The 144,179-nt window shown below is 40.6% G+C and overlaps 2 protein-coding genes and 1 pseudogene across 7 annotated transcripts in view; 1 reads left to right on the top strand and 2 right to left on the bottom strand.

Moving 5' to 3' along the window:
* IL9R (interleukin 9 receptor) overlaps positions 1-4,374 on the bottom strand; it is an 11,126-nt gene extending 6,752 nt beyond the window's left edge. Inside the window, exon 1 of the mRNA XM_054544202.1 lies at positions 4,347-4,374. Within this exon, the coding sequence (XP_054400177.1) occupies positions 4,347-4,374 (28 nt within the window). The remainder of the gene's footprint in view (positions 1-4,346) is intronic.
* A 37,728-nt stretch (positions 4,375-42,102) lies between these two features.
* Positions 42,103-42,182, top strand: LOC112131242 (small nucleolar RNA U3; annotated as a pseudogene).
* Positions 42,183-62,859: 20,677 nt separating this feature from the next.
* On the bottom strand, positions 62,860-119,964 carry VAMP7 (vesicle associated membrane protein 7). 6 transcript variants are annotated; one of them, XM_063720971.1, is made up of 8 exons: positions 119,786-119,964; positions 111,718-111,807; positions 105,643-105,700; positions 103,078-103,215; positions 100,767-100,857; positions 86,707-86,774; positions 66,827-66,919; positions 62,860-64,742 (listed from the first exon to the last, which is right to left on the bottom strand). In XM_063720971.1, exons 2-8 carry the CDS (start codon positions 111,744-111,746, stop codon positions 64,674-64,676), a joined length of 546 nt encoding a protein of 181 aa, XP_063577041.1. In that variant the 5' UTR covers positions 111,747-111,807; positions 119,786-119,964; the 3' UTR covers positions 62,860-64,673.
* Positions 119,965-144,179: the final 24,215 nt, after the last annotated feature.

The following is a 144,179-nucleotide window of genomic DNA, read 5'->3' as shown; positions in this document are numbered from 1 at the left end:
TAAATAAAGATCCATCCAAGTGTTCTGCCCCAGAAAGGTGGACGAGTGTGGCAGCAGGGTATGCGTGCAACAGATGGCACTTTCTGAACTCTGTTGCACCCCTGTTCCAAGGTACCTGCAAAGAAGAGCACCACCAGAAGGGCAAAGTCCCCCGATGCTGGAGTGTGAGGCCTGAGCCCCAGGATCCCTGGGGGAGCCAGAGGTTGGCTAGAGATGAGGGGCTGGGTGTCAGGAAGTGCTTGGGTGTGGGAAGGCCGCTGACGCCCTATCACCCCATTTGCAACTCCAGATGGTACACCGATAGCCCCTAGGCAGGAAGCAGGGCCAGCCTGGTTATACAAGACTGATTACTGATAAGGAGGAGGAAAAAACCAGACACGCACATAGACTACAGCATGCATGCCCTTAAGGAACCTGCACACCCCCAATGGGCAGCAGGCACTACTCTAACCCCACTCTGCCCCACTCCCGGCAGCATATCCAGGTACCCATAGGACAGTCCCCTGTTAAGACTGATGATCAGGAAGCCTCACCCTTTCCTAGAATGGAGCGTGCAGCCTGGAACCACCAGCCACAGCATGAAACACCGGGGCAAGTTCTCTGCAGCAGTGTCTGTCCGTTCTTGCAGCAGTTACTGGAAAGGTGGGAATGGGGAAGGCAGTCAGCCTGCTCTTGGGATATGTGAGGGCAGGGTTGGAGTCACCACCAGGACCTGGGGAAGCACAGGCACAACAGCCACAGCTGAGAGCTAATGCAGGCCCCAGAATGGACAACCGCTGCCCCAGCAGTGGAGAAACACCCACATCTATGTACAATCAGGCCAAGCCAGCCACAAGCTAACCCAGGAGCAGATGGCTTTAGAGCAGGGAGTGGGATGGCTCCAAGCTCAGCAGGCCTCGTTTCTAGACAAGGAAGGGGGATGGTAGGGCAAGATCCACATGTGACACCTGAGAGCTACAAAGTAGGACCGGAGAGTTGGGTACAGCGACAAGGGGGTATGGCCATCTGAGGGGAAGGTCTCTGCTTTTCCTCTGCACTGAAAACTTACCTCTGTACCTGGTAAGCTGAGCAGGGCAGGGTCACCGCCCTCCTACAGATGAAGAAACTGAGGCTCAGAGACCTGGGACCTGCCCAATACCTGGCTCCTGACACCTCTGTTCTTGGCCCATTCCCACCAGCTTCCACATAAGCCTGTGAACTTCCCGAGGGCAGTGCTTGCGAGGCACCACTCAGCACATGCCCCAGCAGAAGGCACCACAGAGCTTTATAAATGGGGTGGAGCTTCAGGCAGAGCTGCCTTCCCCCATCCTTGACCACAGGGCCAGGCAGTCAGGGCAGGTGCACACACCCCTACTCGCATGCTCCCTGCTCCTGAATGTCACCAGGGAGGCCTCACCACAGCTCAGACAACACCCAGTCACAGGACGGCTGTGAGAGCAGGAGGGGAAACCAGTGTCTGCCACCTGGGAGAGAGCTGTCCCTGACATCCCCAGTCCTGCTGGGGAGCCTGGCTGACATCACTGCCCAGCACAGCCTATCCCGCATTGGGTCTGTGGACATAGCCTTCAGCCCATGATCACTTTGGTCCGTTCTCAGAGCTCCACCTGTTCCATGGCCTCAGTGTCAAAGTCTGGTCCAGATGCCTACTGGGCCTCATAGCCTGCCTGCCCTGCCTCCCTGGGCCACTGTGAAGCTGTGGGCTGCCCTGCAGCTGGAGCCCTGCCTCAGATCACAGGCTCTGCCACACCCACAGGAGGGTCTTTAGACAGGCTCAGCCCTTCACCTTTCCTGGCCCTCATGTCCTGAACATTCACCTAATACAGAGCAGGCCACCATCATGGAGGCAGTCCAGGCAGCCCTGAGCATCTCTGTGCCTCAAAGCACATTCTCCAAGTTGCCCTCACACCAGTTACTGCATCCACTTACTGTTACACAGAGACTATTATGCATATATATATATATATATATATATATATTTTTTTTTTTTTTTTTTTTTTTTTTTTAGACAGAGTCTCTCTCTGTCGCTCAGGCTGGAGCACAGTGGCACGATCTCGGCTCACTGCAACCTCCGCCTCCCGAGTTCAAGTGATCCTCCTGCTTCAGCCTCCCAAGTAGCTGGGATTACAAGCATTTACAAGCGTGAGTCACCATGCCTGGCTAATTTTTGTATTTTTAGTAGAGACAGGGTTTCACCATGTTGGTCAGGCTAGTCTCATACTCCTGGCCTCAAGTGACCCACCTGCTTCGGCCTCCCAAAGTGCTGGGATGACAGGCATGAGCCAACACGCCTGGTCATATTTTGTCTTTTTTAATGGGGGCAGGGAAGGGTCCAGTTCTTCTGGACCATTCAGGAGGCTGGCAGCCATAGAGGTGGATAAGATGAAAGTTACTATTGAAGTGGACACCTGTCCAGCAAGTTCTTCTGTCTGCTGGGGGAAGAGGAAGAAATGCAGACCTTGGTACCGCAGAAGCAGCTGGAGCCTGGGGACATGGAGGCTGTGCCAGAAAATGGGGCTGGAAATGGGAGCAGGGGCCAGCTCCCTCTCTCGACCACATGACGATTTCCTTCAGCACAGTGGGAATCCCTAATGCTGTTGGGCATAGAGTGTGTGAGGTGCCAACAGGGGTGGGGATGGGCAGGAGGCAGGAGGGATGGGATCAGAAAGGCCAGCTGGAGGCAAGTACAGAGACAACAGACACCTCATAGAGAAGGTGCAGGGAAGGCAGGGTGGAAGAGAGATGGCACCAAGAAGCATTTTCCATACACTTTCAGAGAAGAGGATAAGGGGCAGTGCTGCATCCATGAGGTAGATGTCTGTGGGAATGCTGGGCCACAGCTCAGGAAGAAGTCAGGGCTGGACTCGGCACTGCAGAGGTGTTTGGTGGACAAGGGCACATACCCAGGGCAGAGGGGAGCAGGCAAGGGTGGGTGGGAGAAGCACAAAGAGGCGTGGAGGAGACCCCTGCTGCTCTGCTTCCCACTGTCCCCTCTGCCATCTTCCCTCCCCATCACAGGCCTGGTCCTTCATGAGGCCTTTCCCCAGTCCCCTAGTAGGCCTCCCTAGCCAGACGGAACCCCTGAGCCTGAGCACAGGCAACTCTCCTTCTGTACAGCCCTGAACTGACAGGGCCCAAGGGTTGAGCAGTGGCTATGGGCCAGGGCTGGAGTAAGGGTATTGGCACAGTTCCCTGGGAGTCTGGAGGTGAGACGGGAAAATGACGTCCGTGCTCTTCCTACTGTCTTGGTGAAGAGGTACCCACGTTGCCTGCTCTGCCCAAAACGCCCCTCCCACAGCCTTGCTGCCCCACTGCCGTTGAAGGTCATCACTGTGTGGTGTCCCTACATGAGGCTCCTTGAGGCAAGACCCTGTTTGATCATGTTGCATCCCCTGCACGCAACTCAACTGTTTGATAAATGTTTTCCAACCCCCGCCCCACCTGCAGAGGCTGCCCTTGCTTCTGGATGGTGTTCATGTTGTGGGTACCCAGGAGCGGGGCTCTGGGATGCTACTTGAAGACACTCTGAGAGGATACCCACTCTTGATACTAATCTGCCTCGTGTAGCTAAGCTCTGGAAAGAGGGTGAGCCCAGAACAGCATAAATCACAGGAAGAGAAAATGGGGGCAGGGAGGGGAGAGGAGGATCCAAGCAGGGCCCACATCCTCCAGCTCATCACAAGAACAGACTATCCAGACCCCAGGAAACTGACAGGGTGATGCTCTTTCCAAAACAAACCCTCTCCTCCCCTTCCTCTGCTTGGCTGGGTGGACCCTCCCTCTGGAATCCCACCCTCACCTGCTGCCCCACACACAGCTCCAGTGGGGCATCCCATCCTCCTGGCTCCTCTTCTGCCCTAAAACACCCAAATGCCTCAGGGTTGGTAGAGGCTTTCCCAGCCCTGCGCCTAGACCTCAGCTCCACCCCATGGCCACCACAACTGAGGCCCAAGTATGCCCATTCTCACCCCACAAAGGCACCCCCACAAAGGTCAGTTCAATCACTGAGGAAGCAGAGTTCCTTCCACAATTAGAAATTCTGCCTGACAAACTCAGTGCCCTTCCCTCCATCCAGTTGGAGCATGGCCACACTGGGCACAGCAGAACCCATAACCCCTACAGGACTGGAAATTAGTTTGTAATCCTTGAGGTCAGGGCTGCAAATTTTGCCATCTCTAAGAGACACCCAAGGCCAGGACACCAGAGGAGGTAAAGCTAGGGTGGCGCTCTCAAACACCACGCTTCCACAGTGGCTCCCTGGGCCTTGAGTTGGAGGGCCACATGTCCCTCTCTGCCTTCTGAATTTCATGCTGACTTGAGAAGTTGGGAAGCCCAAAGCACAGACTCACCTTCCCAGATGCATCTGCCCAGTCCCATCACAAGTCTGAGGCATCCCCAACCTGGAGGTGATTTGTCACCCAGCTGTCTCTGGGTGCACGGCAAAGACCCTCAGCCTGATTCAGGAGATAACTGCAGCAGTTGGTGACGTGAGCCTTGCACGACAGGTTCACACAGGCCGCCCACATCTGAAACCACAAGCGCATTACAGAGCTGCTCTCCCGAGCAGAGCTGAGAAGTGTCTGTCACCACTAATCTTGTAAATCGGGGAACTGTGAGACATGACAACCTTACAGTCCCCATGACATTGAGAACTGCCAGACATGGACTTCAGTGATTTGTCTACTGACTGGCAAGTGAGTGTCCACTGTGTTCTTCCCAAGAAACACCACTGAGATGCATTAAACTGACTCCAGGAGGCAAGAACCTGTGCAGGTGCAGAGCAGTGCCCTTGTCCCCTTCTACACTTTGCCAAAACCAGAGGTGCAGGTTCTCCTTCCACCAGCTAAAGCAACCTGTGAGCATCAGGGGTGGGGAGACTATTAAATATAAAATTAATGCAGACTCAGTTGAAGAAAAACAATACAGAAGAAAAATTCTGGCTTTTGTTGCCATTGCTTTTGGTGTTTTAGACATGAAGTCCTTGCCCATGCCTATGTCCTGAATGGTAATGCCTAGGTTTTCTTCTAGGGTTTTTATGGTTTTAGGTCTAGCATTTAAGTCTTTAATCCATCTTGAATTAATTTTTGTATAAGGTGTAAGGAAGGGATCCAGTTTCAGCTTTCAAAAGCCAAAATTGACAAATGGGATCTAATTAAACTAAGGAGCTTCTGCACAGCAAAAGAAACTACCATCAGAGTGAACAGGCAACCTACAAAATGGGAGAAAATTTTCGCAACCTACTCATCTGACAAAGGGTATCCAGAATCTACAATGAACTCAAACAAATCTACAAGAAAAAAACAAACAACCCCATCAAAAAGTGGGCAAAGAATATGAACAGACACTTCTCAAAAGAAGACATTTATGCAGCCAACAGACACATGCAAAAATGCTCATCATCACTGGCCATCAGAGAAATGCAAATCAAAACCACAATGAGATACCATCTCACACCAGTTAGAATGGCAATCATTAAAAAGTCAGGAAACAACAGGTGCTGGAGAGGATGTGGAGAAATAGGAACACTTTTACACTGTTGGTGGGACTGTAAACTAGTTCAACCATTGTGGAAGACAGTGTGGCGATTCCTCAGGGATCTAGAACTAGAAATACTATTTGACCCAGCCATCCCATTACTGGGTATATACCCAAAGGACTATAAATCATGCTGCTATAAAGACACATGCACACGTATGTTTATTGCGGCACTATTCACAATAGCAAAGACTTGGAACCAACCCAAATGTCCAACAATGATAGACTGGATTCAGAAAATGTGGCACATATATGCCATGGAATACTATGCAGCCATAAAAAAGGATGAGCTCATATCCTTTGTAGGGACATGGATGAAATTGGAAATCATCATTCTCAGTAAACTATCACAAGAACAAAAAACCAAACACTGCATATTCTCACTCATAGGTGGGAATTGAACAATGAGAACACATGGACACAGGAAGGGGAACACCATACTCTGGGGTCTGTTGTGGGGTGGGGGGAGGGGGGAGGGATAGCATTAGGAGATATACCTAATGCTAAATGACGAGTTAACGGGTGCAGCACACCAGCATGGCACATGTATACGTATGTAACTAACCTGCACATTGTGCACATGTACCCTAAAACTTAAAGTATAATACTACTAATAATAATAATAAAAAAAGAAAGAAAAATTCTTTAACAGGGTCCCCTTTCACCTCCTCCAAGAAGTAGCCACTGTGAGAAGTTAGGCACAAGTCCATGCAGACACTTCTGTTTCTTGGGGATTTTATTTGTTTGTTTGATTGTTTTATTTTCTTTTTTGAGATGGAGTCTTGCTCTGTCACCAGAATGGAGTGCAGTGGCGCGATCTGGGCTCACTGCAACCTCCACCTCCTGGGTTCAAGCGATTCCCCTGCCTCAGCTTCCCGAGTAGCTGGGACTACAGGCATGCGCCACCACACCCAGCTAATTTTTTGTATTTTAGTAGAGATGGGGTTTCACCATGTTGGCCAGGATGGTCTCAATCTCCTGACCTTGTGATCCTCCTGCCTAGGCCTCCCAAAGTGCTGGGATTACAGGCGTGAGCCACCTCGCACCCGGCCTTTTTTTTTTTTTGGACCAAGTCTTACTCTGTCACCCAGGCTGGAGTGCAGTGGTGTGATCTAGGCTCACTGCAACCTCGGCCTCCCAGGTTCAGATGATTCTCCTGCCTCAGCTCCTGAGTAGCTGGGATTACAGCCACCTGCCACCAAGCCCAGCTAATTTCTTTGTATTTTTAGTAGAGATGGGGTTTCACCATGTTGACCAGGCTGGTCTTGAATTCCCAACCTCAAGTGATCCGCCCACCTAAGCCTCCCTAAGTGCTGGGATTACAGGTGCGAGCCACCACGCCAAGCCAGACACTTCTTAAGCTGAAACAAATACCTATTTCTTGAAGACTCCTGCTGTGCTGCCACTTTGCAGCCTTCTTGTTCCCCTATGGTTTTGCACCATCTTTCTAGGTCAGCACATAAAACCTACCTCATACCTTTAATGGTAGTATACACCATGTTTTAATAATCCCTGCAATGTCTAGGCCCAGTGCCTCACACCTGTAATCCAAGAACTTTGGGAAGCAGAGGACGGAGGATCTCTTGAGTACCCCAGGAGGTCAAGATTAGTCTGGGCAACAGAGTGACACCCTGCCTCTAAAAGAAAAACAATAATAATCATAATTTCTGCAATGAACATTTGGATTGTTGCCTGTATATGCTATTTTATTTATTTTTATTTTCATTTCTTTAGACACAGAGTCTTGCTCTGTCACCCAGGCTGGGCTGGAGTGCAGTGACATGATCATAGCTCACTGCAGCCTCAGACTCCTGGGCTCAAGCATATATGCTATTTTAAATGAATTTTGTGAATAATTCTGGGCATGGATCTTCAAACAGAGTGAGTCCTACTGTAGGATAAATTGCTAGAGGTGGAATTGTGGGGGCTCAGGGTTAGCATTTTAAAATATTGATAGATGCTGAGACATGGCCCTACATAAAAAGTGTTGCACAGACTTTTGCTTTCACCAACAATGTAAGAATGCCTGTAACCTTCACCAACAGTAAACATTATCAGTCTTTTTCATCTTTGACAATCTGATAGGCTAAGATATTTCACTGTGGTTCTAATTTGTGCTTCCTTCTGTATTAGTCAAGATAAGCATCTTTTCATGTATTTATTACTTGTGTGTTCTTTGGGGTTGAATTTTAATCAGCTTGGCTCTAGTCTTATCTGCTACAAGCATATACTGTTCTACTCACTGGAGCCATCCCTGCACTAGTGTACTTACCAAGAGAGCTTCTTTCTGTCAGGGTGCCTTCTATCTTCCTGAAGCCAGAATTTACTAACTCAAGACCAGCAGACCACACTACCCATATCATAACCTCAGAAGCAGAGATCACAAGGGCTGGATAGGGAGAAAAGAAATTCTCAAAAGAAAAAACAAAGAAGAGAAGCCCAAATTCTACATCTAAATTCTACCCAAATCTCTGGATGACCCTTGAACTATACATCTGCCAGCTAACTCCAAGGAGTCCAGCTAAGGTTAAATAACCTGAACAGAAGTTTCAGCTGTTGACCTCAGGACACAGAGTTTTCTGCCTGCTAAAATAACAAACAAACAAAAACAAAATTAAAAAAAAATTTAAACACCCTCCAGAGAAATATAACAGAACACACAGTCTCAACAATGTATACCATTCACAATTTCTAAGATAAAAACAAAATTATTAAACACATGAAGAAATAGAACTATGTCACCCATGCTTAAGAGAAAAGATAATCAATGAAGATTGACTTACAGGAATAAGTTGTTGGAAATAGCAAAGGTTTTAAAGCAGATACTCTAACTATGCTCAAATATATAAAGGAAAATATGCTCCCAATGAGTAGATAGGAAATCTCAGAGGAGAAACAGAAACTATACAAAAGAACCAAGGCCAGGTGTGGTTCTATACAAAAGAATCAAGGCTGAGGCAGATGGATCCCTTGAGGTCAGGAGTTCGAGACCAGCCTGACCAACATGGTGAAACCCTGTCTCTACTAAAAATACACAGATTAGCTGGGCACGGTGGTGCACACTTGTAATCCCAGCCACCTGGGAGGCTGAGGCAAGAGAATCACTTGAACCCGGGCGGCAGAGGTTGCAGTGAGCCAAGATCATGCCACTGCACTCCAACCTGGCCAACACAGAAAGACTCTGTCTCAAAAAAAAAAAAAAAAAAAAGAAAAAGAAAAAGAAAAAGAAAAAAGAAAGAAAAGAAAATATATAAGCAAAAAGTGCATCTTAAATAAAAGGAATAGGCCAGGCATGATAGCTCATGCCTGTAATACCAGCACTTTGGGAGGCTGAGGTGGGTGGATTGTTTGAGCCCAGGAGTTCAAGACCACCCTGGGCAACATGGTAAAATCTCGTTTCTACAAAAAAAAAATACAAAAATTAGCTGGGCATCGTGGTGTGCACCTGTAGTCCCAGTAGGAGGCTGAGGTAGGAAGATCACCTGAGCCCAGGGAGATTGAGGCTGCAGTAAGCCATGATCAGGCTACTGCACTTCAACCTGGGCAACAGAGTGAGACCCTGTCTCAAATATGGAATAAATTATAACAATGCATACAACAAGATGAAACATTAACCTCTCTGAGCCTCAGTTTCCTTATCTGTAAGATGGATACAGAGAGGACTTGTTACATGTTAAACTACATAAATTGTCACAGCCCTATGAGGTAGAACAGAGGTCAGCAAATGACACGGGCCAAATCCAGCCTAGTTTTTAAAACTTGTGAGCTAAGAATGGTTTATACATTTGTATGGACCCAGCATGCTTCCACTGGTTTATACTTTTTTTTTTTTGAGACAGGCTGGAATGCAGTGATGCAATCATAGCTCACTGCATCCTCAAACACCTGGGCTCAAGCGATCCTCCTGCCTCAGCCTCCTGAATAGCTGGGACTACAGGTGTGCACCACTACACCTGGCTAATTTTTTGCTTTTATTTTAGAGAATGGGTCTCACTGTGTTGCCCAGGCTGGTCTTGAACTCCTAGCCTCAAGTGATCCTCCTGCCTTGGCCTCCCAAAGTGCTGGAATTACAGGCATGAGCCACCATGCTTGGCCATCTTAACCATTTTTAAGTGTACAGTTCAGTGATATTAACATATTAAGTACTATTATATTGTTGTGCAACCATCACCACCATCCATCTCCACAATCCTTTTCATCTTGCAAAACTGGAACTTTGTACCCTTAACCAACAACTCTCCATTCCCTCCTCCCCTCAACTTGACAACCACCTGTTAACCACCATTCTACTTTCTGTCTCTATGAATTTTACTATGCTAGGTACCTCATATAAGTGGACTTATACAGTATTAATTTTTTTTCCAAAGTCTTTTTTTTTTAAGACAGAGTCTCTCTCTGTCACCCAAGCTGGAGTACAGTGGCATGATCATGGCTTACTGCAATCTCCACCTCCCAGGTCTAAGTGATTCTTGTGCCTCAGCCTCCCGAGTAGCTGGGATTACAGGCGTTCATCACCACACCTGGCTAATTTTTGTGTTTTTAGTAGAAACAGGGTTTCATCATGTTGGCCAGGCTGGTCTTGAACTCCTGGACTCAGGAGACCTGCCTGCCTCAGTCCCCCAAAGTGCTGAGATTCCAGGTGTGAGCCACTGCACTTGGCCCGTACAGTATTAATCTTTCTGTGATTGGATTATTTATATACAGCCACTCCTGATCTCTTCTGGTTACTATCTGCATGACATGTCTTTCCCTATCCTTTCACTTTCATCCTATTTGTGTCTTTAGATGTAAAGTGAGTCTCTTGTAGACAGCGTATACTTGGATCATTTTTAAATGTTATTTATGTATTTATTTTTTGAGATAGGTCTTGTTCTGTTGCTCAGGCTGGAATGCAGTGGTGCAATCACAGCTCACTGACATCCTGGGCTCAGGTGATCCTCCCACCTCAGCCTTCTAAGTAGCTGGGACCACAAGTGGGCACCACCACACCTGGCTACTTTTTCTTTTTGTATTTTTTGTAGGGACAGGGTTTTGCCACATTGCCCAGGCTTGGATCATTTCTTTAAGTGGTACATTGACAAATTATAATTGTATATGTTTACGGAGTACAACGTTATATTAGAATTTAGGAATATAAGGTGAAATGATTAAATCAAAGTAGTTAACATATCCATCACCTCATATAATTTTTCTCTGTTGTGAGAACATTTACTCTTAGCAATTTTGAAATGTGCAATAAATTACATTTACGGCTGGGCAGGAAGGCTCATGCCTGTAATCCCAACACTTTGGGAGACCAAGGCGGGAGGACTACTTGAGGTGAGAAGTTCAAGGCCAGCCTGGTCAACACAGCAAAACCCCATCTCTTACAAAGTTAAAAATTTAAAAAGTCAGGTGTGGTGCCTATAGTCCTAGTTAGTCAAGAGGCTGAGGTGGGAGGATCCCTTGAGCTCATGAGTTCAACGTTACAGCAAGCTGTAATTGTGTCATTGTACTCCAGCCTAAGCAAAATAGTGAGACCTTGTTGCAAAAAACGCAAAAAAAAAAAAAAAAAGCAAACAAAACCCTACATTCACCATGCGACCATGCTGTGCAATGAATTTCAAGTAAAACACTTTATTCCTCCCATCTGAAACTATACTCTTTGACCAATATCTTCCCCATTCCACCACCCACCTGGATCATGTTTTTTTAATCCATTCTGCCAATCTCTATCTTTCGATTGGAGAGTTTATTCACTTACATTCAAAATAATTACTGATAAGGAGAGACTCACTTATGTCATTTTGCTATGTGTTTTCCATATGCCCTATGGCTTTTTTTTGTGGTCCCTTATACCCTGCATTACTGTCTTCTTTTGTGTTTAGTTGATTTTTTTTTTACAGTGAAACATCTAAATTCTCTTCTCATTTCATTTTGTGGAAATTCTATAGCTAAGCTATTTTCTTTGTGGCTACCACGGGATTACACTTAACCTCCTAATATTAAGACACTCCAATTTGAATTTATATCACTTAACTTCAATAACATACAAAAACCAGGACAGGAACAGTGGCTCACACCTGTGAGAACTTGGGGAGCCCGAGGCGAGATGATCACTTGAGCCCAGGAGTTTGAGACCAGCCTGGGCAATATGGTGAAACCCTGTCTCTACTAAAAAATACAAATATTATCCAGGTGTGGTGGCATTCACCTGTAATCCCAGCTACTCAGGAGGCTGAGGTATGAGAATCTTTTAAACCAGGGAGGTAGAGTTTGCAGTGAGCCAAGATCGCGCCATTGCACTCCAGTCTGGGTGACAGAGTGAGATTCCATCGCAAAAAAAAAAAAAAAAAAAAGCAAAAACAATCAGCCAGGCATGATGATGCACGCCTGTAGTCCCAGCTATTCGGGAGGGTGAGGTGGGAGTATCAGCTGAGCCCGAGAGGTTCAGGTTGCGATGAGCAGTTATTGCATCACTGTAATCCAGCCTGGGTGACGGAGTGAGACCCTGTCTCCGAAAAAAAAAAACCGAAAAACAAAAAACAACTATGCCCCTATACAGTTCCATCCCCACTCCTTTTCAGTTACTGATGTTACAAAATTACATATTTATACATTGTATGTCCAGAAATATAAGCTAATAATTTTAAATTCATTAATCTCCTACATTATGTAGAAGACAAAATGTGAAGTTACAAATCAGTTACAGTAATATTATCTTTTACACTAATACTCATTTTTTCATGTATTAGGCTCTTAAATCAAGTAAAATAACAAAAAATAGAATTACAACCCAAAGTTAATAGTAGCTTTTATAACTGCTCATGTATTTACCTTTACTAAGATCTTTATTTCCGGCCAGGTGAGGTGGCTCATGCCTGTAATCCCAGCACTTTGGGAGGCCGAGGTGGGAGGATCACCTGAGGTCAGGGGTTCAAGACCAGCCTGGCCAACATGGCGAAACCCCATCTCCACTAAAAATCCAAAAATTAGCTGGGTGCAGTGGCGCTACTCGGGAGGCTGAGACAGGAGAATTGCTTGAACCCGGGAGGTGGAAGTTGTGGTAAGCCAAAATCGCACCATTGCACTCCAGCCTGGGCAACAGAGCAAGACTCTGTCTCAAAAAAAATTTATTTCCTCTTATGGCTTCAAATTACTGTCTAGTGTCCCTTCATTTCAACCTGAAGGACTCCTTTTGGCATTTTTTTGCAGGGCAGGCCTAGTAGTAATGAACTCTCTCAGCTTTTGTTTCTATGGGCATGTCTTAATTTCTCCCTCACCTTTTAAGTACAGGATTCTTGGTTGACAGCTATTTTCTTCCACTGCTTTAAATATATCAGCCTACTACCTTCTGTTCCCCAAAATTTATGATTAGAAATCTGCGGATAGCCAGGTGCAGTGGCTCACACCTGTAATCCCAGAAATTTGGGAGGCCGAGGCAGGTGGATCATGTGAGGTCAGGAATTTGAGACCAGCATGGCCAACAAGGTGAAACCCGTCTCTACTAAAAATACAAAAAAAAAAAAAAAATTAGCCTGGCGTGGTGGTGTGCACCTGTAATCTCAGCTACTCAGGAGGCTGGGGCAGGAGAATTGCTTAAACCCAAGATGTGGAGGTTGCAGTGAGCCCAGATCGCACCACTTCACTCCAGCCTGGGAGACAGAGCTAGACTCAGTATCAAAACAAACAAACAAACAAAATCAAAAACTCCAACTCTACAAAATAAAAAAATAAAAAATAATAATAATTAGCCATTTGTGGTGGCAAGTCCACTTTCACTGAACACTCTGTAACCCATGCCTTGGAAACAATAATCTCAACTCTGCACATTCCACTGGTTGTGGACACAATTTTGGATTTAACATCAGCGGCACCACATCCCAAGTTACGGGTGAGTTCTCCTTCACATTAGGTTTGAGTTGACCACTCAAACAAGGGCATACCTGGCCTGGTCATCCAGGCAAGGGCAAGCCTTCTTTCCATGGTGGGACACCCCTGAATAGAGTGGGCCACAGGGAAAAGGGAGGTCCAAATCCCTCAGGGACACCTCAGGGATCTTGCAATCCCTTATCTAAACCCAACATGGGTACAATTCATTCTTCAATTCATTCCTACTCGCCCTTGGGTTGCAGTCTTAAAAACTGACCCCATTTTAACCCACAAACTCCCAAAAAGAAGTGTATAATTTTTTTTGCATTCAGAGGTCCCATATGTTCAGGTCTTTTTGGCTTTATCCCCAAACCCCCAAATAAAAATTATCATATATGCTTCCAAGGAACTTCCTCTCTCCCTGATTCTGATGTCTTAGACGATCCTTCCTTTTGCATACCACACTCTCCTCAGCCTGCTCCTGCTTCACCTACAACCTCTGCATCTGCTCCATCCCCTAATCAAACCTTCCCATAACCAGATATTTTATCCCCCTCACATACTCACCCAGGAGTCACATATGCAACTCTAAGATTCCTCCAAAAATCCCAAAAATGTTTTGCCTCTCCACAAGTTGGCAAATAGAGATTTGGGAACAATTTGAGTTCATGTCCCTTTTCCAATTTCTGATCTTTCACAAATTCAACCCACATTGGATTCATTTAGCCAGGATCCCTCTAAGTTCACTCAAGAACTCCTTTGATTTAGCCTGGCAAGACATATTCGTGCCATTCCCACAAAGAAAAATCACACATATGGTCTTTAGCTCAAGCGTAGACAAATAAAGCTCATGCTCATAATCCTAATGATAAAAGGGTTGGGGCAGAAGCTGTCCTCGACAGAGAACCCATTTGGCAATAACAAACATTATCTCATCTGCCGATGAGATTATATAATAATGTGCTTGATGGAAGGAATGAAAAAGCCTGTAATAAAACCTGTTAATTTTTCTAAGTTACGAGAAATCACTCAGGAACCATCTGAGAACTCCACCCTTTTCCAAGCTGGACTGGTGGAGGCAATGCATAAAGATACAAATTCAGACCCTGAAAGCCCTGAGGGCCAATCCATTCTGGCTGTACAGCTTATAGGTCAGGCTTCCCCAGACATCAGACAAAAACTCCAAAAATTAGAGCAAGGCACTCACATTCCCTTTCCTACTTTATTAAATACAGCTTTAAGGTTTTCAACTACTGGGAGGCAACCTCAAAAATAAAGCAAGCCTCAATTGGAGGAGGAAAAATGCCATTGCCAAGCGAATTACATGACAATGGCATTGATACATTATTTTTTGTTAGCTAAGAAACCCAAGACTCATCCCTACAATACTAACAGAATGGGGGCCTATCATCACTGCAGGAATCCAGGACACTAGAGTAGAGAATATCCCAAACCTCCGAATTACAAGCCACCCCCAGGACCCTGTCCTCATTGCAAACAAGAGGATCATTAGAAGAGTAAGTGTCCCTCTCTCTCTCAGGAGAGGGCCACCTCTTCCTTCTAGGCTGTTACAGCCACAACCTCACCAACCTATCTGACAGGGGTGCCGTGCAAGACAAGGACGAGGGCAAGGGCAAGAGCAAGGACAAGCACCTCTAACTCTATTCCTGGATTATGATCAAGCCTCTGAGAGTCATCCTCTAGATGACTGCTGGGACATTGAGGCCGTCCAGGCTCCTATCTTTTCCATCTGTATGGATGAGCCTCAGGCCAATCTGATTGAGAGGTAATGTTCCTTATAGATATGGGGGCCAGTTATTCAGCTTTAAATGTTTATTAAGGCCCAATGTGCTAGTCCTTCATTTTCCTCACGGGTATTGCGTTAGTCCATTTTCACACTGCTATAAAGAACTACCTGAGGCTGGGTAATTTATAAAGAAAAGAGGCTTAATTGATGCACATTTCCACATGGCTGGGGAGGACTCAGGAAACTTACAATCATGGTGGAAGGTGAAGGGGAAACCAGGCACATCTTACATGGTGGCAGGAGAAAGAGAAAATCAGGAAGTGCCACACTTTTAAACTATTAGATCTCATGAGAACTCACTATCACAAGAGCAACATGGAGGAAATCTGCCCCCATGATCCAATCACCTCCCACCAGATCCCTCCCTGACACATGGGGATTACAGTTTGACATGAGATTTGGGTGGGGACAGAGGCAAATAATATCATTCCTCCCTGGCCTCTTCCAAATTTCATGTCCTTCTCACATTTCAAATCTAATCATGCCTTCCCAATAGTCCCCTAAAGTCTTAACTCATTTCAGCATTAACTCAAAAATCCACAGTATAAAGTCTCATCTGCGAGAAAGTAAGTCCCTTTTACCTATGAGCCTCTAAAATAAAAAACAAGTTAGTTACTTCAAGATACAATGGGAGTACAGGCATTGGGTATATGTTCCCATTCCACATGGGAGAAATTGGCCAAAACAAAGGGGCTACAGGCCCCATGCAAGTTTGAAACCCAGCAGGGCAATGATTAAATCTTAAAGCTTCACAATGATCTCTTTTGACTCCATGTCTCACATCCAGGCCACACTGATGCAAGGGATGGGCTCCCAAGGCCTTGGGCAGCTCTGCCTCTGAGGTTCTGCAGGGCACAGCCCCCACAGCTGCTTTCATGGGCTGGTGTTGAGTGCCTGCAGCTTTTCCAGGTGTATGGTGCAAGCCATCAGTAGATCTACCATTCTGAGGTCTGGATAATGGTGGCCCTCTTTTCACAGCTCCACCAGGCAGTGCACCATTGGGGAATCTGTGTGGGGATTCCAATCCCACATTTCCCCTCCACACTGCTCTAGTAGAGGTTCTCCATGAGGGCTCTGCCTGTTGGGAGAAGTTGAGTGTCGGGAGAAACAGAGGCAGGGCTTGCATGTCTGACATAATGTAAAAGTCTTGGAACATGTCTGGGGTCCAGGGTCTAAAACCCTGTGGCCTTTGAAACACCAATCTCTGTGCTAAAGGGTGGAAGGCTACCCTGATGCACCATAATCTAAGCCCAGGGCATAAAACCCCTCATGGCTTGGATAGAATCCAGGGCTCAGGGCACAAAACCCCCCAGGGCCTCTGGAATGTGTCTAGACTTGCTGGCTCCTTGCTCCTTGCTCTCCCAGGATTGATTGTATCTTGAGTTAAAAGAACCTGCTCTCCATTATCTCAAGTAGCAGAGTGTATGCTAAACCATCACAGCTGTAAATCTTGTGCTTAATGCAATGCGCCCTTTCAACCCCACATTCTCACCACCTGTTTCTTTGATCACCAATAAATAGTCTGGGCTTCCAGAGCTCGGGGCCTTCACAGCCTCCATACTTAGCGATGGCCCCTTGAACTCACTTTCTCTCTCAAACTGTCTTTTCTCATTCCTTTGACTCCGCCAGACTTTCTCACCCCCACGACCTGGTGTTGGGTCTGATCACCCCAACATTCCTGGCTGCCCAACGTGAGGCAACAAAGATCCCAGTGAAGGAACACTAGAGCATGTGAAAGTGGAGGATGCATTGTCAAAGGACACCAGAGGACAACTGAAAGAAGCTCGGTGGGAAAGCTTAGCACTCAGAAGAACCAGGGTAACAACGGGACAAAGTGAAAACAAACATTCTGCTTAGTTGAATTTCTTAAGGCACTTATTATGAAGAGGGTGAGGCATGGGGTAAGACCAGGGGAATCTGAGGCTTGTTTATTCAGAGGGCCCCATTTAGAGAAAAAGAAGACAAAGTGAGGACTTAGAAGGAGCCTGGGCAAGTAAAGTCATCTTGAAGCTTCAGTTTCTTGGTTAACCTGCCTCTGCTAGAGAAAAACAGATTTAATGAGCACAGAGGCATGATATGGGCTGAATGTAAAGAAATTTGGACTCAAGGCCCCAAGGAATATTTGTTTGAGTTGTGGAATATGCTTGATTTTGGTATGTTAGCAATTTTATCAGCATCATTCATTGCAAGATTCAGGGAATTCTGGCATGCTTCCAAAGCCCAGAGCATCACTGATGCAAACGATACGTTGAAGGACTTGACAAAAGTAACATTGGGAGATAATGTGAAATACTACAATTTGGCCAGGAGGGAGTGGGACCCCTTGGATCCTCGTATGGTGTCTGAAGGTCTTTGTGCAGTTGCTGTGGTTTTGAGTTTCTCTGGGTTAGCTTGTATTTTGCCAGCAAATGAAAGCTTTGGACCTCTGCAGATGTTGCTTGGAGGAGCAGTCAAACACATTTTCAGGTTCATGGTCATATTCATTATGGTGTTTGTGGCCTTTATGATTGGAATGTTCAACCTCTACTCCTACTACATTGATGTAAAACAAAATGCAGCCTTCACAACAGCTGAAGAGAGTTTTAAGACACTGTTCTGGGCTATATTTGGACTTTCTGCAGTGAAATCAGTGGTCATCAACTATAGCCACAAATTCATTGAAAACATTGGTTATGTTCTTTATGGAATCTATGATGTTACAATGGTCATTGTTTTGCTAAATATGTTAATTGCCATGATTAACAATTCACTCCAGGAAATTGAGGATGATGCTGATGTGGAGTGGAAATTTGCAAGGGCCAAACTCTGGTTTTCCTGCTTTGGGGAGGGGAGAGCACTTCCTGTTCCTTTCAATCTGGTGCCAGGTCCAGAGTCCTTGTTTTATCTCTTGCTGAAGCTTAAAGGTTGACTTCTGAGCTCTACCCAGGGTCATAAAAAAGGTTTCCAGGAAGAGGTAGAGCTAAGTAAGTAGAGCTAAGTAAGTAGAGCTAAGTAGGGAAAGACAGGAACTTGCAGGAACTAACAGGTACCATAGGGACAGACAGGGACAGATAGAGATAGATGAAGGATAGCAATATAAGGTCAGTGCCCTAAAGAGGTACTGATCAGTGCCCTAAAGAGGTACAAAAGTAAAGACTAGCAATATAAGGTCAGTGCCCTAAAGAGGTACTGGTCTGTGCCCTAAAGAGGTACAAAAGCAAAGACTAGCAATATAAGATCAGTGCTCTAAAGAGGTACTGGTCAGTGCCTTAAAGAGGTACAAAAGTGGAGAGTAGTGAAGACTAGCAGAGATTTGCAGGGACAGACAGGAACATTCTGAATTATGGAAATTAGCTATGGCTCAAATTCCAATCAAAATCTGAGAGGGCAAATATAAAAGGAATAGAGAGGAGGGAGGCAAGGATAAAAATGCTCTTTCTTTTCTCTCTGACAGGACCTTTTGGATTCAAAGTTGTGCTAGCAATAGGAAATGTTACTCTTGATATAAATACACGTTTTATTACATGCTCTGAATGTCACTTGTTTACCTGCATTAATTCAACCTTTGATAAAAATCAAATTATCTTGATAATTAAAGCCAGGGAAGGAGTTTGGATCCCTGTGTCTCTAAATAGACCATGGGAGACATCATCATCTATTTATTTTGTAACTGAGATGCTTAAAAAACTCTTATCGCATTCCAAAAGATTTATGGTTGAAGGCCATTGGAGGCTCTACATATGTGGATTTTGTTCTGGTGGTTGTGTGCTTGTGCTGTCTACTTTTAGTCTGCAGATGTGGAAGCTGCCTCTGAAGAGGAAGCCACCTCTGAAGAGAAAGCTGCCATCAAGAACAAGCAATGATAGCTGTGGTGGTTTTACAAAAAAGAAAAGAGGGGCATGTTGGGAGAAGCTGAGTGTTGGGAGAAACAGAGGCAGGGCTTGCATGTCTGAAATAATGTAAAAGAGTCTTGGAACATGTCCAAGGTCCAGAGTCTAAAACTCCTCATGGCCTTTGGAACACCAAGCTCTGTGCTAAAGGGTAGAAGGCTACCCTGATGCACCATAATCTAAGCCCAGGGCATAAAACCCCTCATGGCTTGGATAGAATCCAGGGCTCAGAGCATAAAACCCCTCATGGCCTCTTGAATGTGTCTAGACTTGCTGGCTCCTTGCTCCTTGCTCTCCCAGGATTGATTGTGTCTTGAGTTAAAAGAACCTGCTCTCCATTATCTCAAGCAGCAGAGCATATGCTAAACCATCACAGCTGTAAATCATGTGCTTAATGCAATGCCCCATTTCAACCCCACATTCTCACCACCTGTTTCTTTGTTTGATCACCAATAAATAGAGGGGCTTCCAGAGCTCAGGGCCTTCACAGCCTCCATACTCACATTGGCCCCCTGGACCCAGTTTCTCTCTCAAACTGTCTTTTCTCATTCCTTTGACTCCACCAGATTTCATCATCCCCAAGACCTGGTGTTGGCTCTGATCACCCCAACATCTGCCCCTGCAGCAGACTTATGCCTGGATGTCCAGGTGTTTCCATATATCCTCTGAAATCTAGGTGGAGGCTTCCAAGCCTTAACTCTTGCCTTGTGCGTACCTGCATGCCCAATACCATGTGGAAGCCACCAGGACTTGGGGCTTTCACCTCTGAAGCAATGGCCCAAACTGTACCTTGGTCCCTTTTAGCCACAGCTGAAGCTGGAGCAGCTGGGATGCAGGGTACCGTGCCTCAAAGCTGCACAGACCAGCAGGGCCCTAGGCCCAACCCATGGAACCATTTTTTCCTCCTCGGCCTCTGGGCCTGTGATGGGATGGGCTGCCACAAAGATCTCTGAAATGCCCTGAAGACTTTTTTCCCATTGTCTTGGCTATTGGCATTTGGCTCCTTGTTACTTATGCAAATTTCCACAGCCAGCTTGAATTTCTCCCCAGAAAATGGCTTTTTATTTATTTATTTATTTTTAGATAGAATCTTGCTCTGTCACCCAAGCTGGAGTGCAGTGGCACAATCTCAGCTCACTGCAACCTCTGCTTCCCAGGTTCAAGCAATTCTCCTGCCTTAGCCTCCTGAGTAGCTGGGATTACAGGTGTGTACCACATGCCCAGCTAATTTTTGTATTTTTAGTAGAAATGGGGTTTCAGAATGTTGGTCAGGCTGGTCTTGAACTCCTGACCTCAAATGATCCACCTGCCTCGGCCTCCCAAAGTGCTGGGATTACAGGTGTGAGCCACCATGCCTGGCTGGCTTTTTCTTTTGTACCACATGCTCAGGCTGCAAATTTTCCAAACTTTTATGCTCTGCTTCCCTTTTAAACATAAGTTCCCATTTCAGACCATCTCTTTGTGAATGCATATGACTGTATGCCATTAGTAGCAGCCAGGCAACATCTTGAATGCTTTGCTGCTTAGAAATTTCTTCCACCTGATACCCTAAATCATGTCCCTCAAGTTGAAAGCTCCATGGATCCCTTAGAGCAGGGGCATAATTCTGCCAGTCTTCTTGCTAAAGCATAGCAAGAGTGACCTTTGCTCCAGTTCTCAATAAGTTTCTCATCTCCATCTGAGACCATGTCAGCTGGAACTTCACTGTCCGTATCACTATCAGCATTTTGGTCAAAACCATTCAAAAAGCCTCTAAGAAGTTCCAAACTTTTCCACATCTTACTGTACTCTTCTCAGCCCTCTAAGCTGTTCCAACCTCTGCCTGTTACCCAGTCCCAAAGTCACTTCCACATTTTCAGGTATCTTTATAGCAGTGCCCCACTTTCCTGGTACCAAATTTCTGTATTAGTTCATTTTCACGCTGCTATAAGGAACTACCTGAGGCTGGGTAGTTTATAAAGAAAAGAGGTTTAATTGGCTCACAGTTGTGCATGGCTGGGGAAATCTCAGGAAACTTACAATTATGGCAGAAGGCATCTTACATGGTGGCAGAAGAGAGACAGAGTGAACAGGGAAGTGCCACACTTTTAAGCCATCAGATCTCATGAGAACTTATTATCATGAGAAAAACATGGGGGAAATCCACCCCCATGATCCAATCACCTCTCACTAGGTCCCTCCGCTGACATGTGGGGATTACAATTGGACATGAGATTTGGGTGGGGACACAGAGACAAACTATATCAGGTATTGATGGAAAACCCCAACGAGGCTGTTTCACATCACGAATCTCTCATAAAAGGGAAGGCTATGTCTTTAGCCACTCCTTTTTAGTCATGCCAAGCTCTCCTGTTCCATTATTAGGTCATGACTTACTCACAAAATTACAAGACAATTTATAACTAAAGCCCCACTTTCTAACTGTATGAACTCACACTTCACTAACAGAGCTGCTACAGTCTACAGAACCTCGCATTCTAAAACAAGTGCTGTTTGAGTTCTGGAATACTTCTATTTCTGGCCATTCAATATCAGCTGCTCTCATCATCATTCAGCTTAAAAATCCCAGAAAGTTCCCAAGAACCACCAATACCCCCTTGAAACCAGAAGCCCAAAAAGTGTTAAAGTCCCTAATAACAAAATGTTTAACCCATGGATTATTGTGCCCTTGTAACTTGCATTGCAGCACTCCCATTTTTGCTGCAAAAAACCCAGATGGCTCCTACCAGCTATTACAGGACCTTAGAATTATTAATGAAGCTGTTATTCCTATTCATCCTATTGTCACAGACCCTTACTCTCTTTTGGACAAATTTCCTCCACCGCAGCTTGGTTTACTGTATTTGATCTTAAGGATGCCTTTTTCTGCATTCTGTACACTAAGATAGCCAATTTTGGTTTGCTTTTGAATAGCAAGACCTAGATACTCAAATAACTTAATAGTTAACTTGCACTATTCTGACCTAGGAATTCAGAGACAGCCTCCACCTTTTTGGACAGGACTTAGCTAAAGACCTGTCCACCCTGCAGCTTTTCCCAGATAGCAATCTACTCCAGTATGTGGGTGACCTGTTAATCTGTAGTCCTAACAAGGCTGTTTTAGAGCAAAATACAGTATGAATACTGAACAAAATTGATGATAGTGGATATGAAGTATCTCCTTCTAAGGAACAAATATGCACATAAAGGGTTCAATTTGGGGGTATTTTAACCCCTGGTACAGAGAGCCTCTCTAGCACTTGTAAAGATCTTATTTTACACATGACATCTCCAGTAAATAAATAACAGCTTCGGTCCTTTTTGAGTAGGGCCAAGTTTTGCAGAATATGGATTCCTTCCTTCAGATTAATTGCAAAACCTTTATATTAAGCCCTCAGGGATTCTTATAACCCTAACCCTAACCCTAACTCTAATACCTAACCAAACCCCAACCCTAAACCCTGTAAACCCAGAAAATCTGAGACAGGTCTCAGTTAATTTAGAAATTTTATTTTGCCAAGGTAGAGGATGTGGGCCCCTGACACAGCCTCAGAAAGTTCTGACGACATGTGCTGAAGGTGGTCATGGCACAGCTTGGTTTTATACATTTTAGGGAGATATGAGACATCATTCAATATATGTAGGAAGTACAGTGGTTCTGCCTGGAAAGGCAGGGACAACTTGAAGCAGGGAGGGGCTTCTAGGTCACAGGTAGGTGAGAGAAAAATGGTTGCATTCTGTTGAGTTTCTGATAAGCCTTTCCAAAGGAGACAATCAGAATATTCATCTATCTCCATTAGCAGAGGGATGACCTTGAAAAGAATGGGAGGCAGGTTTGTCCTGAGCAGTTCCCAGCTTGACATATCCCTTAGCTTAGTAATTTTGAGGCCCAAGATATTTTCCTTTCACAGCCATAACCCCTAACTTTAACCCTAACCCTAACCATAATCTCTAACTCTAACCCTCACCCTAAGCCTAATCTTTTCTCTGACATTCTAACTCCTTAACCCTAATCCCCAACCTCTATCCTATACTTAACCTTAGCCCATAATCCTTCAAAAATTCTGGGGTTTTTTTTTTGGTATAACCTCTAACCCTCTAACCGCTAACCCCTAATACCCTAAATAGTACACCAAGCCATACCTTTTTCCAACCCCAATCGAGTACTGACTCAAACATATGATGTCACCAGGACAAAAAAACTAAACGTTAATAAATCTCATAATGATAGACTTAATAATGTTTAACCAAATCATAGTAAGTGGAATTTGGTACATAGCGAAAACATTATACACCATAATGAAGAGGTCTTTTTTTTTTCAGAAAATCAAAGGTTTTTCAACATACTAAAGCCATTCCTCTTCCATATACTATATAATTAAAATGATGGAAAAAACACGTTTATCTCAACTGTTACAGAAAATACTTAAAGATAATCAACGTATTTAATGATAAAAACCACCAATAAGCTGAAGATTTGAATTTTCTTCGCATGATAAAACACCTTTATGCAAAACCCATAACAATCACCACCTGAATTGTTGGCACCCAAAGCTTTAAGATCAGGAACACAGCACTGATGCTCACTTTCATCATTGTATTCAACACTGTACTAGAAGTTCCATCCAGAACAATTAGAAAAAAATATATATATACAAAGTCATTCATATGTGAAAGAACAAAGTAAAACTACCTACTCACAGATCCCATGATCTCATACACAGAAAATCATAAGGAACCAACAAGAAAATGTTAAAACTAGTAAAGAAATTAAGCAAAGTTACAGGACAAAATATTAATACACAAAAATATATTTCTGTATACTAGCAATAAATGATATGAAAATGAAATTAAGACAACTATTTCATTTCTGAAAACTAACAGGCTGGAATACCTCCAACTGCCCTGGAACCCACAGGGCAGGCAGCTGGGGGTGGGAGATGGCCTTGGAATGGGGCTGTGGTGCTACATGGGGACTTGGCTGCAGTGGCTGCAGGGCTGACAAGAAACAACTGAAGTTCCTAGAGAATCAAAGTAGAATTCCTTAAGAACATAATGAATGAAGAGGAGAAAACCTACAGTGGCTGTGAAAGCCCTGATGCGAAGATGTCAAATGAATATTTTCTGAATCATAAACATGTTGTAAAAAGAGAACACACCCGAGCATCAGGAAGAAGGAAACCCATGTTGAGTGGCCCAGGTCATTTTGCTGAGAATGAAACCAATTAGGTCAATTTGAGAGAGATCCCTTCACAAGTGCTGCCAAAAGCAGGCACGTATTTTACCTAAAAGTTTCACTATACCTACAGCTCCACAGAAATTCTTAAATTTCCATTTCACCTGAAATGACACTAGAACTGCTGAGGCTGTGAACTTCACTCTTTCAGTGTTTAAGACCTGTACTTGAGTTACTATTTTTTTTTCATATATAGCATGTTCCTTATATGCAGTGGAACTACAAAATTCATTGCAAAGAAGATTGTCTTCTCTTTTTTTGCATGGCAGAGTTGAAATCTGTTTGCAACGTCAACAAATTAAGGACATTTTCACAAACTGAGAGATAAACAAATATGTCAATTCATAGGTGTTTTTGCCTTATCCTTTGGATATGACTTTTAAAATCAGAGCAATGATGACATAGTGAATGCTGAAAATTAGGCATAAATGAACATGTTCTACAAGTAAATAATGTGGATAAGTGATTTTATGTATTTAGTGTTTTCTTTAGAAAACTATTTCGATCTTATAGCTGTCCATAGCATTACTAGAGTTATGCAAATAATTGCATTATAAACATATTCATAACAGCCAAAAAATTGATTTGTATAACTTTCCAGGAATAAGTGTTGAGGCTGGGTGTGGTGGCTCATGCCTGTAATCCCAGCACTTTGGGAGGCCAAGGCAGGTGGATTGCTTGAGCCCGGGAGTTTGAGACCAGCCCAGGCAACATAGCAAATCCTCATTTCTACAAAAAATACAAAAAAATTAGCTGGGTATGGTGGCTGAGGCTAAGACAGGAGGATTGATTGAGCCCAGGAATTAGAGGCTGCAGTCAGCCATGATGGCACCACTGCACTCAAGCCTGAGCAACAGAGTGAGACCCTGTCTTAAAAAAATAAAAGGGGGGGGAAGAAGAGTTGAAATTTCTTATGTCCTTTGATAAGCTTCAGTATTGTTTAAATGTGTCCTGTCATTTTTACTGCTACAATTTAAGAAGTTTATTTAAAAACAATTTTGGAAGGTTATTAGGTACAACTTGAAGAAGTAACTGAACTGTAGCCAGATGGTCAGTGAGTCAACTATACAACTTAGGGTTCTTGTGCATTATGCCTCTTTTGGGCAATTCAAAGTACTATGTTTTCATTGACTATAAAGCATCCTTTGGAATTTTCAAAACAGAAAGCAGAAATTTTCAAAACAGAAAGGTGTGGTGACTTATATCTGTAATCCCAGTACTTTGGGAGGCCAAGGTGGGAGGATTACTGGAGCCAAGGAGTTTGAAGCTGCAGTGAGCTATGATCACCCTACCACACTCCTACCTGGGCAACAGAATAAGGCCCTGTCTCAAAAAAACAAAAAAAATCAACAGTAATAATGTTTTTAAGAATAAATTTAATAATATTCAAGACTTAGACATGGAAAATTACAAAATATTGCTGAAATAAATTCAAGAAACCCTACATAAATGTAAAGACACTCCATGTTTATGGATTAGAAGACAAATATTAATAATTCATCTGCTTAAATATCTAAGCTTATTTTACTAATTGTCCACTGTATAGACAAAGATATTTGCAAATATTTCTGTAGGTTGTCAAGATATACACTAGGACTTTTGTCAGTTAACTGTACCTTTTGATTACATAAACATAAGTGTTTAAGCCTGAAATCACTTGCAACTGCTAATTACTGGTGCATGCAGCCCCCAGTCACATACCCCCTGCTTGCTCAATGGATCACGACCCTCTCATATGCACCCCCTTAGAGTTGTGAGCCCTCAAAAGGGACAGGAATTGCTCACTTGAGGAGCTCAGCTCTTGAGACAGGAGTCTTGCTGATGCTCCCAGCCAAATAAACCGCTTCCTTCTTTAACTTGATGTCTGAGGGGTTTTGTCTGTGGCTTGTCCTGCTACATTTCTTGGTTCCCTGACTGGGAAGTGAGGTGATTAATGGATGGTCAAGGTAGCCCCTTAGGCAGCTTAGGCCTGCCCTGTGGAGCATCCCTGCAGGGGACTCCAGCCAGCTTGAGCGACACAGATCCTGAGAGTGCTCCTGGGTAGGCAATTGCCCTGGTGGAATGCCTCACCAGAGCAGCACGTGGCAGGCCTCCATGGAGGATCAATGCAGTGGCTGAACACTGGGAAGGAACTGGCTCTTGGAGTCTGGACATCTGAAACTTAGTAACACTAGTCTTTGGAACTTGCCTACTCCATTTGAGTGGAAGTGTGGCCTGATCATCCACAGCGTGCCCATGCTGGCACTTTGGTTTTTTGTTTTTGACTTGACTTGGATTGCTTGATACTTTGGTTTTGGTTTTGACCTGGCTTGGATTGCTTAATACTCTGATTTTGGTTTTGATTCTGGTTTGGTGTAAACTGTAAAAGTATGTGTGTGCCCTTTTTACCTGTTCTTTGTTTTGTGGTGTGCGTGTGGTGTGAGCGTGTTGTTTTGTCTCAAGGAAACATGGGTCAGGCACAAAGTAAGCCCACCCCACTAGGATCTATGTTGAAAAATTTCAAAAAGGGATTTAAAGGAGACTATGGAGTCATCATGACACCAGGAAAACTTAGAACTTTGTGTGAGATAGACTGGCCAGCATTAGAGGTGGGTTGGCCATCAGAAGGAAGCCTGGACAGGTCCCTTGTCTTGAAGGTATGGCACAGGGTAACCTGTAAGTCAGGGCATTCAGATCAGTTCCCATATATAGATACTTGGTTACAGCTAGTTTTGGACCTCCCACAGTGGTTAAGAGGACAGGCAGCAGCAGTACTAATAGCAAAGGGACAGTTAGTTAAGGAAGGTTCTCACTCCACCTGCTGAGGGAAGTCAGCACCAAAAGTCCTGTCCGACCCAACACTAGAAGAATCATGGCAGGAACTGGTACCAGCAGTACCCCCTCCTTATTGAGAGGAAGGGCTCCCCACCCCTGAGCCCACAGCACCTATGCCTCCACCAGATAACCACACCCCTAGACCACCCAGAGTAGACAAAAGAGGAAGTGAAGCCGCAGGAGAAACTCCTCCCATGGCAGCTCGCTTACAGCCCAAGACTGAAATCCAAATGCCCCTGAGAGAGCAGCAATATACTGGGATAGATGAGGAGGGACACATGGTGGAAAGGCGTGCCTTTGTGTATCAACCTTTCACCCCTGCTGACCTCCTCAATTGGAAAAATAATACTCCATCTTATACCGAAAGCCTCAAGCTTTAATTGACTTGCTCCAAACTATTATACAGACTCATAATCCTACTTGGGCTGATTGCCACCAGCTACTCATGTACCTCTTTAATACAGATTAAAGGCAAAGGGTACTCCAAGTGGCAACTAAGTGGCTAGAGTAGCACATCCCAGCCGATTACCAAAACCCCCAAGAATATATAAGAATTCAACTGCCAGGAACAGATCCCTAATGGGACCCCAATGAGGGACCAGACATGGAGAGGCTAAGATGGTACCATGAGACATTAATGGAAGGTCTAAAGAAAGGGACTCAAAAGGCTACAAATGTAAATAAGGTCTCTAAGGTCATCTGAGGAAAAAAGGAGCATGCAGTGCAATTCTGTGAAAGACTGTGTGAGGCTTACCGTATGTACACTCATTTTGATCCAGATAGCCCTGAAAATCAGCACATGATTAACATGGCCTTAGTCAAAGCGCAGAAGATATCAGGAGAAAATTGTAGAAACAGGCTGGGTTTGTGGATATGAATACCTCACAGTTACTGGAAATAGCCAATCAAGTGTTTGTGAATAGAGATGCAATAAGCCATAGAGAAAGCTGTAAGGAAGGCGAACGCCAGGCCAGGCAAAATGCCGACTTGCTGGCCACAGCCATTAGGGGAATTCACCTGAAAGGAGAGGGAAAGGGGGGTTCCAGGAAGAATACCCAGTCTAATTGCACACATTTGCAAGGTAACCAGTGAGCCTATTGTAAGGAAATAGGACATTGGAAAGATAAGTGTCCCCAACTGAAGGAAAAGCAAGGTGATTCAGAACAAAAGACCTCAGATAAAGATGAGCGAGCTTTGTTCAATCTGGCTGAAGGGCTACTGGACTGAAGGGGACTGGGCTCAAGTGCCCCCAAGGAGCCCATGGTCAGGATTACAACTGGGGGCAAGGACATTAAATTTTTGGTTGATACTGGTGCTGAACATTCAGTAGTGACCAGCCTGGTCACCTCCTTATCCAAGAAAACCATTGATATAATCGGAGCAACAGGAGTTTCCACTAAGCACGCTTTCTCTCTACCACGGACCTGCTCGGTGCGGGGACCTGAGATAGTTCACCAGTTCTTGTACATGCCTGACCGTCCCTTGCCCTTGCTGGGAAAAGGCTTGCTTAGCAAGTTGACAGCCAACATCTCCTTTACAAAACAGGGCTCTTTACAGCTAAAGTTACTGGGAACAGGAGTTATCATGGCCCTTATGGTCCCCCAGGAAGAAGAATGGAGACTTTTTCTAACTGAGCCAGGCCAAGAGGTAAAACCAGCTCTAGCTAAGTGATGGCCCTTAGTATGGGCAGAGGATAATCCTCCGGGACTGGTGGCCAACCAAGCCCCTGTACTCATAGAAGTTAAGCCTGGGGCCCAACCAATTAGACAAAAGCAGTATCCAGTTCCCAGAAAAGTTCTCAAAGGAATCCAGGTTCATCTCAGGCACTTGAAAGCCTTTGGAATTATAGTTCCTTGCCAGTCTCCATGGAACACCCCCCCTCCTCCCTGTCCCTAAGCCAGGGACCAAGGACTACCAGCCGGTACAGGACTTGTGCTTGGTCAACCAAGCTACAGTGACTCTGCACCCAACAGTTCCTAACCCTTACACATTGTTAGGGCTGCTGCTGGCTGAGGACAGCTGGTTTACCTGTCTGGACTTAAAAGATGCCTTCTTTAGCATCAAAATAGCTCCTGAGAGCCAGAAGCTATTTGCCTTTCAGTGGGAAGATCTGGAGTCAGTTGTCACTACTCAGTACACTTGGACCTGGCTTCCCCAAGGGTTCAAGAACTCCCCTACTATCTTTGGGGAGGCCCTGGCTCAAGACCTGCAAAAGTTTCCTGCTAAAGACCTAGGCTGTGTCTTGCTCCTGTACATGGATGACATTCTGCTGGGACACTCCATGGCAGTTGGGTGTGCAAAAGGGACGGATGCCCTGCTTCAGCACCTGGAGGACTGTGGGTATAAGGCGTCCAAGAAGAAAGCTCAGATCTGCAGACAGCAGGTAAGCTACCTGGGATTTACTATTTGGAAAGGGGAGTGCAGCCTGGGGTCAGAAAGAAAGCAGGTCATCTGCAGCCTACCGGAACCTAAAACCAGAAGGCAAGTAAGGGGATTCCTAGGAGCTGTGGGATTTTGCAGATTATGGATTCCAAACTTTGCAGTACTAGCCAAACCTTTCTACAGGGTTACAAAGGGGGGTGACTGGGAGCCTTTTGAATGGGGGCTTCTACAACAGCAAGCCTTTTGTAAGTTAAAGGAAAAACTTATGTCAGCCCCAGCCCTAGGACTACCAGATTTGACAAAGCCCTTTATATTCTATGTGTCAGAAAGAGAAAAAATGGCAGTTGGGGTTTTAACCCAGACTGTGGGGCCCCAGCCAAGGCCAGTGGCCTATCTCTCAAAACAACTAGATGAGGTTTCCAAAGGCTGGCCACCATGTCTAAGGGCCCTGGCAGCAACAGCCCTGTGAGCACAAGAAGCAGATAAACTAACCCTTGGGCAAAACCTGAATATAAAGGCCCCCCATGCTGTGGTAACTTTGATAAATACCAAAGGACATCATTGGCTAACAAATGCTAGATTAACCAAGTACCAAAGCCTACTGTGTGAAAATCCCCGCATAACCATTGAAGTCTGTAATACCCTAAATCCCGCCACCCTGCTCCCAGTATCAGAGAGCCTGGTCGAGCATAACTGTGTAGAGGTGTTGAACTCAGTCTATTCTAGCAGACCTGACCTTCGGGAGCAGCCATGGGCATCAGTAGACTGGGAGTTATACGTGGATGGGAGCAGCTTCATCAAGTCACAAGGAGAAAGATATGCAGGATATGCGGTGGTAACTGGATGCTGTCATTGAAGCCAAACCGTTGCCACAGGGCATTTCAGCCCAGAAGGCTGAGCTCATTGCTTTAACTGAGGCTCTAGAACTCAGTGAAGGTAAGACTGTAAACATCTACACTGACTCTCGATATGCCTTTCTAACCTTCCAAGTGCATGGATCATTATATAAGGAAAAGGGCCTGTTAAACTCTGGGAAAAAGGACATAAAATATCAACAGGAAATTCTACAATTATTAGAGGCAGTGTGGAAACCTCAGAGGGTGGCAGTCATACACTGCAGGGGACACCAGTGAGCCTCCACCTCAGTGGCCTTAAGAAACTCTCAAGCTGACTCAGAAGCTTGAAAAGCAGCATCTACCCCTTACTGGGCATCAGTAGCAACCCCCTTACTCCCTCAAACACCTGACCTGGTACCTACCTATTCTAAGGAAGAAAGACTTCTTCCACTCAGAAGGGGGGCAAGTAAAAAAAGGAGGATGGATCAGACTGCCAGATGGGAGGGTAGCTGTGCCTCAGTTGCTGGGAGCCACAATCATATTGGCCATGCATGAAACCATTCATCTAGGACAAGAGTCACTTGAAAAATTGTTAGGCCAGTACTTCTACGTCTCACACTTGCCAGCCCTTGCCAAAGCAGTAGCACAATGGTGCATTACTTGCCGACAGCACAATGCGAGGCAAGGCCCCACTGTTCCGCCCGGCATACAAGCTTATGGAGTGGCTCCTTTTGAGGATCTTCAGGTGGATTTCACAGAAGTGCCAAAATGTGGAGGTAACAAGTATTTGCTGGTTCTTGTGTGTACTTACTCTAGGTGGGTGGAGGCTTATCCAACACAAACTGAAAAAGCCTACGAGGTAACCCGTGTGCTTCTCTGAGATCTTATTCCTAGGTTTGGACTGCCCTTACGAATCGGCTCACATAACAGTCCGGTGTTTGTGGCTGACTTGGTACAGAAGACAGCAAAGGCATTAGGAATCACTTGGAAGCTACATGCCGCCTACTGAGCTCAAAGTTCCAGAAAGGTGGAGCGAATGAATTAGACTATCAAAAATAGGGAAAGTATGTCAGGAAATAGGATTAAAGTGCATACAGGCCCTTCCAATGGTATTGTTAAAATTAGATGCATTCCTTCTAAGAAAACAGGATACTCCCTTTATGAAATACTGTATCATAGGCCTCCTCTACACTATGGGAGCTTCCAGGCACTCCCTGAGAGTTAGGTGGAATTGAATTACAGTGACAGCTACAGGCTTTAGGAAAAATTACACAAACAATCTCAACTTGGGTAAATGAGAGGTGTCCCATCAGCTTATTTGCCCCAGTTCACCCTTTCTCCCCAGGTGATCGCATGTGGATCAAGGACTGGAACGTAGCCCCTTTGCAGCCATGGCGGAAAGGACCTCAGACCATCATCCTGACCACCCCCACGGCTGTAAAGGTAGAAGGAATTCCAGCCTGGATCCACCACAGCCATGTGAAACCTGCAGCCGATGAAACCTGGGAGGCAAAACCAAGCCTGGACAACCCCTGCAAAGTGACTCTGAAGAGGATGACAAGCCCTGCTCCAGTCACACCCAGAAGCTGACTGGTCTACGCATGGCTAAAGCATGAGGAGGATCATCAAAAGACTCATTTTCCTTATAATTTGGACTTGTATAGTAAAAACTTCCTTGATTTTCCCCACATGGAGGACTGCTCTCAGTGTATAAATCAGGTTACCGAGGTACGGCAGCAAGTTAAAACAATCTTTCTGTTCTATAGTTACTATGAATGCCTAAGAACTTTAAAAGGAACATGTTTATATAACGACACTCAGTACAAGGTATGTAGCCCAGGAAATGACGGACCAGATGTGAGTTATGACCCCTCTGAGCCTCCCATGTCCACAGTTTTTGAAATAAGATTAAGGACTGAAGACTGCTGGGGACTCATAAATGATACAAGTGAAGTATTAGCCAGAACAGAAGAAAAAGGAGTGCCCAAATGCATGATCTTGAAATTTGATGCCTGTGCTGTCATTAATAGCAATAAGTTAGGAAGGGGATGTGGCTCTTTTAGCTAGGAAAAAAGGCTATATTACTGAAAATAAGTACATTTGTCATGAATTCAGACTGTGTAGAAATGAATGTGGATACTGGTCTTGTGTCATTTGGGCCACTTAGATAAAAAATGAAAAGGATCCAGTCCACCTTCAGAAAGGAAAAAATGGCCCTTCCTGTACTAAGGGACAATGCAACCCCTTAGAGCTAGTAATAATCAATCCCCTTGATCCTCACTGGAAAAAAGGGGAGCTTGTGACCTTAGGAACTGATGGGGCCAGACTGGATCCTTGAGTAAATATCTTGGTTCAAGGAGAAGTTTATAAATGCTCTCCTGAGCCAGTGTTTCAAACTTTCTGTGATGAACTAAATGTGCCAGTACCAGAAATTACAGGAAAAACAAGAAATTTGTTTTTGCAATTAGCTGAGCATGTAGCCCACTCTCTCAATGTGACTTCATGTTATGTATATGGAGGAACTGTAATGGGAGATCAATGGCCACAGGAAGACCGAGAATTAGTACCTACAGACCCAGTTCCTGATGAATTCCTGGCTGAAAAGAATCACCCTGATAATTTCTGGGTCCTAAAAGCCTCAATTATTGGACAATATTGCATAGCTAGAGAAAGAAAAGAATTCACTCACCCCATAGGACGACTTAGTTGTCTAGGACAGAAACTGTATAATGGTACCACAAAAACAGTCACGTGGTGGAGTTCAAATCACACAAAGAGGAATCCATTTAGTAAATTCCCAAAGTTGCAAAATTGGTGGATTCACCCGGAGTCCCACCGGGAGTGGACAGCCCCCACTGGATTATACTGGATATGTGAGCATAGAGCTTACACCAAATTACCCCACCAGTGGGCAGGTAGTTGTGTTATTAGCACTATTAGACCATCTTTCTTCCCACTGCCCATAAAAACAGGTGAACTCCTGGGCTTCCCTGTCTATGCTTCCTGCAAAAAGAGAAGCATAGCTATAAGAAATTGGAAAGATGATGAATGGCCCCCTGAGAGAATCATACAATATTATGGGCCTGCTACTTAGGCACAAGACAGCTCATGGGGATACTGGATCCCCATTTACGTGATCAACTGAATCACACGGTTACAAGCTGTCTTAGAAATAGTCACTAATAAAACAGGCAGAGCCTTGACTATTCTGGCCCAGCAAGAAACTCAGATGAGAAATGCTATCTATCAAAATAGATTGGCTCTCGACTACTTGCCAGCAGCTGAAGGAGGGGTCTGTGGGAAATTTAACCTTACTAATTGCTGTCTACATATAGATGATCAAGGGCAAGTAGTTGAAGACATAGTTAGAGATATGACAAAATTGGCATATGTGCCCATGCAAGTGTGGCATGGATTTGATCCTGGGGCCATGTTTGGAAAATGGTTCCCAGCGCTGGAAAGATTTAAAACTCTTATAATAAGAGTTATAATAGTAATAGGAACCTGCTTACTGCTCCCTTGTTTGCTACCTGTACTTCTTCAAATGATAAAAAGCTTCATTGCTACCTTAGTTCACCAAAATGCTTCAGCACAAGTGTACTATATGAATCACTATTGATCTGTCTTGCAAGAAGACATGGGTAGTAAGAATAAAAGTGAGAACTCCCACTATTGAGTGAGATTCTCAAAGTGGGGGGGGGGAATAAGGGAGGAGACCACCCTTCATATTGTCTTATGCCCGATTTCTGCATCAAAAGAAAGAAGAAGTAAAAACTAAAAGGCAGAAATGAAATCCACAAGCAGACAGCCTAGCACCATACCCTGGACCTGGTAGTTAAAGATCGCCCCCTGACCTAATTGGTTATGTTATCTATAGATTACAGACATTGTATAGAAAAGCACTGTGAAAATCCCTGTCCTGTTCTGTTCCGATCTAATTACCAGTGCATGCAGCCCCCGGTCACCTACCCCTGCTTGCTCAATCGATCGTGACCCTCTCACGTGCACCCCCTTAGAGTTGGGAGCCCTTAAAAGGGACAAGAATTGCTCACTCGGGAAGCTCGGCTCTTGAGGCAGGAGTCTTGCCAATGCTCCTGGCCAAATAAACCGCTTCCTTCTTTAACTTGGTGTCTGAGGGGTTTTGTCTGTGGTTTGTCCTGCTATAACAGAATTAGCTGGACAAAGTCTTAGAAAATTTGATAAGGTTGGGGGCGCTGGGTGCACGGGTTAAGAGAACATGCATAAAATTCCTGAGACACCCACAAGCCTGCTATGTCCCTGTAATTGAAAGCAAATTGGACTGCAGGTAATTGGGGCTGACTGAATGGGAGAGGGGAGCAGGCAGGAGCACTCATGTGCCAGTAGACCATGGAAAGCCATATGGACCTTGTTCTAAGGCCAGTGGAAACCCATTGGGAACATTAAATCGGGAGAGTGTCAGGATGAGATTTATGTGTGTATTTTGCCATTATCAAGTTGAGATCATCTATGGTGGGTGGGTGGCTCTGTGTTCCTCCTGGTGGGCTGTACTGAGGAGTGCAGTGTTTGCAACTGCTCAGGAGGAAACGGGGCAGAAGTGAGATAGGAGAAAGGAAAAAAAACCCGGTCAGGCAGGCAGTTAGGGTGGGTCCTCAGATGAATGCTTTCAAACAAAAGAACAGCCTGCAGGTGCAGATAAGGGAACATGCACAAGGGGACTTGCCTAAGACATGCCTACAGCCACACAGATAAGAAAGCCTACACAGGTGACTTGCCCAGACATGCCCACAATGGAAAATTCTGTCCCCTGACACATGCGCAGTAAAGGGAACAAAGCAATAGGTAATAACTCAAGCTAAGAGCCCGCATGTGCACTAGGAAGATGGGATGGAGCCAGCAGAAATTCACGCCTTATGCAAATGAGACACCCAGACCTCATCAGTTTCTTATAAAAGCCCTTGCATTCAGCTGTAAAAACAGCAACCCTCTTCTGGGTCCCCTTTCCGTGGCAGAGAGCTTTCATCTTTGGCTTATTAAACTTTCACTCCAACCTCACCCTTTGTGTCTGCGCTCCTTAACTTTCTTGGTCATGAGACAAAGAACTCCAGGTACTACCTCAGGCAAAGAGAAACTTCTACGTTGTGGTGCATTGGCAAAACTATGACAGAAGCAGCTTGGATTCATCTCTATTATTTAAATCTGCTGAGGTTGTGAAACTGAGAGATAGTCACAGGAACAGTTCCAGGAAAAGAAAACTGGATCCAAAGGGAAAGAGACATTTTTCTCAGAGTCAGCACAGGCAGTAAAGTGAACTGGGTCGGCTGATTGGATTGTCAGGTAGAAACCATGTTGATTTCCTGATTTGGGGGTTATGTGGTGGTTACCTGGGAGAGTGTCCCTGCTTTGAGTAAAATACAGTAGAGTATTTTGTGTGAAGTTGCAAATCTGGTACTGGAGCGACCACTGGGGAATCTGAGAGAAAGGATAAAAGGTATTTTGTACTGCTATTGCATGTTTCCTATAAGTATGAATTTACTGGAAAGTAAATTACTTTATAAAACAACCATATCAATACCATACCAGGAAAGTAGAGATGACATCAAACTTCATTATAGAGGCTCCATTTCAGCCAAAGCTGTGAAACCAATCATTCTCAAAAGAGTGTGAATTTCATCAGTGGCCACTGTGTGGACATGACTCCATCAGTAGTAGGGGCCACTGAGTGGATACTAACTACTAGAGGCCATTGTGTGAATATATATTGTAGCCACTATGTCTTGGACATTGAGAATGATCTCAGGGTGCAATGGCAACAGTGGGATTTTGGGGTTATATTTTTCTACATGAACCCTTCCTGTGCAGAATCCTCTGAATCAGAATCTCCACTACACTCCGAGTTGTGGACAGGAAGCTTTTAATTCACCACTGAACAGCATCAAGTTAAGATCTCCATCCTGGAGCCTTGAGGAGAATGAAGTTCTTGTCTCCCGGCTCCCACCATCTGAGGGGTGATGGTCAGAAGAGGCGGGTTCACATGCCATCTGGTGGCCGTCAGGACTCAGCACAGGACGCTCTTGCTCACAGTTTATCGGTGGACGTGCGCCCCCTCCTGGCTCTCTTGAAAAATCAATACAATTCAGTATTCATTTACTCAGTGCGATCACTTTGGAAATTCACTATCCCGTGTATTTTTCAAAAATAGTATGGAACAATTATTTAGAAACCATATGGAATGAAAATAATGTACATGCAAACTAAAATTATGCAAAAATTCACTCACAATAGTCCATAGGCTGAAATTTGAAATGCAAAACTATAAACATTCTAGAAGAAAGCCTGTGTGACCTTGGATTTGGTGCTGAGGTTTAACACATAATACCAAAAGCCACATCACAAAAGAAAAAATACTGATAACACAGACTTTATAAAACTAAATTTTCAACTCTGAGAAAGAGCCTATTCAGAGAACAAAGACAAGACACAGACTGGGAGAAAGTATTTACAAAATACATATCTGGTAAAAACAATTGTATTAAAAATATAAAAAGATGTTGGGTGGGGTGGCTCATGCCTGTAATCCCAGTTGCTCGGGGGGCTGAAGCGAGAGGATTGCTTGAAGCTAGAAGCTAGTAGTTTGAGACCAGTCTGAGCAATATAACAAGACACTGTCTCTAAAAATAATGATAAAACAAAAAGAACTCTTAAAAAGAAGCAATAAGATTACTAAAAACCCAATTAAAATGAGTAAATAGCTAAATGGACACCTGACCAAATAAAATATAAAGATAACAAATAATCATACAAAAGAGTGCTCAACATATCATTAGGAAATTATAAATTGAAACAACAATGAGATAGCAGCACACCCTTTAGAACCACTGAACTCTAAAAGAGCCCTGACAAACCAGTTGCTGGAGGCTGAAGAACAATAGGAGCTGTCATTCATTGCTGGTAGAACGCACAATGGTACAGTCACTTCAGAAGACACTTTTGCAGTTTTTTTTTCCAAAGCTGAACAACTCTCACCTTATAATCTGACAATTGCACCCCTAAATTGCCTGTATTTAGACAACTGCTTTGAAAAGTTATGTTCAAACATATACCAGCATGTAATTATGTACAGCAGTTCTATTCATAGTGGTCAAAATGTAATCAGAATTTCCTTCAATAGCTGAATGCATAATCACATTGGGGTGCATCTATGCAATGGAGTACCATTCATAAATAGAAAGGAATAAACTGTCTACGATGCAAAGACATGGGTAAATCTTGCATGTATACTGCTAAGTGAAGGAAACCAGTCTGAAGAGGCTACCCACCATTTCACCTCATTTTATATCATATTTTGGAAAAGGCAAAATTACAGAGATAAACGAATCAGTGGTTACACAGGGTGGGTATTTGAAGTATTCTGTATGGTACTTCAATGGTGGATACCTGACACTATGCATTTTATAAAACTGATATAATTTTACAGCCCAAAGAATAAATCACAAGCTATACAAATTAAATCAAACATTTAGGGTGCAGTAGTATCCAAGGATAAAATACAGAATGGGATCAGGAATCTAACTGTATTACAAATTTATGGAAAAACTCACTGCAGGTGATGGGCAGAAAGTGCTAACCTAAGTCACTTTGGAAAGGAGTAGAATCTATAGACTAAAAGCAGAATATACTGAATATAAATAATGGACTCTATTTTATAAAGTTCTCTCCCCCAGGGGTAATAGTCAATTTTGAAACTACTATATCTGTAAAAAGAAAAAAAAAAACCCTGTTTTTCATCTATACTGTCAATACTTCACTTCTGACACCAAATATATGAGGGATTTTCCCATATCAACCAATTCTCCAACTTTCTGGATACCAGCTGGGTGTTATATAGTTCAATTATGACATGAACTAACTGGAGTTATTACATACCTAATAGTTTAAGGGCTCAGTAACACCAGACTGCCCCCCCCCCACTTCAGATGCCAATCACAACTAGTAAATTCCCAGTTTACTCATACTTCTGTACGACTTGGCTGCAAATTGAACAGTCCCACACCTCCTCCTCAGGATTGATAATTTGCTATGATGGCTCATAGAACTCAGGGAAACATTTACTTATGTTTACTGGTTAATATGATCTCAATGTTGGTGTCCCCCCAAAATTCATATGTTGAAACCTAACCTCCAAGAGGATGGTTTTAACAGGTAATTCATTGTCAAGTGTTGCGGGAAGTCAGAGACCCCAAACAGAGGGACTGGCTGGAGCCATGGCAGAGGAACATAAATTGTGAAGATTTCATGGACATTTATCAGTTCCCAAATAATGCTTTTATAATTTCTTATGCCTGTCTTTACTTTAATCTCTTAATCCTGTTACCTTCGTAAGCTGAGGATGTATGTCACCTCAGGACCACTGTGATAATTGTGTTAACTGTATAAATTGATTGTAAAACATGTGTGTTTGAACGATATGAAATCAGTGCACCTTGAAAAAGAACAGAATAACAGCAATTTTTAGGGAACAAGGGAAGACACCCATAAGGTCTGACTGCCTGTGGGGTCAGGCAAAAAGAGCCATATTTTTCTTCTTGCAGAGAGCCAATAAATGGACGTGCAAGTAGGAGAGATATCACTAAATTCTTTTCCTAGCAAGGAATATTAATATCAATACCCTGGGAAAGGAATGCATTCCTGAGGGGAGGTCTATAAACAGCCACTCTGGGAATGTATGTCTTATGCAGTTGAGATAAGGACTGAGATACACCCTGGTCTCCTGCAGTACCCTCAGGCTTACTAGGGTGGGGAGAAACTTCACCCTGGTAAATTTGTGGTCAGACTGGTTCTCTGCTCTCGAACTCTGTTTTCTGCTATTTAAGATGTTTATCAAGACAATATGTGCACTGCTGAACATAGACCCTTATCAGTAGTTCTGCTTTTGCCCTTTGTCCTGTTCCCTCAGAAGCATGTGATCTTTGTTAGACCCTTACTAGTAGCACTGCTTTTTGCCTTTTGAAGCATGTGATCTTTGTACCTACTCCCTGTTCTTACACTCCCTCCCCTTTTGAAACCCTTAATAAAAACTTGCTGGTCTGAGACTTAGGCGGACATCACGGTCCTACTGATATGTGATGTCACCCCCAGCGGCCCAGCTGTAAAATTCCTCTCTTTGTACTGTCTCTCTTTATTTCTCAGCCGGCCGACACTTATGAAAAATAGAAAGAACCTACGTTGAAATATTGGGGGCAGGTTTCCCCAATAGTCAAGGCTCTGCCCTCATGAATGGCACAAGTGCCCTTATAAAAGAGTCTGTAGGGAGCCTGTTTCTCTATTCTGCCATGTGAGGACATGGCTAGAAGGTACTATCTCTGAGAGATGAGCCCTCACCAGACATGGAATCTTCCAGTGCCTTGATCTTGGACTTTCCAGGCTCCAGAATTATATGCAACAAATTTATGTTGTTTAAAAGTTACCCAGTCTATGGTATTTTGTTATAGCAACCTGAAAGGACTAAGACCCCAGTTTATTATAAAGGATATGGTAAAGAAAACACATGAACAGCCAGATAAGGGGGTACACAAAGCAAGGTTTGGAAGTGCGGAAGCTCTGTCTTCATGGAGTTGGGGTTTGCCATGCTCCCTGCACATGGATGTATTTAACAATTTAGAAACTCTTTAAACCCCATCTTTTAGGATTTTTTAAGAGACAAAGTCTTGCTCTATCCCAAGCCTGGAGTGCAGGGGTACAATTATAGCTTACTGCAATCTTGAACTCCTGCCCTCAAGCAATCCTTCTGCCTTAGTTTCCCAAGTAGCTGGGACTACGTGCGCACACTACCACACCCAACTGTCTTATTTTCTGTAGAGAAGGAGTCTCACTGTGTTGCCTAGGCAGGCCTCAAATTCCTGGCCTCAAGTGATCCTCCCACCTCTTTCAGGGATTTTTATGGAGGCTTTATCACATAGGCGTGATTGATTATTAACTCAATCTCCAGCCCCCTTTCCCCTCAGAGGATAGGATATGAAGCTGAAAGTTACAAGCTTCTAATCATGGCTTGGTATTTCTGGTGACCATGCCCCATCCTGAAGCCATCCAGGAGCGCACCAAGAGCACTTAGCACAGCAAAAGACATTCCTACTACCTGAGAGATTTTTAAGGCATTTAGGAACTCTGTGTCAGAAACCAGGGTCAAAGACCAAATATGAGAACAAAAAATGCTCCTAGCACCCCTATCACTCAAGAAATTGTAAGGGTTTTGGGAGCTCTGTACCAGGAAATAGAGACAGAGACCAAACATATATTTATTATTAAATCACAACCTATAATTTGAATCAACAACAATAAATTCAGTGTTTATACTGGAACAAGGGATTAAATAAATGGCAGACGATGGAAGCTAATTCCTTGCTGTTGGAGTGAGAATTTACAGACAAGAAAGGCAGGGGAGGCTAGAATAATTCTTGTGATAATGGATCAGAGTCCATTGATTGGAGATATCAGTATAAACTCACATGTAGCTTAATATATACACAGATGGATCCACATAGAAATCTTTATAATTAGGCATGTATATGTAGGTTAGAACACACACATATATATTTCCTTGCATTGTCAGCTGTGAGGGACAAGATGCAATGAGCATATTTAGCTGCCAGATATAAGTTTTTAAAACCATTCTCTAATAAGGGAAATCAGTGCTCTTGGAAGAAATAGCTAAACTAGGGCTGAGACAGTAAATATATGAGCGAGATATAAGTTTTTAAAACCATTCTCTAATAAGGGAAATCAGTGCTCTTGGAAGAAATAGCTAAACTAGGGCTGAGACAGTAAACATATGAGCCAGGATACTCTTGAAGTGTCAGAAAGAAATTGTTGAAACAAAACAAAATAAAACATGCAGTTATGTCAAAGGAAAACAGGAGCCAATAGAAACAGCTCCCAATGGCCACAGGTAGGAAATGAAAGCAACAAAATACTGTACAATTGGATAATAACCAAAAGATTGAAGTAACTATCTGGTTGTCCATACTGGTCTAAATAAATGATTAAATAAATACACAAATGGGCTGAATAGAAATATCTTATACAGAAGAATTCCAAATACCTGATGTAGACACTCAGCCATCAAGGAGGTAGAGCTAACTCCCTACTCAAGTGTAGGCTCTGCATGCTTATTTCCTCCAAAAGAATACATACAGTATGGACATGGGGAAAAAGTAACTTCACAGTGAGAAACCTGAAAACACTACCTCAGCCAGGTGATCAAAATTAACATTAATGGTGATAATGCATCTTGAGAGCATGAAGAGACTAGAATAGCACTACACATCTGATCTGCTTCCCCCAAACCCATAACCCCAGTCTATTTGTGAGAAAAATACCAAGTAAACCACAATGAGAGATATTCTACACAATACCTGACCAGTCTTTCTTACACTGTCAAGGCTATCAGAAGGAAAGTCTGAGAAACAATCACAGGCAAGAAGAGCCTGACATGACAACTAAATGTCCTGTAGGAGCTGAGATGGGATCCCAGAATAGAAAAAGATAGAACTGAGGGAAACCAAATAAAATATGGGCTTATTTAATAATAACATATTAATATCTGGTCATTAATTGTAACAAATGATGTAAGATGTTAAGAAGACATCTGATACATACTAATATGTTAATAAGAGGGAAAACTAGGTTGCACCTACAGGGGAAATCTGCATTTTTCTTTCTATTTTCTGTGTGATTCTAAAACTAATTTAAAATAATAACTTTATTCAAAGCATTGTAATATTTTTTCAAACATCTGCTTATTTATTTGTACTAATAATTAAGACTATACTTTCAGGGATCATTTCTATAGTTTGTTAATTATTTGTACTAATATTTAGTAGTAATTGACACTAACTAGTCCTACATTTAAAAAATAAGAACATTCATGATGCTGTGAAGTATATAATGCAGACTAATAAATAATTCCAAATAAGTGCCTCTTTTGCATGTTTTATGTTAAAATAACATACTTGTATAAATTTATTAATCATATTTTTTTCTTGTGGTGTGGTTCTGTCCTGGGTTCACTCTCTAGAAATCTGGTCAACTTAGACCAGGGAAAAAAATCACATTTTAGAGACTATTTCAATTCTTCGCTGAACATTTTCAAAAGTACAACTTTAAAAAATAAAAAAGTGCCAGGTGCAGTGGCTCACACCTGTAATCCCAGCACTTTGGGAGGCCAAGGCAGGCGGATCACGAGGTCAGGAGTTCGAGACCAGCCTGGCCAACATGGTGAAACCCAGTCTCTACCAAAAATACAAAAATTAGCTGGATGTGGTGGCAGGCACCTGTAATCCCAGCTACTCAGGAGGCTGAGGCAGGAGAATTGCTTGAACCCAAGAGGCGGAGGTTGCAGTCAGCCGAGATCGCATCACTGCACTCGAGCCTGGGTGACAGAGGAAGACTCTATCTCAGAAAAAAAAAAAAAAGGTCCAAATGACAAATTGATTTATTGTGACTGGATCACTTATTGTAATGAATCTTCGTCTTTGTTTCCAAGGATTCCTTTTAATAGCAATACAACAGAAACAAATATTTGTCACTGTAAAAAATATTCAGAGAAAGGAAGAATATGAACAGATTTTGTGACCACGATCACTCGATATTTCCTTGTGATGCTTTCTAAAACAGAAGAGTTTAAAGGGATATTCAAAGTCAATTTTAGAGAAATTGATGAAACTAGATAAACAAAAGTGGCAGGACATTCTATGAGTGATTTTAGATATTGCTATGTCTTGAGGAAAAATGTAATATACCTTTTAGAGGATCACAAAGGATTATTGGAAGCCCAAACTCTAGAATGTTTCCAAATTCAGTTGAAATTATGTCAATATAGGTAGTAATGAAGGTAATGATAAAATGGGATCTGTGCCTTATTTGTGTAATAAAATCCAAAAAAAGTATTTAATGCTCCTAGGAAAACATGTTAGACTTGAAATACAGTTAATAATATCAAAAGCAAAATACACTTCTGTAAACCAAAAATAAAATTCTAAGGCTCCCCAACCTTCTAAATGGACTTCCTCCTCAGCCAAGGCTCTTTAAAATTTAATCTGAGAGACTGTTTCAGGCCAAGACAGGAAGTGAGGGTTGGACATGCCTCATTATAACTCTTTGGAATTAACATCAACACAGACTTTAAGTCTGATAAGAAACATTTTAAAACCTATTCTCTGTGAAGCCTACTGCCTGAAGACTTCCTCTGCAAATAAGAACTTGGGTCTCTACAATCCTTTATCTTAACCCAGACATTCCTTTCTATTGATCCCAGGTCTCTCGATAAACTCAACCAATGGTCAACCAGAAAAATTTTAAATCTACCTGTAAGCTGGAAGCCCCCGTTTCGAGTTGTCCCACCTTTATAGATCAAACCAATGTATTTCTTAAATGTATGTGATTGAAGTTCCATGTCTCCCTAAAATGTATAATACCAAGGTGTACCCTGACCACCTTGGTACATGTTCTCAGGACCTCCTAAGGGCTGTGTCCTAACCATAGTCACTCATATTTGGCTCAGAATAAATCTCTTCAAATATTTTACAGAGTTTGACTCTTTTCATTGACACTTCCTTACATTTGATTGTACAATAGAAGTAGCTCATCAGGAACAAATGTACCATATTAAAGTATGTTCATATTGTTGACCTAAAGGAAGAAGCTGAGGCACAAAATAGAATTTTAGAGTTTACTTGAGCCAAGATGAGGACAGCTGCCCAGAAGACTCAGACCTAAATATCTGTAGATATGAGCTCCCTTCAACTTCTGTTACAAGTAGGTTTTTTAATTTGGCAGCCGGCACCAGGGCACTAGGGAGAGACAAGCTCCTGATGATCCACAGCTGTTAACATTGAAGTGTTAATTGAATGCAGATGACAGGGAGAAGAAACTTCCTGGGCATGTGCTTAAGAGACAAAATGGCAAAGTATGACCTTCTGGGGACACTCCACCAGAAAAGAGAGGAAAGCCTCAGGCACGTGTACAGCTTCCTAAACAGACGGCAAGTGCTCAGTTCCCAAGGGTAAGGAGGGCACTGTGCATGTGGGCAGCCCACCCTAAGGGAAAAACCATGGGAAACAGGTGAGCCTATAAAGTCCTAGGATCAAGGTTAAATGCTGTCTTTGACCTTCAGATGCCCACTTGAGTCTCTTCCAAGCGAATTTTCCTTCCTTTCCTGTTCTAAAGCCTTTTTAAAATAAACTTACACTCCTCCTCTAAAACTCGCCTTGGTCTCTTCTTCCACTTTATGTCCCTCAGTCGAATTCTTTCTCCTAAGGAGGCAAGAACTGAAGTTGCTGCAGACACATATAGATTCACCATCAGTAACTCAGGGTAACTTGGATACCTGCCACTGGTAACAATAATGGAATAAAGTTTTCTTGACTTTACTGAAATGACGTGTTGATGAGAGGAGGTGCCAGCTGGGCTTCCTGGGTCGAGTAGGGGCTCCGAAAGCTGTGAAATTCATTTCCTGCATCAGGACTTACTTTGGTCCTGGATGAATAATATTGAAGATATGTGCTTAAAATATTCCTAACATCAGAATTTGTGCATGTGTTTTCTTCCCCAAGAAAGCTATAAAGAGCGAAAATTGTGCTGTAAGCTTCCCTGTGTCCTCGCTCCCTCTCTCCCTTCCTGCTCCCTGAAACTAAAAGGAATGTTAAAAGCCCATTTTTCTGTGACCAGTGGACCTTATCTATGCTCCCAATTCCAATTCCTTGTAAACACAGTTTGTAAAATCCTGTGAGATCCTGTCTCCTTTGCTGCAAGGTCATAAAGTAGGTAAAACTTAAGTTGCAATTCCGGTTTTCCTCAAGATTTGATACATGTTAATTGTCTTTGTTTCTCGCTCTGGTAACATCATCCTGCCGCACGTATTTCCCACCTTAAAGTGTTTAAAAGGTGATAGAAAAATCTAACACTGGCTACCCGCTCAGGACCCCTTCCATGCTGTGGAAACTTTGTACTGCCACTCTGCTCAATAAAGCCTACAGCTTTTTTTCTCTCGGTCCAATCCGTGTCTCTCTCTCTCGCTGCGGGCTGCCGCCACACCAATTCTTTGGTGTGGCCAAGGCAAGAACCTTTGACGTTACATTGAGACCAGAAACCCAAAATGATGGTGACTGAGAGTACTACTAATGCCCTATGTTTTGGTCACACTCTCACCTAGGTGAGAACCTGACCAAAAGGGGAGAGTTATTAACTGGGCTCCTGCACTAGGCCACAACAGACCAGGCCAAACGAGAATGGAATCACTGACGCTAAATGCCACACAACCAAACTGAAGTTTTAAGGAAGCAGATAAATCCCAAAACAGACCAGTGTTTCCTGAAAAAGAAAGGATTCCAGTCTACCTGAGTCAGCATAAGGAAATCCCCTCTGCTTTAACCCTTACCCAAAAAGTAACCTGATATTAACTGTGAACCCAAAATATCTGAGACAGGTCTCAGTGAATTTAGGAAGTTTATTTTGTCAAGGTTAAGGACACATCCGTGACATAGCCTCAGGGGGTCCCGATGACATTTACCCAAGTTGGTAAGGGTACAGCTTGCTTTATACATTTTAGGGAGACATAATACATCAATCAACACATGTAAGATTTACACTGGTTTGATCTGGAAAGGTGGAACAACTCAGGGGGTGGGGGCTTCCAGGTCATAGGTAGATTTAAAAATTTTCTGATTGGGAATTAGTTGAAAGAGTTATTATCAGTAGAAAGGAATGTCTGGGTGTATAAGGGGTTATGGAGACCTAGGTTTTATTATGCAGATGAAGCCTCCAAGTAGCAGGCTTCAGAGAAAAAAAGATTATAAACGTTTCTTATCAGACCTGAGGTCTGTGTTGATGTTAATGCTGGAGGGGTATAATGAGGTATGTCCAACCCCCCTCTTCCACAATGGTCTGAACTAGATTTTCAGGTTAACTCTGGAATCCCCTTGGCCGAGAGGAGTCCATTCAGGTGGTTGGGGGCCTTAGAATTTTATTTTTGGTTTACATAACCAATCAGCTGTTATTTTCCATTCTGTTTCCTTGTTTCCATCTTACAAAACTCACTGTTCTGCTATTGCCCAGTGGGAACTGAGACCAAATAAGAACTTCTGAATTCCATACTGAGACCAAATAAGTCCATTTATAATGATGACAGAGAGTGGAGTCATGGTGACAATGCCCAAAGTTTTGGTCAATTTCTCAAAAGGCTGACCAAAAGAGGGGAGTTGTTAAACCAAATTTGGGCTTTAGAAGCCTCCCAACGAGTCCTTGTAAAGAACTACAACCTAAGTTAGTATATAAACAAACTGAAAATCTGACTTAGAAATCTGTCTTTATAACAAATAGCTGAGGCTAAACCAATCACAGCTGCCAAGTGTCAGCCAATGGCAGGCGGCCAACTGTTCAAACTAGGTTCCATAAAGGCAAATCCAGGCTGTAACCAATGGAGCTGTCTCTGTATTTCACTTCTGTTTTCTGTATGTCACTTTCTTTTCTCTGGTTATAAATATAACCTGCAGATGTCACGTGACAGAGCATTCTGGACCATTTTTGGTCCGGACTGATGCCTGATTCTAGAATCTCAAACAAAAGCCAATTAAGATCTGAAAACCTAGATGTGCTGTGATTTTGTCTTTTAACAGCTGGGTCCTGAAAATGATGGCCTATTAAGCTGAAGTTAATTAAAAATCACTTAAGGTCATCATTGGTGTCACGCGCGTCCGTGTGAAGAGACCACCAAACAGGCTTTGTGTGAGCACCAAGGCTGTTTATTTCACCTGGGTGCAGGTGGGCTGAGTCTGAAAAGAGTCAGCGAAGGGAGATAGGGGTGGGGCCGTTTTATAGGATTTAGGTGGGTAGTGGAAAATTACAGTCAAAGGGGGGTGTTCTCTTGCAGGCAGGGGTGGGGGTCACAAGGTGCTCAGTGGGGGAGATTCTGAGCCAGGAGAAGGAATTTCATAAGGTTAATCGCTCAGTTAAGGTGGGGCAGGAACAAATCACAATGGTGGAATATCATCAGTTAAGGCAAGAACTGGCCATTTTTCACTTCCTTTGTGATTCTTCACTTGATCAAAAAAAAAGTGCAAAAGTAGATAGAATTAAGAATTCTGTACAAAACTAGTAAGAGAAGAGAAATCAAAAGTCAAATAAGGAACCAAGTGTATCAAACTGGAAACCTAGAAGAAACAGGTGATTTCCTAGTAAAAATACACATTAACAAAATGGACTCTGAAATAAGGAAACTATGAATATTAGCATAGAAGAGCTTTGAATAGTGTTTAAAGATCTCCCACTGGAAAAGACCCCAGGACCATCTGAGTTCACAGCTTAATGTTAGCTGACCTTTTTAACTAATTCTGATTTTATGGTCACACATCACATACATAGGATGGTGGTCCTATGAGATTATAACGGAGCTTAAAAATTTCTTCCTAACCATCTTGTCATAACCTCATGGCTCAGAGCATTCTTTTCTATGTTTAGATAGATACACAGATACTTCCCATTGTAGTAAAAACTGTATGCAGTATTTGGTATAGTACCATGCCGCACAGGTTTGTACCCTAGGAACAATAGGCTAGACCATATAGCCTAGGTGTGGCGAGGTGTAGGCTATACCATCTGGGTTTGTGCAAGTACTCTCCATGATGTTCGCAGAATGATAAAAGCACTTAATGACACATTTCACAGAAAGCATCCCCCTCCTTAAGTGACATTTGAGTGTATTTTAAATGGCCAAAGCCTAGGAGAAAAGTGGGAGCTCAATTCATGTTACAGTTTAATAATAAAGCTTAATAGAGTTAACATATTTCATATAATCTAAGATACCAATGATTATAAGACACACATTCATTTATGTACCATTACAAATATGCTGCCAATTAAACTGACTTTGTGAATAACAACAACAAAAATGTTGTGAGTTTACTGCTATTAATGCCAGGAAAGTAAAATGAAAATGAATTATGGTTTTGACATGTTAAAGCAAATAAGGAGGAGGTCATTACCCTGAGGTCTTCCTAAGCAAACGCAAACTTCACTTGGAGGCATTTCTAGTAACTCACTTTTAAAAAATTAACAAACCAACTGAAGTCAATCACAAAGAGCCCAGCAGTTGCTTGGCTATATGCCTAGGGATGCCCACAGAACCATTCCCCAAATCAGGCAGTCATCTAGCTGGAGCCAATCAGGCCATTTCTTCACTTAGCTTCCACCTCTAAAATCTCTGCTTACTCTGTGAGTGTGGAGCCCATAATGCATTTTCTGTTTTGGTGCTTCTCAATTCATGAATCATTCTTTTGCACAAATAAACTCTGTTTAAATTTATTTTGCCTCAAGTTCTTCTTTTCACAGACATAAGTATACTATTTACACTTAAAACAATGTTGTGAGTTTTAAGACACTTACTCTTCAAAATTTTCAAGCAGTTTAATACTGTAAGAAAAACGAGCCACTTAGACACAAATAAAAGCAAGTCTGTAGAGTGTATGTCCTGGGGGCTCTGAGGGGATCCCCTGTGTTGCTCTCAGGGTTTCCCCTTTCTCTGTACCAAGATTTCCTCCAGAAGCAAATCCAAATCTGGAAAAAAAACACTTGGGCTTGCTGTGACGATGAATACCAAACCCTCAACGAAGGGACACTTTTGTAAAATAAAATAAATATAACGTTGATGGCAGCGGCAGGTTGTCTGGAGCGGCTGCTGCCATCACACCGGCTGCAGCAGGGAGGTGCGAGTGCTGGTGGCAGGAGCAGCTCCAGGAGCAACATGGTGGCAGTGGAACCCCTGTGCCCTGTGTCCCCTGTGCCCCGCATCCCTGAGGCTGTCAAATGTGCTGCCTTCACCCTCGCATGGCCAGGTGGGACCTGCTCCCAGGCCCAGAGACTCTGCTGCTCCGGACCCTGGCACCGTGTTGCTGCTCGCCCACCACCACTATGGGGAGGGCACACAGAGGAGGCGGAACTGGGCCTGGGGCAGTGCTGCACTCCATGGAGCCAGTAGGAGTCAGGGACAAGCTGGTGCCCTCCTGGAGCCCGGTGCCCTGGGAGCTGCCACAATGGGGCCAGGCTGAGCTGCCTGCTGTCAGGGGAGCAGCAAAGTCGGGCATGGGGGAAGCTGAAGGGGTGGGCTGAGGGTGGCTTGGTGCTGGCCTGTAGGTGCCCCTTAGTGCAAGCAGCCTGAGTGCCATGGATAGCAGCAGGAGGCAGAAAGGCTCCTGGGTGGAAGGGGGTGGTTCCCTAGTGAGGCCCCACTTTCAGGCCAGAGAGGGCCTGGAGGCTGGGGGCTGGGCTGCGAGTCCTGCCGACCAGAGTGAGAACTTGTGGTGCCCATTCTGGGCCTGCTCATGGCCACACATGGACCAATTGCTTGCACTTCCTCCCCTCTGAGGCCCATAAAAGCCCTGGGCTCAGCCAGAGCAGAGCAGACAATGGGACAACCAGCTGCAGAGAGGAGCTACCCTCTCTGCTAGGAGCTGAACACTCTTCAGGACCCCCTACCTGTGGAAAGGAGTTACCCCTGTGGGTCTCCTCTGAGCTGTTCTATTGCTCATTAAAGCTCCTCTTTGTCTTGCTCACCCTCCACTTGTCTGCATACCTCTTTCTTCCTAGTTGCAGAACAAGAACTTGGAACCCACCGAGTGGCAAGGCTAAAAGAGCTGTAACACAAACAGGGCTGAGACATGTCCCTTGCTCGCGACATTGTGAGCAAAGAGAAGGAGAGAAGAGCTGCAGCCCTTGGGGGAGCACAGATCTGGGAGCTCCCCCAGCCAAGGCTGTGACTCCCTCTTTGGGGCCCTGTGATTCTCTGTGCCTCCAAGCTTCCGGTTGCCACTATGTTCCCTGGTGCCAGGTGTGGAAGCTGCTTGTGGTGTGCCTGGTCCAGCTACAGCCTTGCAGAGAGCCAGCACCCATGCTGGCACCTGGAGCTGCCTGCCCCACTGCAGCAGCTGGTGTGTCTGACTGTGCAGTGGCCAGACCCTACACTCACTCACACACCCCTCACCACTCCATGCCTGACTTGCCCTTGGCAGGCATGGGCTCCAGGCCAGTAGCATGAGCTGAGTGCAGCCTACCAGGCCAAGTGGGTAGAACGAGTCCAGCGGGCCAGGGTAAAACTGTGGCAAAGGCTCCACTAGCCACAGAGGTTTCTGGCCAGAAAAGTAACACCCCAAGGATCCCTAACAACATGAGAAAGTAAAACATATGGCAGTGTTCCCTCCTCTGCACTCAGGGCATGGACAGGAAGCTTCTTCCTCACCTTCAGGTGTCCTGAAGCCAGGGTGCTTCCCCAGGTCCCTCCTGAGCAGAAGGAGGCTTGGGTCCTCCCTGGGCATGACCCCTAGGTGTTCCTTAGCCACAGAGGGGTCTCCCAGGTGGGTTCTGAGGAGAAGGAGATTTGGGCCCTCCCTGGGCATGGCCCCCAGCTGTCCTATAGCCACAGCAGCACCTTCTGGGTGAAACCTGAGAACAAAGCTTGGTCCTCACTGTGGAGGTGCCAGATGTCTGCGCGGGGAACATGGGGGCCTCATGAGGGTCCAAAAAGGTGGGTTTGCGTGCCCCTACAGGCCGTTGGGGGCAGTGCAGGATGCTCAGGCGCTAGCGATTTAGTGGTGCCTATAGGCCTCTCCTGCGGTCCCCGTGAATCTCTGAAATCCATTGTTCTGATAATTCCATGCCATGATTTTGGAAATTAAAACTGAAAGAGAGCCTACCATCCCTTGCCTTGACCAGAATGGATAGAGATAGAAAGCAAAGTAGATGGTCAATGGACAAAAGTCAATTGATGTCCTATGTATCAGCAATTACGTATGGATAAAACTGGAATTTGAAAGCTGGAATACAGTATTTTAAAAAATCAATATCATTTACAACAGCAGGCCTCAAAATTAAAGTTCTTAAGTATAAATTTTTAAAAAAGGTACACATATGCATTCATAAAAACCAGAAACACGGTTAAAAGAAACAAAACGTAAATAAATGCAGAGATATTCCTTATTCACCATTGGTAGACTAGACATAGTTAAGATAAAAATTCCTTCAAAGTTGATCTATATATTCAGTGCAATCTCAATCAAATTCCCAGCAAACTGTTTCTAAACCTATAATAGACAACACTGAATAAACACAAACTTAAGGAACTCACACATCTGTACCCTAACACTTATTATAAAGCTAAACTAATGAGGAAAATGTGATAATGACCCTGACCCCAACACTGATCCAGAACCTAACCCTAACCCCTAAACTTAACCCTATGCTGACACTGACACTGATCCAACCCTGACCCTGACCCCAACCCCTACCCATCCCAGATCCAGACACCAACCCCAACCCATATTTATAACCCCGACCCTGACCCTGACCCAATCTCTGACCCCTAACTCTGATCCTGACCATTAACCTGACCTAGACATCTGACTCTAACCCTAACTCAATTTTCCCCAGTTCAACTTGATTGCCTAAATCTGAAACCATAATCAAAACTCAATATTATCCCAAAGTGAAACTCAACATCAATTTTACTCTAACCCTAGTGGTAACGCCCACCGTAAGTCCTAAACCAGAATTGAGCCTGTATCCTGAAATTGTAACTGAACCCAGGTTCAGCTGCTTGCTACTTGAAAGACAAAACTCAAGAGACAGGAGGTGAGAGGAAAAGCAGGTTTATTAAGAAAGCCAGCAAACCTAGAAAATGACATGCTAGCATCCTAGAGTACCATCTTAAGTCACTACAAATTTTAGGTTCTTTTAATGTTAAAGGCAAGAAGTACAGGAAGGAGTTGGGATCTAGAAGTGACCAACAACTTCAGACATCTGGGCGCCAGTGAGGGCCCGAGGAGGTTGGGAAATTCTTTGTCCTTGGTCAGGTCACAATGCTCCTATAAGTCTTTTAACAAAACACAGTTAGTTGTTTACATGCTTTTTCTTTAATCTCGGAGTTAGTTTTAAAAGCTACGTGATTGCTGTTTTTCCATATTATCTCAGTGCTCTAAAATTATTCTAGCCTATGTGCAGGAATGGGTAAATGTCCCTTAAACAAAAATAGAATTAGTTATGTTAGTTTTTTTGCTGTTTCACTGTTACAAAACCATCCCCATACTTGAACCCAAATTCAGAAATCTTGACACTTAATCCAAATGTAAACTAGGATCCAACTGAAACCTATTAACCCTATCCTGAGCCTAAGCCCAAGTCCCAACCACAATCCTAAACTCTATGTGACCTGTTTGTCAATCATAACCATGACCCCAATACAAAACCACAAATCCTATCCACATCTGAACTCTAGTCCTAAACACTAAACCCTAACCCAAATCGAGGCCAAAGTCCTATACCCTAAAATCCAGCCCAAGTCAAGAGTCTAATCCCAAACCCCAACCAAATTCCAATCAGACACTGACACCAAACCTGATCCCATCCATAACACCAATACCAACCTGAAGTTGAACCAGAAGGTGAACTATGAACATGAACCAAAACCCTAATTCAACCCCCTAAACTCTAAAGTCAAGCTTCATTCAGAGCCTATGCACAGGCCAGGACATAAACTGCAATCCAAATCTGAATCAAACCCCAACTCCAATTCCAACCCTAACCCTTACCATAAACCTCGATCCCAAACTTGAACCCAAACCCAAACTCTGAATTCCAAACACATCATGACCTGAACCCTGACCTCTACACCAATCCAAAATCCTTAACCAGAATTGAACACAAACTCAAACTTTAAACCAAATGTAACCTGACCCAAAACCTAAACTCTAAACCCAAGCTGAAACCTGAAGCCAAACATTGAAGTTGAATAAAACCTTAGTCCAAACTTCTAAACTTTAAAACCAAGCTTAAATCAGGACCCAAACCCAGGCATAAACCTGAACCATACCAAGCCCCAAAGTCAAAGCCAAACCCAAACCTAACTCCAATTACAGCCATTACTGTACCTCTAATCTTAACCATAAACACTAATCCCAAACTCTAACCCAAACCTAAAGCCTTAACCATGAAACTGACATCTGGGCCTGTGGTTCTGCCCTCTGGGGGCATGGCTCATTCTTTTGTTCCCAGCTGCACCCACTGCTCCTCCATCTAAGGATGAGTCTACTCACCCTGGGCCTGAAGCTCAGGCCTCTGCCTATGCTCATGTGGCTCAGCCTTTTGTTTCCACAACTTCACCATTTGGGGCCAGGCTCTTTCCTCTAACTCCAGGGCAACGCCACCCTTTAAGCTCAGGACCCCACCCCCTGCACTCTGGGGTCTGCCCTCCTCTGGGTTAAATCTGCCTTCTACCATTGTGATCTTGGCTCTGGTCTCTGAAACACAACACTAAAACTGAATCAGCACACGAACCCCCCTATACATTGAAACTGAGCACAAGTGAGAGTCCAAGTTCAAGCCCAACCACAAGCCCCAATCAAACCCAAACCTGAACCCCACCAAAATCCCAGAACGCTATACTTACATGTGAACCAGAACATGTACTTGAACCCCTAAACCCTAAAACTTAGCCCTAGAACCCCAATTCTAACATTGACCTGACAAACAAGCCAAACCCCAAGCCCATCCTAATACTAACCCTAATACTAAATCCCAACTAAAAGCCAAACACTGAACACAAGTCAGAACCTGAACCTGAACATTTGAACCTGAACCTAAAACCAAGCCCAAGTCAGAGCCCAAGCCTAAACAAGACAGAACACCAGTCCATATCAAGGCCAATGCTGTTCCCAACTTTGACTCCATGCCACCCTAATCCAACTGTAATCAGGCCCCTTGAGATTTCAGCATCCCAGCATTTTAGTGACTGAAATAATGAAAATTCTGATCAGACCATTGCTTAAACATGTTAACTCTTCATTTTTGGCCCATTATTTCTTGTTTCCACAATATAATTATAAACTACTGACATATTCTTTCTTTGTCAAGCAGGAGGAGATAACTTCAGGGCCACAAAAAAAAAAAATGGAAGAAGGAATGAATGTTTTGAAGGACACTGCCACCAGCTGTTGACACCCAGAAGTCTGGTTGTTCCAGCTGTTATCTGAGATTGAAGAAACACAGAATTTGCCCTTCAGTTCTCTGAAATACTCCCTTATTCCCTAGCTGCATAAAAACTCCTTGCTGCATCTTTTTGTTAAGGCAGATTTGATAGATCTTGTTCTCCCGCCTTCTTGCTTTGGCAAAATCTAATAAACCTTTCTCTGTCTCCAAGAACTGGTGTCTTGGTGTTTGGCTTCAGCTGTGCATTGGGTACACGAGTTTGAATTTGGGGTTCCATGACACAATCACAATAATCCAAAGCAGCCCCAGCTCAATCCTAGCCCAAGTTCTAGTCAAAACCAGCACCCCAACCCTAACCCTAACCCTAACCCTAACCCAACCCAAGCCAAGCCCTAGCTTCAGCCCTGGTACAAACCTGAGCATGAACCTAGACACTACACCAAAAACAACCCTGACCACAACACCAACCCTAAACTTTAAAATCGTACTCGACTACTACTCAGACCTCACATCTAAACCCTAAAGACAAATCCAAAGGAGAACACAAACATGGACCCTAAACTATAAAGACAACTCAAACCCAAAGGTGAACTCTCAACCAGAATCTGAACCTGAACTTCAACCCTAAAATTAACCTTAACCCTAAACATGAACCAGGACCCAAACTCTAAACATGAACAAGAACTCATACCCTTAAATGCCCAAACCAAGCCTGAATCAGAGCTTGATCTGAATCCTGATCAATACTCCTGATGAAATTCCAACCCCGAAATTTGACCTCAACCCCAACCCTAATCCAAACATAATCAGAAACAAAACTCTAGTCACAACCTGAACCCTATCCCCAATTCAGGCTAAGCCTTAGCCCCAGTACATTCAAAGAACAGGCCAAGTCCCAGCGCCAGCTCCAGCCCATGCCAAGCCCCAGCCTGAGAACTGAGCCCAAGCTGAGTCCAAACCCTTACCCCAACCCCCAAGTCGACCCTGACTTGAACTCTGTCTGCAACCATTCTTAACCCCAACCACATACCCAACCCTAAATTCTTAAAACCCAAAACTCCAACCTCAACCTCCAATCTAAACCTATATACACAAACCTGAACTAGAACCTAACTCAAATTTCTAAAGCCTGAACCCAAGCTGGAATCCCTAAACCCCAAAACCAAGCCAAGTCAGGACTCAAGCCTGAGCACCATAACAAATCCAATTCAAATCCTGCCCCCAACCCCAAACCCAACCCTGACATCCCACACCCACACTTGACATCAACCCTAACCCAGCACCAGTGAGAGCTTGAGCCGTCAAGCTAGAGATAGAGCCTGAGCTTGAGCCAAAGCCAAATCCCAAAACCCATTTTGAACCAAACACCAACCTGAATCCCAACCACAATGCTGACTTCAACCCAGAACCAAACCTGGGTTCCAAACCCTGTCCCCAACCACAACTACACCAAACTAAAGCCCTAAACCTGAAATATAACCTAAATCCAAACTCTGAAATTAAAGCATAATTTGCTCAAACTCTAAACATTAAAGCCTGACTCAAACCTAAAGGCAAAACCTGAACCCCAATCAAAATCCTAATCCAAAGCCCTTAGCCATAATATTGAAATGGAGTCAAAGCCCAAGTCTGGGCATGAATGTGAACCACAATCCAAACTCTGAATGTGAAACTAAAATTTAACTCCTAAATCCTGAACTAGAACCTAACTGGAAACTAACTACACCCCAGCCCAAGCCTGAATCCTAAAACCAAACCCAAACCTAAACCCTATGCCTGAGCTACACCCTGACCTCAACCTAGTTCCCAAAAGAAGGCCTAAGCATGAACCCAAACTCAAACTGATACTCTAACCCTAAACTCAAACTCCAAACATAACCAGAACACTGCACCTGACCACTAACCTGAATTCAAAACCCAAACTCTAAAACCAAGTCTGAGGCAAGGCCCAGGCTGAGGGATCATATCCTGACTCAATTCCAAACCCTGACCTGATCCTTTACCCAAATCCTGATCCCAACACTAACCTCAACTTCAACCTTTTCCATGGTCCCAAACTCAAACCCAGCCTCAACACCGGCCCAAATCCCATCCCCATCCATCCCCACCAACTCCAGTCTGAGCAGAGCACTAGTCCAAACCTGAGCCCAAAACTCTAACCTGAACCACATTCCAAAACCAACCACAACCATAAATTAGAGCCAACATTGTCCTCAGCTCAGACCCCTAAATCCAAACTTGAACTCAAGTCAAACCCTGCATCCAAACAAGACCACACCCAAACCCGGACCTCTATTCCAATCATATACCTAATACCTGACCCATGCTCTAAGTTTGACCTGGAGCCAAATAGTAACTCTAACTGAATTTGTACCCAAGCCTAAATCCCTAAACATAAAACCATTGCCAGAGTCTGACCCCAAGCCCACGCCCAAACCATAAATCCAATCTAAACCTAAACTCAAAACACAACTTAAACCCTGAACTCAACCCTAACACTAACTGTAATCTGAAACCAAACTCCAATCAAATTTGCTCTTAAACTCTGACATTGAATGAGAGTGATACCTCAGGCTTAAAACTTAAAACTAAACCTGAGTGAGAGCTCAAGCCCAAATGTGAATCACTCCACACTGACTCCAAACCTAAATCATAATCCTGAACCCAAATCCTAAATTGTAAATCTGAATCCAGACCTGAACCTTGAACCCAAACCACTAAACTCCAAACCCAAGCTAGAACCTGAACCCGAACATGAAAACCCTAAATCCAAATCTGAACCTGAACTAGAATCCAAACCTAGCTAATCCCAATCCCATTACCATTTCCAGCTCCAGCCATAAACTTGCATAAAGCAGGTTCACTGTGCACTGTTTACCAACTTGTCTGGGTCTGGTGAGACAAGTTATATGAAGCAAATGTATTAATTACAAATAGGCAGTAAGGGAAAACAGAAGCCTAGGAGTCACTGTGAGCCAGTCCCCCAAGGCTCAGGAAAGCTGCTCAGGGCAGATAGAGTCTTGTCTGTGCATGCCTCACTTGCACTGCAATTGAAGGAACCTGGAAAGCAGTCTGCTCTGGATTTTATACCCTGGGGAGTACAGGAACTACTTGTCTAAAGCGTCGTATGACATCCTGTTCTGGGTGAGGGGCACTGGAACAGAGCCTGGACTGTTCCAACTAGCTCTTCTTTATCTCAGGGTGTTGCATTCCCAGACATTCTACAATTATTCTTGAAAATTACGAGTGAGAAAGAAGGGAGAACTGGGATGGTCCAAGGATATCTGGAGAACTATCCTGCACCTAGCTCTATCCTAAGCCCCTGCCCTAACCTCAATCTCAGCCAGAGCCCAAGCTCTAGCCCAAACTGAGCTCTAGTCAGAGCTCCATCATGAACTGGACTCAGAGCCCGAGCTTCCAACGCAGACCTCAAACTGAACCAAATCCCTACCTTAACTCCAGCCCAGAACCAAACTGCATTTCAATAATGTCCTTTAATCCAACCCCAAATCCTAACCCAAATACAAATCCAAACTCTGAACCTGAACCAGAACCCAAGTCTGAATCCATAAACCCTAAAATCAAACTCAAGTCAGAGTACAAGCCTGAGCCCAAACCAAATTTCAAACTAAGCCCAAACCTCAGACTCAACATCCACACTAACCCTAATCCAAGCCTTATACCCTAAACCCTAACCATAAATATAAACCTTAATTCCAAACTCAAAATCTAACCCAGACTTGAACCCAAATCCCTAAGCCATAAAACTGATCCAGAGTCTTAACTTGAAATGGAACCCCTAAACTCTAAGCCTAAACTCAAACCTGAGCTAGAACCTTACCAAAACCCCTAAACCTGAACCCTTGCCTGTAACCTGATCAACCCTAAACCTAACCAAACTCTGACTATGACCTCAATCCTAAATTTGAACTTGATTCCAATTCAAAACCTTCAATCTGGCTGGGTGCGGTTGGCTCATGCCTATAATCCCAGCACTTTGGGAGGCCGAGGCAGGCGGATCACTTGAGGTAAGGAGTTCGAGGCCAGCCTGGCCAAGATGGTGAAACCCTGTCTCTACTAAAAATACAAAAATTAGCCACGCGTGCTGGTGTGTGCTTGTAGTCCCAGCTACTTGGGAAGCTGAAACAGGAGAATTGCTTGAATCCAGGAGGCGGAGGTTGCAGTGAGCCAAGATTGTGCCACTGCACTCCAGCCTGGGTGACAGAGCAAGACTCTGTCTAAAAAAAAAAAAAACCGAAACAAAAAAAACCCCAAAACCTTCAATCTGAGTATGAATCCAAACCTCAATAATAATCCCAACCCAATCCCTGATGTCAGCACTAATTCTAAAACAGAAGCTCAAGCTGAACTCAAACCCTAACCTGAACTCAATTTCTTAATCCCAAAGCTGACACCTGAACCTGAACCTTAGGAAATAAAACACCGCAATTGTTTTATAACACCAAGTTTTGGGGTTAGGGTTATTTTGCACTGGAGTTCAAATTCTGGGCAAGATGGAGAAAGCACACTCTCTCCCACAACTATAAATCCTAGATGGAATGTATAGAGCAGCTAATTTGAAGACTAAAAATGTATGTTAACATGCAGATTGAATGAAGATCAGAATCTAAAGTACCACCAAGCCTGAAGTATTTAATTTCTTTTTCTTCTCAGACCATGCAGGCTCCAGAGGAAGCCCAAAACCTAACTCCTAGATTTTAAACTGGTAATCCTAATCCCCAACCTTAAACCCTAAAAACCCTGACACCTGATGAATTTACCCACTTATCATTATGAAACATTCTTCTCTATCCCTGGCAATATCCTTTGCTCTGACATCTACTGCAGTTTTCTCATTACTGTCTGCATGGTATATTTTCCCATGCTTTTACTTTTAACCTATATTAACATTTTAAGTGAGTTTCTTAAAGACAAGAGTTGACTCTAAAAATATACTTTGACATTTAACACTTTATCTTTTAATTGATGTGTTTCATTTGGAGAGTTTCTATTGCTTAGTCTTCAAGGTCAGTAATTTCTACTTCTGCTGTGTCTACTAGGTCATTAATCCAATCCTGTGTATTTTACGTCTCAGAAATCCTAGTCTTAATTTCTAGAAATTAAATGTGCCTTTTTATTTCATGTCTCTGCTTACCTTTTAGAACACATGGAATACAACATTAATAGCTGTTTTTATGTCTTTGCTAATTCTAACATGTCAGTTCTCCATTTACTTATATTGATAAATTTTTTTACCTTATCGTTGGTCCTATTTTCCTGCTTCTTTGTGTGACTGGTAATTTTGTATTTGCTGCCTTACACGTTGAATTTTAATTTGCGTGCTGTGTTTGTGTTTCCATAAATATATTCTTGAGGTTTGTTCTGGGATGCAGTTACCTGGAAAACAGTTTGACCCTCTCAGGTCTTACTTTTAAAATGTATCAAGCTGGATGAGAGGTGTGTTTAGTCTACAGCAATGGTTCTCAATCAGGGACAATTTTGTCTTCCCAACTTTGTGAAATCATTTGGAACGTTTTTGGTTGTCAGAACTGGGAAGACAGTGGCCCTGGCATCTAGTAGATTGATGGCCAGGGATGCTGGCAAAATACTATAATACAATGCACAGGATAGCCCCACATGACAAAAAATATATGGCTCCAAATGCCAACAGTGCCAAGGTTGAGAAGCTCTGGCCTAGGGTTATTTATTCTCCATTACTGAGGTAAGACCTTTCTGGGTACTCTATCAAATACTCTGTGACTCATGAAATTTTCCAGTTTGAATGCATATACAGGCACTACTTCTGGTCCTGCGTGAGTGCAGGAAACTCTTCCCTCTAATCTTTTTTCGGGTGGTTCTTTCTCTGCCATTGAGTAGTTTCCTCAGATCTAGAGTCCTTTCTGTGCAGCTCTCTCCTCTCTAGTACTCTATCCTGCAAAGACATATGTCTTGATCTTCCTGGAAATCTCAAGTCACATCTCAACCCAGGGAATCTGCCAGGCTCTGCCTGGGTTCCTCCTCATTGTATTATGACCTAGTTACTCTCTCAACAGAATAAGCTGGTACAATCGTAGGATTCAACTCTTCAAAATATCACTGTCCTTTGTTGCCTAGTGTTCAGTGTCTTGAAAACTGTTGCTTCATATATTTTGTCTTTCTGGGGGTGTTATTTCACACAGGTAGGTAAATGCCCTGTCTCTGTTACTCCATCTTGGCCAGCAGTGAAAGTCTGTAAGTTGCAGTCTTGAGTTCAATATTCTCTATGAGACTTTTTGAAGTTTTCTTTGTGCTTTTCTAAACTTGCAATGAGGATTTAAAAAGAAAAAACATGGTGTCAGCCCGTGCATGTTAGTTTTCTTATACAGAATATTGCCATCATTTTTTTTCTCTTTGGAAGAGATGTAAAGTCACAGCATTTTGGATTTAGATTGTTTGGGTTTAATAAATAGCACGAACCCAAAATAATTTTGTACAGTGTATTCTGACCAGAAGAATGCTTTAACTTACCAAAATTGTCTTGATAAAGCAGTAGAGCCAATAAATACTATGAATGAGTCTAGGAGGAACTGGGCTATGCTAGACTGGCACCATTGCTTTTGCCAGAAGCTGAGAATTTCATAGAATCCCCTTACCCTAGATGGTTTTAGGGTTAGCTTTTCTCAGTGAGTTGCACTTATATGAGACTTGGAAAGCAGAACAAAAGTAGAGGCCAGTACCCTTCAAAGGATACAAAGATGCTTAGGTGCCTGGTGTGTCGCAGCTTGTCCTCAATCTTTTCCATTCCACATCCAACTAATTCTGTGGACTGTTAGTCATGCTAACTAACTGGGGCTGCAAGCCTACTACTTGGTACTTGGCATCAGATCTACTGAAGCTGTGGCTTCCATAAACCTTTCCACGTCTCTCTTCACACACCAACTTTGGCAAGTGTATTAGTCTTCTCTCATACTACTGTACAGATACTACCCGAGACTGGGTAGTTAATAAAGGAAAGAGGTTTAATTGACTCACAGTTTCGCATGGCTGGGGAGGCCTCAGGAAACTTAACTATCATGGTGGAAGGGGAAGCAGCCACCTTCTTCACAAGGCATCAGGAGAGAGAGTGTGTGACGCAGGAACTGTCGAACACTTATAAAACCATCAGATCTCATGAGAACTCCCTCACTATCATGAGAACAGCATGGAGGAAACTGCCCCCATGGTCCAATCACCTCCCACCAGGTCCCTCCCTTGACATGTGGGGATTATAGGGATTACAATTCAAGGTGAGATTTAGGTGGGGACACAGCAAAACCATATCAGCAAGCAGACATACAGGGATTCTTAGGTTTTCCAGCAAGCTCCGACCTGTCTGCCTATGTCACTGCCTCAAGTGAAAGTGCTAGGACTGTTCTTCTGATCTTCTGGTACTGCCTTCCAGACCTTCACTTCCCAGTTTGTCACACATTAGTGTAACCTTGAATCCTATATTAAACTCTTTGTTTCCCTAACACTTGTCTTGCCTCTGCTGTCTTCACTGGATTCACACTGATATACATGGCAACCACAACCACTACTTCCACCCTGTTTATTATACTTGAGAAGATAGCATTGCAAGACATAGACTTGCTTCTAATGTAGAACACTTTGGTAGAGTCTAGGGTGCTGCTGTTATTGTTACATTCATTTCCATCAAGATACCCTGGGAAGCAACCCAGTATCTTTGTCTATCTTGAGGCCAGAAAAGATAGATACCAGCAGAGTCAAGCAAGAAGAAACCATTATCTAAAGGCACCTACATTCACTATTAAGGAAACTTTTGGATTGTAACACTATTTTTTTTTGCCAAGGGTTTGAGGTAAAGAGAAATAGCTGGTGTCACTTCTTTCTTTATTCATAGCCAAATAAATAACCATCTTTTATTTTTCTCTAAGTGTCTGTTAGAGAATGCATATTTCAGTTGAAATCTGGATAAAGCCTAGGGAGAACTTAAATAGGCTGTTTTTAAGTTACTGCAGCCTGTATAAAAACATATTCTATACCTGACTTTAGCCACCTTACGTTCAGAGGTCCCAAGTGACTGATTATTTTGTTGTGACCTATCTATTTGTATATTTGATTTGTGCCTGTTTTTCTTTTATTTCTGTTTAGGTAACCCTGTTTGCTATAATGAATTATTCCCTCCCACCATTATGCCTTCCCCTTGAGTCTCTTTCAGAACCAGTCATTTAACTTTAGATAGACAGATTTTTCAGAATTGTGCTAAACTGGATGAAAATCCCTGGGGTTCTTTTTCAGTTCTGCCTAAATTATGGGCTCAGGATGATAGTTGTGAAGGCTGTGTGATCATTTCAGAATCTTTCATTGGTTTCAGCACGGGCTATATATTTTTTAAGTTCATTTGTGTCTTTTGAAGGAATTCTACACACCTGAGACTATGCTATAGATCTTTACTGAAAGTCTCCAGGTAACACTTCTTAATATATTTTCGGCATAAGTAAAATACTTTTGTTCTGTAACAACGTCATCAGAAGAAATTAGGTTCCAGAAAGAACTTCTAAAACAAGCAAATCATTGTATTACTCTTAAATTTTATTAACGTCTTCAGTTTGTGCGTCATTTAAAATCAGACATGTGCTTTAAAAAGCATTCTTATACATGAATAGACCAAGGAACAGTTAGGTAATTGATCCCTAAAACATGCACATCCATTTTATTCAGGTGTGTATAAGAAAGGGAAATAAGCTTTAAACCTTTTTCTTTGGATTAAAAACATTTGGAAATTATTCAGGAATGCCAAATGTTTTTCTGGAACAGATGTATTTTCCAATAGGAAATACTGATGCAATTAAGAGGCATTAGTGCTGATAAAGAAGACTGGAAAAACATTTGTGCTATGCTAGATAAACAAGAAAAGAGTTCAAGTGGGCCTAAGATCTATGTCAAATAAATGAATCAGGTAGTATGAATTGAAAGGTTTGAAGAACAGGTACACCATGAGCCAGATTATGGGACACATATATGTTCAAGGCACATGACTAGGCTAAACAGGTGGCTAGATTCTACAGACTAATTTATTCATTCATTGAGAAAGTGTAAAATGTAATATAATTTCAATTTAATGGCACTTATTGATAAATAAATGCAATTGGATCTAGGGTAGAAAATGTCTTCCTTTCAGATACACACCAGAAATGCATACTAGATAACAGATGCCAGTAGCGATATGATTACAGTCCAATTTTCTTACACTGCAGTTAAATGGTTGTTAAACTGTTTTGTATTAATTCTATATGTCGTACTGTCTATTCTCTTTCAAGTTTCACAAAAGAATTCATCAAAATTAGGCAGATTTAAGAATTTATTTAACCACAAAGAATGCTCAAACTATTATTCAACAGGAGTCAAGCCCAAACCCTGGAGTTGACTGCTGACCGTATTCGGTTTGGGCTTTTCCCAGAATGGAAACACTTTTCCCACACTACCTCCCTTTGCACAGCTAAAATGCTACCATATCCACTGTGGTTCCCTTCTTTTTCTTTGGCAAGTCAGAGGAATTTACCTCCCCACCCCCTCTACTACATATTCTATTAGCGACACGATTGCCCTAAATATTCACAGAAGAAAAAGGAACACATTTAAAAAACTGCAACTTTCAACAATATTTAAACCTTCATCTTCTCAAATCAACTGCAATGGGAAAACAGAAGATATCAAGCTATCCACTGTATTGTGAATGATCAGCACACTGAACTTTATTCCTGAAAGTCAATATTAGGAGGACAAGGATAATTCTGTGTGCTTCTAATGGGCTAGCAAAATGTTCCCCATCTAACTGAAATAAGAATGTTTCATACTTTACTTATCTGAGCTCTTAGAAGGAAGCAGCACCAACGTCATTACAATTCCCCAAATAACAACTATTATCCATTTATATTGTTTTGAAGCACCTAAAACTTCTCAGTAACAAAAGACATTAAGATGAGATGTTAGCAATACTGTCTCTTGAATACTTTTGTGTGCACATACAAAGTTTCTCCATAGTTTTAGTAGATAGCTCATAAGACTAGTGGCGACAGCTTTGTGCAATTAAAAACAAAAATGTTTCTCTAAATAGATGACACTAGTTAACAAACCAAAGAAATAAACAAAAGCCTTTTTAAGGCTACTGCTGCAATGAATGGTTCAATCTGAAGTTCACAGGAATAAACTGGTAGATAAGACAAATATAAACCTGGAGGCATGGAACAAGATTTTAAAAAGTGAGAAGAGGGTTGAAGAGACTGGCAGATACCATCTGTCAGTATGTGAAAGGCTTGAGTCACATGGATTGCTTTTAACTCCTTGTTCTCTCATATCCTTGGTTAATGATAACTTTTTCTTTCTTATTTCTTCACACAGCTTGGCCATGTAAATCCACCACAGAGAGGTGAAACAATGATATAGATGAACACCTGGAGGGAGGAGGAAAGCAATTTTATTTTCTTGAATCAATCATATTATTCTAAAAAATATATATAGGAAAGTAGACCCTTATTAAGAAATACTTCTGATTCCATTAGAGTAGCAGTTATGTAGTAATGGAACACACTAATCAAGTACTTTCCAAGACAGAAGTGTAGTTAAAATTGTCCTTTTTGGTATAACTCACACCCACTTGAATTCCAGCGTTTCCTTCAGTGGGAGAGAAAGGAGTGGGGTTGTTGCTCTTCACTGGTAACTTGGCAGAATCAAGGCTAAATGAGCAACTCATACTGATGTGTCATTAACAAGTCATAAAAAAATCACAAATAACCATAATTCTCCTGAAGTATGATTTCATTAATTATATTTTTAGGTTTTGCACATGAATTTTATTTTTGATTAATATAAGAGTATCTTTTAAAAGCCTGAGTAGAAGGCTTTCATCTATATCACTTATGAGCAAGAACACTGCTACGAACTGTTCAGTGGATAATGACACAATAATTACAATGACCAAAACAATGAAAAGCAGATGATGTCAGTAACACTGCAAAAATACTGGTGCTATTACAGATATGTTTGCTTTTAAATTCTAGATTATAATTTTAAATTATATTATAAAATAGTCACTACTTGTTCACATTATTATATCACAAAAAATAGATTTTAAACATTAGGTTCACTGCATTAGTCACTTTATTTTATTTATTTATTTTATTTTTTATTTTTGTAGAGATAGGGTGTCACTATGTTGACCAGGCTGGCTTCAAACTCTTGGCCTCAAGCGATCCTCCTGCCTCAGCTTCCCAAAGTGCTGGGATTACAGGTATAAGCCACTATGCCTGGCTTTATTTTGCTTTAAATTACAACTTTTTGAGATCTTTAAGTGACTGATTTCATTATTTGCAAGCTTGGAAAAGGATGCATTTATGAATTGTATGCCCTTTGCTCCAAAAGTGAGCAAAGCATTTTGCCTTGTAGGGAACTATAAATATTGCCAGGGTTGGGGGGCAGATTACAGCAGATTCTGTTTATTAATGAATAGGCTGAACTTCTGACATCATATTCACACATATACACACATACTCACACATACACATGCCACAAATGTAAAGTTTATCAACTTGATGTAAAGTTGACTATTTGTCACAGCTGTAATATAAGGATTTTTCAAGCTGAAGTACATCTCGTTCGGTGACAACACCTTTTGGCAAAGATTGATATTGCATTTACAGCTGTGCTCTGCATGTAATAAGTAATCAGTAAATATATTCTGAATTTAACAATAATTCAGCTGCACAAATCAACCTAAACTCCCAGACCAAATAATAAGTAAGAAGCTAAGCTCAGGAGCCTAAAATGTGATATTAGAAAGAGAAACCTGAGCAAGGAACCATTCAAGGTCATGACAATTACTTCCAGTATAAAATCTACAGATCTTCTCTTTTAGATAAATCCAGCTGTCTAAGGCAGAGGACCCTCAAGCTGTGGTAGAGGAGAAGCAGGGTCAGAGGTATCTGCTTGGAGGTAATTTTGGGCTTCTGGACATGACTGGAGGATGGGGAGGAAAGGCAACTTTATCTGACCATGAACAGGGTAAAGCACCCCCCACCTGTTAGCAATAGTTTTTAAAGTTGTGGTTTAGGACCTCTTTACACACTCAAAAATTACTGAGGACTCCAAAGAGTTCTTGTTTAAGGGGGATTATAATTATCAGCATTTGCCATATTAGAAATTAAAACTTTAAAAATACATAATTAATTTAAAAATAAAAACAACAAACCCATTACATATAAACAGAAATGTCTTTATTTAAAATAACTACATTTCTGTGAGGTCAGTTTTATAGGTCTCTTCCTATTGAGAATATATAATAATTCTCAGTAGGAAGGAGATGTTTAAGTAGAGATATTTCATAGTGACTTCATAGGAAAGCCACTTCCTGGTCATGTGTTTCACTATTAAAAGACATATGTAGCTCATTTCAGAGTGTTAATCATTGAGAAATAATTCTAGTACCTAATTTCTTAGAGATTGAAAAATAAAGCCATACACTAAAAGGACAAAAACTTACAATTGATACGATGATGATGATAATAGTGAGCTTGAGGTTCTTCATACACATGGCTCGAGCAAGATTTCTGCTGGTAGTTTTGAAGGTGACAGACTAGAAAAGAGGTGAGAAATGTTTAACCCCTGGCACTGACTACATGAATGATTTGCAGAACATTTTACTTCCATTAATTCTGTTTAAGTCCAATGATCTCTCTTTACAAGTAGAGACTGGCCATTCATACTCAATAGTTGCCAAAAGCAAGACTCTGCCAGGCCTATCACAAGCAGTATGAGCCCAATGAAAAGGCTTCCCTCTTTTTTCTTCTCCACTGCAGCAATGCACATGATGTTGAGCACCAGAAGTGGTTCTTCCTGCTAGTGCAAAAGAATTTTCCTCTCTATACTTCCAATAAGAAAGGCTCTTTTAAAGCCAGCTGACTGCAAGCACATTCGCCTAGTCTGCCCCGTATAATTCTGGGGCTTTGAGCCATAAAAACCTGTTTGATTTCTGTAGGAAGATATGTATTTACTTTTGTGAGGGCCAAAACCCATAGAACTTCATTCCTTCTGCTATCCATTTTCTTTTGCATCATCAATTTCTCAGTATCTACTGAACAATTCCCACCAGGACACAAGAAGTTTAAAACAAAAAGGCAAACAACCAACAAAACTCCCTAATAATCCAGCAATTCCACTCTGGGTATGTACCCAACAGATGTATGCACAAATTCACCAAAAGACATATAGAAAAATGTTTTGGACAGCACTACTTTTCATACCTTAAACTGGAAACCACCCAAATGCCCATCAACTGTACAATGCATAAATTACAGGAGAGTCATAACATGGAATACAATACAGTAATGACAATTCACAATCTACTACTACATTTATACAATTTACCACAGATGAATCTCACAAACATCATTTTGAGCAATAGAAACTTGACATAAACAGAATACCTGTTATATTTTATTATGTATTTTGAGACAGGGTCTTGCTCTGTCGCCCAAGCTGGAGTGCAGTGGCACAATTACGACTCACTGCAGCTTTGACCTCCTGGGCTCAAACGATCCTCCCACCTCAGCCTCCTGAGTAGCTGGGACTATAGGTGTGTGCCACCACTCTCAGCCCCTGCTATGTTTTATTAATCTATGTGGAGAAATCAGGACAGTGGGCACCTTTGGAGAGGATTAGTGACTAAAAGAAGGCAGAAGGGAGCTTCTGGGGTACTGTTCGTGCTCTAGTTCTTAATCTGGATGTTGGTTCTACATGGTATGTTCACTTTGTGAAAACACAACAAGTTGTATGCTTACAGGTGATGCGCTTATATATATTATACTTCAACATATTGGTTTTAAAAAATCCACTCCCTTAACCATAGATTCATCTCCAAGCACATACTCCACAAAGTCTCTGCAGTAGAACAACTGACAGGGGCACCAGTCTTTGGGTTTCGCTTGATGAAGAGTGCACAGGATGCCACCTGGAGGCACATACCAAAACTGATTAAATCTAGAGCTAAATATGTATGTTGAATAGAATATACACATTGACTAGAACTTTTGAGATGAAACAGCGTTAAAGTGAGGAGACAAAATAAGCAATGGGGGCAAACAGTCCTTAATGGAACAAAGTTAATATGGGAAACAAGATAGAATAATAGTAATAAAAAAATTTCTAATAAGTATCCTCAGATACAAGACATAATTGAACTAATTTTAAACAAAGTCATCAGAGGACATAAAAAATTAGATAACATAAGACAACATTCCAAAAACTATATTTTAATAAAATGGCATAATTTTTTAAAAGCAGAACATGAATGAGCAAAAGCAGCTTCTGCAGTAACAATTCAAAAAATTTGCTCTGAAAACAGCAAAATGTCTAGGTTGTAAATTATGAAAGAAGATGTAAGATACACGGAAAACTGATCAAGCAAATCCAGGATCAATTTATACGATCAACAGATATTTAACATGTGCTTATTATGTACCTGGTACTGATTTACACACCTATTAGTAGTCACAGGAGAGAATACAGCCAAAAGAGAAGGATCAATAATCAAGGGACTAATTGAAGAAAATATCCCCCAAATAAGAAAGACTTGAATCTTCAGACTAAAAGGACCTACCCACCATGTGGCAAGAATATTGAAAAAAGGCAAATATTACACTTTTAGTAACATTTCAGACCTCCAAGCTTTTGTTTCTACTCTAATTTTATTTTTTTCTGCCTTGAAGTATAATTGGCAAATAAACATGGTATATATTCAAGGTATACAATGTGATACTCTGATAAATGTATACATTGTGAAATTATTACCACAATCTAGCTAAGTAAAATATCCATCACCTCACACAGTTACTTTTTTGGGTATGTGGTGAAAACGCTTAAGATCTATTCTTATAGCATATTTCAAATATTCATTACATTATTATTAACTATAATTGCCATGCTGTATGTCCGGTATCCAGAACTTATTGATCTTACAACTGTAAGTTCATACACTTTGACCAACATCTCTCCATGTCTCCCACCCCCTGGCAACCACTGTTTTACTCTCTGCTTTTATGAACTGAACATTTTCTTTAGACTCCATATATAAGTGAAATCATATAGTATTTATCTATCTGTGTCTAGTATATTTCACTTAATATAATGTCTTCTAGTTTCATCCACATTTTAGAATTTTTTTTCTATTCTGTGACAAATGCCATTGGAATTTCAATAGGGATTGTGTTGAATCTGTGTATTGCTTTGGGCAGTATGAACATTTTAATAATATTGATTCTTCCAATCCATAAACATAAGGTATCTTTCCATTGATTTGTGTCTTCTTGAATTTCTTTCATCAATGTTTTATAATTTTCAGTGTGCACATTATTACATGCTTGGTTAAATTTATTCCTAACTATTGTACTCTTTTTGATGCTATCATAAATGGGATTTTAAAAAAATTTCTTTTGATTCCTGTTCCAAGATGGCCAAATGGGAACAGCTCCAGTCTACAGCTCCCAGCGTGAGCAACGCACAAGACGGGTGATTTCTGCATTTCCAACTGAGATACCGGGTTCATCTCACTGGGGCTTGTCGGACAGTGGGTGCAGGACAGTGGGTGCAGCCCACTGAGCGTGAGCCGAAGCAGGGCAAAGCATCGCCTCACGCAGGAAGCGCAAGGGGTCAGGGAATTCCCTTTCCTAGCCAAGGGAAGCTGTGACAGATGGCACCCGGAAAATCGGATCACTCCCACCCTAATACTGCGCTTTTCCAACGGTCTTAGCAAACGGCACACCAGGAGATTATATCCCGCGCCTGGCTCGGAGGGTCCCACACCCACAGAGCCACACTCATTGCTAGCACAGCAGTCTGAGATCTAACTGCAAGGTGGCAGCGAGGCTGGGGGAGAGGCACTTGCCATTGCTGAGGCTTGAGTAGGTAAACAAAGCTGCTGGGAAGCTCAAACTGGGTGGAGCCCACCACAGCTCAAAGAGGCCTGCCTGCCTCTGTAGACTCCACCTCTGGGGGCAGGGCATAGCCAAACAAAAGGCAGCAGAAACCTCTGCAGACTTAAATGTCCCTGTCTGACAGCTTTGAAGAGAGTAGTGGTTCTCCCAGCATGGAGTTTGAGATCTGACAACAAACAGACTGCCTCCTCAAGTGGGTCCCTGACTCCCAAGTAGCCTAACTAGGTGGTACCCCCAGTAGGGGCAGACTGACACCTCACACGGCCAGGTACCCCTCTGAGACAAAACCTCCAGAGGAACGATCAGACAGCAACATTTGCTGTTCAGCAATATTCACTGTTCTGCAGCTTCCGCTGCTGATACCCAGGCAAACAGGGTCTGGAGTGGCCCTCTGGCAAACTCCAACAGACCTGCAGCTGAGGGTCCTGACTGTTAGAAGGAAAACTAACAAACAGAAAGGACATCCACACAAAAACCCCATCTGTACATCACCATCATCAAAGACCAACGGTAGATAAAACCACGAAGATAGGGAAAAAACCGGCAGAAAAACTGAAAATTCTAAAAATCAGAGTGCCTCTCCTCCTCCAAAGGAACGCAGCTCCTCACCAGCAACAGAACAAAGGTAGACAGAGAATGACTTTGACGAGTTGAGAAAAGGCTTCAGATGATCAAACTTCTCCGAGCTAAAGGACAAAGTTCGAACCCAGCACAAAGAAGCTAAAAACCTTGAAAAAAGATTAGACGAATGGCTAACTAGAATAACCAATGTAGACAAGTCCTTAAATGACCTGATGGAGCTGCAAACCATGGCACAAGAACTACGTGACGAATGCACAAACTTCAGTAGCCGATTCGAACAATTGGAAGAAAGGGTATCCGTGATTGAAGATCAAATGAATGAAATGAAGCAAGAAGAGAAGTTTAGAGAAAAAAGAATAAAAAGAAACAAACAAAGCCTCCAAGAAATATGGGACTATGTGAAAAGACCAAATCTACGTCTGATTGGTGTACCTGAAAGTGACAGGGAGAATGGAACCAAGTTGGAAAACACTGCAGGATATTATCCAGGAGAACTTCCCCAACCTAGCAAGGCAGGCCAACATTCACATTCAGGAAATACAGAGAACGCCACAAAGATACTCCTCGAGAAGAGCAACTCCAAGACACATAATTGTCAGATTCACCAAAGTTGAAATGAAGGAAAAAATGTTAAGGGCAGCCAGACAGAAAGGTCGGGTTACCCACAAAGGGAAGCCCATCAGACTAACAGCAGATCTCTCGGCAGGAACTCTACAAGCCAGAAGAGAGTGGGGGCCAATATCCAAAATTCTTAAAGAAAAGAATTTTCAACCCAGAATTTCATATCCAGCCAAACTAAGCTTCATAAGTGAAGGAAAAATAAAATCCTTTACAGACAAGCAAATGCTGAAAGATTTTGTCACCACCTTGCGTGCCTTACAAGAACTCCTGAAGGAAGCACTAAACACGGAAAGGAACAACTGGTACCGGCCATGGCAAAAACATGCCAAATTGTAAAGACCATCAAGGCTAGGAAGAAACTGCATCAACTAACGAGCAAAATAACCAACTAACATCATAATGACAGGATCAAATTCACACATAACAATATTAACCTTAAATGTAAATGGGCTAAATGTTCCAATTAAAAGACAAAGACTGGCAAATTGGATAAAGAGTAAAGACTCATCAGTGTGCTGTATTCAGGAAACCCATCTCATGCAGAGACACACATAGGCTCAAAATAAAGGGATGGAGGAAGATCTACCAAGCAAATGGAAAACAAAAAAAGGCAGGGGTTGCAATCCTAGTCTCTGATAAAACAGACTTTAAACCAACAAAAATCAAAAGAGACAAAGAAGGCCATTACATAATGGTAAAGGGATCAATTCAACAAGAAGAGCTAACTATCCTAAATATATATGCACCCAATACAGGAGCACCCAGATTCATAAAGCAAGTCCTGAGTGACCTACAAAGAGACTTAGACTCCCACACAATAATAATGGGAGACTTTAACACCCCTCTGTCAACATTAGACAGATCAATGAGACAGAAAGTCAACAAGGATATCCAGGAATTGAACTCAGCTCTGCACCAAGCGGACCTAACAGACATCTACAGAACTCTCCACCCCAAATCAATAGAATATACATTCTTCTCAGCACCACACCACACCTATTACAAAATTGACCACATAGTTGGAAGCAAAGCACTCCTCAGCAAATGTAAAATAACAGAAATTATAACAAACTGTCTCTCAGACCACAGTGAAATCAAATTAGAACTCAAGATTAAGAAACTCACTCAAAACCGCTCAGCTACATGGAAACTGAACAACCTGCTCCTGAATGACTACTGGGTACATAACGAAATGAAGGCAGAAATAAAGATGTTCTTTGAAACCAACGAGGACAAAGACACAATGTACCAGAATCTCTGGGACACATTCAAAGCAGTGTGTAGAGGGAAATTTAAAGCACTAAATGCCCACAAGAGAAAGCAGGAACGATATAAAATTGACACCCTAACATCACAATTAAAAGAACTAGAGGAACAAGAGCAAACACATTCAAAAGCTAGCAGAAGGCAAGAAATAACTCAGGTAAGAGCAGAACTGAAGGAGATAGAGACACAAAAAACCCTTCAAGAAATCAACGAATCCAGGAGCTGCTTTTTTGAAAAGATCAACAAAATTGATAGACTGCTAGCAAGACTAATAAAGAAGAGAGAAGAATCAAATAGACGCAATAAAAAATGATAAAAGGGGATATCACCACCAATCCCACAGAAATACAAACTACCATCAGAGAATACTATAAACACCTCTACACAAATAAACTAGAAAATATAGAAGAAATGGATAAATTCCTTGACACATATACCCTCCCAAGACTAAGCCAGGAAGAAGTTGAATCTCTGAATAGACCAGTAATAGGCTCTGAAATTGAGGCAATAATTAATAGCTTACCAACCAAAAAAAGTCCAGGACCAGATGGATTCACAGCCAAATTCTACCAGAGGTACAAGGAGGAGCTGGTACCATTCCTTCTGAAACTATTCCAATCAATAGAAAAAGAGGGAATCCTCCCTAACTCATTTTATGAGGCCAGCATCATCCTGATACCTAAGCCTGGCAGAGAAACAACACAAAAAGAGAATTTTAGACCAATATCCCTGATGAACACTGACACAAAAATCCTCAATAAAATACTGGCAAATCGAATCCAGCAGCACATCAAAAAGCTTATCCACCATGATCAAGTGGGCTTCATCCCTGGGATGCAAGGCTGGTTCAACATACACAAATCAATAAACATAATCCAGCATATAAACAGAACCAAAGAGAAAAACCACATGATTATCTCAATAGATGCAGAAAAGGCCTTTGACAAAATTAACAGCCCTTCATGCTAAAAACTCTCAATAAATTAGGTATTGATGGGACGTATTTCAAAATAATAAGAGCTATTTATGACAAACCCACAGCCAATATCATACTGAATGGGCAAAAACTGGAAGCATTCCCTTTGAAAACTGGCACAAGATAGGGATGCCCTCTCTCACCACTCCTATTCAACATAGTGTTGGAAGTTCTGGCCAGGGCAATTAGGCAAGAGAAAGAAATAAAGGGTATTCAATTATGAAAAGAGGAAATCAAATTGTCCCTGTTTGCAGATGACATAATTATATATCTAGAAAACCCCATTGTCTCAGCCCAAAATCTCCTTAAGCTGATAAGCAACTTCAGCAAAGTCTCAGGATACAAAATCAATGTACAAAAATCACAAACATTCTTATACACCAATAACAGACAAACAGAGAGCCAAATCATGAGTGAACTCCCATTCACAATTCCTTCAAAGAGAATAAAATACCTAGGAATCCAACTTACAAGGGATGTGAAGGACCTCTTCAAGGAGAACTACAAACTACTGCTCAACGAAATAAAAGAGGACACAAACAAATGGAAGAACATTCCATGCTCATGGATAGGAAGAATCAATATCATGAAAATGGCCATACTGCCCAAGGTAATTTATAGATTCAATGCCATCCCTATCAAGCTACCAATGACTTTCTTCACAGAATTGGAAAAAACTACTTTAAAGTTCATGTGGAGCCAAAAAACAGCCTGCATTGCCAAGTCAATCCTAAGCCAAAAGAACAAAACTGGAGACATCAGGCTACCTGACTTCAAACTATACTACAAGGCTACAGTAACCAAAACAGCATGGTACTGGTACCAAAACAGAGATATAGATCAATGGAACAGAACAGAGCCCTCAGAAATAATACCACACATCTACAACCATGTCATCTTTGACAAACCTGACAACAACAAGAAATGGGGAAAGGATTCCCTATTTAATAAATGGTGCTGGGAAAACTGGCTAGCCATATGTAGAAAGCTGAAACTGGATCCCTTCCTTACACCTTATACAAAAATTAATTCAAGATGGATTAAAGACTTAAATGTTAGACCTAAAACCATAAAAACCCTAGAAGAAAACCTAGGTAATACCATTCAGTACATACGCATGGGCATGGACTTCATGTCTAAAACACCAAAAACAATGGAAACAAAAGCCAAAATTGACAAATGGGATCTAATTAAACTAAAGAGCTTCTACATAGCAAAACAAACTACCATCAGAGTGAACAGGCAACCTACAGAATGGGAGAAAATTTTTGCAATCTACTCATCTGACAAAGGACTAATATCCAGAATCTACAAAGAACTCAAACAAATTTACAAGAAAAAAACAACCCCATCAAAAAGTGGGCGAATGATATGAACAGACACTTCTCAAAAGAAGACATTTATGCAGCCAACAGACACATGCAAAAATGCTCATCCTCACTGGCCATCAGAGAAATGCAAATCAAAACCACAATGAGATACCATCTCACACCCGTTAGAATGGTGATCATTAAAAAGTGGAGAGGATGTGGAGAAACAGGAACACTTTTACACTGTTGGTGGGACTGTAAACTAGTTCAACCACTGTGAAGGACACTGTGGCGATTCCTCAGGGATCTAGAACTAGAAATACCGTTTGATCCAGCCATCTCATTACTTGGTATATACCCAAAGGATTATAAATCATGCTGCTATCAAGACACATGCACACGTATGTTTATTGTGGCACTATTCACAATAGCAAAGACCTGGAACCAACCCAAATGTCCATCAATGATAGACTGGATTCAGAAAATGTGGCACATATACACCATGGAATACTATGCAGCTGTAAAAAAGGATGAGTTCATGTCCTTTGCAGGGACATGGATGAAGCTGGAAACCATCATTCTCAGCAAACTATTGCAAGGACAAAAAACCAAACACCGCATGTTCTCACTCATAGGTGGGAATTGAACAATGAGAACACCTGGACACAGGAAGGGGAACATCACACACTGGGGCCTGTTGTTGGGTGGCGGGAGGGGGAAGGGATAGCATTTGGAGATATACCTAATGTAAATGACGAGTTAATGGGTGCAGCACACCAACATGGCACATGTTTACATATGTAACAAACCTGCACGTTGTGCACATGTACCCTAGAATTTAAAGTATAATAAAAAATATATATATTTTTAAAAAAAATAAAAAATAAAAAAGAATTAAAAGAAAAAAAATTTTTTTTTTTTTTGAGAGGGAGGTCACCCCTCTGTAACCCAGCCTGGAATGCAGTGGTGTGATCATAGCTCTCTGCAGCTCCGAATTCCTGGGTTCAAGCAATTCTCCATCTTCAGCCCCCCAAGTAGCTAGGACTACAGGTGTACCCAATCACACCTTTTTTTTTTTTTTTTTTTTTTTTTTTTTTTGGTTTTGTAGAGATAAGGTCTCATTTTGTTGCCCAGGCTGGTCTTGAACTTCTGGATTTTAGAGATCTTTCAGCTTTGGCCTCCCAAAGTATAAGTATTAGGATTATAGGTATGAGCTACCATGCACAGCCTTGATTTATTTTTCTAATAGACTGTAATCTAGATAGTAACAGTGTGATTTAGGGTGGGGAAAAGACACTCCAGAAAAAATAACTATGTGATTTAGGAGGCTTTGGATCACACCAAGTGGAGCTGGAGATTGAGATCAAGCCAGAGGGCAGTCAGTCAATAATGCCTACATAATGAATCCCCAATAAAAACTCTGAACACTAAGGCTTGGGTAAGCTTCCCTGTTAGGCAATGCTCTGTACATTTTGCCACACATTGATGCCAAGAGAGCAACGTTTCCTGACTCCATGGGAAGAGGACAACAGAAGCTCTACATGTGGTATCTTCCCAAACTCCACCCTATGTACTTTTTCCCTTGGCTGGTCTTACTATGTATAATTTGCCTGTAATAAACCATAACTGTGAGTGTAATAGTGTTCACAGAGTATTACAAATCCTTCTAATGAACTATCAAATCTGAGGGTGGTTTGGGGAATCCCCAAACTTGCAGTTGGTGCCATTAAGTGAGGGTGGACTTGAGTAAACTGTATAGTTGTTCATGCCATGGCTCCAGCATGAATAGATGGCTTGACTGAGATCCTGTTGCTCTGCCCCTCTGTGTTGCCAATCAATTTGGCCTTGAGACCTCACTAAGTTCTTTAAGCCATAGTACCTTTTTTACCTCTTTCCATCCAACATGGGACAAGAATATCTGGGAATAAGCCTCCCCAGTGACATGGGATAAACTTATATCTAAAATGCTGATCATCAATGCTTTCAGAAGAGAAAAATTTTGATCAAAATGGGGAAATGAGAAAAGAAAAACAGCTCAGAGCAGCCTGAGCTATGTGAGGTATATAAAATTTATCAGGCCCAGAAGACATCAGTATGGGGACTTCAGTCACACCCCCCACACAATGCCCAGGGGGGCAACTGTTTAAAGGCAATTTGTTGCTGACTAGCTGCCTTAACCATTATCTTCATGTTCCTGGAATCTGTGATACAAAGGACAATGTATAGCCAATCAATAGGTTATGCTACTTTAATGTAAATTCTTGGTAAACAAATTAGATACTGCCTCTCCTTTTTTCCTTTAAAAACCTACTTGTAACTGCTGCTAATTAGAACATATATTCAGAGCAACTTGAATCTATGCTCCTGGGTTGCAGTCCTCAAACTTGGCCCAAATAAAAAACGTGTAAACTGTATAGTTGTTGAACTTCTCAGATGACTAAACTCTTCATGCACTGAAATGCAGCAATATTCAGAGAATTTTGAGAGAAAATGATCTTAATCCTAGAATTCTACACCAGTCAAAAAATTGTTCAAATATGAGACCAAAATAACACTTTTGTTCTTGAAGGGATTATCATCCACAAACTCATATGAAGAAAATGTGTGAGGATATACTACAAACAAAGACTAATTCACAATAAATAATTCAAGAAAGAGAAAGATGATGTAGATGAGAAAAAGCAGTGAGGAATGAAACTAATAAATCCAAACATAGTTAGTTGTGTGATTCAACAGGTTGTAATGGAGATTCCTCCACCACCCTCAGGTCAACATCTGAACACTGACAAACCATCTGTTTAAAACAAGTTCACCTATAAAGAACAATTGTTAGATGTTGCCCTAAGATATGCCTGTGTCCTAATCCCTGTGAATGTGACATATGTGATATTATCTGGAAAAGGTGTCTTTACAGATGTGATTATGTCAAGAATCTTGAGATGAAGAGAGTATCCTGGATTATCCATATGAGCCCTAAATGACATCACAAATGTCTCTATAGGAGGAAAGTAGATGGAGGCTTGACACACATGCAAAGGAGAAGGTAATGTGAACATGGAGGCAGAGACTACAATGATACAGCCACAAGCCAAGAAATACTGGCAGCCACCTGAAGGTGGAAGAGGCATGGAACAGATCCTCTCCTAGAGCCTCTGGAAGGAGTGTAGCCCCGCTAACACCTTAATTTCAGCCCAGTTAAACTGATTTCGAACTTCTGAAATCCAGTAGTGGGAGAAAATAAATTTTTGTTGTTTTAAGCCACCAAGTTTGTGATAATTTGTGATAGCAGCCACAGAAAGCTAATAACCATATATAAAAAGTTAAAAACCAAATATAAAAAGACACTCTTAAAACCAGCCAAAGGGGGCCAGGTGTAGTGGCTCATGCCTGTATTTCCAGCACTTTGGGAAGCCAAGGTGGGAGGATCACTTGAGCCTGGGCATTTGAGACCAGCCAGAGCAACATAGGGAGACCCCTGTCTCTAAGAAAAATTTAAAAAATTAGCTAAGTGTGATGGCGCATGCCTGTGGTCCTCCTACTTGGAGGATCACTTGAGCCAGGGAGGTGGAGGCAACAGTAAGCTGTGATCGTGCCACTGCACTCCAGCCTGGGTGAGAGAGAGAGACTCTGTCTTAAAAAAACAAAACAAACAACAACAACAAAAACAGCCAAAGGTGGGGTAAGAATCATTATTTTTCAAGTAAGACTAAGAGAGATGACAATCTCTTCGAGAACATATGAAAGCCAAAGAAAAATGGAATGGCATTTTTAAAGCACTGACTTTAAAAAAAAAAAAAACTGCCATTGTGAAAAACTAAAAAACTATATGCAAAGAAAGTATTCTTTAAAAAAATGATGAAACAGATTTTCAGACAAAAGCTTAGAGAATCTCTCATCAGTAGATCAACATTATAAGAAACAATAAAAGAACTTCTTCAGTTTGAAGCAAACAAAATCGTACACTGAAACAGAACTGCAGAAAACAATAAAGAACAACAGAAAGAATTACAGGCATATCTCCTTTTATAGTACTTCACATTATCGCACTTCATGGATGCTGCTTTTTTTTTTTTTTGGCAAATCGAAGGTCTGTGGAAACCCCATGATGAGACTATCAGCACCATTTTTCTGTTTTGTTTTTTTTTTTCCTGCTTGGCCTGCACTTTTTGTTTCTTTTTATTATTATTATTATACTTTAAGTTCCAGGATACATGTACAGAATGTGCAGGTTTCTTACACAGGTATACACGTGACATGGTGGTTTGCTGTACCCATCAACCCGTTATCTACATTAGGTATTTCTCCTAATGCTATCCCTCCCCCAGCCCCCACTACCCGACAGGCCCCAGTGTGTGATGTTCCCCTCACTGTGTCCATGTGTTCTCATTGTTCAACTCCCACTTATGAGAGAGAACATGCGGCAGCACCATTTTTCTAACAGTATGTGGTTGCTTCATGTCTGTGTTTTGGTAATTCTTATAACATTTCAAACTTTTCTTTATTTTCATTCTATCTGTTATGACGATCTGTGACCTTTGATGTTACTATTGTGATTGTTTTCGGGTGCCATAAACTGTGCCTATATAAGATGACGGAGCTAACGGATAAATGTTGTGTGTTCTAACTGTTCACTGACCAGCTATTCTCTTATCTCTCTCCCTCTCAGGCCTCCCTATTTGCCGAGACACAATATTGAAATTTGGCCAATTAATAACCTTACAATGGCATCTATGTATTCAAGTGAAAGGAAAAGTCACACATCCCTTGCTTTAAATCAAAAGATAAAAATAATTAAGCTTAGTGAGTAAGGCATGTTGAAAGCTGAGATGGGCCTAAAGCTAGGTGTCCTGTGACAAACAGTTAACCAAATTGTGAATGCAAAGAACAGTTCTTGAAGGAAATCAGGAGTGCTACTCCAGTGAACACACATATAAGAAAGCAAAACAGCCTTACTGCTGATATGGAGAATGTTTTAGGGGTCTGGATAGAAGATTAAATCAGCTATAACATTTCCTTAGGCCAAAGCCTAATCCAGAGCAAGGCCCTAACTCTTCAACTCTATGAAGGCTGAGAGAGGCGAGGAAGGTGCAGAAGAAAAGTTTAAAGCTAGCAGAAGTTGGTTCATGAGGTTTAAGGAAAGAAGCCATCTCTATAACATAAAAGTACAAGGTGAAGCAGCAAGTGCTGAGAGAGAAGCCACAGTAAGTTATCCAGGAGACCTAGCTAAGATCATTGATAAAGGTGGCTATACTAAACAACAGATTTTTCAATGTAAACAAAACACCCTTATTTTGGAAGAAGATGCCATCTAGGACTTTCATAGAAGCCAATGCCTGGCTTCAAAGCTTCAAAGAATAAGCTGACTCTTATTAGGGACCAATGCAGCTGATGACTTTAAGTTGAAGCCAATGGTAATTTACCATTCTGAAAATCTAGGGCCCTTAACATTTATGCTAAATATACTCTGCCTGTGCTCTTGAAATGGAACAACAAACCTGGAAGATAGCACATCTGTTTACAGGATGGTGGTGTACAGAAGATCTGTGGAGGTCTGCTGCTCAAAAAGAAAAGATTCCTTTCAAAGTATTACTGCTCATTGACAACGAACCTAGTCACTCAAGAGCTCTGATGGAGACTTATGAGGAGATAAATGTTGTTTTCATGCCTGTGTGAAAGGAAACTAAATCTTGGGGCCCCCAAATCACTAAGCTAAAGGGAAAAGTCAAGCTGGGAACTGCTTATGGCCAACCTGCCTCCCATTCTATTCAAAGTCACCCCTCTGCTCACTGAGATAAATGCATATCTGATTGCCTCCTTTGGAGAGGCTCATCAGAAACTCAAAAGAATACAACCATTTGTCTCTTATCTATCTAAGACCTGGAGGCCCCCTCCCCACTTCGAGCCTTCCCGCCTTCGCTTCGAGTTGTTCCACCTTTCCAGGCTGAACCAATGTTCATCTTGCATATGTTGACTGATGTCTCATGACTCCCTAGAATGTATAATAAAACCAAACTGGGCTTTGACCACCTTGGGCACATGTTGTCAGGACCTCCTGAGGCTGTGTCACGGGTGCGCGCTCTCAACTTCGGCAAAATAAACTTTCTAAATCAACTGAGACCTGTCTCAGACTTTCGGGGTTCACACCTGCTAATACAACATCCATTCTGCTGCCCATGAATCAAGGAGTGATTTCAACTTTCAAGTCTTATTATTTAAGAAAAACATTTAGTATAGCTGCCATAGATAATGATTCCTCTGATGAATCTGGGCAAAGTAAATTGAAGACCTTCTAGAAAGGATTCACCATTCTAGATGCCATTAAGAACATTCATGATTCATGGGAGGAAGTCAAAATATAAACATTAACAGGTGTTTGGAAGAAGCTGATTACAACCCTCACAAATTACTTTGAGGGGTTCAAGACTTCAGTGGAGTGAGTAACTGCAGATGTGGTAGAAATAGAAGAGAACTAGAATTAGAACTGGAGCCTGAAGACATGACTGAACTGCTGCAGTTTCTTGATAAAACTTTAATGAATGAGGGTTTCTTATGCATGGGCAAGGAAAGTGGTTTCTTGAGATGGCAACTATTCCTGGTGAAGATGCTGTGAACACTGTTGAAATGACAACAAAAGATTTAGAAAATTACATCAACTCAGCTGATAAAGCAGTAGCAGGGTTTGAGAGGATTGACTCCAATTTTGAAAGAAGTTCTACTGCCAGTAAATTGCTATCAAACAGCAACACATGCTACAGAGAAATCTTTTGTGAAAGAGTCAATCAATGTGGTAAACTTCACTGTTGTCTTATTTTAAGAAATTGCCACAGCCACCACAACCTTCAGCAACCACCAGCCTGATCGATCAGTCAGCAGCCATCAACATCAAGGTGAGACCCTCCACCAGCAAAAAGATTAAGACTCACTGAAGGCTCAGGTGATTCTTAGCATTTTTTTTTAAGCAATAAACCATTATGCTTAGTGAAATAAGCCAGACACAAAAGGGCAAATTTTGTATGATCCCACTTATATGACATGTCTAGAATAGGCAAATTCACAGAGACAGAAAGTAGATTAGAGTTACCAGGGGCTGAGAGTAAGGGGAATGGGGAGTTATTATTACTTAATGGTTACAGAGTTTTTGTTAGGGGGTGATAAAAAAGTTTTGGAAATAGCTAGTAGTGATGGATGCACAACACTGTGGATGTAATTAACACCACTGAATTGCGCACTTTAAAAAGGTTAAAATGGCAAAATTTTATGCTATACATATTTTACCACAATTTTAATAATGTAATATACTAAATTCCACTGAAGTGTACCCTTTAAACGGGCAATGTGTATGGTCTGTGAGTTATTTCTCAATAGAGGTGTTAAAAAACAAATGGAGATGGTTAAAAAAAAATTTAAAAAGTACTCGACTAATCAAAATAAAAAAGAAGAGGATGGGGATGCGGCAAATAAAAAACAAAAAGCAAGATACCTACACCTAACTCTATCAAAATTTGCATTTCATGTAAGTGGAATAAGCACTTCAATTATAAATATACTTCATATACTCAAGAAGGTAGAGGAAAGTATGCATGTTAAGGAGACACATGGAAGATACAAAAAAGATCCAAAACAAACTTGTAAAGATGAAACATACACAGGACAGAAACAGCAGATTGCAAACTGCAGAAGAAAAGGTAAGTAAACTTGAAGACACAGCAATAGAAACTATTCTAAATGAAACACAGTGGAAAAAAGACTTAAAAATGAACAAAGCATCAGTGAGTTGTGGGACAGCTTCAAGTGGCTTAATACAGATGTAACTGGAAGCCTAGAAAGAGCTAAACATTTTCATAATTTGATGAAAACTACAACAAACTCAAAGCCAAAGAAACATAAAGAAATATATACCAAGGCATATATATTATAATCAAATTTCTTAAAACCAATGATAAAGAGAAAATCTTTAAAGCATCCAGAAGAAAAAAAAATACACTTTATATATGTAAGAATGACAGCAGAATTCTTGTCAGAAACAATGTAAAAGACAGTGATGAACCACCGTTCATCAAGTATTAAAAGAAAAAAAAATCACTGACCTAGAATTCTATACTCAGTGAAAATGTCTTTCAAAAAAAAAGGAAGTGAAATAAAAACTTCTCAGACATACCAAACCTGAAAGAATTCATTTCCAGTAGACCTACACACTTGAACTACAATGGAAGATTATATGTTAAATTAAAGCATACAGGCAGAAAGAAAATAACATCAGATAGAAACTTGGCCTACACAAAAGAATTAAGAGCACTGAAATGGTAGCTACATGGGTAAATAGAAAAGATTTCCCTTATTATTTAAATCTTCTTTAAAAGATAATCAACTCTTTAAACAAAAACAACAACAATGTATTCTGAAGTTTTTAATACATGTGTAAATAAAAATATGTCAACAATAGCATAAAGGCCAAGAAGAAACAGCTAGAAGTATACTATTATAAGGTTCTTATCTATTCATGAAGTGGAAAAATGCCACTTTAAGGGAGATTATAAATCAAAGACATACTGTAAACCCTAAAGCAATCAGAAAATGACAAAATGGAGCTATAGCTAATAAACTGACAAAGGAGACATAATGGAATAACAAATGTACTAAATCCAATGGAAGGCAGAAAAAAAAGGGAACAAAGACTAGATGGGACAAATAGGAAACAAACAGTAAGATGGAAGATTTTAGATTTTCCAACGAAGAAAACTCGAGGCCCAGTCTGCTTTGCTAGTAAATTCTTCCAAATATCTAAGACAGATAATACCAATAGTACCCAAACTCAGAAGATAGAGAGGTAAGATTTCCCAACTTGTTTAATGAGGCCAGCATATTCCTGATACCAAAACCTAAAGAGAAAAATAAATTACAGACCACTAACTCTTAGAAACATAGATGCCAAATTCCTGAACAAAACAATAGCAAATCCAATAAAGTGTTATATAAGAAGGGTAATAAGTCATGACCTTGCAGGAATGCAAAGTTGGTTTAACACTGAAAAATCAATGTAATTTGCCATACTAACTGAATAAAGGAGAAAAACCAAAGATCTCGATAAATGGAGAAAAAGCATTTGATAAAATCATGAATACAACTCTCAAATGAGGAATTAAAGGGAATTCTTCCACCTATTAAAGGGTACCTACAAAAAATCTACAGTTAACCACAAACTTAACACTGAATTTATTTTTTTCAAAAAGTATTGAATTTTTCCCCACAAGATGGTCAATAGGCAAGGATGTTCACTGTTATCACTTGTATTCAGTATTGTGTAGAGGGTTCTAGCCAGAATAAGGCAAGGAAAGTAAAAGGCAGGAATGTACAAAACAGTAACCAGAACTGGTAAATGAATTTTTCTAAGGTTGCAGAATACAAACAAGGTCAATATACAATAACCAACTTTATTTCCATATACTAGCAATAAAGAATTAGAAACAAAATTTAAAAATTTGTTATACAATACAAAAGCATGATATTCTCAAGGGTAAATTTAACAAATATGTGCAAGACCTGTACACCAAAAACTAAAAAATACTGCTGAGAAAAATTTTTTAAATCCTGAGCAAAAGCAGAGATATGTCATGTTCATGGACCGAAAAACTCTATATTGTCAAGATACCAATGTTCCCTAAAGTGACCTATATATTAAATGCAGTCACAAAGATACACATTGTTGTGGGGTTAAGAGATGGAAAACAAGCTTATTCTAAAACATATATGGAAATGCAAAGCACCTAAAAGAGTGAGGACAATATTGGACAACAAGAATATAGCTGGAAGACTTACACTACTTAATTTCAAGAATTGTATTAAGTTATACTAATCAACACAGTGTGGTACTGGCATAAAGGTAGACAAACTGACCAATGGAACAAAATAGAGAATCCAGAAATAAAGCCCCGCAGAGAAGAACAGATAAACAAATTGTGGTAGATCTGGATAATGGAATAATACAAAACAACAAAAAAGAATAAGTGATTACTATAATAAAAAACGTGGATGAATTTCACAGGCATAACGGTGAGTGAAAGAGGCCAGACACAAATAAATTTTAAGAACAGGCAAAACACTATCTATGGTGATATAAGTCAGAAACATAATTACATCTATTGGGGATTACTAACTGGAAGGGGTATGAGGCAGCCTTTTGGGGTGTTGGTAATGTTTTCTATCTAGATCTGGGTGGTGGTTACATGGGTATAGATATACATAAAAAATAATTGAGCTATACACTTGAAAGTAGTACACTTGATACAATTTGCTGCATGTATGTTATTCCACCATAAAGAGAGATACCTGTTAGTTCATTAGTACCTTCTGTTTTCAGTCATGAAGTCAAAAAAATTAAGACTTTTATTTGGAAAGTACAGATTATACTACTATTGGTCAAAGACAGACCATTCCAGCTAAGCAGGGTAATCCTCAAGAATTAAGAATAACTAAGAGACAGCCTGGAAGTATCAAAGAAATTGGTCTGCAGATCTGGAATCAGATACTTCTCTGTTTTCTCTGCTCCCCAGCAATGGGTCACAAAGTGAGATCTAGAACCCAGGTGCTTTGACTTCCTGTATGGTAGCATCCTTCCTCCAATTACCACATGCTTTGATGAAAAAACTGTTTATAAACTCCTAGAAAACCTGATAGTAGACTGTATATCCTAAAACCTGCTGCTAATAGATGTCCTTGTAAAATTAACAATAATGATGAACATTTAAATAGCTCTTACTATGTATCAAATACTGTGTTAGGCACTTTACATGCATTATCTGATTTAATCCTTAAAATGCTCTGAAGTGGGTACATCTTCATTTTACAGAAGATGATGACTGAGGCACAAAGAGGTTAAGTCATTTGCCTAAGGTCACACAACTAGTAAGTAGCAGAGGTGGGATTCAAATCCAGGCAACCTGATACTAGAGCCTGTGTTCTTAACCACTACAATCCAGCTGTCAGTCACAACGAACATAATCAATCACTGTTTTCTTTCAAGGTGTAAACCTGTACTGTACATTTAAATTTATAATTGTGTAGACCCAAATCGTAGCTGATCTCTGCCCTCCTTCTGTTCACCATATATCTGTCATCTTTCCTTAAAACTTTCATCCACAGTAACTGCATTGAAAATGTGAGGACATACAGAACCATAGTACAAGCAGCTCACAAGGACACACTGTCTCCTTTAAGACTTATTGGCCCTTTCCAATCGATGTCTCTTGATTGATACAAGGCAAGATGAAACTATCAGTGTAAGCAAGAAAGTGAATTGTCCAGTTTTCAAGATTCATACTGGGTCACAAATGGCTTGCACATTTGTTTCATGTTTTACAAATTTGTAAAGTGAACAGACTGGTACATGTAGCTGAGGTGCTAAATTATATAGGCCTCAATCCAAAGCTTTAGAAAATTGTTTCTGTATACTGAATATGTTTTCCAAACCAAAGCTACCTTAATGGCTATTAGGGGATGATGTTTCTTTTCTATGCCTCATTGTTATCCTTATTATTACAAAGTAATCACATAATGGAAATGAGAAAGGAACAAAAAAACACCAAATTTTTGAATTTAAGGTATTTCCCAATTATGTTAGCCATCATCCATAGTTTCTCCACTTTACGTCAGATTCCATATTATCAGATTCCATACTTACAGAATCCACGAGATTTTCTGTTTTGTCAATCAATAATTCCAATCTTTCTCCTCGCTGAGCTACCAGATCTGAAAATATTGGAAAAGTAGAAAAGGTCAAGTTTTACATTGTAGAATAAAATAAACTTTTTTTAAAAAAGTAATGTAACTTAATGAATACACTGTTCTGGGGCCAAAGGACAGGCATGCTTCACCCACTGATGACACCACTCGAAAACAAGGACTAGCCCACCTGGAGTGCCCATGCCCATCAAAACTTCACCACAGCCTCCATAACAACTACACCCTAAGCCACTAAGAAAAATACAGACATGGTTGATGCTGTTTATAGCTGAAGAAATTATACAGACTACACTACTGAATGTACTCATAATCAAAGTCAAAGTGCCCTGCCCAACCAACACCATAGATATATCCTCAAGAAAAAGTCCTTGCATATTAAAGCAAATCTAAAAATTGGAAGAAGTGACCATAGAAATATTATTAACTATATGCTAATAAACTGGAAAACCCAGAAGAAATGGATAAATCCCAGGACACATGCAACCTACCAAGACTGAATCAGGAAGAAATAAGAAAACCTGAACAGGCCAGTAATGAGTAATGGGATTGAATCAGTAATAAAGTATAATCAGTAATAAAGTCTCCCAACAAAACCAAAACAATGCCCAGAATCAGCTGGCTTCACTGCAGAACTCCATGAAACTTACAGAGAACTAATATCACTTCTCAAACTACGCCAAAAAATTCAAGAGGAGGGAATTCTCCCTACTCATTCTATAAGGTCAGCATTACCCTGATACCAAAACCTGACAAGGACTCAACAAAAAAACAAAACTGCAGGCCAACATCCCTGATGATCACAGATGCAAAAATCCTCAACGAAATACTAGCAAACCAAATCAAACATCACATCAAAAAGATAATACACCATGATCAAGTGGGATTTATCCCAGGGATGCAATGATGATTCAATGCATGCAAATCAATAAACATGAAACATTCCATCAATAGAATAGAGAACAAAAGCCACATGATCACCTTAATAGATGCAGAGAAAGCATCTGATAAAAAAAGCATTTGATAAAATTCAACATCTCAGGGTGGTTGGCAAGATGACTGAATAGGACAGCTCTGGTCTGCAGCTCCCAGTGAAATCAATGCAGAAGGTGGGTAATTTCTGCATTTCCAACTGAGGTACCTGGCTCATCTCACTGGGACTGGTTAGACAGTGGGTGCAGCCCATGGAGGGCGAGCCAAAGCAGGGTGGGGCGCTGCCTCATCCAGGAAGCACAATGGGTCGGGGAACTCCCTCCCCTAACCAAGGGAAGCCTTGAGGGACTGTGCCGTGAGGAATGGTGCACTCTGGCCCAGATACTATGTTTTTCCCACAGTCTTTGCAACCAGCAGACCAGGAGATTCCCTCCAGCACCTGGAATGCCAGTGAGACATAACTGTTCACTCCCCTGGAAAGGGGGCTGAAGCCAGGGAGGCAAGTGGTCTAGCTCAGTATATTCCACCCCCACGGAGCCCAGCAAGCTAAGATCCACTGGCTTGAAATTCTCACTGCCAGCACAGCAGTCTGAAGTCGACCTGGGACACTCGAGCTTGGTGGAGGGAGGGGCGTCTGCCATTACTGAGGCTTGAGTAGGCAGTTTTCCCCTCACTGTGTAAACAAAGCGGCCAGGAAGTTTGAACCAGGCAGAGCCCACCATAGCTCCACAAAGTCCCCGTAGCCAGACTGCCTCTCTAGATTCCTCCTCTCTGGGCAGCACATCTCTGAAAGAAAGGCAGCAGCCCCAGCCAGGGGCTTATAGATAAAACTCCCATCTCCTTGGGACTGAGCACCTGGGGGAAGGGGTGGCTGTGGACTCAGCTTCAGCAGACTTAAACGTTCCTGCCTGCCAGTTCTGAAGAGAGCAGCCTCTCCCAGCACAGTGCTCGAGCTCTGCTAAAGTATAGACTGCCTCCTCAAGTGGGTCCCTGAGCTCCATGCCTCCTGACTGGGAGATACCTCCCAGCAGGGGTCGACAGACATCTCATACAGGAGAGCTCCGGCTGGCATCTGGCAGGTGCCCCTCTGGGACAAAGCTTCCAGAGGAAGGAACAGGCAGCAATCTTTGCTGTTCTGCAGCCTCCGCTGGTGATACCCAGGCAAACAGGGTCTGGAGTGGACCTCCAACAAACTCCAGCAGACCTGCAGCAGAGGGGCCTGTTAGAAGCAAAACTAACAAACAGAAAGGAATAGCATCAACATCAACAAAAAGGACGTCCACATAGAAACCCCAACCAAAGGTCATCAACATCAAAGACCAAAGGTAGATAAATCCATGAAGATGGGGAAAAACCAGTGCAAAAAGGCTGAAAATTCCAAGAGAACAAACTGGACGGAGAATGAGTTTGACAAACTGACAGAAGCAGGCTTCAGAAGGTGAATAATAACAAACTCCTCCAAGCTAAAGGAGAATGTTCTAACCCCATGCAAGGAAACTAAGAACCTTGAAAAAAGGTTAGAGGAATTGCTAACTAGAATAGCCAGTTAAGAGAAGAACATAAATGACCTGATGGGACTGAAAAACACGGCACGAGAACTTTGTGAAGCATACACAAGTAGCAATAGCCGAACTGATCAGGTGGAAGAAAGGATATCAGAGATTGCAGATCAACTTAATGAAATAAAGTATGAAGACAAGATTAGAGAAAAAATAATGAAAAGGAATGAACAAAGGCTCCAAGACATATGGGACTATATGAAAAGACCAAACCCATGTTTGATTGGTGTACTTGAAAGTGACACGGAGAATAGAACCAAGTTGGAAAACATTCTTTGGGATATTATCCAGGAGAACTTCCCCAACCTAGCAAGACAGGTCAACATTCAAATTTGGGAAATACAGAGAACACCACAAAGATACTCCTCGAGAAGAGCAACCCCAAGACACATAATCGTCAGATTCACCAAGGATGAAATGAAGGAAAAAATGTTAAGGGCAGCCAGAGAGAAAGGTCAGGCTACCCACAAAGGGAAGCCCATCAGACTAACAGCGGATCTCTCGACAGAAACCCTACAAGCCAGAAGAGAGTGGGGGCGAATATTCAACATTCTCAAAGGAAAGAATTTTCAACCCAGAATTTCATATCCAACCAAACTAAGCTTTATAAGCGAAGGAGAAATAAAATCCTTTACAGACATGCAAATGCTGAGAGATTTTGTCACCACCAGGCCTGCCTTACAAGAGGTCCTGAAGGAAGCACTAAATATGGAAAGGAAAAACCAGTACCAGTCACTGCAAAAACATATCAAACTGTAAAGACCATCAACACTATGAAGAAACTACATCAACTAACAAGCAAAATAACCAACTAGCATTATAATCACAGGATCAAATTCACACATAACAATATTAACCTTAAATGTAAATGGGGTAAATGCCCCAAATAAAAGACACAGACTGGCAAATTGAATAAAGAATCAAGACCCACCCGTGTGCTGCATTCAGGAGACCCATCTCATGTGCAAAGACACATACAGGCTCAAAATAAAGGGATACAGGATTATTTACTAAGCAAATGAAAAGCAAAAAAAAGCAGTGGTTGCAATCCTAGTCTCTGATAAAACAGACTTTAAACCAACAAAGATCAAAAAAGACAAAGAAGGGCATTACATAATGGTAAAGGGATCAATGCAACAAGAAGAGCTAACTATCCTAAATATATATGCACCCAATACAGGAGCACCCAGATTCATAAAGCAAGTTCTTACAGACCTACAAAGAGACTCAGACTCCCACACAATAATACTAGGAGACTTTAATACCCCACTGTCAATATTAGATCGAGACAGAAAATTAACAAGGATATTCCGGACTTGAACTCAGCTCTGGACCAAGAGGACCTAATAGACATCTACAGAATTCTCCAAGCCAAATCAACAGAATATACATTCTTCTCAGCACCACATCGCACTTATTCTAAAGTTGATCACATAATTGGAAGTAAAACACTCCTCAGCAAATGCAAAAAATGGAAATCGTAACCAACAGTCTCTCAGACCACAGTGCAATCAAATTAGAACTCAGGAGTAAGAAACTCACTCAAAACTGCACAACTACATGGAAAATGAACAACCTGTTCCTGAATGACTACTGGGTAAATAACGAAATTAAGGCAGAAATAAGTAAGTTTTTTGAAACCAATGAGAACAAAGACACAACGGACCAGAATCTCTGGGACACTGCTAAAGCAGTATTTAGAGGGAAATTTATAGCACTAAATGCCCACAGCAAAAAGTGGGAAAGATTTAAAATCGACACCCTAACATCACAATTAAAAGAACTAGAGAAGCAAGAACAAACAAATTCAAAGGTAGCAGAAGACAAGAAATAACTAAGATCAGAGCAGAACTGAAGGAGAAAGAGACATGAAAAACCCTTCAAAAAGAATCAATGAATCCAGGAGCTGGTTTTTTGAAAAGATTAACAAAATAGATAGACTGCTAGCGAGACTAATAAAGAAGAAAAGAGAGAAGAATCAAATAGACACAATAAAAAATGATAAAGGGGATATCACCACTGATCCCCTGATCCCACAGAAATACAAACTACCATCAGAGAATACTATAAACACCTCTATGCAAGTAAACTAGAAAATCTGGAAGAAACGCATAAATTCCTGGACACATACACCCTCTCAAGACTGAACCAGGAAGAAGTCAAATCCCTGACAAAGAGAATAAAATACCTAGAAATACAACTTACAAGGGATGCGAAGGACCTCTTCAAGGAGAACGACAAACCACTGCTCAAGGAAATAAGAGAAGACACAAATGAATGGAAAAACATTCCATGCTCATGGATAGGAAGAATATGGCCAAACTGCCCAAAGTAATTTATAGATTCAATGCTATCCCCATCCAGCTACCATTGACTTTCTTCACAGAATTAGAAAAAACTATTTTAAATTTCATTTGGAACCAAAAAAGAGCCCATATAGCCAAGACAATCCTAAGCAAGAAGAACAAAGCTGGAGACATCACGCTACCTGACTTCAAACTATACTACAAGGCTACAGTAACCAAAACAGCATGGTACTGGTACCAAAACAGATACATAGACCAATGGAACAGAACAGAGGCCTCAGAAATAACACCACACATCTACAACCATCTGATCTTTGACAAACCTGACAAAAACAAGCAATGGGGAAAGGATTCCCTATTTAATAAATGGTGCTGGGAAAACTGGCTAGCCATATGCAGAAAACTGAAACTGGCCCCCTTCCTTACACCTTACACAAAAATTAACTCAAGATGGATTAAAGACTTAAACGTAAGACCTAAAACCATAAAATCCCTAGAAGAAAACCGAGGCAATACCATTCAGGACATAGGCATAGGCAAAGACTTCATGACTAAAACAACAAAAGCAATGGCAACAAAAGCCAAAATTGACAAATGTGATCTAATTAAAGTAAAGAGCTTCTGCACAGCAAAAGAAACTATCATCAGAGTGAACAGGCAGCCTACAGAATGGGAAAAAATTTTTGCAATCTATCCATCTGACAAAGGGCTAATATCCGGAATCTACAAGGAACTTAAACAAATTTACAAGAACAAAACAACCCCATCAAAAAGTGTGTGAAGGATATAAAAAGACACTTCTCAAAAGAAGACATTTATGTGGCCAGCAAACATATTTGGAAACATATGTCTCCAAACATCATCACGGGTCATTAGAGAAATGCAAATCAAAACCATAATGAGATACCCTCTCACACCAGTAAGAATGGCGATCATTAAATGGCAATCATTAAAGTCAGGAAACAACAGATGCTGGAGAGGATGTGGAGCAATAGGAATGCTTTTACACTGTTGGTGGAAGTGTAAATTAGTTCAACCATTGTCAAAGACAGTGTGGCGATTTCTCAAGGATCTAGAACCAGAAATACCATTTGACCCAGCAATCCCATTACTGGGTATATACTCAAAAGATTATAAATCATTTTACTATAAAGACACATGCACATGTATGTTTATTGCAGCACTGTTCACAACAGCAAAGACTTGGAACCAACCCAAATGCCCATCAATGATAGACTGGATAAAGAAAATGCGGCACATATACACAATGGAATACTATGCAGCCATAAAAAAGGAGGAGTTCATGTCCTTTGCAGGGACATGGATGAAGCTGGAAACCATCATTCTCAGCAAGGTAAGAAAGGAACAGAAAACCAAACACCGCATGTTCTCACTCATAAGTGGGAGTTGAACAATGAGAACACATGGACACGGAGGGGAACATCACACACTGGGGCCTGTTGTGGGGTAGGGGGGCTAGGGGAGAAATAGCATTAGGAGAAATACCTAATGTAGATGATGGGTTAATGGGTGCAGCAAACCACCATGGCATGTGTATACCTATGTAACAAAGCTGCACATTCTGCATATGTATCCCAGAACTTAAAGTATAATAATAAAAAAAGAGCAAATGTGTAACACAGAAATTGCAATGGGTCAGGCTGAAGTATTTCCATTTTTATCCATAATTTTAGCAGTATGATGACATAGCTCAAAAGGAAAATAGGATATTCTACTTTTATATATTCAAATAAAAATATATAGTTCGAGGTATCAAAAAAAATTCAACATCTCTTCATGATAAAAACTCTCAAAAAACTAGGCATAGAAGGAATATCCCTCAACATGATAAACGCCATTTATGACAAACCCACAGCTAACATCATACTGAATGGGAAAAACTAAAAGCCTTTCCTCTAAGAACTGGAAAACTCTCACCACTCCTATTCAACATAGTACTGGAAGGATGCCCAGTTTCACTACTCCTATTCAACACAATACTGGAAGTCCTAGCCAGAGCAATCAGGCAAGAGAAAGAAATAAAGGGCATCCAAATTGAAAAAGAGGAAGTCAAATTATCCCTCTTTGCAGATGATATGATCTTATGTCTAAAAGACCCAAAGACTCCACCAAAAAACTCCTAGATCTGATAAATATATACAGTAAAGTTGCAGGACACAGAATCAACATACAAATATCTGTAATGTTTCTATGCATCAATAATGAACTTGGTGAAATAAAACTTTATGAAATCAAGAAGGCAATCCCATTTATAATAGTTATGAACATATATAAAATACTGAAGAATAAATTTAACGAGGAGGTGAAAGACTCCTACAAGTAAAACTACGAAACACTGATGAAAAAAACTGAAGATGACACAAAGATACAGAAAGACATCTTATGGTCATGGATCATAAGAATGTATATTATTAAAATGACCATAAGCCCAAAGCAGTCTACAGATTCAATGCAATCTCTATTGAAGTACCAATGTCATTTTTCACAGAAACAGAAAAAACAATCCTAAAATTAGTATTTCAGAAACCAAAAAAGAATCCAAATAGCCAAAGCAATCCTGAGCAAAATGAACAAAGCTGGAGGCATCACACTACCTGACTTCAAAACATATTACAAGGCTACAGTAACCAAAACAGCATGGTTTGGTATAAAAACAGACACAAGGTCGATGGAATAGAATAGAAAAGCCAGACATTGATCCACGTATGTATAGCCACACATATATAGGCAACTGATTTTCAACAAAGGTGCCAAGAACGTACACTGGGGAAAGGACACTCTCTTCAATAAATGGCATTGGGAAAACTGGATACCTATATGTGGAAGAATTAAACTGGACCTCTGTCTCTCATCACATACAAAAATCAACCAAGATAGATTAAAGACTTAAATTTCAGACCCAGAACTATAAACCTACTAGAAGAAAACATAGGGGAAACACTTCAGAACACTGCTCTAGGAAAAGATTTTATGGCTAACACCTCAAAAGGACAGGTAACGAAAAGAAAAATAGACAAATAGGACTATATTAAACAAAAAAGCTTTTGCACAGCAAAGGAAATAATCAAGAGTGAAGAGACAACCAGTTGAATGGGAGAAAATAGTTGCAAACTATTCATTTGATAAGGGAATAATATCCAGAATATATAATGAACTCAACAGGAGATATACAAATAATCCCCTTAAAAAGTGGGCAGAGGACATGAATAGTCATTTCTCAAAAGAAGACATACAAATGGCCAAAAGGCATATGAAAAAAATGCTCAACATCATAGAAATGCAAATAAAAGCCAAAATGAGATATCATGTTACCCCAGTTAGAATGGTTACTAAAAAGATACAAAATAACAGATGCTGGTTAGGATAAGGAAAAAAAAAAAAAAACACTTACACACTGTTGGTGGGAAAGTAAACTAGTACAGCTACTATGGAAACCAGTGTGGTGATTTCTCCACAAACTAAAAATTAAACTACCATATGATCCAGCAATCCTACTACTGCGTATTTATGCAAAGGAAAAGAAATCAGTATATAAAAGGGATATCTGCAGTTGCATATTTATTGCATCCCTATTCACAATAGCAAAGATATGGAGTCAACCTAAGTGTCCATGAATGGATGAATGGATAAAGAAAATGTGGTCTATAAACACAATGGAATACTATTTGACCATGAAAAAGAATGAAGTCATGTCATTTACAGCAACATGGATGTAACTGGAGGTTATTATGTTTAGTGATATAAGGCAGGCATGGAAAGACAAATATCACATGTTCTTACTCACATGTGGGAACTAAAACAGTTGATCTCATGGAGGTAGACAATAGCGCAATAGATACCAGAGGCTAGGAATGGTGTGGGTATGTGGGGCGGAGCAGGGAATATGAGAGGATGGTTAATAGGTACAAACACACAGTTAGATAGAAGGAATAAGTTCTAATGTTTGATAGCAGAGTAGGGTGACTAAAGTTAACAATAGCGTATTATATATTTCAAAATAGCTAGAAGAGAGAATTTGAAATGTTCCCATCACACAGAAATAAATTCTTGAGCTGATGGACACCCCAAATATCCTGACTTGATCATTACACAGTCTTTGCATGTAACAAAATATCACACGTACCCCATGAATGTGTACAAATATTATGTATCAATTAAATAAAAGTCACTAGACAGCTAGCTCTCTTTTCCTTGCCCTATGGGAGAACAGAGAGAGAAGATGCTGTCTGCAAGCCAGGAAGAGAGCCCTTACCAGAACCTGACCATACTGGCACCGTGATCTTGGACTTCTACCCTCCAGAAATGTGAGAAAATAAATTTCTGTTGTTTAAGCCACTGCGTCTATGGAATTTTGTTACAGCAGCCTGAGCTAAGACAAATGACCTCAAATTAATAACCTAACAACTTAACTTTCCACCTTATGGATCTAGAAAAGAAGGGTAAACTAAATCTAAAGCTAGCAGTGGGAAGGAAATAAATATTAGGGTGAACAAATTAAATAGAGAACAGAAAAACTATAGAAAAAAAATCTATGAAACCAGAAGTTGGTTCTTTAGAAAGATCAATAAAATTGACAAACCTTTACGTAGAATGACCAAGTAAAACAGAGAAAAAACTTCCGTTACTAAAATCAGGAATGAAAGAGGAGACATCACCACCTAACTTACAAAATGAAAAGGATCTTAGGGGAATTCTCTAAACAGGAGTATGTAAATAAATTAGGTAACTCAGATGAAATGCACAAATTCCTAGAAAGATACAAACTGCTAAACAGACTCAAGAAGAAATAAAAAATCTGAATAGAGCTACAGCAAGCATAGAGACTAAATCAGTAATTTTAAAACTTCAGGCCAGGCACGGAGGCTCATGCCTGTAATCCTAGCACTTTGGTAGGCTGAAGCAAGTGGATCGCTTGAGCCCAGGAGTTTGAGACTAGCCTGGGCAACAGGGCAAGACCTTGTCTCTACAAAAAATCCAAAAAACGAAAATTAGCCAAGCATGGTGGCACATGCCTGCAGTCCCAGCTGCTTGGGAGGCTGAGGTGGGAAGATTACCTGAGCCCAGGAGGTCAAGGCTGCAGGTAACCCTCCCACCAAGGGAATGAAAGAGGAATTAGAGAGGATCGTGTCACTGCACTCCAGCCTGGGTGACAGACAGACCCCGTCTCAAAAAACAAAAACAAAACCAAAAAAGCTTCACACAAAGAAAAGCCCAAGCCCAGGTGGCTTCAAAGGTGAATTCTACCAAATATTTCAAGAATTAATACAAAACTTTCACAAATCTTTCTAAAATAGAAGAAAAGGGGAACACTTCTTGACTCATTCTATGAGCCCAGCATTACCCTGGTATCAAAACCAAACAAAGACATCACAAGAAAAGAAAATGATAGACCAACAACTCTTAAAAATACAGACATTTAACAAATCCTCAACAGACTACTGGCAGGATGAATCCAATAATATGCAAAAAGGACTATACACCATGATGCAGTGGGATTCATTTCAGAAACACAAGGTTGATTTACTATCTGAAAATCAATTATTATAATACATCATATTAATAAAGAACAAAAACCATCATTTCAATAGATGTAAAAAAAATTGACAAAATCCAACACTATTTAATGATAAAACCATTCAACAAACAAGAAAAAGAAACTTCCTCAACCTGATAAAGGACATCTATGAAAAACCCACAGCTAACCTCATACTTAATTGTGGAAGATTCTTCAAGATCTCCCTAAGAGCAGGAATAAGACAATGATGTCCACTCTTACCATTTCTATTCAACATTATACTGGAGGTTCTAGCTAGGGCAATTAAGCAATAAAAAGAAATGAAAAGCATCCAGATTGAAAAGGAAGAATTAAAACTATCTCTATTTGCAAGTAGCATGATTCTATATAGAGAAAATCCTAAGGAAACTATTAAAAAGCTATTAGAACTAATAAATGAGAACAAGGTTGTATGATACAACACCAATTTATAAAAATCAATAAAATTTCTATACATTAGTACTGAACAATCCAAAAATGAAAGAGAAAAATTCCATTTACAATAGCATAAAAAAAATACTTAGGAACAAGGCAAGAAGGCTGTTAGAAGAGATATTGTTAAAGAAAAATTATTCTGACACTGGTTAAAAAATGGTAAGGCAGATTTTGAGATTACTGCAATAGGGGTCAAGGCTATCACAATGGAGGGGAGAGATTGAGCTCAACTCCTAATGCAACCAAGACCAGTGGGGATTTGTGGCCAATGAACAGAGTGAGGGGGCCAGAGGATGGAAAATTACTAAGAGGAGACATCAAGGGCAAGGAGATTGTCTCCAAACTGGCCTAACAGGATTCCTGCTAAAAGCTGGCCGGACTTATATATCAAATATAGGGGACGAGGAACTTGATCAAGGGTGGGGTATTAGCAGGATTCTTTGCTAAGACTTCCTTAGGCAGGCCAAGGACAGAGCCCAAGGATGAGACCTAGTTTAATAGAGTGCTCAGAGGAGCTTGTCTAAAATTTGGTGAAGCAGAGTCTTTGTCATGTAAGACTTGCACACTGAAAACTACAAAACATTGTTGGAAAAAATTAAAGGAAACCTGAATGAATAGAAAGAAAGCCCATGTTCATGGATCAGAAGTTTAATATTGTTAAAATGGCTCCCCTAATTGATCTACAGATTCAACACAATCCCTATCAAAATCCCAGATAGCTTTTTTTTGCAGAAATTGACAAGCTCATCCTAAAGTTCATGAAAATGAAAGGTACCCAGAATAGTCAAAGCAATTTTGAGAAAGAATAAAGTTGGAAGACGAATATTTCCTGATTTTAAAACCTACTACAAAGCTATAATAATCATGACAGTCTGGTACCGGCATAAAGATAAATTGAACAGAACTGAAGGTCCAGAAACAAAGCCATACATCCATTGATAACTAATTTTTGATAAGAATGCTAAGATCATTCAACAGGGAAAGAAAAGCCTTTTCAGCAAATGGTTCTGGAACAACTGTATATACATATTCAACAGAATTAAGTTGGATCTCTTCTTTATTCCATACATAAACGTTAACTCAAAATAGATCATAGATAGAAATATAAGAGCTAAAACTAGTCTTGGAAGAAAACAAAGGAGTAAATCTTCATGATCTTGGCTTAGGCGACGGTTTCTTAGATATGATATTCAAAGCACAAACAACTAAAGAAAAAATAAATCGCACTTCATAAAAACTTGTGCTTCAAAGAACACCATCAAGAAAATGAAAAGACAACTCACAGAATAGAGCAAAATATTTGAAAATCATGTATCTGATAAGGGTCTAGTATCCAGAATATATAACGTACTGTTATAGCTCAACCATAAAAAGACAAATAACCCACTTAAAAACAACAAAGTATTTTTAAATAGACATTTCTCCAAAGGTAAAGAAAATATACAAATGGCCTATAAGCACATGAAAAAATGCTCAACATCATTAGTCATCAGGGAAATGCAAATCAAAATCACAATAAAGTACCATTTCACTAGACTGGGTATAATCAAAAAAGACACGTTTTGGCAAGGATGTGGAGAAATCAGAATCCTCATACATTGCTATTAGGAATGTATAATGGTACAGTCACTTTAGGAAAGTTTGGCCCTTCCTCAAAATGTTACAAAGTTGCCATGTGATCCAGCAATTCTATTCCTAGGTATGTAAGCAAGAGAACCAAAAACATATATATATATATATATATATATATGCTCACACAAAAACTTGTACACAAATGTTCACAGCAGCATTATTTATAATAACCAGACCATGAACTAATGAGTAGATACATAAAATGCATTAATGCATTGGAATTATTAGTCATAAAAAAGAATTAAGTATTGATTTATGCTATGACATGAATGAACCTCACAATCATTACGCTAAGTGAACGAAGACACAAAATGCCATATATTACAAGATTCCATTTATACGAAATGTCCAGAATAGGCAAATTTATGAAGATGAAAAGGGAATTAATTGTTGCTTAGGTCTGAGAGTTGAGGAGAAATGAGGAGCAACTGCAAATGGGTACAGGGTTTCATTTAGGGATGATAAAAATGTTACAAAATTGATTGCAGCAATAGTTGTACAATTCTGTGAATATAGTAACCACTGACTGTATACTTTAAATGGGTGAATTATATGATATGTGAATTATATTTCAATTAAGCTGTTAAAAAAATGAAAGGGAATTAACTGGGAATGTTCTTGTCACATTTTAAATTTGCTGTTTCTATAACTCTAAAAATAAATAAGTCATTTAAAAGGAGTCGATTAAAAATGTTGATTTTTCTGGTAACGTTATGCATCTGCAATAAATAATATTGTAGCAATTGCCTGCCTCCACTTTCAGGCAAAATAAATACATTTGGTGACAAAAAAAAGAGTAAAAACAAATAGTAGTTGTCTCAACAGATTCTCTAGTCTCTATCTAGATATATAATTAAAACTAAAATCAAAGGAAATCACTTTAAATAGCCGAGACGTATATATCAAGAACCATGAAAATGTTTGCACATTTTGATTATTAATCCCATTCCTGATAATTAATCTCAAGAAAATAAGAAAAACATAATAGGCACAAAAATATAACAGTACTGTTACTGTAGGATAAACTTCTAAATCAGTCCTACTTAAGAGTGTTTGCAACTGGTTGACTAAGTCTCTAAGCATACTGTTCAGTCCAATTGACTTTCATAGCAAGAGGGCCTCAGTGAAGGAAGCACAACACTGACTGACATTCTTCAGCAAGCTCCTTATCTGGCTGCAAAACAGCACTCTGAGTAACACTGTGCTAAAGAACCTATGCGTCCAAAATTCAGACAAGGTTAGGTAACCCGTGATACATTAACTCAGTGAAATACTGTACGATCAAACTGACCAAATTATTCTAAACTGCTGAATTATCATAAGGTTCTTAGAAATTAGTCTTGCTAAGCAAACTAGTAAATTTAGAATGAAGAATAGTTGCAAGGACAAAGAAGAAACCATTTGCACAAGCAGACAGTATCACAGGTGTCTCAGCTAACAATTAACTTCCAATGGTAAGAATAAGGAAGTGCTATTTTGGCTTCTCTAGAATAATTTGACCCCAGTCAAGTAATCTTTATCATTTTTGCCCACACGCATGAAACTATGCCATGAAACATACCTATGTTTCTGACCATGATTCCTTTCAGTTCATCCACTTGGGCTTGAGTCTCCATCACTTTGTCTAGGCCCTTATTCTCAGAGTGATGCTTCTATAAGAAAATAAGTTTTAACTTATGGTACCCAGACATTATTTACAATAGGAAAACAAAAATAAGGGGAATGACAATTTACACTGACGAATGCTATAAAATTATGTCTCTATTGATATAAAAGATACATGTCACTTCACTGGAAAAATGTTACAATACCCAGGAAAAAATATGGGCAGCATAAAAAATGCTTCTATACAAACTGTAAGTATGCAGTCTAAAACTTACCTTATTTTAAATAAAATAAAAATAAACATATCAAATACACATGTGACTTGTGGGGCAGAGATTGCGGGGGATATATAATCTGTGCTCAGACAAGGAAGAAAGGAGAAAAAGAAGACTGTAGTTGGGGCAGTGGGGGAAAGAATGCTGCAAAATTGTTCCCCACTTCTTGAGTATGATGAGGTAGGGGCTGGCCCAGCCTCTCAGCATCTGTTCTTGTATCTGCCAGGATCACAGCATATAAACTATTTTTATTGGCTTCTCACAGGATCTAGAATCTAAGACACTGATAATATATATTTTGAAATTATTTATCCATAGCTAGTAATTATGGGGTGCTTAATACACAATGTTCCAGTCATTTCGTTGTGTTAAGTGCTTCAAACGGGATATTATTTAATCCACCCCAAAACTCTATGAAACGATGCTATTATTATCTCTATTTACAGATGAAGGAATAGGTAGAGATTTTGTTCAGAAGGTCACACAGATCTAGAGCTAATGACAAATTGGTTAATTTGAAAGTTTTGTTTCTAGCTGACCCTATTTACTTTTGACTAAGCACTGGTATTTTTGTTGTTGGTAGTGTTTTATACAGTTTTACATAGATGAACGTTTCCTAGTGGGGAGTATGAAACAAACCAACTGCTTGAATAATAAAGGTTTATAAGTAACCAATTTAAAGGGACTTTATTGCCAGAAGAGTGTGTGTGTGTGTGTGTGTGTGTGTGTATGTGTATAAAATTTAGAAATGTAATACTCAGAGTATTAAAAACACAGGAGAAGTGAAAGTATTCAATTACAATACAGCTTTTTTTAACTCACAACAAAATCATAGCTAGAGCTTAGGTCTTTATACTCAAATAGTTTCATGGATAAAAGGGAAGCATTTTGAAAGGTGTCTGACATCATGAAAACATAAATTAAAACCACAATGAGATACCATTACACATCAACTGGAATGGCAAAACTTAAGACCACATCAAGTATCGGCAAGGATGCAGAGACACTGGAACTGCTGGTGAGAATATAAAATGGTACAACCACTTTGGAGAAAAAAGTGGTGATTTTTTTTTTTTCAATTACATATCACCTACCATATGACCCAGCAATTCCATTCCTAGGTATTTATCAAAGAGAAATAAAAACATATGTCCACACAAAGACTTATACATGGAGGTTAACAGCAGCTTTATTCATGATAGCTGAAAACTGGAAGCAACCCAAATATCCAGCAACAGGTGAATGGATAAACAAACTGTGGTATATGCATATACTACTACTCAGCAAAAAGGGGAACAAACTACTGATTTATACAACATGGAAGAATATCAAGAGCCTTACACTGACTGAAACAAGCAAGACACAAAAAAGTACATACTGTATGATTCTATTTACAGAAAAGACAAAACTAATTTATAGTGATAGAAAACAGATCAGTGGTTGCCTGGGGCAAAGTGTTGGGGAGGGGACCAACTGGTAAGGGATATGAGGGAATTTTTAGGGTGATTAAAATGCTGTCTTGAGTACAGTGGTATTTCACAGGTATATACACATGTAAAACCTCACTAAGCTGACAATTAGGGATTCATACAGATGAAGAGAGTTTCAAATTATTAATTTGGGTTGTTAGAAAATTAAATTTCCCTCATGGAAGGGTAGAAGGTTTATGTACGGGTTAAAAGATCATTTGGCATGTTGAACACATTTAAACATCAGATGGGTAGTTGAACTAGATGATCTTTAATGCTCTTCCAATCATGAGACACTGTGACCACTATTAATAGAGAATACAGAGATAATAAAGAATATCACTGTTTTCTACCCTAAAATGGCCCCTTTACTTTTTTTTTCAATCAGGGAAGTTTTATTATGTTGACTTACAGTAACACAATCAGAAAACTATATTGCAGGTCAGGGCCCCTTAGATTCATAGTGTTTGAAGGTAATAAAGAAGATATAAATCAAAATACCTTATCCTGAGAAAGATCTTACCAGCTGTGCAGCCAAGACACTTGAGAACTCGCTATTCATGGCATATGGAAGTGCTGTCTGTGCTCTTGAACCATAAGTAGTCTGGAACCTCTTCTTTATCTCATTCAGAAAATTAAAGGCTCGGGAACGTTCAAAATCCTGAAAAGAGATCAACACAGAACTCACATTTAGAAAGTAAACAAAGATGATGTGAGTGATTAAGAACAATAAAAAACAGCTAACATTTACTGAGCAATGATTCTCTGAGAAGGAACTAGCATTGATCCTATCTTAAACATAAGTAAAGGAAGGCTCTGAATAAGTAACTAACTTGTCCAAAGGTCCAACAACTAGTAAATGAAAGAGCTGAGAGTGAATCCAGATATATCTGGTCATTGACAACTGAAGATAATGATACCTAGGTTATCAACTTCTTGACATCAGGAGTTGGATTTTACTGCCTCCATATATTTCATAGGATCTATTAGAAGGCCCAGCACAAGAATATGTTTAATAAATCCCATAATAATCATAGAGTCTTTCACACATACAGATAATACTACTGATATTAACTTCAAATTGAATTTTTTCAATAGTGGTGGTATATTTGAAAAGATCAAGTGACATACTCATGTCTAATCCCAGCCAGCCAAAAAGTATGTGTGTTCTTTAGAAGAATACCTTAGAGGAAAAAAATGAATGTGTGTATATGTGTTTATGTATACATGTGTATGTGTGTATCAAATTATAGCTCAAGAAATATGAGGCTCGACTCTAACTATCCCAGATTTCATTATATTTTTCTTCTACTCCAAGCTCTTCCATATCAGTCATTTCACATATAGCTGGATTTTTTCGTACTTTTGGAAAATATTGTGAAGCCAGAGATAAAAATCATTGTGATGATCACTATGGTTAACAGTCATTTCCCTTTCACCCAAGATGCTTAGTCTAAGCCAAGGGTTCTTAAATTGGGGTCAATGGTCCAAATTCAAGGGGCCTTTGAACTTGGATAGAAAAAAAGAAAATCACATCATTATTTTTATCAATCGTTAACTTATATTTCAATTGTGAATATAGGTAGTATATTAATAATTGGGGTAGTATTAAACAGTACCTGTAACTGTCACCAACAGAAATCTTTTTTCATATACCATCACAGTTACAGATATCTCAAAATATTGTCAACACCCATCACATCAAGATTATTAGTTATTAGACCTATGACTAGATCTTGTCAATGAGTTCATAAAGAAGCATATATATTACTACATCAAGTTTTTAAAATATTTTGAATACTATATATATATATATTTCAATATAATTGGCTTTGTTAGAATTGTGTGTGTTTTATACATTTAAAAGCATTCTGGAAAAGGAAAATTAAAAAAAGAAAACAAAAACATTCTGGGAGTGTCCCACAAGTGACGAGTCTGTGATACAATAAAGATTAGGAACCCTGATCTATGGCAACCATGCCAATTCCAAGTCTCTTTGTCAGTAGGCAGTTTAGAAATGAGCATGCAGCCAATAAGACATGAAAGGAAGTTCACTTTGAAAGCAGGGGGAGGGGAGGGCATGCAGCTGGGAAAAGCTTCCTCATTCCTACAATAAGACACTCAAGAAGACACAGTCCCTCTTCTCTGGACATGAATAAATAAGTATGTAGTTCTACGTAACCAAAATGGCAACCTGTCTGGGAAGAAGGAGACATGGAGGAAAGCAGAGAAGAGAAAGGACCTTAATGACATCATTAAGTTACTGAGAATTTTGGGCTGAGAGCCGACAAATAGTCATACCTAACCAATGTAAACTACAGGTTTATATAGCTAATCATAATGTATTGTAATTTTGTTTTTCCAAAGTTCACATACATTAAAGAATTCATTAACTACTGATAGAAGGAATGATGTTATCTAATTTAACATTCCAGATAAACAATTTTTGAGAGGTTTTGATATCAAAGAATTATAATTATGAACATCAATTCTCACTACAAAATAGAATAAATATAGAAGTTGCAAGAGGCTAAGCTAAAACTCTACCAAAATTGAGTTGATTTGCACATACCCCAGTATCAAGTTTTCTTAACATTTGCTGCTCTATATGACAAATGCAAAATATTAACAATTCCAGCTATGTAAAGTTCGCATCACCTTTGCCCACCATAGGTACAGATCAGCAGTCCCCAACCTTTTTGGCACCAGGGACCTGTTTTGTAGAAGACAATTTTTCCAAGGACTGGGGGAGGGGGAATGGTTTCGGGATTAAACTGTTCCACTTCAGATCATCAGGCATTAAATTCTCATAAAGAGCATGCAATCTAGATCCCTCGGATGCATAGTTCACAACAGGGTTCACACTTATATGAGAATCTAATGCTGCTGCTGATCTGACAGGAGGCGGAACTCAGGTGGTAATGCTCATAGGCCGCTCACCTCCTGCTATGTGGCCTGGTTCCTAACAAGCCACAGACCTGTACTGGTCTGCAGCCTAGGGGTTGGGGACCCCTGGTATAGATAATTAAGAACTGGCTGTATTAACAATACACATAGTTAAATAGCAATATGTCTTCAAGTTACTTACATCATCAGTGATACAAAGATATACAATCCTGTCTTGGCAGATGTAATGAAACAAATAACTGTAGAATAAAAGATATAAAACTTACTGTGGTTATAAGCAACATCACTTTTACTTCTATCTTCTATCTATGTATAAGCACGTTCAGTACTGCCAATGTCACCATATTACTTATGGATACAGTCTATTCTCCCTCTTCCCCTTCCCAATATACCTGTTTCTTTCAAGTCAAACTGATAGAAGTACATAAGAAATAAAAAGAAGATCTGTATTCTAGCTACATAGCACAACAGCATGTGTATTACCCATTAGAATGATAGCTGCAAAAGCATAATTGGACTCTTAAAGCATGAACAAGAGATGACGTCTTAGGAGGAGCATGTAATTAAGATTAACCCCCAATAGGCCATATGGTTTTCTTTGCTTTTTCCTAAGTTCTTAAAGCAAACATCTTTTCTACTAAATTCTCAACATTTGAGTATCCACTTTGAGTTAGTTACTATGCTGGATGCTGAGGATACAAAAAAGCAAAACCACCAAGTCCCAGTCTTCACAGGGATCACAGTGTAAGGAATTACAGTGCAGCATGGCAAACAGGATGACAGGAAAGTTAAAGGTGCTCTGGGGACATATTAATAGATGAGGCACGAAATGGAGATTTGCCAAAGGGTAACCAGAAAGACTTCCCAGAACAAGTGATGTCTGATTTAAGACCTGAAGAATAAGTAACAGATAGCAAGGTAAAGAGTGAGCGAAAGGCCAGGCATGGTGGCTCATGCCTGTAATCCTAGCACTTTGGGAGGCTGAGGCGGGCAGATCACTTGAGCTCAGGAGTTCAAGACCAGCCTGGGCAACATGGCAAAACCCCGTCTCTACATAAAATACAAAAATTAGCCAGGTGTGGTGGCGCACGCCTATAGTCCCAGCTACTTGGGAGGCTGAGGCAGGAGGATCGCTGGAACCCAGGAGGTTGAGGCTGTAGTAAGCTGAGATTGCGCCACTGCACTCCAGGCTGGGTAACAAAGTGAGACCTTGTTTCAAAAAAAAAAAAAACAACAAAAAAAAGTGAGCGAAGAGTTTTTCCAAAGAGGAAGCAGCAAGCATAAGGGCCTAGAGGTAAAACAGCACATAATAGATTTAGGAAAGTAAAACTGGCTCACATGACTAGAGTACAGAATGTGAAGAAAAAGTAAATTATCTGGACAGACAAGACTGGAGAAGTAAGCAAAAACCAGGTTATACAAGACTTTATAAACCACACTGTGCATTATCCTAAGAATAATGAATAAACATCCAAAGGTTTTAGCCTAGGGAGGGTGTGATCAGATTTGCACTTTAAAAAGGACACATTAAAAAAAAAAGGACGCATTGGCTAGAGTGTGGAAAACTGACTCAAAGGAGGACCAGACAGGAGACTACCGCAGTATATCGGGTAAGAAATGAGGAGGGAAATAAACTAAAGTAGAATGGGTAATAAAGAAAAAGGGACAGAGAAGAGAGATAGGAGGCAGCATTTATAGAACTTGGTGACTGGCATGAGACAGGTTAACTAAATTTTGCCTCCCACATTTGTACCTTGGGCAAGTGGATAGATAGGGGTACCTGTTGAATTATATTAATGTTCACAGAGGACTAACATGAATTACAAGGAGATACAGGAACTCAGGCAAAATCTTTTCCTCCAATACTCTAAAACTATTTGCACCATTTCCACCAATGACTTCCACATTGCCATATCCAGTGGCTCTCTCTGAAACATATGATAGTGTTGACCACTTCCTTTTGGAAGGTGTTTTATCTTCACTAGATTTCTTGACATCAGGCTTGCCTGGTGCTATAGACTGAACTGTGTCCTTTCAAAATTCATATGTTACAGTGTGACTATATTTGGAGACAAGGCCTTTGGGAGGCACTTAAGATTAGATGAGGTCGTGAGGGTGGGGTCCTCGTGATGGGATGAGTGGCTTTAAAAAAGAAGAAAGAGATCACTCTCTTTCCACCACCTGAGAACACAGCAAGAAGGTGGGCATCTGCCAGCCAGGAAGAAGGCCCTCATCAAGAACTGAATTAGCGGGCACCTCATCCAGTCTCCAGAACTGTGAGAAACAAATATCTGTTGTTCAAGCCACTCAGTCTATGGTATTTTGTTATAGCAGCCCAAGCAGGCTAATATACCTGGTTTATATCATAGACCCTTTCCCTTTACACTAATGTTTTCTAGCTTCCTTAGCCTCCTGCTTTTTTCACACTTACTCCCTGGAGGGCAGCATGCACTCTCATGTTTTGTTGTAGTTTGTTTTCAGCTACCACAATTATGCCAATGATTCCCAAATCTACATCTGACCTATCTCCTGAGCTCCAGGACTACCTACACTACTGTCTACTAGACATATCCAACTGGACATACCATAGACAGCTTAAACATGACATGCCCAGAATGAAAGTCATCACTTTCCCCATAAAATTTGTTTCTCCTAAACCAGACTTGTGAGTCACTTGGTGCACAGGCCACAAAAGGTAACAAGGTATGATCCCTGCCATCAAGAAGCCTACAGTCAGCGTACAGAAATAAACAATCATTTCAATTATAATACAGTCTGAGGCCAGGCATGGTGGCTCACGCCTGTAATCCCAGCACTTTGGGAGGCCGAGGCGGGCGGATCGCCTGAGGTCAGGAGTTCGAGACCAGCCTGGCCAACATGATGAAACCCCATCTCTACTAAAAATACAAAAATTAGCCAGGCGTGGTGGCACATGCCTGTCATCCCAGTTACTCAGGAGGCTAAGGCAGGATAATCACTTGAACCCAGGAAATGGAGGTTGCGGTGAGCTGAGATTGCGCCATTACACTCCAGCCTGGGCAACAAGAGCGAAACTCCATCTCAAAAAAAAATAGTGTGAAAAGTGTTACAATATGAACAAACTAGATGCTATGTAGACACATAAAAGGAGTGTCTGATTGGGGTGCCTGACTCAGTGTTAATGTTCAGGGGTTTCTGGAAAAGGAAACATCTAAGCTCAGGCACACAAAGTGAGATTTTTAAAAAATTAAGTAGACAAATATATTCCAGTAAAAGGTAACAGCTATTGCAGAGGCTAGGAAGAGAGAAAGAACCTAGCATTGAACTGTAAATGGCTAAGTATGAAGTATGGCTGGAAAGCAAAACTGAGGACTAAAGTAGTAAAAGATGAGCCCAGAGAAGGAAAAAGTGGCAGATCTTGAAGAATATTCCAAGTCCCGTTAAGGAATTTTCCTTGAGGGCAGACAGTATCTGTTGAAGGAAGGAACATGATCAGAACTGCCCTTTTAGAAGCATTAAAGTACAAATTAAGAAAGTATTTCGCTTGGGACCTGTAAAGTGAGCAAAAGTTTACAAGGAGGCTTAGGAGGAGAACAGCATTCCTAGAAGATAATAAAAGCATGAAAAAAGGGTACCAAAGCTTGAAATAACAGAGCTAGATCAGAGACACAGGCAGAGAGGCATGGCAGACAGATAACATCTCCTTCTACTATAACTGCATTTTAATTGGATTACATATTCTATACTCTCTTAAAGCTACATATGGCTGTGACTAAATTCTGGCTCATAATACATGAGTGGAAGATATATGCCCTATTTCCCAGTCTTGCCTCTAAAAGGACAACTACATGTGCTTTCCCTGGACATTTTCCCAGGAACTGCCTAGAAACACACAGACTGTAAGTCTAATACATTTTTAGAGAAAGTATAAAGCCCAAATCATAAGAGGCTAGGATTATTTAACCCCTAACCTCTAGGCCCACAAACCTACACTGGCAGCAAGAGGACTACAAAATGTGTACAATTCCCAAAGATGATATACTCTCTAACTGCCATTTTGGATGTGGCCAGAAAGGAAAAACTTCCTGGAGAACAAAGCCAGGAGTCAGGGAAAAAAGGTGAGGGAATTCCTCCAAGAAAGCAGAACCACTAACCACTTCCTAGTCAGAATAGGGAGTCTTTGAAATTGTGTGAGGCAATTATTTGATCATTACTGGAAAGCAATGACTTCTACATGTTTCTCATTCTTCCCTTTTCCAAATGGGAGTTTGTAACTCTCACTGTGATGATCCTTTTCTTATTTCACCGCTGTCTACTGGGTTAGGCTGGGAAAGCAGGGAAAACATGACTTATCTTTTACTTTATGGTCAGTGGACCACAGGAGCCACACCAGGGCCTGATGGATAGGACTGTGTACCACCTAGACATGCTGGACTTGGAGCCAAACACAGTGACTAGATAGGTCTTTGGAGCTACCTCTCTCAGAGAAGAGGCATATTCTATGTTTGGGAACAAAGGTTCACTGAAATATCTGGGTGGCCAGAAGAGTAGACTGGAAGACTGCAAGTCATCCCCTGATATCCTATAACTTCCTCCAGAGTAACAGAGTTTTACTTGAGCCTATGACTGCATAGCCAGAGATGACAATTCCTGGCCTCCCTTCTAGCTATGCTAGCTACATGACTGTGTAGTGAACAGTAAGATGTAAGTGGAAACTTCTCAACAATATCAGGCCACTTCTGGGCCCTGCCTTTAAAATTACTGGGCAAGCACTGGGATATAACAAGCACCAAAGGAGCTGCTTGGCCAGAAGTGGAAAGCACTAATTGCTTTGGGAATTAGGGAATTGGAAATGGCAGAGCCACCCCAACATCCCAAACCACTAATCTCTGGACTATCTCATTAAAATTAATACTGTATCTTGGGGGTCTCTCTCATAGTAGCTTAGAGTAGACCTTAAACTGTATAAGGGGTTAGCCATAGAAAGTAATAAGGACCTCATTCTGAGATAAGAACTAAGGAAGTAAGGCTGAGTTAAGTAAGAAAAGATTTTTAAGTGCCAATGGGGAAGGTTGAGGCACTTTTTAAAACTAATTACTAAGATTTCCCATCTATGGCCACTCTAATAAGCCACCACAGTGATCTTTCTAAAGCAAAAACTGACTGCAGGGCCAGGAGCGGTGGCTCACGCCTGTAATCCCAACACTTTGGGAGGCCAAGGCAGGCGAATCACCTGAGGTCAAGAGCTTGAGACAAGCCTGGCCAACATGGTGAAACCCCATCTCTACTAAAAATACAAAAATTAGCTGGGCATGGTGGTGCACGCCTGTAATCCCAGCTACTCAGGAGGCTAAGGCACGAGAATCATCTGAACCTGGGAGATGGAGGTTGCAGTGAGCCAAGATCGCACCACTGCACTCCAGCCTGGGTGACAGAATGAGATTCTGTCTCTAAATAAATAAATAAATAAATAAAACAAACCTGACTCTGTCACACCCTGGCTGAAAACCTTCAATGCCTTTCCACTGCCCACAGGGTAAAGTCCAAGCTCTTAATATGGCCTACAAGGCCCTACATGACTTTTCTTCTACCCATCTCTCTAGCTTTATTTTCACCATCCTGGGCACCAGTCACAGAGAACAGTCTGCAGTTCCCTAAATATGCCCGCCCTATGATCTCATGCCTCCATACTTCTCTACCTGCTGTTCCTTCTACTTGGAATACCATCCTCCTATCTACTACTTCCCACCCCCCCAACTCTTGACATTGTGGATTTGACTTTCTCCCTTATTAAACTATAACCCTTATGAGGGCAAATACTACATATCTTGTTATATCCCCAGCACCAAGCAAAGTGCCTGGCAATAGTTAAGTGCTCAGTAAATATTTACTGAAAGAATGAACAAAGAACATTATCTATCTTATCTGAATTATTTCACATATCACACAGCTCTAGAGCAAAGTCATTTTTACATTTAACATTTCCATCTTTCTTCAAAATAAAATATCACTTCAATAATAGAATAAAATAATTACAAGTTAAATTTATAAGTAACAAAACCAGATATATTTTCTAAGTTGGTGAAGGTTACTATTCTGTCAGCTTATTCAAATTATGTACCTAGAAGCCTGTTTTCTATTTTTCTACCATTCTCATTAGAGTAACAGAATTCCCTTTTTTCATCCCTTACCACATGCAGAACAGAACTCACTTGCCATGTGAGTACGTTAGTTTGTTATTTTCAGAAGGTATCTTAGCCAGAATCTGCTCTGTCACCTCCAAGAAGTTTCCTCCACACCAAGCATGTTTGGCAAGGATAGTGGTCCCCCTGGCAACAACAGCAAAAAGAATTGCCATGGCTTCAGTCTATCAAAAGGAAAAAGACACAGATTTAGAATATTTCCTTGACATAATCTTTCAAAGGTAACTTACTATCATTTATCAACATACTACCTGGAGACAGTATCTAACGAGGCACTGTAACATGAAACTTAACAACAGACTTAAGAGCAGGCTTAAAAAGAAGGTCAAAGTTTTCTACAAACTTACAACCTAAGCCATGCTTGCTTGCATTCATATAAAGAGACATACAAAACACATATACACACACACACCATTGATAGATTGCATTTACAAATTATTACAGCACAAACAGATATCACCCTTTTGAAAAGCAATGACTATAGATAGCAAAGGGACATAAAGATGTCTTCATTCTTTAATGTAGAAATTCCATCCTGAAAATTTATCCTAGAGAAATAGTTCAACAGAAGTTAAGACTCTAGATTCACAAAGATAACTATTAACAATAAAAATAGCCTATATTTATTGTTTACTATGTGCCAGGTACCATTTTAAGTACTTTATAATTATTAATCCATTTAATCCTCACAACTCAATGAGATTATACACTATTATGATACTTCTATTACAGATGAGAAAACTGAAGCACAGATGACTTAAATAATTTCCCCCAAATTACAGAGCTAGTAAGTGTGAAGCTGCAATTTAAACCTAGGCAGTACAGTTCTAGAGCTCATAATCTTAGCCTTTTACTGTACACTGCCAGTATAAAGGCATTATCCATAATAGAAACAAAGTGAAAATAACTCAAAGCTTCCACAAGAAAGGAATGGTAAGACCCTTCATAAACAAAACATTACTAAAACGATATGGCATGAGTTTAAGATTATTTTCCTAATGTCTGCCTATAAATATGTGCTATTATTTCCCACCTAACAAGCCCAGCTTCTCTTATTTAATGGCATAAACATAAAAAGAGATGAACAAATCCTTTACTAGTCTTCAATTAACTGTTAAACCTACTCTTATTTGTTAACATGCTCAGTACCCAACATACCAGTGGTTCTCAAACTGTAGTGGGAATACGAATCATCTTGTGTGGCAGAGTATGAGTCACTTGCTAAAAATTCAAACTCTTGGCATCACTTCCTGAAATTCTGATTCCGTAGGCCCGAGGTAGGGCCCTGGAATCTGTATTTAATACAAGTCTGTCTGGATGCAGGTGATTCACACAAACATACTTTGTGAAACACAACAGCAAACTATAAACTGCTTGAGATCAAGAAATGTGCAGATTCCTTATTGCAATCCCAGCATGGAAGGACAGCACACAGAGCAGAAGGTGCTCATCTGTCTCTTGGGGTGAATGTCTTTTGGGGGTCTCCTTTTCATTCCTACTCTCTAACTGAAGTTGTTCCCCAGGGTTGTGATCTCAACCATCTTCTTTCTAGAATTCTCCTTACACATACGTAGTAAGTTATAGTTTCCAAATTGCTGTCTTATACTTTATCTCCCTTGATCCTAAAGCCTCCCTAACTGTGGATCCTACTGTTCTGTTTCTTTTTTTTTTTTGAGACAGGGTCTTGCTCTGTCACCCAAGCTCCAGGCTAGAATGCAGTGGCACAATCTCGGCTCACTACAGCCTCCACTTCTCAGGCTCAAGTGATCTTCCTACCTCAGCCTCTGGAGTATCTGGGACTACAGGTGTGTGCCACCATGTCCAGCTATTTTTGTATTTTTTTGTACAGACAGGGTTTCACCATGTCACCCAGGCTGGTCTTGAACTCCTGGGCTCAAGCGATCCACCTGCCTTGGTTTCCCAAAGTCCTGGGATTACAGGCGTGAGCCACCGTGCCTGGCCCTGTTCTGTTTCTTCAAAGCATTGCTACACATTATCTCTGCTCCTCTGCCTCCTTTTAACTCTTCTTCTACTTACTATAATCCGGCTTTTGCCCTTAAAACTCCAGAAAACCATGCTTCCTAAGGTCACCAACAGCCTCTATATTGCAAAATACAGTGGTTGCTTCTCTATTCTTACCTTACTTGACCTCTCAGGCACAGTCAACACTGCTGACTGACCCTCCTTCTTGAAATGCTCCTACATCTCTGGCTGCTCTTTCTGTCTTCTTGCTGACTCTTCCTCCTCTACCTGACCTCTAAATGTTGACCTTCCTCCGGGACTGATTCTGTGCCCCTTTATTTCCAGATGAGCTCAGCTAGATCTGCCATTTTAAACATGATTTATTTGCTGAAGATATATTGCATACAGAAAAAAAGAATAGTGCCAAATTTAAAACCCAAAGCACAACCAACAGTTGAGGGAAAGGTAGATAAATAGAGACTCACAAAGACTGAGGAGGACCAAATGGGAAAGCCAAAAGTGTGGTGGCCCAGAAGCCAAAAGGAAAGAAAGAGAATGAAGACTGTAAAACAATCAGTGAAATTTTATAACAAGGAAGGAGGTCATTGCTTAGGGTCAAAGAGACACAGTAGAGAGGAACAAAAACACAAAGAGAAACAGAGATAAGAAATCATATGGTCCCTGGAACAGAGAGATGAAAAAGTAGCAGCCTCAGTCCCTGTGCAGGTTCAAGAAGAAAACTGACCTTGGCAACAATTAATACAAAAAGATCTAGCGTTTTAGTGGACCGTAAGTTCATTATGAACCAACGGTATGCGATATTGCTTAAAAATGCTTACATAATCTCAAAATACATTAAGAAATAGGGTGTCTTGACCTATTTAAGTACTAGTCCCATTACACTCTGTGCTGGTTAGAACATATGTAAAATACTGAATTCAATTCTGGGTAGAATATTTAACGACTGGACAAAAGGGAGGCAATATGGGTGAGAGACACGGAGATTGTGTCATCTGAAGACTGGCTGGAGGAACTAGAGATATGTAACATGAGAAAGAGAGGACTTAGAGGGAACACGACAATAGTTTTTGAGTTTATATAAAGTACAGTCACCTGGAACAGGGAGCACATTATTCGGAATATAACTAGGAACAATGGATATAAGTTATACGCAAGTAGTGTTTCGTTCAATAAAAGCAGTCCCCAACTTAAAAATGACTGTTAAACAGTGGGTACAGAGCAACAGAAACTTTACTTTCCTTCCAGATGTCACTAATAGGAATTCCTTCCTCTCTCCTATACTGCTAAAAATCCCACCTATGAAGTCTTACCTGCCCCCATTGTAAGTGTCTTGTAATAGAATCCATAACGTCTTGATGAGTATTGGGATAACGGAAACAATTGTGGCACAATGAACACTGCACTTGAAGTTAGAAAACCTGGCTCTGCTAATTATTAGCAGTATGTAAATGCCTAATAAACCATAACGTGCTATATAAAGATAAGATCCAAGAAGAAAAAGAATGAAAAGATAAGCCAGAGAGAGAAGGGAAGAAAAAAAGATAATGCAACATAAAGGAAAGCCCCATATCAACACTGTTCCTCTTTGTTCTCCTATTCACTCCTCACTTGGTCCCACGGCCATCATCCCAATTCTACTTTATTCTTGCTAAGAATCCTGTATTAGTTTCTTGTAGCTGCAGTAATAAAGTACCAAAAACTTGGTTGCTTAAAACAACAGAAATGTATCGCCTACCAGTTCTGAGGGTTAAAAGTCCAAAATCAAGATGTTGGGAGGGCTATGCTCCCTCTGAAACCTGTAGGAGAGAATCTTTCCTCATCTCTTTCTAGCTTCTGATAGTTTGGTGGCAATCCTTGGTGTTCCTTGGCTTGGAGGTGCAGCACTTCAATCTTTAGCTCTGTAGTCACATGGTGTTCTCTGTATCTGTGTCTTCACACTGCATTCTCTCTGTCTCTCTTCTTTTATACGGATGCCAGTCATATTGTATCAAGGGCCCACTCTACTCCAGTATGACCTCATTTTCAATTACATCTTAATTACATCTGCAAAGATCCTATTTCTAAATAAGATCCCATTCACAGGTACCACGGGTTAGGACTTCAACACAGCTTTCTGGAGGACACAATTCAACCCACAACAAACCCCCATTTTAAACTGATGCTACACCTGATCTTAGCCAAAAGGCTGACAAGCAATGCAAACTCCCATTTTAGAAACTCACTGTTCATCCCAAATAAATCCTACCCTTCCCTTTCCAGATACTCATATCACCCAACTTGCCTCCCTCTCTAAAACCTCTGTCCCTTCATTTTCCTTGCTCATATTGGAGGACTGTCCTTAGAGGTAAGGGCTAGAAGGGTCACCCATAACAGCTTGGAGTTAGAAAAGCCTGTTTTTACTATGTTAAGGGACTAAAGAAAGGATATTTTTGTTCTAGTTGTTGGGTTTCTAAAAGAAGATATGCTATAAGGGAATTCAAATGAGAATTATAAATGCAGTTTTTTAACAGAGGAATTATTGCAAATTGTGGGGAAGGTCTTCGAGTCCACTAAATTAAAAGTTAATAAAATGATACTGGTTGGCATAACAATGTAAATGTCATGGATAGCATTATTTATAGAAGAAAATGCATCCAGCGTTCCAAACAATAAGCTTACAACAGTACTTTTAGAATATATCCATTTGTAAGTAAGAAATTGCCTGTGTAAAAAAATTAGTAATAAAATAGAACAGCAATGATGAAAATGCTCCTCCTCAGCAGAAGCATCTTCAAGTAGAGGCTGAAGACAGTTTCAGGTAACTGAGTAAGGGGAAAGCCAAGTCCACGTGTTTTGAGAAATCTTTTAATTCTGCATTTGTACTTTGATAACACTGAAAAATGTATAAGAATATTCTGGATCATCTACATGTGTATCTTATAAATGAGCAATGGCACACAATTCAGTGCTGCACTTGCATTCCTGTCTATAAAGAAATAGCTGTCAATAAATCACCTAAAATGACAATGCTTAATGTTTACATCTTAGAAGCATCTGGCTGACCTTAGGTTGGCACATCCTAAATTCATGACAGTCATGACTCAAGCACTCTTGTACTGCTGTTGTTTTTAATCAGTTATAAAGACAAAATTTGTCTTTTGCAGTAATGATTTACAATTGAAAGATACCTGCATGGAATAAGACTTTAATTTTGGCTGGGCGCAGTGGTTGATGCCTGTAATCCCAGCACTTTGGGAGGCTGAGGCAGGCGGATCACCCAAGGTCGGGAGTTCGAGACCAGCCTGACCAACATGGAGACACCCCGTTTCTACTAAAAATACAAAATTAGCCAGGCGTGGTGGCGCACGCCTGTAATTCCAGCTACTCGGGAGGCTGAGACAGGAGAATCACTTGAACCCGGGAGGTGGAGGCTGAGGTGAGCCAAGATCATGCCATTGCACTCCAGCCTGGGCAACAAGAGCAAAACTCTGTCTCAAAAAAAAAAACTTTAATACTTGAGGCTTTTATCTGACATCCTGAAAATGACAACGTGGCAGAATAACATTACCACTTAAATTACCTCAGGCTGAGAAAGTAATACTCAAAGGATGTGTTTCTTGGCTGGGCATGGTGGCTCATGCCTGTAATCCCAGCACTTTGGGAGGCCGAGGTGGATCACCTGAGGTCAGGAGTTCAAGACCAGCCTGACCAAAAATGGTAAAACCCCGTATCTACTAAAAATACAAAAAAAATTAGTTAGGCGTGGTGGTGTGTGCCTGTAATCCCAGCTACTCAGGGGGCTGAGGCAGGAGAATTGCTTGAACCTGGGAGGCGGAGGTTGCAGTAAGCCGAGATGGCGCCACTGCACAGCGAGACTCCGTCTCAAAAAAAAAAAAAAAAAAGATGTGTTTCTACCAAGTAGAAACCAAATGATACCAAAACACGCTGTGTGAACAGAAGTTATACAACTGTTCAAATAAAGTAGTAGAATTAACTCATTACATAGCACATGGTGATAGTCAATGTAAAATTTTTAAAAAGTATTCTGTATCATTATATTACTGCAGGAGGATCTATTATGTTAATTCTTGAAAGAGTTCATTGGCAGAACGTTTCATAGGAAATATAAAAAGGAAATTAATTTTTTTCCACCCCTGTATCATGAGCAGATTATTAAATTAACTGGTCCACTAAATTAATGGAGGGAGGTACACAAGGTGCTTGGGAGGAGATGGGAGATCCTTTTAGGAGGGATGGATGGAAGAAGAGAAGGCATAGAGGTGAGAACAAGGTAAAGAAGGTACATAAGCTAGCCTGATAAGATGGAATGGTCCACCTTTGGTGAATGAGAAGTTGAGGAATATGGCTGATGGCCTTACATAAAGAAGGCCTCGTATAAATAATATCATTTAAATTTGATCAAATAGGGAGTCTTTCTATTTCAGTTCAACACGTATGTACTGGTGAGTTACTATATGACAGTCAAAGTAGACACTAGAGGTATAAAGTTAAGGAAGAAGGGACTCCTATACTTGAGGGAGCCATAGAACAATGGGGAAGACAGATATAAATAAATGCAATAAGGTATAATAAGTGAATAATCTAAGAATGTCCACAATTGCTCAGGAAATGTCTTAATGTTTTGTGATGATCTCACCTCGGATGAAGAACAGGAATGCAGGTGTCAGCCTATGCCTTAGCAATTTCCTCAGTATACTGTTAGGACTATTTCTCCTTGGAAGAGAGGTCAAAGTGTCTATTTTACCCTATTTTCCCAGTGCTCAGCACAGTGCCTACCATCTAATATTCCCTCAAATATTTGTTGAATAAATGAGTGAACATTGAGCATATTTTGGTTTTAAATATACTATAAATGGTAGATAACTTTATATTCAGAAGGACCTGGTAAGAATAATATTTTCACAACCAAACTATCTTTCTAAGTAAGATAAAGCAGTTGAGCTAACAGTAATCCAATCCCCCACTCTTCTCTCTGGGTCTTAGAAGGAATAAACCAAGTACAGATAAACCATGAATTCTGATGCAATAACCTTGGAGGAGATAGAAGAATGAAGAATAAACACTGCTTAGACAGGGGAAAAGAAGAGGTGTTTACGAAAAGTCATGTTACAGATCAAGATTATTCCTGTTGGTATTACAACTATTCTTTCTGGACGATGCCCTGAGACCCAGTTCGATCCCTCTGACTTTCTTAGGATAGGATCCCACCCTTTCAAGTCAACCACCTGTTTTATTTTGCATTAACCAATATATAACATAATCCTGATTATTCCTGTTTTCCCCTCTAGACACAAACATGTAAGTTCCTGAGAGTAGCAACCTCCTAAGTCTTGTTTACAGCTGTATCCCCTGCACTTAAAAGAGTGTCAAGCATATACCAGCCGTTCAATAAATATTTGTTAAATATATGAATGGATCTGCTCTCAGCCACAGGTATTCAAAGGGAATTAATATCCCAAACATGACTGTATCCTCTGGGATCAAGGGAGGGATAATGGAGATAGAGGTAGTTGAAAGCAATTAATGAGGCCAAATGAAGACGGTTGTTTGTGAGAGTTATGGGAGAGGGAGATGTAAAGCATTTACCAAAGTACGCGGTCAGAATTTGATAAACATTGGCCATTAATAAAAACACCAAACAGGTCTGAAGCTGAGGAAACGGGTCTAGGCAGAAATATAATTCCTGAACAGAGGAAGAAGGGGACTGTCAATACTGAGCAGTGGAGGAAGGGCGAATAAGGGGCTAGGAACCCACGAAGGAGCATAAACAGCCAGAAGTAGAAGGTGAAGCAGAAAGTGACGTCATCGAACAAGGACGTAGAGAGTTTTTAGAAGACTCGGGGGATCTCAAGAGATTTAAATGCTACAGAAAGGTCTTGTAGAATGCAAACTGAGAGAAAGTTAACATTTTTTCTCCTCCTGTAATGACAGCTTAAGTGACGCATTCTGACACTCTTTAACTCGAGGCCTTTCCAGTGGCATAAGACGCACCTCGGCAAAACTGGTCCTGCTCGACAACTGGAACTGTCGACACCAGAGAAGCCCAAGTCACCCTTGCACTGCCTCCTCGCTCCACCCCAGCACCTTTCTGTCGACACCTCCGCCCTCCCTCCGCAGTTCTCTCTCCGCCTCCCGCAGGGCGCGCCCCACTCCATTTACCTGTCCGGGCACCCTCTGAGGGCGCGCGGGCTCGGGACGGAGGGGCGCGGGTCAGTGCAGGGTCGCCAACTGCCCGCTCCCAGAGGAGGCTGGGACCGGACGCCGCTGACTTCCGCATGAAGCGCCCGGCCTACGCGTGGCCTCTTGGGAGTGGGAGCGCTCCTCCAATGGCAGCAGGCGACAGGGCTAGGCCTGCTGCGTTCCCAGCCCCCCGCACTTCCCAGGAGCCGTACTGTATTCTGGGAGTAGTAGTTCCGACTGGAGTATCACTGAGTGTCTCACGTTCGTTCGACAGCTCTTGCGGTAAACAGCGTCAAATGGAAATGAGACGATGCAGGCTAGATAAAGAATCTACCAGCAATGAGTAGGCGGCATAAATGAAGAGCCAAGCTTGCCCCGTCTCTCCTGCTTAGTCTCAGTTGGTAGCGTCGCCTGTTTCCTCACAGACAAAATAGAATTCATCTGACAGGAACTGCCTCTACTTTCGCCATGAAATTTTCTAATTTTCTTGTACCCCTCACCAATCCTTTCTCCTATTCTTTTTGCAATAATAATAACAATAATAATAATAATAATAATAATAATAAACGACTACTCTCCTTTGATCTAAGCCAGCTCTCTTCCATCCTTATTGCCTGTTGCCGACTCAGAGTCAAGCTCCTCTGATGAACCCTTCCGTTGCATGACTCCTCAACGGCTCTCTGCTAACTCGCTCTTTACTATCAGGACTTAAAGGCTGTCAAAATTTCTCTCATCTAAAACATTCCAAAGTCACCTTTCTTAACCCCATACCCCAAGCCCCCTCACCAAACACAGACCAAACACAGATAAGCTAGTGGTCTTTCTCTCACCTCTCCTTTACAGACAAAATTCTCAACAGTATTGCTAAAACAAATAGATACTTTTAAGCCATTACCATATTTCAACTCTGCAGGACTTTACTTTGATTATTCCTTTTTTTTTTTTGAGACGGAATCTCACTCTGTTTCCCAGGCTGGAGTGCAGTGCCGCGATCTCGGCTCACTGCAAGCTCCGCCTCCCGGGTTCAAGCGATTCTCCTGCCTCAGTCTCCCAAGTAGGTGGGACTACAGGCGCGTGCCACCACAGGCAGCTAATTTTTTATATTTTTAGTAGAGACAGGGTTTCACCATATTGGCCAGGCTGGTCTCAAACTCCTGACCTCGTGATCCACCTGCCTCGGTCTTCCAAAGTACTGGGATTACAGGCATGAGCCACCACACACGGCCCTTATTCCCTCCTTTTTGAACCCCTTTATTCTCTTAGCTCTTTCCAAGACACTACACCCTCCTGGTACTCCTCCCACCTCTGTGGCAGCTCTTCATTTTCTTTAGAAATGTTCACATTCCATAGGGTTCTGCCCTATGCCATCTTCTCTTCTTACTCTTCACACTCTTCCTGGTGATCTTAATCATTCCCTTTGCTTTATCTCCCCTTTGCAAAGGTTAGCATTTGGTACTAATATTAACTTAATTATATTGTATTCAATATCTATTCTTTAAGAGGCAGCATAGTATCTTAGAAAAAGAATGAGTTTTAGAGTCAGAGAGATCTGAGTTACTAAGCTGTGTGAACTCTAAATATCGCCTCTCTTTAGAGCTTTCAGGACTCTAGCAAAGCCCCCTCTTACTCCATATTCTCTCCTAAAGTAATCTTATTTCTACCCTAAAATTTGTAGTGTAATTATCTGGCCATGTAAGATGTGCCTGCTTCCCCTTTGCCTTCCACCATGATTGTAAGTTTCCTGAGGCCTCCCTGTCAGAGGTATGTGAACCAGAACAACTTTATCTTGAATAGGAGCTGGGTAAAATAAGGCTGAGACCTACTGGGCTGCATTCCCAGACAGTTAAGGCATTCTAAGTCGCAGGATGAGATAGGAGGTCAGCACAAGATACAGGTCATAAAGACCTTGCTGATAAAACAGATTGCAGTAAAGAAGCCGGCCAAAACCCACCAAAACCAAGATGACGACGAGAGTGAATGTACACAGGCTAATTTCCTTGATATGGTTATTTTCAGCATCTGGGGTTACCATAGTGAATGGTGGGGCACTGATAAACATGGCTATCTAGACATTTAGAAATAGCTCCTGTATAAGTGTTCATCCTAGGGCTGGCAAATGCAGACCCTAGAAGGGCAGGCCAGGAAAGCCCTATGTTCCAGTGGGACAGCAGAAATATTTGCCTCCTGGCAATGGGATCAAGATTGGATCCTGGCAATTGGATCAGGGTTTGCCTCCTGGCAATTGGATCAGGAATCTGATCCAGTTCTCCCTTGATGGGACTGAAGTAAGTTACTAAATCTTGGAGCCTTAGTTTTCTCCCCTGTAAAATGGAGATAATTCTATCCACCAAGCCCTAGGATGATCAGATGAGATAACAGAGATAAAAGCAGTCTGTTGACTTTTAAAGGGCTGCCAGATGTTCTAAATTATTACTATGCTAGGCAGTGCTGCAAATATGCATCTTAGATTTAGCAGTTTGTCCTCTATCCTACTTATTTTTATTTTATTATAAGTTCTGGGGTACATGTGCAGGATGTGCAGGTTTGTTACACAGGCAAACGTGTGCCATGGCAATTTGCTGCACCTATCAACCCATCACCTAGGTATTAAGCCCAGCATGCATTAGCTGTTTTTCCTGATGCTCTCCCTCCCCCAACCCCACCCCAACAGGCCCCAGTGTGTGTTGTTCTCTTCCCTGTGTCTATGTGTTCATATTGTTTAGCTCCCACTTACAAGTGAGAACACGCAGTGTTTGATTTTCTGTTCCTGCATTAGTTTGGTGAGGATAATGGCTTCCAGCTTCACGTGATGTGTTATTTTGTGGTTTACAAACAAATCTAGTGATTCTGTTGCTTTTGAATCAAAATCACATGATTGCAGTGTATCACTGATTGCCATTGCTGTTCATGCTTCTTTTCTCCTGGATGTTTGGACTTAGGCAACTTTTCTTCCTCTTATACTATGTTCAAAACAGACCTACATCAAGGATACCTGTTCTCTTTTGAAATTCATAATCAGTAGAGGGAGCTAACACATTATCAATAGCTATAAAATAATTGACATTTGAGTATGGGACATATTTTTCGTTGCAGCTTATTCCAGTTAGAGTCGTCACATATCTTCCTCTGTTCATCTGAGCCATCTGTGGTTCTAACATGAACTTTTGCAAAGCAGTTGTGAATAATTATTTTTTTTTCTTCTTTTTCTTTTTTTCTTTTTTTTTTTTTTTTTTGAGACGAGGTCTGGCTCTGTTGCCTAGGCTGGAGTGCAGTGGCACGATCACAGCTCACTGCAGCCTTGAACTCCTGGGCTCAAGCGATCTTCCCGCCTCAACCTCCTTAGTAGCTGGGACTACAGGCACGTGCCACCACCCCCAGCTAATTACTTCTGAAGTGTCTGTGTTCCACATAGTAGTAAGATTTCTCATTACATCAAAACATGCCATTTCTTTATATCTGTGATAGGAACACTGCTTCTCATAATGTGTCAAGCACTTCCAGCATCCACATTTTGATTATTTATTATATCTCAGTTTAATAGCTGCTTGTAGCCATGGTGCTGGCAGGCAAAAAAATTTTTTAAAGGCCACAGATGTGTTTGATTTAAACCTTCAATGACTATGTGCAGCTATTGGTAATAGAGTGTTCACATTCTGGCAAGCCATTTTTCTCTCTAATTATAGGAGCCATTCCCTAAACAACCTGCTAAATATCAGTGCATTTTTGTTAATTTTATATGCACACAGTTAAATTGTGTATATAAAGGAAATTTTAAATTCTTCATATAGGCGATTTAAATTTCTTGTTCTTCTCAGCACTCTGGCAAAAGAAGGCTGATGACCCAACTCTCTTTATGTATTTATTTTTGTCCAAAGAAATATTTTTCTGTCAGAGAATGCCTCTGGTTTGGTTGCAGATTACAGAGGTGTAGTAGATGTGCCCCATGGGTACCTCTATTCAGTTTTCACTTCCTACTTTCAAGATCTTCAGCAAACAGAGTTATTGTAGATTCTTCACCTTTTAGGTGAAGTGACATGATATTGTGATAATGCCGAAAGCATTGTCACTTGCCATAAGACTTGACATCAACTCCCATCTGGAGAGCAATTTCATTAGCCTTTTCTAAAAACTCGTGAGCATGCAGATATAGAAATACCTGCTCTGATTTGGCAAAGTTATTCAAGTGTTTTATTTACTAAGTTAGCATGTTTTGCTCCTCTCATTCTGTTACCAATTTCACCTCCCCTGGCTGCTTGTCTTTTTATCTTTTCCTAATGTTTAAGAAACCTATGGAATATTCATATAGAAACTCCAAATTCTGAGACTATTTCACCTTTTGACTTCTCTTTCTTACCGAGTAACTTGTAGCTCTGGAGAAACTGGGAGCTAATTTTTCTCTTTAAAGCCACAACTAACGCATTGCATGGAGAGTAACAGAAAAGGCCTGCTTCACAGAAAACAAACATTCTAAAAAGGAAAGCCTAAGGGCAAGCCCAAGGCTTGGTGCAGAAAGTGGAAGTGTAGCAGTGAAGAGGCAACTCATTTTCTTAAGTTTCAAAGTTTCTAAAAATAGCAAAGGTGATGTCAACTTCACTGGAAGGGCTAATTTGAATTATCGTAATAACCAAGGTATACTAATGACTTTGAGATAGATACTGTTGCTATCAGATATTGAGTGATTAGTTTTAAGACATAAAATGATGAAACTGAAGGACAGCACTGTTTTTTAAATTATATTCTCTTAAAATTTTGATGGAAAATTAAGAACAATTCCAGTTCAAAGTTCTAAGCATAAAATGAGGGTATGTCCCATCTGTTGGTTCTCTTCTTTGATTTGATATAAATAATCCATACTCTTATTTCAATCTTAATGTCCATGTGTACCCACTGTTTAGCTCTCACTTATAAGTGAGAACATGTGGTATTTGATTTTCTATTTCTATGTTAATTTCACTTTCTTTGCTAATTCACTTAGAATAATGGCCTATGTTTTCTATTTCTATGTTAATTCACTTAGAATAATGGCCTCCAGCTGCATCCATGTTGCTGCCAAGGACATGATTTCATTCTTTATTATGACTGCCTAATATTCCATGGTGTATATGTTCCACATTTTCTGTATCCACTCCACCGTTGATAGGTACTTAGGTTGATTCCATGACTTACTATTGTGAATAGTGCTGCAATAAACATATGAGTGCAAGGTTTCTTTTTAATAGAACAGTTTCTTTCCCCTGAAAAACTACCTATTGGGTACTATGTTCACTATTTGGGCAATGGGTTCACTAGGAGCTCAAACTCAGCATTATGCAATATACCCTGTAACAAACCTGCACACATACCACCTGAATCTAAAATTTAAAAATTAAATAAATGTTTTTAAAAAAGAATGCATACTCTAATGGAATGGTAAACCACAAAACTGGTGTCCTCATGAAAAAGGTCTGTAAGTTGGCATTAGATTTTCTTCCGCCTTGGCTTATTTCCAGTTGTTCAGGATTTTGGCTAAAAATCCTTCAGCGTTTAACGAATTATCTGTTGGTGAAAGGTGCTGGATCTGTTTCTCTGCACATATACCGATCTTTGTCATCAATCACTTTAATAACGAGAAAACAGCTGGGACAGGTTCCCAGATCTTTCCCGTTCTCCAACTCTTGGCGAGAATGAAGATGCCCATATAAATTGGCCCTACATGTGCAGGGATAGAAATACATCTTTAAGTCATTGTCATGTAATAAGTGCATGATTTCCACCTTGGAACAGACCAAGCATGCGCTCACCTCCGAGTTTTTGCGTCAGCTGTTTACTCTGCACTGAACGCTGAACCTGCAGATCTGTGTGCATGTCTTTCTTGTTATTCAGGCCCCTCCTCAGATGGACTTTCCATGATCACTGGCTTCTTATTAGCCACTTGCCACATGTTCACTCTGTACATATTTTCTTGTTTTATTTTCTTATGATAATTAAAATAATTATGTTTTTATTGTTTACTACCTTATTTTCCATTTACCATCATTAGGATATACATTTCATATGGGCAGGAACGTTATTAGTCTTGTTCAACACTCTTATCTCCTCAGGGTAGCACAGAGCTTGTGCTCAATTACAGTTTGTTGAAAGAATGCATACTAATGACAAGGGCTAACACTCCTCAGTACCAAACAGTATTCTAAGATAGATATATGTTACTGCATTTAATCATCGCAGTAATGGTGTGAAGTAATTATTATTATCAGCAACCCCCTTTTCCAGATAAGGAAAACCGAGGCTTCTAGCCTCACAGACACCGAGGGGGCTGAGGTTTGCCTCCCACGCTCTTGGCTTCCCGACTCCACCCCTCTCGAGCAATTTTCAGAAGCTCTTTAAAGGGAACACAGAGGAATGGGCAATCAGTGTTGGTTGACCAAAGCGAATAGTTCCAGTTGGGCACATAAAGTGTTTGCTTCTGCGTTCCTCCTTCATTTCGGTTCCTGCCTCCTCCCAAGATGGAGACAGGGAGCGTGGAGCACGCATTCCACAGCAAAAAGGTTGGAAGACAGTGAGTAAATACTAGCGAGGGCCGAATGTTTCGGAGTATACCTCCCAGGGCCCTCATCAGAAATGCCCCAGCGGCTGCAGGGCTTGAAGCGAGCCAGGGACAGGGACCGGCGGCAGCTGCTCTGGGAAGGCGTCCTGCCCGTTGTTCTCTTCACTCCAGCGGGGAGTGGACTCGAGGACCGCTACCTTTAGATGCTGAACGTGACTTCTGAATGCGAGGTCGTGGCCCGGGACTCCGGAGAGTGGCTTCAAAGCGACGGATCGTGCGACCTTTTTCGAGATGCAAGGAGACCAGATTGGCTTTGGTTTTCTTTTTTCTCCTCCCCACCCAGCTCGAGATTCACACGAAGCACTTCTCTGAAAGAAAGGAGACTGCGGTTAAAATAATGGAGGAAAACCACCGATGGAGTGCACCCCCATAGTCTAAAACAGTAAGGCCCAAAGGCGTTGCTCTAAATCACCCCCGAGTTTGGGGCCACGGAGGTAGGACTGCAAGTCCAGCCAGAACGCAGCTGCCTGCTGGACCCTTACTCTCTCCAACACATTCCCAACGATTTTTTTCCTGATACTACTGCCCTCAATTTTATTTCAAATCTGTGCTTGCGGTGGTTCCCTGTAAGAAAAAAAAACAAAAACTTCAGGTAGCTCGAATGCGAAGGTAATGGTTTTCATGTTATGTTTGAGTCTTTGAAAGCCATTCGTGTCCATATGTAACACGAATGAAATCAGGGAATGTGTGTGTGTTTTTCAAATTGTTCATCTTCCTACACTGAAGATTACTACATCTTCTTGACACAGCTGTGCAGATCATTAACTTTGTTGAGAGATGGAAATACTTTTTGTAAGAAGACAGTAAATTTCTAAGTATAACGGAAAGTCACACAAATTTGAGAGGTGAAGAATATTTATGCATGATACAATGATAGTTGATATGAAATATATTTTATTAACAAAGTAGGCAGAGGAAGGAAGGGAAACACATGAGCATTATTTGTTGAGTTTCTGCTATGTCCAAGGCACTAATACAACAGTACACAAAACGAAGTTCCTGTCCTCTTGGAGACTGCATTTGTTAAGTTCCCCTTATATGTCAGGCAAGATTTCTTACATTCTGTTTTTTGAAAAATATACATGGTTTCAATGAATATTCCAACAATCCTGGGTAGTATCATCTTGAAGTCCATTTCTTGAAATTCCAGCAACAAGTAGAATTTTAAAAACAATCCATAGACATGTCCATGGTGTAGATATATCTAAGGATATGCTGAACAATGGTGAGAAAACTTAGGTTTAAAGAGGTTAAGTACCTTAATAGCAAAGCTGAAAATCAAGTGCAACTCTGTTTTGTCTCCAAAGTACCCTTTATATTAATACAATGCAGCTTCCTCTGTGGCCAAGTGCAAGCTGACTTCACAGCAAGCTGACTTCACAGCAAGCTGACTTCACAGCTGAACTGCATCTTCAAGGATGAGTGGGGGCAGAGATGTGATAGGGAAAACGTCACTACTTATGTAGTAAATCCCACAAAAGGGACTTCTCTTTTTTTCAGTCATTAAGGCAACATAATTCAGTTGTCCCAGATTTATTGAGAGAGTTATTCATACAGCTTTACTCCGACAAATTAGAAAGGCCAACATTCTAGGTAAATATGTTTAGAAGCTATCACCATGACTTTAATTTTTACTACTTGGAGTTTAAACAGAGTGTTCAATTCAACAAACTTTTACCCAGGCATCATGTGCCAGGAAGTGTGCTAAGTAGTAGAGATACATGCTCTCAAGGAACTCCAATAATATTCATAATTGATTCATTAAATACATGGTAAAGTGGAAAAACATACAAGTGTAAGAGTACTTGTGTCCTGGTTTTTGTAACAACTCTGCCACTATCATATGACTTCATTTCTCTGACTCTCATCTGTAAAATTATGAGGTTGAATTAGCTGGTCTAAGAATTCTTTCAGTTTTAAATTTTTTATGATCTGGATGTATTGGAGTCTGACAAAAAGTTTGCTTTAAGTGACTGCTTTTCCCTTTCAAATTTTGCTGCATTCTATTTTTTGGTGTTTGATACTGAGGAGTAACACTGTTGATTCTCACTTTCTTTTGTTTGGGAAGGATAGGCAGTTGATACAAGTAGAAATTGTATCACAATTTGTATTGCTCAAAGAGGACCATACCCTAGGAAACTCTCTATTATGTGATCATGAAGTGAGTGTAAATGTTCATTCACCAAGGGCTTGGTGATTTCTTCCTAGAACCATTGGCCTAAAACATTGATTCCTAAACACGGTTGTATCGATAAGCTACTTCAGAATCACCTATGGTTAGCTGATATTCCTGGCCTACAAAGTCACATTTTTGAGGGTGCAACATGAGGATCTGTATTTGTAGCAAGAGACCCAGATGATTCTGACAAGCAACATGGTTTAGAAAATGCTGGACAAGCAGAGACTGTGACAACCTATTTATTTAATCCTCAAATCTCAAAATGCGATTTGATTTGATTTAATTCTAAACTGGGGTCAGATTTTTCAGTTTGCAGTCCAGAATGAAGTTAACAACATGAACTGTCAGAATATTCTTTAGTAAATATAACCTTAATCTCTCATTTTGTAGTTTCAAGTCTGTTATTTGTCCCTAGCAACTGGTACCCTGTAATTTCGGGCTTAATGACTCTAGAATACACGACTACCAAGGTCTAATTTCAATTGCCAGTTTGTAATACAAATGCAAATGAAAGCTGTTACCAGACAGGGACTATAAATTTCATTGTTTTCAAACACTATTCAAAGCCTACTTTCATTTAATAAGTCATGATAGTTTATTTATACAAGAAATGCATGACCAGTAATAGAAAAATCGAAAATGTTCACAGGAAATAAGAAAAAATCAGAAAATGTCACAGGAAATAAGAAAAATATAAAAATCAACTTTCATCCTGCAATTTGGGGCATATATCTCACAAGACTTTATATATACATGTGTAGACATGTGCATGTGTGTATGCGTATATACAATTATTTTTAATTTTTTTGAGTGCTTATAAGTTATGATGTATAGTAAAGAAAAATCCCTTATATCATAGAAATTTTCACCAGTAAATTAACCACTTATAAAATTAGTCCTCCTCAAAAACCCCTTTCTGCTAAACAATAGCACGTATTATTGTCCATCATATCACTGGTCCTCTGTTGACTATTGAATGTTAACAATGAAAAAAAAGAGAAATTAATTGCAATGTAGAATTATAAATCTTGGAAAAGACACAGGATTTCATAAAGTTGAAAGTGGTATTGGATAACTATTTCAATATGTCAAAGCCAATGAAAAATGATTTAAATCAGTTAAGTTGAAGTGGAAAAAATCTACTTGGATGATGAGTGATGGGTATTTTGAATATCCAATTAATGAGAGACCTTTGGAGGAAACAGTGAATTGTTCAAACGTTTTGGTAAAAATAACCCTATTTATGAGGTAAAGGACACTGTATCATTCAACACTTTTATCAGAGAACTACCCTGAATCCCTCAAATAGTTCTTATTTCATTCTTTGTCCATTCTAAAAATTATTGCATAGCTGCAATTAAAATTTAAAGTATTTTAAATGAGATTAAATAAGCTTATTTTAATAATTTTTGGTTTTAGTTTTCTAAAGTCCCAAATAAAACTTCTTTTCTATCATTTCTGATGAAATTTTGTTCCCCTATTAAGTTGATTCCCTTCTGGTGGCGTTTTCAGTGCCAGCTGTCCTTGGATAATGGGAACTTTCTGTGTATGTGTGTGTGTGACATTTTTAAAAACAAACATTTATTAATTAGAAGCCAGAAATCATAAATGTCAGAGTTACAGATATAAATTTGGATGTTATGAGCATATAGTTGGCATATAAACCCATGGACAGGAATGAGATCATCCAAGGTAGAAATGTATAGGAGAGGGTCCAGCATCTAGCCCACAGGAATTTCGATATTCAGAGGTCTTATGGAGGAATAACAACCAGAACAGGACAAGTCAATAAAGTGTGTAGAGAGGTAGGAGAAAAAACAGGTGAAAGTGGCCTCACAGAGGCTGAAATAGGAGAGTGTTTCAAGAGGAGCTTGGTCAGATATACATATGCTGCTAAAAGGTTGAGTAACAGTAAGATGGAAAATGTTAACTTGACTTGGGACCATGAATCATATTATTGTTGATATTTTCAAATGTCATTTTATTGGAATTGTGGGGATGAAAGTGTACACCAAAAATAAAATTCTAAGGCCCCCTCAACCACGTAAATGGACTTCCTCCTCAACCAGGGCTCTTAAAATTTAACCTGAAAGACTGCTTCAGGCCATGAAGGGAAGTGGGAGTTGGACACCCCTCATTATACCTCTCTGGCATTAACATCAACACAGATTTTAAGTCTGATAAGAAACATTTTACAGCCTGTTCTTTCTGAAGCCTGCTAGCTAAAAGCTTCATCATTTGCATGATAAAACTTTTTGGTTTCTGCAACTTCTCATCACAACCCAAGCATTCCTTTCTATTGATCCCAAGTCTTTAGACAAACTCAATCAATTGTCAACCAGCAAATGTTTAAATTTACCTATAGATAGCCTGGATCCCCCACTCCCTTCTTTGTGTTGTCCCGAGTTTCTGGACCAAACCAATGTATTTCTTAAATGTACTTGATTAATGTTTCATGCCTCCCTAAAATGTATAAAACCAAGCTGCACCCTTGGGCACATGTCCTTAGGACTTCCCAAGGCTGTGTCACGGGCATGCATCCTCAACTTGGGCGAGAGACCTGTCTGACATTTTCTGGGTTCACAAAAGCCACATCAAAGAGGTGATGAAGTAGAGATAGCTTGTGTAGATAACTCTTTTGAGAAGTTTCTCCCTGAAGGGAGGAAGAAATTTAGTAGCTAGATGGAGATTTAAGGTCCAGGAAAGGATTTTATTTAAGCTAGGAGATCCAAGAACAAATTTGCATGTAAGAAGGATCTAAAAGAGATGGGAAAATTGGTGATGCGAGCAAGGGAGGGCGGCAGGGGGAAGACTAAAGGAGAAAAGAAGGTAAGAGGGATGGTGAGAAGGCATTGAGCTTTAAGCAAAGGATAGCTCCTTCATTTTAAGAATATGACAGAAGGAAAGCAAGTTCATTGGCTCAGAATAAGTTGGGAGAGGTGGTATTGGTGGTTTGAGGAAAGAGAAATACTTATTGACTAATCAGCTCAAAGAGTGGGAAGAGTAAACTTGGGGAAAAGTGGTAAAATTGTCAGATAATATGTTGATTTGAGGTTTGTGAACATGAATTTATTATAAAACATGGTGGGATTATTTTTTCCTGTGATATTCAGCAAAAGTAGGGCAGGCACAGAGAAGGCAAATATAGGATGATACCATTCATAATATTTTGTAATCTATTTCTCTCACTCAATAATGTATTATGAACCTCTTTCCATGTTGAGTATAGTTTTACAGACCACTTTAAGTACTACATAGTATTCTATTATGTAAGCGTGTTACAGTACTTATCACCTACTGTTGAACAATTAGATTTCTGGCTTATCTATGTTGTATATAATGCGATAAAATACCTTGTAATCAAAGCTTTATCTACAAACTTAAATATTTCCTTAGGATAAATGTTATAGGCCAAAAGAATGAGGGTCGTGATCAACTCAGTATACCACTGGAGGCTATATGAGTAAGCAGCAAACTGTTCTCATCAATGCAGAATGTTGGTAAACTGACAAACTGCGTCTGCTGCCCAGAAGGAATGCTGAGGGCAGTCACGATCCAAGCACAGTGTTTCTTGTGATTAGGTACATCTGAAGCTGGTTAGTAATAATATGAACCTGTTATCAGTTAAGCAGCTGACCAATCATTACCTCCTCCTCCCTGCTCTTGCTACCCAATAAATATGAAGGGCTGTGGAAGCTCAGGGGCTGCCTATGCTCACTAGAAGCAGGGAGCTCTCTTCTTCTTCCCCTGGATCCTTCTTTTAAAACAGTTTCTTTTGTCTTAAGTTTTCATTTCTATGTTCGTCCCTTCATTCAGTCTTATAATGACGGTCTCAAGTAGTGACAGTAGTAACTGTTGTAGTGACAGTCTCAAGTAGTAACAGTGGCAGTTGGCCACAGATAAGTCTCTGTAATTGGAATCTCCAAGTCAAAGGATATACAAATTTTAAAAACTATTGTTGTATACTGCCAGATTTTTTTCAGAAAAGATTATACCAGTTGATTTACTCCTTCCCTGTGTTAAATACAGTGAATTCTAAGTTTCTTTTCAAAGAATCAGTATGTCAGTATGTTCAGGACCTTGTTCTCCATTTTAGAGTTTAACTTTCTCATTCTCTTCATCTCCTTGCCCCTAGTTTCAGTAAACAACCTTTCTGCCAGTTCTAATCAGTAGTTCACATCTGTTCCCCTGGTCACCTGCTCCGTCCTGAATCACCCCTGGTCACCTGCTCTGACCTGAGTCTCCCTTAGTCACCTGTTCCATAACCGCCTTTCCCACCGAAACTGCTCACCCCGCCTCTCTGGCTTGTACCCCTGCTCTCTTTAAAATAGCCAATTGGAATTAGTTTAGACTGTGTGGTCCAACCCTAGCCAATAGGAAAATGCCACAGCAGTAGGGGCTACCTGTGTCAGGGATAAGAATCCCTTCCCGTCCCTTGTTCAGGTGTGTTCTCGCCATTGCTCCATCTGCGAGATGCACCCTTCTATAGAAGTAAAATTGCCTTGCTGAGAAAATTCATGTTCGAGTGCTATTTCTTTTGTGGCACCGAAAATTTATTTCCAACACCTGGACATCAAGTGATGAAAATAACTTTTTCATACTCCAGTCAGTGCTGCTATTTTCATTCTATCTTATCTGTGGATGTTTCATAGGCAATAAATTATAACTAACTCATTTTCACTTGCATTTATTAATTACTAATGAACTTAAACCTTTGTAAAAGTGTTTTTGTTTTAAAATTATTTTTATTGCTGTTTGTTTTTAATTATTTTGTGAATGACTTGTTCTGCTTTGTTTTGTTTTTCTATTGGTATGATATTCTTATATATTTGCAAAGATTCTTTATAGGATAAAGACATTAACTTTTGGTCTGTTGCAGATAGTTCCCAGTTTGTCATTTGTTAGAGCCTATTTTAAAGGAAAGGATTAAAATGAGATGATTATGTTCCAGTTGTTCTAAGTTTTAATACTTTTGAATTATAGGGTATAATGAGATGCTTCAGTTTTATTCCAGTGTTCTTTTGGGTTTTTTTTCTTTCCAGTTCAGAAAGTGGAATTTTGTGGTTATAACATCATCCATTCTTCAGAAAGCAAAATTAATTTCCACATAAAAACTAGAGGGGAGAGAATAGATGGGGAGAGGGAAAATATTAAAAAGATTTAACACCTGGTATACTGCAGGATATACAGAAACCCAGCAGAACAGGAAACCCCTGCTGTGTTGCTGAATCTCAAAGATGACCAATGGGCAGGGACAACAGGGAAGCACTCAGAAGGCTCAAGGCAGAGATTAAAAATGAGTACTTAAGTACCTTTATCTCAAGAGTGTAAGTATTGGTGTAACTATAATGGTGCATTCTGGCCAAATATCAGCCCGTCAAAAGAAATGATATTCTCTAAATTTGGGTTGCAGCTGTTGCTGAGTTTTTCCTATCTATACCACATTACTAGAGAGATCTTCAAATTAGAAAATATCTTTAGATATTAATTCTTAATGCCACAATTTCTCCCTCCACTAATTTTTTACTGAGATATATTTGACATCTCTTAAATTGCTGTCCATTTTCTTACTGTTTTTATTCCACAAATAAATATTATAAATATTTATAAGACATAGTTTATCAACTTAACAAAATGATTTGAGATGCCCTATAGTATTAAAACATAAGGTAGGATAGTTTAAAAATAGATTGGAAAGGAAATTAGAAATTAAGAAGGGAAACTATTTGAGGAATCCAGGATAAAATATTTATTTTTTATGAGTGGTAAATTTATCTCTGTGCTTCATAGCAGCCAATAGAAAAGAGAAGTACATATTTTTGGTTTTTTCTGTTTTTAATTATCATTATCTGACAGAATGTGTTTATCTTGACAGGCAAAATTTTCCCCAACAGTGGAATCTGGGAGTTTATTTCATGGTCTCTTGTACAGAAAACAGTAATGCATAATAAGTACTCACAATATTAACTATTATATTATCTAAATGACAGTTTGCAAGAATACTTTTTGAAAATGAAGTATGCAAGTTCATACTTGACAGCTAGGTCAGTATTTCAAAGGCCCGTTTTGCTTTCAGGTTCTGGGTGGTGTTTCAAGTAGTTGAGGTTGCCTGAAACCTGGCCTCCATATTACTGGGATATTTCTATTCTTGAATTTTTCTAGGTATGTACTTTGTGGATAGAAGTAGTTCTATATTTGGATAAAGTATTTAAGATAAATAAACTATTAAAAGGAAGATAATAATTAAAAACTATTATCTTCCCTAAGAAAAAGAAATTAATTCCATGCTATTCTTAGCATGTTATATGAAATTCATTTCCAAGTTGGCTGATGAAAAATAATCTTCCCATTTCATACCATCAGACCAAAGCTTTTAAATAGGAAAATGTACTTTAGAGTCAAGACAGTATAAATATGTGATGGCCAGATATTCACAATAAAAATTTGTAATAATATTGGATATTCAGGAATAACTTCGAATCTAACCCATCTTTTGGACTTCAGTTTACTATGATTTTTGAACTTTGTTCATTCCCCACCTTTTGTTTTTAGCACCATGTCTTTTAACACCAATAAAGGTCGATGTGGTTGCCTTTGTCTTCTCCCTACCTCCCTGTTTCTGCCATTTTCTAAATATATATATATGTATATATATATAAAATAAAGCTTGTTATCTCGAGGAAACAGAGAATAAAGAGAATAAAGAAACTATTCACACATATATTTATTTAATCTTGTCCAGCAAATAACTTTTAATACGTATACTTCCTGGTACCTTCCTAGCTAAGAATGTGTTTATTTTTTTCTACACGTGTAGTTTATGCCAGCTATTGTCTTTCTAACCTTTTAGGAACAATAAGATGCTGACATCGGAGTTTGAGCTTACAGTGAGCTATGTTGTGCCACTGCACTACAACTTGGGCAACAGAGCACGACTCTCTCTCTTGATAAAAAAGACACCAAATCCAGTAGTACTATCTATTTGTGAACATAGATTTGAGTGACACAAGAGTAACAGATAATCACTTGTTTCTAGAGTTAGAAGCCAAAATGCCTGTTTTTCCTACCAAGTGCTAAACCCTGAAGTATTCTCATCTGTGATGTAAACTTTGGTCATATTGTGTCCAGAATTGGTGGGTTCTTGGTCTCGCTGACTTCAAGAATGAAGCCGCGGACCCTCGTGTTGTTACAGTTCTTAAAGATGGTGTGTCCAGAGTTTCTTCCTTCTGGTGGGTTCGTGGTCTCGCTGGCTTCAGGATTGAAACTGCAGACCCTCACGGTGAGTGTTACAGCTCTTAAAGGTGGCGCGTCTGGAGTTGTTCATTCCTTCCAGTGGTTTCGTGGTCTTGCTAGCCTCAGGAGTGAAGCTGCAGACCTTTGCGGTGAGTGTTAACAGTTCATAAAGGTGGCGGGCATCCGGAGTTGTTTGTTTCTCTGGTACAGAGTTGCTTGTCCCTCCCGGTGGGTTTGTGGTCTCGCTGGCTTCAGGAGTGAGGCTGCAGACCTTCCCTGTGAGTGTTACAGCTCATAAAGGCCACACAGAGCTAGGAGCAGCATTTATTGTGATGAGCGAAAGAACAAACCTTCCACAGCACGAAAGGGGACCCAAACGGGTTGCCGCTGCTGGCTGGGGTGGCCTGCTTTTATTCCCTTATCTGGCCCCACCCACATCCTACTGATTGGTCCATTTTACAGAGAGCTGATTGGTCCATTTTACAGAGAGCTGATGGGTCCTTTTTGACAGAGCGCTGATTGGTGTGTTTACAAACCTTTAGCTAGATACAGAGTGCTGATTGGTGTGTTTACAAACCTTTAGCTGGACAGAAAAGTTCTCAAGTCCCCACTAGTCCCAGAATCCCAGCTGGCTTCACCTCTCACTGGCAGTTGCTGTGCTGCGGGAGTTTCTGGCACCTAGCCCAGACACTCCGGCAGCCCAGAGGGAGCTCATCCCAGATCAAGCCCAGCAGACACTGGCTGGTGGAACCAAGTGCGGGGCCCACCGAGCCCGCGCCCACCCAGAACCTGTGCCAGCTCGCGAGCTCCTCACCCTGCCCTGGCTCCCTGCGGTGCCTCTCCCTCCACACCTCCCTGTGAGCAGAGGGAGCTGGCTCTGGCCTCGGCCAGCCCTAGAGAGGGGCCCTCACAGTGTAGTGGCGGGCTGAAGGGCTCCTCAAGAGCGGCCAGAGCAGACACCGAGGCCGAGGAGGTGCCAAGAGCAAGCGAGGGCTGCTAGCATGTTGTCACCTCTCAATATTTCTGTGTGTGTAGCACTAATGTTTATTTTCATTTTATATCTTATCAATTTAAGGGGTATTTTTCCATCATTCTCCCCACACTCATGGTTAGTAACACCATTCTTATAGTAACTTAAGTAAAAAACTAAGAATTATTCCCAACCCAGTCTTTTATCTTATCCCTCATATCCAATCAGTCTCTAAGTTCTGTAAAGGCTGCCAAATTTATTAACTTATCATTTTCATTGTGAGTACTTGAGTTCAGCTCTTGATATCTCTTCTGGACTATTTCAGTAACCTCCAACTGATCTCCCTGCCATTATCACTTTCTTCTACAACTCATTCTGCAGTACCACAGATAGACACCAAGGGGAGTAACAGAATATGGACTCCTGAGAAGAAAACGGGCAAACCTTTTTCACTGGAAAATTACATGCACAAGCTCACAGAAGAGGTTAAGAGGTCCACAGATTCTCTAGCCAAGCTGATTGGTGAAGGTCTTCCCCTTTATGAAGCCATTCCATTAAGACTGGGAGAGGTGGCTATCTTTTTAAATACCCAAATCCCAATAAAAATCACAAGGCATACAGAAAAACAAAACAAAACAAAACAGGGAAACATGGCTGAATTGAACAAAATAAAGTTCCAGAAACTAACTCTAGAGACATGATCTAGGAATTATCTGACAGTTAGTCAAAATAACGATCTTATAGATGTTCAGTGAGCTAACAGAGAACACAGATAGGTAACCAAACAAAATCAGGAAAACGATTCCCGAACCAAATGATAAAATCAACAAAAGGATAGAAGCTACGAAAAAGAACCAAACGGAATGAACCTAAGTGTTCATCAACAGATGAATGGATAAAGGACATGTGGTACATATACACAATAGAATATTATTCGGCCATAAAAAATGAAATCCTGTCCTTTGCAACAACATGGATGGAACTGGAGGATATTATATTAAGTGAGATAAGCCAGGTACAGAAAGATAAGTTTCACAAGTTCTCATTCAAGTGTGGTAGCTAAAAAGTAAAACAATTAAACTCATGGAGATAGAGAGTAGAATAATGGTTACCAGAGGCTGAAAAGGGTAGTGGGGAGTGGGGATGGCTAATAGGTGCTAAAATATAGTTAGATGGAATGAATAAGATAGAGTATTTTATAGCACAACAGGGTAACTGTAGTCAACAATAATATATATTTTAAAACAACTAAAAGAGTAGAATTGGAATGCTCCTAACACAAATAAATGATAAATGCTTGAGATGATGGCTACCCCAGTTACCCTGATGTGTATATTACTCATTGTATGCCTATATTAGAACATCACATATACTTCATGAACATATACACCTATTATGTACCCGTAATTATTAAAAATAAAAAGAAAAGAAAATCTGAAGAGCAAACTATATGTATACACACACACACACACACACACACAGTTTAGAATACTGAAATGAATTTTTTAACAGATGAAAAACTGTTCAGAATCATGTTTTCTATATAATATGCAAATCACTTGTGTCTCTACTGGACAGTGCTCATTTGTGTTTCTATGGACAAAAATCATTTATACTGCCATTAGTTTTCTACAACTTTTAGAGTTGTAAAATTGCCATGTCAAAGACAAAGATGCACAACTCTACAAAATCGGATCACCTGGAATTCCATTGCCAGTATTCCACTAAATGGACACCCAGTCATTTTTACCTATTTAACAATCTTTCATACATTCTCATGACAGTTTTTGACATATCATGTAGATAAAAATAAACAAGGAGATAAAAATTAGTAAATGTGGTTAAATGTTCACATTTATACAAGAAAAGAAGTTTTCTTTTTCAGCACTATGGAAATTTCATCTGGTACTATGTCACAAAATCTCACCTGAGTCTCAAAACAGAGATCATATAAGCTAAATGCAATGGTCACAATTGTATTTAAAAACTGGAAATTATTCAGTGTTTGTATAAAATCACAATTACTGGGACATTTAAAAAAAATCCTGCAAATAAATCCTGGATCAAATAAGAAATACAAATTACAACTACAGACTATTTAAAAATATGGTCAAAGAGAGTATTACTTTTCAAAATTTATGGGTTGTAGTAAAAACTGTTGTTGAGGAAATTATAAATCCTTAAGTACCTTGGTTACTAAACAAGACTGAAAATAAATGTACTATATATTGAATTCAATAAGTTGGAACAAAGCAGCAGTAAAAACAAAGTAAACAGGAAAATGTAATTAATAAAAACTGCATGTAATTACTTAGAAAACAGAAAAATTGATAAATTGTAACCTCTTGTGTTGGAAAAAACAAATAAATGTATAAATATTGGGTGTATTAGAAGCAAATAGACCTCAAAATGTTTAATGGTTCAAGGACAACAAAGTTTCTCAATTATGTAACAGTATAAGGCAGATGTAACAGTATAAGGCAGATATGCTTAGTAGACAAGTGATGATTTGTCTCTACATGATCATTCAGGGATCCAAGCTGATAGCGACTCTTCCATCTTCAATGTGTGGCATCTAAAGTTACACTGATTATCTTCATCACAGTCCTCTGAAAGAAGAAATAAGCATAGAGAAGTGTGAATGAAACATTCATATGTGCCAGACCTGGAAGTGGCACACACCACTTATTATTCATTGGCCAAAACTCAGTCATATGGCCACTCCAAACTGGCCACTTCAGCATGGAAGGCTGAAAAATGTAGTCTGTTTAATGAGCCCAGAAAGGTCAATAGAATACAGATTATGGTGCATAGCTGTCAGTCTGTCATGTCTAGCAAGGTTGATCAAGAAAAATGAGAGGTAAGAATTACCCAAAGTCAAAATAAGGAAGTAGGTATAACCACTGAGAACTCAACAAAGTGAAAATTTTAGTAAAGAATATCACTAATGAGTCTATAAAAATAATTCTATACTACTGATGAAAAAAAGATTATCATGGTGGATAAGCTTTTTGATGTGCTGCTGGATTCGGTTTGCCAGTGTTTTATTGAGGATTTTTGCATCAATGTTCATCAAGGATATTGGTCTAAAATTATCTTTTTTGGTTGTGCCTCTGCCTGGCTTTGGTATCAGGATGATGCTGGCCTCATAAAATGAGTTAGGGAGGATTCCCTCTATTTCTATTGATTGGAATAGTTTCAGAAGGAATGGTACCAGTTCCTCCTTGTACCTCTGGTAGAATTCGGCTGTGAATTCATCTGGTCCTGGACTCTTTGGTTGGTAAGCTATTGATTATTGCCTCAATTTCAGATCCTGTTATTGGTCTATTCAGAGATTCAACTTCTTCCTGGTTTAGTCTTGGGAGAGTGTATGTGTCCAGGAATTTATCCATTTCTTCTAGGTTTTCTAGTTTATTTGTGTAGAGGTGTTTGTAGTATTCTCTGATGGTAGTTTGTATTTCTGTGGGATCGGTGGTGATATCCCCTTTATCATTTTTTATTGCGTCTATTTGATTCTTCTCTCTTTTTTTCTTTATTAGTCTTGCTAGCGGTCTATCAATTTTGTTGATCCTTTCAAAAGACCAGCTCCTGGATTCATTAATTTTTTGAAGGGTATTTTTTTTGTCTCTATATCCTTCAGTTCTGCTCTGATTTTAGTTATTTCTTGCCTTCTGCTAGCTTTTGAATGTGTTTGCTCTTGCTTTTCTAGTTCTTTTAATTGTGATGTTAGGGTGTCCATTTTGGAGCTTTCCTGCTTTCTCTTGTGGGCATTTAGTGCTATAAATTTCCTTCTACACACTGCTTTGAATGTGTCCCAGAGATTCTGGTACATTGTGTCTTTGTTCTCGTTGGTTTCAAAGAACATCTTTATTTCTGCCTTCATTTCGTTATGTACCCAGTAGTCATTCAGGAGCAGATTGTTCAGTTTACATGTAGTTGAGTGGTTTTGAGTGAGTTTCTTAATCCTGAGTTCTAGTTTGATTTCACTGTGGTCTGAGACACAGTTTGTTATAATTTCTGTTCTTTTGCATTTGCTGAGGAGAGCTTTACTTCCAACTATGTGGTCAATTTTGGAATAGGTGCGGTGTGCTGCTGAAAAAAATGTACATTCTGTTGATTTGGGGTAGAGAGTTCTGCAGATGTCTATTAGGTCCGCTTGGTGCAGAGCTGAGTTCAATTCCTGGGTATCCTTGTTAACTTTCTGTCTCGTTGGTCTATCTAATGTTGACAGTGGGGTGTTAAAGTCTCCCATTATTATTGTGTGGGAGTCTAAGTCTCTTTGTAGGTCACTAAGGACTTGCTTTATGAATCTGGGTGCTCCTGTATTGGGTGCATATATATTTAGGATAGTTAGCTCTTCTTGTTGAATTGATCCCTTTGCCATTATGTAATGGCCTTCTTTGTCTCTTTTGATCTTTGTTGGTTTAAAGTCTGTTTTATCAGAGACTAGGATTGCAACCCCTGCCTTTCTTTGTTTTCCATTTTCTTGGTAGATCTTCCTCCATCCTTTTATTTTGAGCCTATGTGTGTCTCTGCACATGAGATGGGTTTCCTGAATACAGCACACTGATGGGTCTTGACTCTTTATCCAATTTGCCAGTCTGTGTCCTTTAATTGGAGCATTTAGTCCATTTACATTTAAAGTTAATATTGTTATGTGTGAATTTGATCCGTCATCAAGAGGGCTTCATCCCTGGGATGCAAGGCTGGTTCAATAAACGCAAATCAATAAATGTAATCCAGCATATAAACAGAACCAAAGACAAAAACCACATGATTATCTCAATAGATGCAGAAAAGGCCTTTGACAAAATTCAACAACCCTTCATGCTAAAAACTCTCAATAAATTAGGTATTGATGGGATGTATCTCAAAATAATAAGAGCTATCTATGACAAATCCATAGCCAATATCATACTGAATGGGCAAAAACTGGAAGCATTCCCTTTGAAAACTGGCACAAGACAGGGATTCCCTCTCTCACCACTCCTATTCAACATAGTGTTGGAAGTTCTGGCCAGGGCAATCATCAGAGAATACTACATCAGAGAATACTACCATCAGAGAATACTACAAACACCTCTACACAAATAAACTAGAAAATCTAGAAGAAATGGATATATTCCTCGACACATACACCCTCCCGAGAATAAACCAGAAAGAAGTTGAATCCCTGAATAGACCAATAACAGGCTCTGAAATTGAGGCAATAATTAATAGCTTACCAATCAAAAAAAGTCCAGGACCAGAGGGCTTCACAGCCGAATTCTACCAGAGGTACAAGGAGGAGCTGGTACCATTCCTTCTGAAACTATTTCAATCAATAGAAAAAGAGGGATTCCTCCCTAACTCATTTTATGAGGCCAGCATCATCCTGATACCAAAGCCTGGCAGAGACACAACAAAAAAAGAGAATTTTAGACCAATATCCCTGATGAACATTGATGCAAAAATCCTCAATAAAATACTGGCAAACCGAATCCAGCAGCACATCAAAAAGCTTATCCACCATGATCAATTGGGCTTCATCCCTGGGATGCAAGGCTGGTTCAACATACGAAAATCAATAAACGTAATCCAGCATATAAACAGAACCAAAGACAAAAACCACATGATTATCTCAATAGATGCAGAAAAGGCCTTCGACAAAATTCAATAGCGCTTCATGCTAAAAACTCTCAATAAATTAGGTATTGATGGGACGTATCTCAAAATGATAAGAGCTATCTATGACAAACCCACAGTCAATATCATACTGAATGGACAAAAACTGGAAGCATTCCCTTTGAAAACTGGCACAAGACAGGGATGCCCTCTCTCACCACTCTATTCAACATAGTATTGGAAGTTCTGGCCAGGGCAATCAGGCAGGAGAAGGAAATAAAGGGCATTCAATTAGGAAAAGAGGAAGTAAAATTATCCCTGTTTGCAGATGACACGATTGTATGTTTAGAAAACCCCATCATCTCAGCCCAAAATCTCCTTAAGCTGATAAGCAACTTCAGCAAAGTCTCAGGATACAAAATCAATGTGCAAAAATCACAAGCATTCTTATACACCAATAACAGACAAACAGAGAGCCAAATCATGAGTGAACTCCCATTCACAATTGCTTCAAAGAGAATAAAATACTTAGGAATACAACTTATAAGGGACGTGAAAGACCTCTTCAAGGAGAACTACAAACCACTGCTCAATGAAATAAAAGAGGATACTAATAAATGGAAGAACATTCCATACTCATGGGTAGGAAGAATCAGTATCGTGAAAATGGCCATACTGCCCAAGGTAATTTCTAGATTCAATGCCATCCCTATCAAGCTACCAATGACTTTCTTCACAGAATTGGAAAAAACTACTTTAAAGTTCATATGGAACCAAAAAAGAGCCCGCATTGCCAAGTCAATCCTAAGCCAAAAGAACAAAGCTGGAGGCATCACGCTACCTGACTTCAAACTATACTACAAGGCTACAGTAACCAAAACAGCATGGTACTGGTACCAAAACAGAGATACAGATCAATGGAACAGAACAGAGCCCTCAGAAATAACGCCACATATCTACAACTATCTGATCTTTGACAAACCTGAGAAAAACAAGCAATGGGAAAAGGATTCCCTATTTAATAAATGGTGCTGGGAAAACTGGCTAGCCATATGTAGAAAGCTGAAACTGGATCCCTTCCTTACACCTTATACAAAAATTAATTCAAGATGGATTAAAGACTTAAACGTTAGACCTAAAACCATAAAAACCCTAGAAGAAAACTTAGGTAATACCATTCAGTACATATGCATGGGCATGGACTTCATGTCTAAAACACCAAAAGCAATGGCAACAAAAGCCAAAATTGACAAATGGGATCTAATTAAACTAAAGAGCTTCTGCACAGCAAAAGAAACTACCATCAGAGTGAACAGGCAACCTACAAAATGGGAGAAAATTTTCACAACCTACTCATCTGACAAAGGGCTAATATCCAGAATCTACAATGAACTCCAACAAATTTACAAGGAAAAAACAAACAATCCCCTCAAAAAGTGGGTGAAGGATATGAACAGACACTTCTCAAAAGAAGACATTTATGCAGCCAAAAGACACATGCAAAAATGCTCATCATCACTGGCCATCAGAGAAATGCAAATCAAATCCACAATGAGACACCATCTCACACCAGTTAGAATGGCAATCATTAAAAAGTCAGGAAACAACAGGTGCTGGAGAGGATGTGGAGAAATAGGAACACTTTTACACTGTTGGTGGGACTGTAAACTAGTTCAACCATTGTGGAAGTCAGTGTGGCGATTCCTCAGGGATCTAGAACTAGAAATACCATTTGACCCAGCCATCCCATTACTGGGTATATACCCAAAGGACTATAAATCATGCTGCTATAAAGATACAT

This window comes from Pongo abelii, chromosome X, assembly GCF_028885655.2.
Source record: "Pongo abelii isolate AG06213 chromosome X, NHGRI_mPonAbe1-v2.0_pri, whole genome shotgun sequence".
Classification (NCBI taxonomy): domain Eukaryota; kingdom Metazoa; phylum Chordata; class Mammalia; order Primates; family Hominidae; genus Pongo; species Pongo abelii.
Note: the sequence above shows the minus strand (reverse complement) of the source record. Positions and strands in the feature narration are given on the sequence as shown.

What these genes read in the sequence shown, in the direction of transcription:
- VAMP7 (XM_009235448.4), bottom strand. Translation starts at nt 111,798, where the DNA reads ATGGCAATTCTTTTTGCTGTTGTTGCCAGGGGGACCACTATCCTTGCC. An exon ending in CTAACGTACTCACATGGCAA is followed by an intron (nt 105,701 to 111,652) that starts GTGAGTTCTGTT and finishes TTTATTCTACAG; the next exon opens with TTATTTGTTTCATTACATCT. An exon ending in TCATCATCATCGTATCAATT is followed by an intron (nt 64,743 to 66,826) that starts GTAAGTTTTTGT and finishes TCCTCCCTCCAG; the next exon opens with GTGTTCATCTATATCATTGT.